The sequence below is a fragment of the Equus przewalskii genome, chromosome 14, assembly GCF_037783145.1.
Source record: "Equus przewalskii isolate Varuska chromosome 14, EquPr2, whole genome shotgun sequence".
Classification (NCBI taxonomy): domain Eukaryota; kingdom Metazoa; phylum Chordata; class Mammalia; order Perissodactyla; family Equidae; genus Equus; species Equus przewalskii.
This window is the reverse complement of record NC_091844.1, coordinates 73,794,700-73,938,078: the sequence shown is the minus strand read 5'-3', so window position 1 is coordinate 73,938,078 and position 143,379 is coordinate 73,794,700. Positions and strand designations below refer to the sequence as shown.

Genomic DNA, 143,379 nt, shown 5'->3' with positions numbered 1-143,379 from the left:
ATATTGTCCTCCCAAGTTTGCACCATCCTCAAAACCCTCCCTGATTCCTATAAGTAGAGCCTTGGTTCTCCAGCTGCCAGCCTGGTAATCCACTGCTTTAGAAAACGGGAACAGGGAATCCCTGTGTTCAGGGAAGTGCAGTGTGAAAGTGACGACTTTCAACACTCCAGAGGGGAGAGAAGAGGTCTAGGGACAGGTGTGGGCGAGAGTGGGAGCTGGTGAAAGGCCCATTTGCTTCTTGTCCAGATTGAACAATAGCTGACATCAACACAGCCACACAGCGACCAGGAATACACAGGACCCGTCACACAGTCACGCTTTTTGTAGAATGAGATGCGCCTGGGAGAGTGCTCCTCTAGGATTGGCTGACTCAGGGCCTGGTGATTGTAGAACCAGCAACAGCCACCCAACACCAAAACACCATGGCTACAATCGGCCAGCCCTGGCAGTAACTGTTGGCATCTTAGGGAAGGAGTTTTAAAGATTTAATATAGTTATAATTATAAATGATTGCATGATCAGGTCCCATGGGGAATAGGAAAATCAAAACCCCTGGGAACGATTGATGATCCTCTGGACAATTCCTGCTCATCTTTCAAGACTTAAATTATGTGCTCCTCTCTCTACGAGGTCTTCCTGTCTCTGACAGGATGAATTTCACAGTCCCTCCTCTGTGCTGCCTTTGTATGCCCTTCTGCCATATAAGTTCTTTACATGTGTTATAATCATCTATTAACCTCTGTCTCATCCATTGGCCTGCATTCTCTGAGGGCAGTACATCTATTTCTGATGCCTACCATTTTCCTGGTATACACAAAGTCCTCAGGAAATTTTGAATAAATGAATGAAGGAGTGATAAGTGAATAAAGATTTCAAGTGACGAGTTCTCAGAGCCAGACTGGGGAAATCATTCATTAACAATGGACAGACATCGTTGGGTGTCTGTGAAGCCTCAGATGGTTAAGGAACATTAGCTCCTTAAAGAGCACACCAGCCAAGAGAGACATGGGGTTGTGTAACCAGGGCCTCAGAGAAGGGGCATGTGTTATTTCACCAAACGTTGTGTATGAAATATCAGGATGACATAAAATACTGGGTGAAAGAACCTCTTCCCAATGTACGGCCCAGCCTCACCTGAACATTAAGCTGGACAAGCAAACCTGTGCTTGTTTTGTTATGAATAATTTTAATTCCACCCCCCCCGCCCCGACCCGGCCCCCGCCAAGAGACTGACCAACTTAAGAAGAATGTCTCTGATAAAAGCATCCTTATAACCTAATGAATTCACTAAAAAACATTTAGAAAATGATTGCAGGTCTTTGTCAATGACTATGGCCAGTGTTGGTTCACTTTTCCTGGGTCAGACCATTACCCGGTCTGAAATAGAGCCCAGGACTATCAATGTAACACCCCCTCCATCGTACCAAAGGGCCAGAGTGTTGGCCCATGGATGGAACAAACATTAGCCTTTTAATTGTTATCAAACAGGTTGTTTTTCAAAAGCTCCTTTTCCACAACCCTATGATGACAGGGAAATTGGACACCAAAGAAGGAGACCCCAGAAATGGGGAGAAGACATTCAAGTTCTGTTTGTGCTGGGCCAAAATGAGGAAGGGTTGATGGAGAAAAAGGCAAGGTCCCCACTGGAGTGAGACCGTATCCTCCTGGCTCTGAGACTTGAGGTTTGTCCTGGAGCAGGGGAAGGAAATAGACCCTAGCTCCCTCAAGCTTGGTGGGCTGCTTAACACCCCAAGTTGGAAGATCTAGGCCTGGGACATCTTCCCCGTGTTCGCATTATTTCATTAGGCTGTTGACAAATAAACACATGGAAACAATCCACAGCCACACGCTGATTACATTTTCCTTCAAAGGCATGGCAGGCCGTGTGTCTTCTGTGAAAAATTATCTTAATCCCTTATTGACATCTAACCCACCCTTGGATTTTCTGAAATTTCTTAGTCGTGCTTTTCAGAGTGTTTGATTGCTGGTCTTTCTATGTGACTTTGCACACAGTATTCACCGCTCTCTCTTCCATCCTGGAGTAACTCGAGGCAGGATGACAGCTGAGCTGACTTCCAGCATCGTCATCCTTGCGATAGAAGCTGTCCCCTCTGTGGTGGCCCATTGAGTGGCCCCACCATCCAAGAGCCATTTCTGCAGAGGTAGTGTTAATTCTCTTTTCTCAATCAGATTGTAAACACTTAGGGTATCAGTATTTCTGTATCTCCCATCCTCCCTAATACTCTACTGGCTATACAAAGGCTCTCAGTCTACACCTTCTCATTTGTTGATTGAGGGGCTAGAAGCCTCAATGGTATATAATGAACTAATTTCTCTTGAACGCATCTAGAATGGCACTAGTTGTGTACCACTCTTGGAAGAATGGGAGAATGGTCACTACAGTAATTTCTCATGTTCTGTGGTTCAGATCATATCGGAAAACTCCTCAGGTCGAGCAGTTCATTCCAATGGTGTGAACAGCAGCCTAGAAGAATGTTAACTTGGCAACTCGCACGGCAACTTTCCACTGGGTCGATGTGAGCGGGGCAGGAGGTGTCTCTTGGCGGTTTATCATTCCATATGTGTTTATGCAGGCTTTCCTTTGAGAGAGTGTACCTCCTCCACCTGACAGTCTGTTTATGCACAGCCTGCTGATACACCAGGCGTCAGTTAGCACGTCCAATGTGGAAAGTATTATAACAGCTATGCAACCACCTTTGATTAGAAGCAGCTTTTGCTTCAGATATGATCGGGTCACCAGAAAATTGGGCATGTGCAGGGGCTGGCTTAAAGGCTTTATCCTTTTCTCTGCTCTTGTTTATCATTTTTTAACCTTGGAAGGTGAATTCTAAAGTTCCATGTTCCCTATCGAGTGTCCCATGGCGTTTGAGAACGCAGATACACAGACACGTGAAAGCCATTTATAGCAGCAAGCATGATTTTGAGGGTAGAACTTTTTGAAAGTTTCATTCTCACGCTTTGGCTCATGACCAGAGAGGTGGCAATCCCTTCAGAAGAAACAACAAACCAAATCTAACCATGTACTCAGACAGCCAATGTCTGATGGCCTTGGCGTTTGGTGTTCTGAGTTCCTTAACAACCCGTGATGGTTGAGTGTGGAGCCATGCCTTCCCGCCACTTCCCTGTAATCTTATCTCAAGTACATGGTTTTGTGGTGAATGGTAGCCGGGTTCCCACGTAGGGTCATGTAGTTTGTGAAAGTGCTTGGCTGAGGGTGCTTGTCGGGCTGGAATGCAGGCCCCTTTCTGCTTGCCAGGCCCGGCTCTCTGTCAGCCCAGGCGATGGGACAACTTTTTGTAATTTGTCATCTCAGAGAGGCACTCTTTTGCCCAGAAGTGCTGCACAGGATGTCCACCCCGCCCCTCACCATGCCTGGTGTCTCCAGTGTACTCAGCTTCCTGCTGACTCTAGGCTCCTCTACTGCCACCCAAGGACAGAAGGCCAGAGCTGGAGGAATTTCTGCCCCAGTGCCATTTCCTACAAGTCCCTGATCGCCCCTGTTTATTCTGAGCTTCTTCAGTGATATTCCTGCTCACAGATACTCAGCACACAGGAAGGGTTTTCTTGCACATCCATACCCTATAAGAATGGGATATATAGCATGACAACCTTTTGTGACACTAACTTACATGGGTTTTTTTCTGCCTGTAGTTAAATGTTTTACCCTTCCCTCTGCACTCAGCCAATTTAAATAACCAGGCTGTTCTGTGCTCAGTTCCTCAGGAAAGGGATGGGAAAAGTAGGAAGCAGAGAGAACAAAGAGTTATCTTTTTAAAAAAATTTTACTGATGTCACATTAGTTTATAACATTGTGTGAATTTCAAGTGTACATCATTGCATTCTAGCTTCTGTGTAGACTGCACTGTGTTCACCACCAAAAGTCTAGTTTCCGTCTGTCACCATACATATGTGCCCCTTTACCCCTTTCACTCTCCCCTCACCGTCTTCCTCTCTGGTAACCACCAATCTGTTCTCCTTAACTATGTGCTTGTTTGTTTATCTTCCACATATGAGTGAAATCATATGGTATTTGTCTTTCTCTGTCTGACTTATTTCCCTTATCATAATACCCTCAAAGTCCATCCGTGTTGTCGCAAATGGCATGATTTCATCTTTTTTATGGCTGAGTAGTATGCCATTGTCTATATATGCCACATCTGCTTTGTTCATTCATCCGTTGATGGGCACTTCCAAGTTGGGTTGTTTCCAAGTCTTGGTTATTGTGAATAATGCTGCAATGAATGTCGGGGTGTGTGTATCTTTTTGAATTAGTGTAAATGGGACTATATCAAACTAAAAAGCTCCTGTACAGCAAAGGAAACCATCAATAAAGTGAAAAGACAACTCATCAACTGGGATAAAATCTTTGCAAATCATATCTCTGACAAGGGGTTAATTTCCAAAATATATGAAGAACTCATACAACTCAGCAGCAAAAAATTGAACAATCTGATCAAAAAATGGGCAAAGGACCTGAACAGACATTTTTCCAGAGAAAACATACAGATGGCCAACAAGCACATGAAAAGAAGTTCCACATCACTAATTACTAGGGAAATGTGAATCACAGCTACAATGAGATATCACTTCATATCCATCAGAATGGCTATTATTAAAAAGGCAAGAAATGGGCCCAGCCCTATGGCCGAATGGTTAAGGTTCTGTGCACTCTGTTTCGATGGCCCAGGGTTCACAGATTTGGATCCTGGGCATGGATCTATTCTACTCACCAGCTACGCTGTGGAGGTGTCCCACATACAAAAAAACATAGAGGAAGATTGGCACAGGTATTAGCTCAGGGCTAATCTTCCACAAGCAAAAAAAAGAGAGGGAGTTGCAACAGATGTTCACTCAAGGTGAATCTTCCTCAGCAAAAAAAAAAAAAAAAAAAAAAGACAAGAAATAACAAGTGCTGGAGATGATGTGGAGAAAAGGGACCCCTCATATACTCCTGGTGGGAATCCAAACTGGTACAGCTGCTGTGGAAAACAGTATGGAGATTTCTCAAAACATTATAAATAGAAATACCATATGAACCAGCTATTCCGTTTTTGGATATTTGTCCGAAGAACATGAAAATAAAGAGTTGTCTTGACATGCATTTCCAGAAGCTGATACTCTCAGGGGAGCAGCAAGGACCCCATGTGTAGACAAGACAGGAGGGACATCCTGAGTGAGGGCAGAGATTCCCACTCCTGCTTTCTTTAGAAAGGGTCCCTGGGTGAAAGACAGCTCTGTGGTCTACCTGTTGGCAATTCTGTCTGGGAAGATTCCCCTGCACCAGCATGGCGTAAAATGACTCCTGTGTCCTCAAGGGTGGCACAGGAAAGTTAAAATAGTCAGATCTAAAGGGTCTTATGCCTGAATGAGGATGTCCTGCTGAGAACTTGTGTGGCCTGAAAACTGACCACCAGATGGGACAATGGGCACTTCAGCAATGCGGTCATGCTTGATGCAACCACCCACCTGATGCCTCAGTGCTATGTAAGCTCCCAGCATATAGATACTGTCCTGGGGAAAACAGAGGTGCTTGAGATCAAGCTTCTGTCCCCGCAGTGCAGTGGGACTCAAAATATACATGAAGTGATAGAAAAAGAGGTGAACTGCACACCTGAGCAGTGAACAGGGATCCACACCTGCTGTAGGACCTGTATCAACCGGATCCTTTTCGCAACTTTCCCTTCTGCCTCGCTCCACCCTCACATCTCTGCCCTCCTCTCTGTGATTCTGTTACCCACCCACATTCCATGAAGGAAATAGAGGAATGCGGGGGTCTGCTGGGGTGAGGGCCGAGCCCAAGCGTTACTAAATGTAAATCTGGTTTGAGGAAAGAATCTAGGAGTTCAGCTCAGCTTAGGTCCTCTCACACGCCTTCCCCCTGGGGCCAGAGCGAGATGGGGCTCACGTTTTAACATCCAGCAAGGAGTTCTTGGCCCCCACTATCTCAGGGAGACTCTCCCTGGAGATTCTAGCCCTGTCTCTGGAGCCTGGATGGGAAGGCTTCCTTGCCACCTGGAATCCAGATCTGCCTCTCTGACTTCTCAGTCAGGCTCTCTCACAGCACAGCAAGGCTTCTTGACCAGCGGAACTGGTATGCCCAAACTGCGACAGGATGTGAGGATGTGAGCCCTGGGTTGGCAGCAGGCCACCGGGACCCTGGTCCTAACTCTGGTACCAGCTTGCAGTGTGACCAGAGCACTTTCCCAGACTTCTCTGAGTCCCTGAGTCTCCCCTGGGAAACAAAGAGGTTGGGCTGGGATGATCCGTGAGGCTGCTTTCAGCTCTTCAAAGTTTGCAGCTGTGACAATCTCTGACATTTCCCCTTTCCCTGATTTGGGGCAGCAGTTTAGTTTTTTTAAAAACCTAATGGAACTCCTGTCCCTTTTATATGTCTGACCTTTTAGAGGGTTCCTTCCTCATCCTCTGATACTAATGACGACAGCAACATTTCCTATGTAAACAGGGCTTCCCAGTGTAAAACTATATTGTCACGTTAATTAGCCCATGTTCCTTATTCGGGACCTGCCATGACGGATCCCTCTTGCACTTCTCTCTCCTCTCATCTGTCTCTTTGGTGACTAACTTTCTGTTTCTTTTGTTCTCCCTTGAGGGCTTCTGAGTTTTCCAGGGCCAGCTCCTGACCCCACTACACATGGCCACCATATCCTCCTAGTTGTCACCTTAGAGCTTTCCCATGTGACCTCCATGCACATTTGCAGTGACCAAAGAAAACGACTTTGACCACACTTTAAACAGTGCTTCATGCCTCTGTTTACATGAAGAATCTTTACTGCTCTTCTGATGAGAAATGCCATATACAATCAAATCCTGCATAATGACGTTTTGGTCAATGACAGACCGCATATACGATGGAGGTCACATTAGTACCACATGCCTAAATCTGTAGCAGGCTATCCCACCCAGGTTTATGTAAGCACACTCTATGATGTTCACACAATGACGACATCCACTAACAATGCATTTCTCAGAATGTATTCCCGTAATTAAGTGACCCATGACTGTATAGTTATGCCAAATTTAGGTGTTTTAGAAGGCTTCTCACAGGCAGGTAGCAAGCCTACCTTCCAGAAATAAGCACTGTTGGGGTTTGGCACACATGCCGCCAGTCTCCTCCTTAGAAATGTGGGGTGTTCCTCCTCAACTCCTTTTCTTTAAGGCTGCTTCCACATAAGATGGAGGTATTAAAACATTTTTCCTTTTATGCAGTGTAACTCAAGGCTGGACAGGAGACGGACACTATCCCACGATAAGGGAAAGGAGACAAGCCAGCAGGAGAGGAACCTCGTCAGACTGCTTTCTGGCCCTTTTAGCTTCCTCTACCCCCCTCCCCCCATCTTCAGTGCTTGAAGCTTCTCTCTCACCCCATCAAGGTGCAGGACAAGTCGTGCAAACAGGGAGGTGTGCATCTGGTCCTGGCCATTTCCTTCTGTCATAGATTTAATCAGGAAATCTCTACTAAGATGAGCCTTTGGCTCTCACAGCATTTTATTCCTCCGTCTCCACTCCCCAGATCTGCCTGTGCCCCAGGTCAGCGGAGAGAAGGCGCTACTTCAGATCTTAGTGAGCCAGATTGTCTCCCGGCCAGAAGTGGTTGTCTGCTCTCCTGTTGGAGCTGGCCTGGGAACAGGGAGAGAATGGGAGTGGGATTAGGTAGAGGAGAACGCCCATGGCTTCTCAGCCATTCTCCTACCCACTGTGCTCTTAGAGCTTCCGGTGTCAGACAGCTGCTCCTAACAGTTCAGGTGTGCACGCACGGTGCATCTCACAAAGCACATGCTTTCCTATTTGCTCGTCTGAACCTCACAACACCCTGTGAGCTGGGTTGGGCAGAGTGAAGTTTGAGGGCAGTGGCTCAGCTGAGGCATGTAAGTGGTGGAGATAGGGCCCCTCACACATAACCCCTGACTTCCAGACCCCTGTGGCCTGAGAGGGATTGGCCAAGACATGGCTAGCAGGCCTGCAGCTGCTGCAGATGTGGAGCAGTGGGAGACTGCGTGATACCTGGCTCTTCTCTATCCTGGAGACTTTCCCAAGGTTTGATGTCTCTGCGAGGCTGTGCCTCTCAGGGGAGTGTCCTGGGGCCCTGGGGCCAGATTGCATCCCTTGGCAGGGTCAAGGGCATCTTCTCTGGGTAACCTTGAACTTTGTGTCAGGTCAGCAGAGTTAGGATGTGTCTGCATCCTCTGGAGGCATATTCACTCATGTATGTATGTACTCAATCTGGGGCCTGGAATATGGCAGTAATGCCAGTGACAAATGTGTGCCCACTGGCTGAATGTGAATGCGAGAGTGTCTCCCAATCCAGAACAGCTCTTTTATGGGATTCCACATACTCTACTGCTCTCCAAGATTGTGCTCGATGTATCTCTTCTTCCATCTCCATGACCTTGGCCTAAACCCCTCTTTTTGTAAGGCTGGCTGTCCTGAACCCCAGACTCTGAGGGCCACCAGCAGACTCCCACAGAATCAACTTTCTCTGCTGTTTTTAGACTAGCGACATGTGTGTGTGTGTGTGTGTGTGTATGTGTGTGTGTTTTGGTTTTGTTATAATCTCTCTCTGCCTTCTTCCCTTCTCAACTGCACCAAGAACCATGATTTATGTCATTTCATTTCCATGACAGCTCCTATCATAAAATGGGCACAGAGTGTGCTATAAATACAAGTCGAGTAAAGGAATGGTGGAGTCTGCTTTGGGGTGAAGATAGGGAAGTATGTCGCTGGAAGCCATCTTAATGTCCTCAAGATACGATGTCCTAATGAAGCAATCACTTCATCTGAAAGCTGGCTGATGGCTGATGGCTCCCATCTAACAGGAGAAAGAAACCTGTCTCCGAAGCATGGACTACATGGAAACACTTCCCTCTAGCCTGGTGGGGCCAGTCTAGGTCACGCGACCACCTCTGGACCAGTAATCGTTGCGTGGGTATGGCCATGAGCTGACTGTCTTACAGCAATCAGGAGCCCTCTCCTAAGCTGGTGTTGGGGTGAATACATGAACTGAACAGCGTTCTTTTAGAGTGGAAGAAGGGGGAAAGAGACGCTCGTCAGGCAACCACCCATCATAGATACTTTTGCTGTGTCTGTATCAGAGGGATCAGTTCAGCACATTCTGGTCTCCACTCCTCAAGCGCGTGCAGTTTTCACCTGACTTTTCAGAGTATTCCTCACCCATGAAGCTGCATTGTTCTGTTGCTCTGAATGCAGAAGCAGTCGGGCTCTACGAAATCCATTCCTGCGTTTGCCCACTGACAGGCTAAAGGGCTCAGTCCACATGCTTAGCAACGTCCCCTCTGATGTCAAGGACAAAATTTAGGCAGAGAGCCAACTAATGCAGGACACCACACAGAGTAGAGACATGTGTCTCATTCAGTGCTGACACTTTCCCTAGGGGTGGTGGGAGGGACTGGGGGGATAGGCCATAGTTTTATTCTGTCAATTAGAAAGAGGTGCTGGGGCAGGGATTGCCATGGGCTGAAGGGCTGGAGCCACAGACCTGTTGGAAGCCCATTGGCAATGAGGCTGGCATCCTCTGGGAAGCACAGAGTATGCTGAAGAACATGTGAGGAGTGAGGGGGTGGGGCCGCTTACTCACTACCTGTATGAGCTTGGGGAAGTTTTCTTCTCCTTCTTTCTTTCTTTTTTCTTTTTATGTTGTTTCAGAATTTTTTAAAATTGTGGTAAAATATACAACAAAATTTGCCATTTTAATTATTTTAAGTGTACAATTCAGTGGGCATTAATTACAATTACAATGTTGTACAAACATCACTACTATCTATTTTCAGAACTTCTTATCACCACAAACAGAAACTCTGTACCCATTCACAGACTCTCCATTCCCTGCTTTCCCCAGGCAAAATCTGTCTCTAAGAATTTGCCTATTCTAGATGTTTCATATAAGTAGAATTATATTACAGTTGTCTTTGGTGTCTGGCTGATTTCACTTAGCATAATATTTTCAAGGTCCATCCATGTCACAGCATGTAACAGAACTGCATTCCTCTGTATGGCTGGATAATATTCCACTGTATGGATACACCACATTTAGTTTATCCACCCCTCTGCTCGTGGACACTTGAGTTGTTTCCACATTTCGGCTATTGTGAATAATGCTGCAATGAACACTGTGGTACAAGCATCCTTGATCAAGCTTCTTAACCTCTCTGTCTCTCAGTTTCATTGTCTATAAAATGGGCATCAGAGAGTAGCTTCCTCATAGGCTTACAGTGAGGATTAAAGAAGATAATGCGTGTTCAGCACTGAGTATGGTGATGGCATAGGCAGAGCTCAACAAATGGACATGTAAGTCCACGAGGAGATTGGATTTGTTTTCCAATAATTCTAGTATTTCAGGAGTTCATGTACTGTGTAAAATGAGAACAATCTCTATTTCTGCCTCCTATCTAATTATTTTAGATCATACAAATTAATATTCATAATTTTTCCTCCTTCCCTCGCTTTTACATGTGTCCTCTGCTTCTTTCTTCATCTCTTTCTTTCCTTGTTCCTTCTCTGAATTGAAGCAGGGTGTCCAATTATTGGATTTACTTCTCAGACTATTAGCTTTCCAGGGAAGAGTAGGAGAGAGGAGCATCACGAGGAAGAGAGCAGCCTGGTGGGCGAGGGATTGTGACATGCAATTGGTTGTGGGCACATTTTATCGCCTCATCTGCCTGGGCTGTGCAGTAGAATTGGCCATAGTTACTTGCTTTGATGATAATGATGATGAAGAGTATACCTACCAGTGAAGGTTCCAAACCTTATTCTTCTCGTTACACCTTTAACAATTCCTTCCCTCATTCCCTTAATGTGACCTCCTTTTTGAACGAAATAAGGCATGAGCTATTCCAGCTCCCTGCTCTTGACTCCTTACAAACACATCTCCATGCACACCGGCTTTCCCAGTGGCTGTGTGCCTGCCCTCAGCATCTCATCCCCTCCTTTTGCTTCTAAGATCTAGTGCAATTCATTTTTTCCTCATTCTTTATTCTTTCCCTCTCTGTTGGTTGTTTTTTCTCAGTCAATAAACATGCCCAAGTTTCTCCTTTCTTAAACAACCGAACAAACAAAAGTCAACAGAAATAAACAACAACCCTAAAGCTTCCTTTCACATTCACACTGCTTCAGTTAGTGTCTTGTCTCTTTTCTCCTTTCTTATTCGGGTATTTCCGAGGATTGCTAATATCCTCCACTTCTTTACTTTCCAAGATTTTCTTAATCTATAGCAGTCTGGTTTTTACCAATTTACTAAAACCACTCTTCCTAAAGTCACCTTTAACTGTCCAGTTTCCAGAACCAACCAACAACCTTTAGTCCTTATCTTATTGGACTTTTCTGCTGCATTTGACAACATTCCTTGCTCCCTCCTTCCTGAGGCTCTATTTCATTCATGGCACTCAGTCTGGCCTCTCTTGCCCTGGGACCTCTGCATTTTCCTTCTTCCATCTTCCTCACGAGCCCAACTTCCTCAATTCTTTTGTTTCCTAGAGTTCTGTCTCAGGCTGCCTTCTCTTCTGCCGATAAAAACTCATTCTGGAATATCTCATCCACTCCCATAGTTTTGGCTACCCCCTAAGCTGATGGGTTTTTTTTTGACTCCAGCCTGTATTTCTCTGAGCTTTATACTTCAGTTGCCTCATGGACATTCCTACGTAGATGGGCATCTCGGTGTCAGCAAATCTTCATTATCTTGTTCCCTAAGTCAGCCACTTTTATCAGTTGATAGAGATACTATTTCTCTCTCGTTGGAATTAGAACCCTGAAGTCATTCTCGATTCCTCCTAAAATGGCTCTGAGACTCAATTTCCAATGTGTGTGTGTGTGGGGGGAGGGGCCGGCGAGGGGAGTGGCACACAGCACCAAGTAATTCTCCAGACACCAGCTGGGTATCCTTCAATTCAACTCAATTCTGACACTGTCTGCCTGGAGACAGCTTCAGATTCTGCAGGTTGAGGGCTCAGTCCTATAAGACTGGCCCCCTGCTTCAGATGCCAGTGACAAGTCCAGGTTGTTACCTGTGCTTCTGACTGAATGGCTATAAATCAGAGGTTCCCATGATACCCTCCTTGGATTCAATTAATTTGCTAGAGTGGCTCACAGACCTCAGAGAAACATTTTACTTAATAGATTCTGGCTTATTATAAAAGGATATAACTCATGTCGACGAAAATAATCCATAACCAATCTATAAATGAAAATTTGGGTGAGTTTATTCTGAGCTTAAATCTTAGGATTATAACCCAGGAGAGTCTTTCCACAAAGGAACAGAGCACTCCAAAGAAGTGGGGGTACACAGGGTGGCTATATACCCTCAAAGAGGGTGTTTCACATATGATTGAAATGTCCCTCCCACAATAGTCACAAGATTGCCCTGTCGGCACAGCACTTAATGGACACAGCAGGTAGTGGGTCTGCTATCTCTGAGGGCGCAGCAGGAGGCAAGTCTATTGTCTTGAGCTGGGTGGTCACAGGTGAGTGCAGCAATCAGTTCCTAGCCTAAGGAAAGATGCTTAATCCTTGAGGAGATGCCAATGTTGGGAGGGGGAGGGAAGTTGCACCTTTATCTCAAGGGCCTTTTGCTCTTGCCATAGGGAATCTCTAAAGCAGATATACAATGCATGCTCAACCGCCTCGGTCAGGCCCTTTTGGAAAGACAAGGTCAGGCCGAATTAGGTTTACACAAAATGGCTTCCTCATATACTCCAATATCCTATTACTTGCCATTTTTATTTGTCACTCAGGAACAGCCAGATGGAAGAGATGCACGGGGCAAGGTGTGGGGAAGGGGCGCAGAGCTTCCAGGCCCTCTCCAGGCCCACTCTCTCCCCAAATCTCTGTGTTCACAAACCCGGAAGCTCTCCAAACCCCTTCCTTTTAGATTTTGTTGGAGGCTTCATTACATAGGCATGACTGATTAAATCATTGGCCATTGGTGATGATTCAACCTCTAGTCCCTTTCCTCTCCCTGGAAATCAGGGGGTAGGACTGAAAGTACCAATCCTCTATTCACGGTTGGTTGGGGGCAACCAGCCCGCACATTTAGGTGCTTTCCAAAGCCACCTTCATTAACATAAGAATCACCAGACACCCATCTCACATTTTTGGCTCTTTTTTCAGGTACTGAGGACAACAGACCAAATATTGTAACAAAAGATGTTCTCATTGCTCTTATCACTCAGCAAATTTCAAAGATTTTGGGAGCTGCGAGCCAGGAACTGTGGATGAAGACCAAATACACATGAGAAATATATTTTGGTTATCTGAATTACCCTCTTTTTCCTCCCTGGTAAATCCAATCAGTCACCAATTCTCGTCGGCTTTACTCCTCAATGTTTCTTCAGGCCAGGGCAGGTCTCCTCTCTCACCTGGGTGACTGTGGTTGCCTCTTTATTGGCCTCCCTGTGTCCAGATTCTCTACAAAAATGCATTCCCTCTATAGCAGCCAAAAGGAGTTTTTAAAAAATAGAGATCTTTATTTTTATTCTTAGTTTTTGCTTTTTAAAACTGTAGTAAAATACTCATAACACAAAATTTACTATCTTAATAATTCTTAAATGTACAGTTCAGTGGCATGAATTACATTCACATTGTTGTGCAACCATCACTAATATCCATCTTCAGAAATCTTTTCATCTTGCAGAAGTGAAACTTTGTATCTGTTGTTAAATCCATTAAACAAGGAGGCCATTAGGCTGACGTGGCTCTAATGCCTTGGTAGCCTATGTCAGCAAACCAAAACCTAAGCCTGTGTTGCCTCAAGGTTAAGAAATCAAAACCTAAGGACAACCAGTCACAGCCAGCCAACTAGGCTTTCCCAAATAAGGCAACTGCTTAAGCCACAGCCAACCAAATGACATCCTGTGCTGCTTCCGCCTCTTCTCTATAAGCATCTTTCCTCGGCTCCTGTCAGTGGAGGGCTCCGACCCACTTCCATTTGATACTGCCCAGTTGGAATCAATTTTTGCTCAAATAAACTCAAGATTTTTCATATGCCTCAGTTCATCTTTTAATACCACTAAACAATAACTTCCCAATCCTCTGTCCCCACAGACTCTGGCAACCACCATTCTACTTTCTGTCTCGACGATTTTGACTACTCTAGGTGCCTCATATAAGCGGAATACACACTATTTGTCTTCTTGTGTCTGGCTTATTTCACTGAGCATGATGTCCTTAAGGATCATGCGTGTTGTAGCATATGTCAGATATTCTTTTCTTTTTAGGGATGAATAATATTCTATTGTATGTGTAGACCACATTTTGTTTATTCATTTATCCCTCAGTGGACACCTGGGTTACTTCTACCTTTAGGCTATTGTGAATAACGGGACTATGAACGTGGTTGTACGAACATCTGTTGGAGCCTTGTTTTCAGTTCTTTTGGGTATATATCTAGAGGTGGAATTGGTGGCGCATATGATAATTCTATGTTTTAATTTTATGAGGAACTGCCATAGTGTTTTCCATTGTGGTTGCATCATTTTACAATCCCACCAATGTACACAGGGATTTCAATATCTCCACATCCTCACGAACACCTGTTATTTTCTGGGTTTTTTTTTTAATAGTAACCACCCTACTGGGTGTGAGGTAGCATCTTAGTGTGGTTTTTGATTAACATTCCCATAATGGTTTAGTGATATTGAGCATCTTTTCATGAGCTTATTGGCTATTTGTATATTTTCTTTGGAGAAATGTCTACTGAAGATCTTTGCCCTTTTAAAAATCAGGGGTTTTGTTGTTGTTGACAAAATGATTTATTTTAAAGACCACAGATCTGACCACATCACTCTTCCACTTGAACTTTTCATTGTTCTCCACTGTCTACACAACCTGGCTGAAGTAACCTCCTTCTCTCCTCCTCCTTTGGCTCGTCTGAGCCCATATTTTCTGTCCGCACAATCTCATCCTTCGTGACCCAGGCCCATCTCAAATATCACTTCCACTGGGGAGTCACCTTCATTCACTCAAGTTGAGTTACAGAAAAGGCGAGTGGAGAGAGGAGGCTGCTTATCTCTGGCTGGGGAGCATCCTTGATAGAAAAGCAGGCTTCGATTTGGGGACATTAGATCTGTGGGTGCAGCAGGCTGAACTTGGTTTCCTGCTGGATCTCAGATGGGTGGTATGACGACTCAGAGAGGGCTGGCAGGTCCCACTGTCCTGGCAGTTCCCATGCTCCTTTTGTTGTCTCCACCCCACCCCCACGAGTGGTACAGGCTGGTGAAGTATCTGCAGTGGCTGATCTCAGCCCATCTTTGCCTAAGTTTCTGAAAAGTCCTGATGTCTAGAAGCTCCGTGATTATAACCTGACTTACTATGTTTTATTAGGTATCCAGGTCTTCACATCACTGCCTGTGCCTGTGAACTCTGGAAAGTAGCGCTAACATTTTTCCTGGGGAAAATGTCTGAGTGACAGAGAAAACACATTTTTTAGCCACTCGGTGGCCCCTCAGCCAACTGCCTCCTTGCCCCGCTCTGCTCACACACAGAGCAGCCTGCCTTACTACCCATTCGGCTTAGCTCAGCCATTAAACTCTGTTTGAAGTTTTATTTCCCTCTATTCTTGCTATCTCAATGGGCAATCGCTCCCAGGACATTTTGTAACAGATAGCGTTTTCTGTTCTGCTGAGAACACAGGCCCCTGGCGGACGGCCTTGTTGTGTTTGGGAGCCCAGCCTACCTCTTCCCCAATCTGAACCTCATTCTTTCTTGCTCCTTCTTGTTGTTGTCTTAATAATATCATTTATTTCTGAGGGCCTCAAGTCTACAGAACTGAGGTACACACGTGCCCCAGTTCATGTCACACTAACACTGAGGGCTGTCTTTTGTTTCATTTTTTCCCCATTTCTATCCCGTTCTCTCTCTAAGGAACCTGCTTGTGTTGTGAGGCCTGAAACCCCGTGCGCTGCCTCCACCTCTCGGAGCCTCACAGGACTCCAGAGGTCTAGCTGTGAGTCCCTGCCCGGCGGAAAAGGCTCCCCCCATGGCTACTTCCCTGGTCAGCTGACCAACTACGCCCTGCGTGGTCCTCAGCCTAATGGGTGTCACCTCCCGCCAGCCTGTGGAATTATTCAGACAAACCAATCAGTCCTCTCATGGGAAGCAGGGGCACCCCACCCTCCTGTTACTCTAAAGCATGCCTCTCAAGCCCCTTCTGGTTCTCTCTGCTCCAGAGTGCAGCCTCATGTGGCCCTGGGTGGTGTGTGGTGTCCGTCTCTCCAGGGCTGTGAGTCTCAGTGACTAATGAACTGCTGTCAGTCTCATCTGTCCAGTGTTGGGAGATCCTCCTTCACCAACGGGCTGAATAGTAGGTGATGGGCACAACACCCCGGTGTGTTTAATGCAAGTACTTCCAAACCATCTTCCCAATTTAATGGAGACATATATATAGCCATTTAAAATACATGGTGTACTTTTACTCTGCACAAGGTTTTGTGCTGTGGATCTCACTGTTTCTTCCTGTAGCGCTTGCTCTCCATGCCCGGCCATATCCCTTTGTCTCTCACTCTTCATTGCCAGCTCCTGTGACTTTTTGAGGGCTTTCTCTATTGTAAGAGCGTGGCAGGCTGGGAGTGCAGGCTGTCGTCGGCCCTGGGAGCAACTCTCAAGGAACCGTGGTGAGAACATGCAGCTTTCTTACAACTCTGACGCACGCCCCAGGCAGTACCCCTGAGGTCCCCAGCAGCGCACAGCCCCGACTGCCCATGGAGGTACCCTCCTCATTAACCAGCTCTTCCCCCCACTTCCTCCAATGTCTCCCTTCTCCACTGCCTGCCAGTGCTTCCTGTGATTACTACCCAAGCAAACTAGTTGCCCTCCAAAACTTGTCTTAGGTTCTGCTTTTGTTTGCCACTCGACACTGTTTGAGAACTCCACATATTGCTCTATGTAAACACATTTCCATCGCATGGAATCCCAACATGGGCATCCACTACACGTCATCCCTCCATCTCCCTGTGGCCATCCTGCTCCCCCTCCTCGTGGCCGGGTGAGACGGGTCAGAGAGGCAGACACCCAGGAGTGGGATTGCTGAGGCTTAGGGAGTAGATACACTTATTTTCACTAAGACTTCTCTCTAAATTGTCTGCACAGTTTGTTCTCTCACCAGCAATGTGTGAGAATTCACTGTCCCTGTGTTGCAGGCTGGGTTCTCCAGAGATGGCACCGTGAGGGAGTTTGGTGAGCAAGATGTTTGTTAGAAGGAGGAGGAAGTAAGATTGGGTAGAGGAAGAAGTCAAACTGCGACACAGGCCTGACCAAACCTTGGAAAGTCTCTGTGGACCCTGCAAGAAGCTCTGGAGTAGGTGTTGCCCCTCGGCATCCTGCACTCGACCCAACCGGCCAGGCCTTTATATCCTACTCTTCCCACTGCAGCTGAGGCCGACCCTGAACGGGGCTCTCTGCTGACAGCAAGTACTTCCTTGAGTGGGAATCCGGGCACACATCTCCCTGCCAATGAGACTCGGGAAGTGATGTCTCACTGCTGTTTTCATCTGCATTTCCTCCATTTCTGGTAAGCTTGAACATGTCTTTATGTGCGCATTAGTAAGCTGGTATTCAGCCAGTAGGAACCAGCTGTTAAATTAGCCGTTGCCTGAGCCCCCAAATATTCCCATCCCAGGCCAGACAACCCAGCCCCTCACTGGGACCCCCTGGACCTCCTCATAATCCAATATCCAGAGGGGTGTCCGGCACCACAGGGGACTTCCACAACCGTGCCCTGTAATTCAGACAGTCTGTTCCGTGGGGCAGCGCCTCCACCATATCTGTTAACTACTCCAAAATTGCCCTGAGAATGAGCTATTGTGGTTCCCTTTCTGTGAAATGTCAATTTAAAACTTTCTGCCATCTTTCTATGGGCTTTCTAAACTTCATCCAGGAGGATGTTGTTTCAGGTTTCAGGGATTTGGTGGTGGTGAGTGTGGGTTAGGGAAGGGGGGGAGGGCCCCTCCCTAGACCAGCAGCCAGCAAGAATCAGCGGGTCTTCAGGCCAGGGGCCAAGCAGAGTCAGGGCCTAGGAGAAGGTTAGGCAGAGAAGACTGGCGGTCCTTGGGCCACAGAGGCGCAGGGGCCTGCACCGGTGCTTACTGGGAGTTGGATAATCAGTGATGTTCTTCAGAAAGTCCTCCCGGGTGCGTACTATGTGCTGTCCCCAGGTGTCGTGGGGAGGGGGTGCCCCGCCACTGCCTTCACTCCAGTTCCACACACCTGCCTCTATTACCCTGTGTCTTACCAGCTGCTGCCTGCTCCAGGCTCTTCTGTACACTGGATCCTGAGTAGCTTTGATTTCTAAAATGCAAATCTGGACTTACCTCTTGAATTTTCAAAACCCTCCAAAATCTCCTCATTGTTCATTAATATTGTGGTCATCCAGGGAGCATAATTGGTTGGGGTCCTTTAGCTTTATATGATGGGTAAAAATACAAACGTTCCTCACCAAAATGGGAAGTTTATATATAGCTTAGTTGTTCAGAATGGTGAGCTTTTAGGTGTAAACATTTGAAAAATATGAAAAGGAATTCTGGTTTTATGTCACTAAGATGATTTTTGAATTATACTGAACTGGTTGCATTCATTATTTCACACTAACATCCACAGCTCTGGACCTGAATTTTGTTTTTTTGAAAAAGAATAAAAGTGAGAGTTTGAAATAAATGAAAAAAAAAAGCTCCGCATTGCCTGTAGCATACAACCCTTAGCCTAGTACACAAGATCCTTCTTAAACTGGCTCCAGACTCTCATCTCTGTCCTACCACCCTCTTCCCCACCCCCACCCGCCTACCCGTTTTCTCTCCTCCATCCTATGCCTCTGTGCCTCTGTTTTTGCCTTGAATGCCTTCCCATTCTTCCTTAGGGGACAATTCCTCTGTGAGGTGTCCTTAACTCCTAGTGTCACAACGAGTGGCTCCCCCCTACTGGGCTTTCCCAACAGGTAGGGCCTGAGGTCAAAGTTAAGTAACCAGATGAAGAAAAGAGAGAACAGTGAAGGATACCCCAGGCAGAGGGCATGGCAGGGGCAAAAGCCTGGGGTGGGAGGGAGCGTGGAGGATTTCTACTCCACCAGGCATAAGTTCAGGAGGGCTGGAGAGAAGAGTGTGTATTGTGTTTGTGTAGGGGACCTGGGAGTGGCCAGGAATGAGATCAAAGAGGGAGCTTGTGGCACAGTGTGACTTTCCTCTGGCCACGGGGAGCCCCTGGGTGGATTAACAGGCAGAAGCCCGAACAGCTAGTGATTGGGTTTCATCAGCCTCATCGTGCAGTTCTGTTCAGCAGCTGACCCAGCTGGGGACTTTTTCCTGACTTCTGTGTCTTGGAGAGCTCCCACGGGCCACTGGGCAGAGGGACTGGCCTGCCTAGGCTCCTGGAAACTGACTGTGTTGCTAATGGTATTTCTTCACGGGTCCTAAGACTTCTGGTTCTGGGAGAGGTGAACACAGGTAAAGCCTGGATTCACTCCTAGGGCTTCAGTTCATATTAAATTTGCCTCTTCTCTGAGTGGAATGGTCCCCGGGGTGCGTGGAAACCCCACAGCCAGGGGGTCTCAACAGTGAAGCTGAGGTCCACCTGCCTTTTCTGCTTCTACCAAGCACACCTTTTGCTTAAATGGCTTTCAGAACTCATGGGGCCGGCCTGGAGGTGTAGCAGGTAAGTTTGCACCTTCTGCTTTGGTGGCCCAGGGTTCGCAGGTTTGGATCCTGGGTGCGGATGTACACACCGATTGTCAAGCCATGCTGTGGCAGGCGTCCCACATATAAAGTAGAGGAAGATGGGCACAGATGTTAGCTCAGGACCAATCTTCCTCAGCAAAAAAAGAGGAGGATTGGCAGCAGATGTTAGCTCAGGGCTAATCTTCCTCAAAAAAAAAAAAAAAAAATTCAAGTCCTAACCAAGAGGATTTAGGTGCCACCAGGATGGAGGAAGAGGGGACAGTGTCTAGCCTGAGCCAAAGAGCCCCATAGGGGAAGAACTTGTGCTGAGAGGCCCCCACAGAAGCCTGTGTTTTCATTACTAAGCAACTTTAGGAGGAGCGTGTTTGGGAAAAGAGAGACGGTGGGGTAATAAGTCTATAATAATGGCTGCCATGTGGAGGGAAGGCAATGTTACCCAGCTAAGAACTAGAAAACATGGTTTATATTTTCAACAGTTGGAGAAAGAAATGAAAACTGAATATTTGCTGCACCTGTGAAAACATATTTGATCATGATGGCAAGTCCAGCGTTCTTAGTGTGGGATTCATATTTCATAACTCGTGTTCAAACAAGAAAAATGATTATAATGTTAAGTATTTCCTGAGTTTATTTTGATGGATGACAGAATAAGTACTGTATCTTTCACTCATTAAAATACAGATTGGTGTAATTTAATAAATGAACTTAATACACAGATGTTCCAGGCTGTTTTGCAGGGTGTATATTAATCAACTTCTTTATATATGATCCTCTTTCATATTTTTTAAAGAAACTCGCAGGAGCCAAGAATTTATTAGATTTGCATGCTCTCAGACGAGTATCCGATGTCAGGTACATGCAGGAGTGTATTAAGGTGAAATGGAGCCAGATCTGCAGAATGGCCAGGCTCCCGCAAGGGTCGTCCCCAGCCTCCTGACTGGCTCTCTGGGTTGTCTCAGAGCCCTGGTCCCGCATCAGGTCCTGGGTCCAAGCTGAGCTTACTTTCTGCTGCCACTCAGAGGTTCCTCTGGAGACCCAGGTGGGAGGTGGTGGCCTAGGGCACTTTGGTGGCCCAGACTGGATAGTGGCTCTGTCTGGGGAAGAGGCTTGCAGCTCAAGGGGTGCCTCGAGGGAATCTCAGGTTCCCTGGCCTCCTCCAACGGCCTTTCAACCCAGTGTCACTCTCCCTTCCCCTGCTATCTCTTGGCAGCACAGTTAGGGGCTGAGCTTTGTTCTGTCTGTGCTTATTTCACACGAGAGGAACTTGTCTCACTAACAAGACTGAACTCCTGAAGATAGGAGCTGTGCTTTCTCCAGCTCCCACAGTCTGCGCTCAGTGAATCCGGCTGGTCTGTACTGAATCCATGTGTCAGAGTCAGGACTCGTGGCACTCTGGAAGGGGACACAGGAACCCAGGCTCAGCCATTCTAGAGGGTGCAGGTTGGGAGCTGGAGACAGTGCGAGGACACAGTACCAGCTCACCTCCCTGGGGAAGGACAGAGAAAGCACGAGAGCAGAGACTTCCCTTCAACCACTCTCTTCTGTTCTTTGCAAATCCTGTTGGAAAGTGACACAGGGGTCAGAGACATTGCCTCTGGCGGACAGTGGTGATGGAGAGGGCTGGGGGAGGTGTTTTAGGCCAGGTTGCTCAGTTTTGCAGCCTGCTCTGTCCACACAGAGCACTTGGTTGTCTCTCAAAACACCTTGCACACTCTTGGTGCTTCTGGAACTATAGTTATGCTGCCTGGTGCACCGCATTAGATAGAGACCCCACAGGGCCATTTCAGCACCTCTCTCCTCATTAGAGTTTAGCCCAGCCCCAACCTTGGGCCCTCCTCGAATCGCCCAGGTAGACAGTCAGTGCAGGTTGCCTTGTAAGGTAGCCTGAAAGATTGAGATAAGCCTGCCACCCAGAACACAGGCAGTGGCATCCCCCAGCTCCCCCCAAGAATGCGTGCTCCCTGGCGGCTGCAGCCTGAGCCGGCCCACTCCCCTTGCAGCCCCTCTGCACCCTCGGTGGCTCATCAATCACATGGGCAGGTCCTGCGGGTGCGTAGTGGCCATGCTGTCACATGCCTGTTTGCAATAAGCTCTGGCCATAATCATTAATCATTCATTGAGGCTGTGGTTAGCGGCCCTCAGTCAAGTGGATGGTTTCAGGTTTTCAGGCTAAGTGCCTCTCCAGCAAGCATCCTCCTCAGCCCTTTCATGTCCAGCCATTTGATGTTCTGTGCATGCCGAGCTGGCCACCAAGGCCAGGCTTTGTTGTGGAGGGTTGCTCCAAACGCTTCCCTCAGGGCCAGTGGAGGAGAGTTCTGGGCCCCAGCTCCATGTCTGCACAGGAAAGAGAGCTTATAAGACGAAGCTATCCTGAGTGCTTCCTGAGCACCTACTTCTTGGCCAGACCACGGGCATCCGAGAGAAGGAGAAAGTACTCACTCTGCCCTCAGTCCCCCGTTTAGGATAGAGCTCATGCAAGCTAGTTGGCCAGCAAGGCTGACTTTATGTGGGTTAAGAGGACTAGAACAGCCCTTCAGTCTATGGGTTTCTCACGAGGGTAGTTGCCTGGAGGCTGGGCATTCGGGGGAGAGGAGAAGAGCCAAGTTAATCCCAGGGGCCGAGGCCACGGGTGAGCATAGCTCTGTGTGTGCTGTGCTGCTGTGTGGCCATGCTGTGTGGGCTGAGCGAGGCTTTGAATGCAGACTGAAGCCATTGAATAATGGTCTGGAAACAGTGGCAATGATGAAAATCTTTTTCGCTGGAAAAAACATGAACAAAACTAACTTTACATTTAAGCCGAAGATGACAGTGTTTTCTGTTTCTGCAGGTTACTAATAAGGTCACAGTCAGAGGCTCTTGAGTTACTTGAAAAGATGCATAAACCATAGGTGTGGGATGGAACTCGGAAGGGCTGGAGAGAGCTCAGTTTTGTTCAACAAACATCTCTCAATCCCCTCCTCGGTGCTAGGACCTCTGCCTGCTGGAGCAGAAATGTCCTGGAAATGCAGAGGTAGGAGGGTTAGAGCAGGCTACACCCAGGGCCATGCCCCGCTCCACAGGGGCCCTGGATGGCTCCCAGGGTAGGGATTTCAGGGTCCAGAGCCACAGGGGCAGGGGCTGAGGGAAGCGGGCTGCTGGCCATGTTGAAATGGGAAGTTGACATAGAGATGTTACTGAGGGTGATATCCCAGCCTCCATTTCAGTATCTTTCCCAGAAAACGTTTCTTGCCAAAAAACTTATCCACTGTGTGCTCATTCTTTGAGCCCCTGCTTTGAACAAACGAAAGAACTCTGGTTAATCAGAGTCAACAGAGGTTGCATGCAGTTGAGAGGATCAGGAATGGTGCATAGAGCAGGTGGGATGTGACGGGATCTGAAAGGACAGAAGACCTCCCCAGGCAGAAGTAGGGTAGGAAGAGCTTGCCAGGTGGATGGAGTAGGGGACACAAAGGCACAGAGGATGGTCTGAATAGCTGGCGACCGACGTCCTTGTGCCAGGGTGGTGGGAGATGGGGCTAGGAAGGCATGATGGCCCGAGGCCAGGCGAGGTCTCCAGCACTGGGGAGCCACACTCTGCTCCCAGATCACCACCCTGCCTGCTTCATCCCTGTGTTTTCACCCATGCCTCTGATTCCCGCAATGCAGATTGTTCTCCGCTACATGAGCAGCCATTCTCCTGACATTTCTCTCTGCTTTTCTCACACTGTGTCCTCCACTTGGGAAACTTTGCCTCTCTTTGCTTCCTGGAGAATTTCTCCTCATCCTTCAAGATCCAGCGCAAATGCCAGCTCCTCCTTGCAGCCTTCTCTGACTGCTGTGGTCTGTACAAATTACCCGTTGTGCTGGAACCCCACACTGGAAAGCCTGTGATGCTGTTGGCCACTCACTGGGTGCTTGTTTTAAGGTGGAGGTGGTGACGATCTGAGACCTGCTTCTGCCACCCACTGCCTGGGGAACCACCTCGATTTCCTCATCCATAAGAGGGAAAAACTGTTGCAAAGAGTTTTGAGTAGCAATAAATAGAATAAATCAAATGACGTGTGTAATGCCTACTGCAGAGCCTGGCATGGAGGAGATGCTCAGAGAAGGTTAGGCCCCTTCCTGCTCCCTGATCGCATTCTGTCTATGTCACAGTCAGCCATTTACAGGTAAGTCCCTGCAACTAGGCTGGGAGATCCGTGGAATAGAATCCATTTTCTGCCGAGTCTGGTGCAGTAAGGGCACACTGCTTCAGCAGAATTCCTTCACTGCAGAGACGGAGCAAAGTCGTTCAGGCAATTTGTAGGTGTGGGAATCAAGTTTGTTTGTTTGTTTTTCTTATGAATGTTCTGATTAAGCCAAAAACGTCCTGAAGTCATGCAATTCTCCTATCCCCAGAGAAGGATTTGAATAAAGTATCCTCTTGCTGAAAGGAAAATTAGAGATAATTAGTCCAGTGGTTTCCAAAATTTGTAAAGGACTGGAGCCGTTTTTTCAAATGAAATTTTATATGGAACCTTAAGCTACACAAGCAGACAAAGCACTATTTTAGGAATATATCGATATTTATTATTGATTGATGATAAATTAATTAAATCACATTCATGAATGCATTAATTGTATAATTTCAAGCTTATAACAAATAAATAAGTTAAAATAAATCACCTTGACAAATGCAGTTATTTTATCATCTCAAACTTATAGTAAATAAAAAAGCACAATGAGACTATTATGATCAGCACAAAAATTAGAAATTAGGCATTATGGTGATCCTTGTCTTATTTCAGTTTCAGAATGAAATTCACTTCTGTATTTTATCTTGTTTTCACAGTCTGGAGAGAACCCTAATCCCTGCAGTGATGGGTAGGCTCCAGGGAGCTCTGCTTTGTAACCATTTGCTTGTTTCTCATGCAGTCTCAATGGCCTTCAATTACCCGGATAGTGGCAGGAGGCGCTGCTCTGAGACTGCCACAAAAATGACTAAACCTGGCCACACAAGTTGTCACTCTGCATGGTGTTAAAAATGGATATCCCGCCTATGTGGTTTTTAAAATCACACTTTTATCAATGGCTAAAAATAGTTCTTAGATATAAAATTTTGAAATAAAACACTCCTGAAACCTACACAGTAACTTCTTGGGTCTCTAGGGTCCTGGAGGACATGATATGAACCCACTAATCCAGTCCACAGATGAGTCAACTGAGGCCTGGCATGTGACAAGGACACATCAAGGCCACAGAGAGAAAAAGTGGTGGGCTGGGGTGAGAATTGAGGCCCAGTGCATCCCACCTCAGGGCTCTTTTGACTGTGTTCTCTATCTATCTTTCCAAATTTGTATTGGTAAGAAAGTGTTTCTGTTGTTATTTGTTTTTAATAAGTTCGATACCCCAACTCTTGAGTTTGATTTATAGTCGAGGCCTTCTTAGATTCCAGTGATGAGCCTGAAACAGGCTGCTTACTGGAATTAATAGTACAACCCGGAAAGCTCCCTCCCACCTCACCGAGAGAATTCTGCCCTGGTGATAGATAATTGAAATGGATTTGGCCAGCCGGGCCCATACAGTAATGACAATTTTTATGTTTGTTCATCTGTCAGAAGAGTAAAAAGCAAAGCTGGTAATTTGTGTTAACTAAGCGCCTTCATTATAAGAACTCAAGGGAAAGGGTGGGGAATAAAACATTTTTTCGTACAGCTGTCCCGGATCCTGAGGATGATTTGTGTAGTTAAAGAGAAATTCTAATAATGTTGAGCGTATGGAAAAGTTTACGGCAGAGAGGATGGGTCATTTTCCAAGTGTTCGGATTGAATATCAAGACCTGTGCAGCTTCCTTTCTCAACTCCTGCTTTTCCTGGCTGGGCCCAGCTCACAGGTGCCCCCACGTGCTGCAGTAGTGAATTCCAAGAATTCCCAGCTCACAAACGGCAGTTCCCTGGTGAGCCATGACCGGGGCGTGAGTGTCACGGAGGGACCCCGAATTTCCCACGCTTCACCCAAGAAGGCAAGAAAAAGCTTTGCTCTGGAGGGTGCTGGGTGCTCATGCATGGCTGCTATCTTTTCTTCCACCTGTCACTCCTGACCTCGAGCTCTGCCCGGCAGGTGCTCAGCACCCAATTGCTGGCAGCATTTTAAGGGTGACTCTTCTTCTCTTAGGGCAGCCCTTTCTGGGACTGCTCTTACTCTTAGGGAGAACAGGCTATCGGTCCCCATCAGACTCTGTGCCCAGGCATTCTTCCTCCAACTGCTCATCCAGGTAGCCTTGAGACCCCTTCTCAGGAGACAGAGCCTCTCCTGCCCTGGCGGGAATTGAGGTTAGGGATGCTGATACCCCAGAAAAGGGAGCTAAGGGTCTGATTGTCATGTTGGGGTAAATGGCCAGCATCACCTCTTCCTTGAGAGCAGACATTTCTACAGGGATAGAAAGTGTGAAGGCCCTGAGAGGCTGGCATTCTAGGACAGGAACACTGAAAAGAGAGGAGCGAACGTAACAAAGGAAGTTTGAGGTCTTCAGATGGCCTGACCCGTTTTGCCCCAGGAAAGAGCAAGTGGAGAAAGAGTCTAATCCTGTGGGGCCTTTAAGGTGAGGCTGTTTCCTGCTCCTTGGGACAAGGACAGTCCCAGGTCTGACCATCCCTGACTATAAAGGTGACGGATAATTCTTCAACTTGCAACAGAGATCCTCTCTTTGTAAAAAGGTTCAGAGCTGAGCTTTCTTGAAGAGCAAATTTCAAATAGGATTTGAGTCATTCACAGAAAGTGATTTACCCTCACACCTCCAAGAACACATCTATTATGCAAAGCAAAATTCTGACTGGGCCTCAAGAGAAATCACACAAAAAACAAAGATTTTTTCTTCTTTTTAGAGAATGAGGCAATCCTGCCGTTTGAATAATCTTTGCTAATTCTGAACGATGCTGCATTTGTCTTATAAATGCAGGGACCTGTGGAGGAAGAGAGCAAGGGGAATGTGAACTTACTGGTCTTCAACACAGGGCACCTCATGTGGCCTTGAGTTTCAGCTGGCCCAGTATGGCTAAAGATACAGCGTGGATTGACGTGTTGTAACCAAGCTTAAAGAAAAATGTTATTCTTTGAGACCAGCATGTGCATCATCATGCCTGCTGCTGATCACGGCTGTGGACGATGGTCTCTTCCTGCCCCACACAATTTCCTTGGCTAACTAGGAATATCTTCCCTGTATGGCCACATCTCTCAGGCATTTGGCGACGAGGGCAAAGCTGAAAGTCTCTCCCTTTATTGGAGTCAAATCTTATTTCTAAGAAGGTTTTACATGAAAAGTTAAAGACAAGCTTGACAAAATAAACAGGGTTCAAAATGTTTGCCAATGAGTCTCTGTTAAAAAGGATGGCCCTTTCTCTTGGAGCCTTGGTTGACCTTTGTGTAGGAAGGAGTGGAAATGTCCCCACAAAATCCCCAAAACCTCATGGGAAGCTGTTGACCAGCTTTCAGTGAACTGGGTTTTTGCTGTGCTCTGGAGGCTGAGTAACAGGTGCACTTCAACAAACCTCAGGCAGATGAGTGTAATCTTCAAAAGGTAGATTTCTTAGTTTTGATTTTTCAGTGGTGGCATTATGAGCCCATGCTACACTGTTTCTGGGAAGCATACTGGGGCCTGGTCAGTTGGCAGTTTTTAAGAGATTATAAAGAGCAGTCAACTGAGGTCAGGAGCCCTGTGTGTCTAGATAAGTCACCCATCCTATCCTCCACATTTTTCTCATTTGTAAAAATATCTACATCTCTGAGCTGTTGTGAAAACTGGATGGATGCTGAATGTGAAACACTTTGTAAACAAATTGGAGGGTGTGACTGTTCAGCTGAGGAACTCAGGAGGGCTGTCACACAGAGAGGGCAAGTTGGAGAGGGCTGAGGCAGTGAAGGGCTATTGCTGAGGGATAAAAGGCAAGTGGAGGGGCTGGCCCCGTGGCCGAGTGGTTAAGTTCACGCGCTCCGCTGCAGGCGGCCCAGTGTTTCGTTGGTTCGAATCCTGGGCGTGGACATGGCACTGCTCATCAGACCACGCTGAGGCAGCGTCCCACATGCCACAACTAGAAGGATCCACAACGAAGAATATACAACTACATACGGGGGGCTTTAGGGAGAAAAAGGAAAAAATAAAATCTTTAAAAAAAAAAAAAAGGCAAGTGGAGGGACAATTGCATTAACTCCAGAGAGCAAAGACAGTTTCTGTGACTCCACAGACGTATGCTGTCTTCACTTGGAGGTCCACTCTTCATTTCTATTCCAGCCTTAGAGGCTTCTGGTCCAATAGGAACAAAGGTAGCTATGGAGATGTACCCAGTATATTAATCTCCTTAGAGTTCCCTGAGCTTGTGACCAGAGGCAACACCTCCTTCCCCAAACAGGTAAGGCCACACTGAGCCAGAGTTCACCTTAAGCCTCCTCATCCCTGAAGTCCTTGAGCCCAGTTCATTCTATGGCATGGGGGGCAGAGGATGCTGGAACGTCCACAGTGAGAACAGCAGGAGTGGGCTCCACCAAACAAAGCACAAATGGCAGTAGTTAAAAAAGATAGGAAATTTTTGAAGGTGGCTTGTTTTTTCGTTGGCAATTGACCTGAAATGAAATCATGAAAGCTGCTGAGTTCTGTGCAGTCTGGGCACAGAAACTTGGAGAGCACTAGTCTTTAGTGTCAAACTGGCTTGCCATGACTTGGGATCATAACCACCAATCTCCTGTGGATCATCTGAGCAGAGGCTGTGTAGCCCCTGAAACCCAAGTCTGGGCCAACTTGAGGGCCATTCATATTTTTTGGGTCCCCAAAATCATTGAACTGGGTATCTGGCTCATGGAGGTGTTCAGCATCAACCTTTTCCTCTCCCCACCCTCATCCCCAGAGGAATCCAGGACTGGTCCAGTTAGCTCCCCAACAGAGGTCAGAGCTGGTGCTCTCCAAGGTGCTGATGGCCTAGGCCAACTCCCCCAGAGGGCACATCACACTGCAAATGTTCCTTGAAGCTCACCCAGGTCACATGGGGGACCTTTCTTTGCCTCCATTCTTGTGACAAGGGGGACCCTATGATAGGTTTGAGTGGAAGAAGATACTTCTTAGGCTCTCCATATTGGTTTGAGAAGATTGATCAAAGGCTCTAAGTAGAACTGAGAATATAAGAATGGTGCATCTCCAAGATACCTGGAGGAGCATGGCTCAAAATGCCTTGGCAGTGCCATCCTTGAGTCCAGTATGTCCACACCAGTATATTCTCATCACCTAGAGAAGTAGGAAAATACTACTATTAGCAAGAGTCTGAACATGAGGGGGCAACTTGGGGCATCCTCTTGACAGATTGTGGATATGACCAGTGAAACCAGTTGGGGACTGTTGGAGTAGTTAGGCTAGAGATGGTACTGAGTTAGGGCAGTGACTTTATCACTGGGAAAATCCTAAGAGGCAACACCAGTAAGACAGTGATTATTGGATGTGGAGGGTGGGGAGGGGGAGAGGAATTATCCTTGACTCTGAAATTAATGGCCTGGGAGACTAGGTAGATGTTAATGCCATTCATGAGGAGGAATAGCAGGTTTTGGGCATCATGATAAGTTCGGTTTACACATTTTGAGTGTTGGGTACCAGTGGTACTTCCAAATGTGTTGTCCAAGAGGGGTTGGGTACACAATTCTGGAGCTCAGCAGAGAGGTCATGGCCTGTGATGGAGATTTGGGAATCGTTCAAGAAGAGGACAGGTTGAAGAGATGAGAGAAGATTAGATCAACCAGGAAAAATGTGTAGAGTGAGAGAAGAGGAGGGCAGAGAACAAACCTTGGTGGAATGTCTACATTTCTCAGTGTGCTGAGGCAGAGGGGCTGATAAATGAGTCTTCCGCAGGGCTCCCATCATCTGCCCACAGACCACTCCGCTGCCAACCTGACATCATTTCAATCACTTCTTTTTCACTTTCCTCTGAAATAGATAGATAGATAGATAGATAGATGATAGATGATAGATAGATAGATAGATAGATAGATAGGGATAGATATAGATAAATGTAGATAAAGATTTAGATATATAGAGATAGATTTATTTTAAGGAATTGGCTTGAGTGATTATGGAGGTTGGCAAGTACAAAATCTGCAGGGTTGGCCAACAGGATGGAGACCCAAGGAAGAGCTGATATTGCAGTCTCGAATTCGAAAGCTGGCTGGAAGCAGAATTCCTTTCTCGGGGGACATCCATCTTTTTTTCTCTTATGGTCTTCTACTGATTGATTGAATGAGACCCATCTACGTATGGAGAGTAATCTGCTTTACTCAAAGTCTACTGATTTAAATGTTAATGTCATCTAAAAAATACCTCACGGCAACATCTAGACTAGTGTTTGGCCAGATATCTGGGTACTGTGGTCTAGTAAAGTTGATACATAAAATTAAACATCATAAGGTGGGGCACTCGGAGCCTCACACCCAGCTTCAGATGAGAATAAATGAATAATAAAGAAAGAATACCCCATCCCTTCCCAGGTGCTTTAATGGCCCAGACACCCCCTTCTCCTCCCCCTGCTCCCCTCACACGTGCACTTAGGCTGTGGAGGAGCAGGGGGTGTTGGTGCCCTTCTCAGGGATTTGTCCACATTCCTATCCAATCACATTTGCTCATTCCAACCTGATCTTCCAGAGTCTCCAACCAAACTCTCACTTCAGGCCCCCTCTCCTCCGACACCCATTTTGGACACTCTTTCTTCTCTACCTAGAGATTCTCCCTCACATTCTCGTATTTGATATATTGTACCTTCTAGCAGGTTAACGGAAGCCTCAACTCCCACTGTGTCTCATTCGGTCTCACAGGTATAGGAAAGTTATAAGACAAAAAAAATTCTCATTTCCATTTCAAAGTTGGAAAATGTGAGATGGAGAGGAATTAAATTACTTGCCCAAAAAATCTTTCAGAGAAAGTCTAGTGCTGCCAACAATGGGCTTTTCTGCATAGCCACACCATTCCCCATCTGTGTTGGAATCCTCGGTGCATTTTTCAAGCTTAGTGTCCAAGACATCTCCAGCCTAATAAGAATAAGGTGCCCTGGGCTGGTTCCCAGCCAGGGCGGGAGTGAGCAGATATACATTCCTTTGCAGCCGGTTTCAGATTCTGGAATGCTTTCCTGGAAACCACACAATCTCAGGAGAGATTCATCACCTCCCGATGCTGACTTAGGACTAGGTCAGGACAGGGGCCCTGGACCCCTGAACGAGACAGTGTCTGCCCGACTAACAGCTTCCTGTGTGCTGACTGCAGGATTTACTCAGAGCTAGCCTGGGCAGATCTGGCTGAGATTCAGGGGGAACTCCCCACCTCATCTCTCTCCCCATCCTCCTCTCTCCTCATACCCATAGTACTCCGCTACAAGTGTGAGGGTGGGGATTTAGTTCTTGCACATCAGGACAGAAGGCCCAGGGCCAGAGGCACAAGCAGCAAAGGCTTCTCTGGGCATGCACCTGGAGACGTTCCTCTGTCCAGGAGCTGGGGATAGGGGTTGGCTGTCCCATTGTATAATGATGCTGAGGCGTCTTTGGAAGGCAGCTGTGGGGTCAGTCATGTGAGCACTAGACAAGGAGGCAGGGGCCTTGAGACCCTGTCCTGATTCTGCTTGTCCCTTCTCGGTGATCTCAGGCAAGTCACAAAGTCAGAGAATGGTGATCCCAGATGTGCCATTGGAACATCTTCCCATTTCTCTCACTTTGGAGATGGGGAAACTCTAAGAAGTCACAGCACTGGTTTGTGGTCCTAGAACCAGGACTAGAAATAAAGTGTCCTGACAATACACTTTCCATTATTGCCTTAATTTCCCTGGACCTCAGATTTTTTCACTTGCCAAATGGGGGCCATTGTAAAGATCAAATGCAGTCATGGATAGAAAAGGGTTCTAAAAAGGAGAAAGTGCTGGGTTCTCAGGGGGCTATTGGATCCTAGGAGTGACACCTACCTCCTCATCCTGATCTGGGTCCAAATTGCCTTCCCACATCTGATACAGCCCAGCAAGGATGTAGGTATGAATTCCAAAGTGAGGGAGGCCAGGGATGATGTCCATCAGGTGCCAATGAGTGTGTTCATAACTGGTGTTAAAACACTGAAACGCTTGCCACCCCAAGGGCTCTCTCAGGGCCCTTCTGCCACCTTGGTTCTTCCCCCAGAAACTAAAGGATAAACATCTGACACAGCAGGAGGTCCTTAAAGACCCTACTCCAGCCCTAGGTCAGCCAGCATCCTTTCTGATTGGTTAGTGTTCATACCATATCATGTATTTGGTTATCTACTGGTATGCAACAAACCACTCTGAAACTTAGTGGCTTAAAACAACAACTTATTATTACCTCTCAAATTTCTGTGGGTTAACTAGGCTCAGCTGGATAGTCCCCCATTGGGTTCTCTCATGTGACTGCAGTCAGATGGTGGTTGGGTCTGAAGTTATCTGAAGGCTCAGCTGGGCTGGACATCTAACATGGCTCATTTTTGTGGCTAGCATGCTGGCCATAAGCTGGAAGCTCAGAGGGAGTGTTGACCTGACTGGAGCACCTGCATTTGGCCTCTGCAAGTGGCTTGGGCTTCTCAAACAGGGTGGCCGATTTTCCAGAGGGAGCATCCTAAGAGCCAGCACGCCAAAGGCAGGAAGCAAAACTGGCCTGGTGTCAACTCCACCACATTCTACTTGTCAAAGCCATCAAGGGCCCTCCTAGATTCAAGAGAGTAGGAGAGCCGCCACGACCGCATTGCAGAAAAGCATGTGAGTGGGATACGTTGTTAGGTTCATCTTTGGAAAACACAATCTGTCTCAGTCACTGTGGGAAAACCTCACCAGGCTGGCACTGCCTGTCTGATGTCCCCTGCCCCTCCATTAACAGCCCTTTCTCCTCCCCTGGCAGGCTCCCATCAGCTAGAATGGGAGAATCCCCTCCCCTCCCTGGAGCTCTATCTCCTCTGCTCTCACATCTCCATCAGAAAAAAGAGCTGACAGCACTTCTTCACGCTCTCACACTAAAGGCCCCTACAGATGCTTTTTACCGGATTTGCATCAACTACAACATGGTGCTCCATTTCCTGGCCAGACCAGAGGGTGATAGTGACCTCAGGAGCGTGAAAGAGGCCTGCATGAAATCTCAGCTCCTGAGTGTGTGGCGAGGAGGGCGTGTGGCGTGGCAGGAAGTACTGCTGTGAGAGGTCTTGGGGCAAACTTCGGCCACTGCCGGAGACATGAGTTCTGAGCTGATGACTGAATACAGTGTCATGAAGGAGCTATCTGAAAGGGCTTTGCCTTCCCTAACCCAGTCAAAGCCCCATATCCTTGACGTGAATCCTCACCCCTGCATGCAGGCATGAGTCTACCTGAGCGGAATTCCGGATGGTGTCTGGACACAGAGTTCCTCTTGTTGCTCAGAAAGGCTGTATCCTCACTTTTTCTGTGGGCCAGGAGAGGGCTTGGAGTCACCGTCAACCACCATTGCTATCTAGAGCATTCCATTCGCCTTGTTTCCCGTCCCAGTGTGAAGTGTGGGTATTTCTACAATCTGTGTCTCTGCCACATACTTCTCAGCACTTCTCCCTGTCAAACCTTTGCCAAGCTGTCTTAGGTAAAAAATTTGTATGGCCTTCCATTCCACGGAAGAAAAAGCAAGTGGCTCTTGGTCTCTCTTCCATCCAACCAACCCCCGATGTGCTTTTTTTTTTTTTTTTTTAAAGATTTTATTTTTCCTTTTTCTCCCCAAAGCCCCCCAGTACATAGTTGTATATTCTTCGTTGTGGGTCCTTCTAGTTGTGGCATGTGGGACGCTGCCTCAGTGTGGTTTGATGAGCAGTGCCATGTCCGCGCCCAGGATTCGAACCAACGAAACACTGGGCCGCCTGCAGCGGAGCGCGTGAACTTAACCACTCGGCCACGGGGCCAGCCCCCCGATGTGCTTTTTAACTGAGAGAAAATCCGCTATTCATAAAGAAAAACAAAGGATGATAAATTATAGGACCTTGTAAAATATATTAACATGAATCCACACTTTCTTCTGGATAATTGAATTTAGAGTGACATCGGCCAGACTCTGCAGCTTATGCAGGAATCCCAGCCTCCCTCGCTTGTTTTTCATTCTTTTAGTGTGATCCCACAAAGACCTCCCTACGTCTGAGGGCCTCCGCTGTCTCCAGGCCAGAGCGTGTTATAATCTTGTTTACAATTTCATTACTCTCTGAATTAGAAGCTTCATTAAAATGATATGTCTCTCTCAGCATTGTAAATGACAAGAGACCTTCTAATCAAATGTGGCCTCATTAGAAGACAGGAAAGAATTAAACGTTAGGATGCAGGATGGCAAGGTTTTGATATTTATGAAGGTCAAATGAAGGGTGAGTAATATAACAGAGTATTCCACTGAAAGTCAGATCAGTGTTCCTAGGAACTACTGCCATGGCTTCTCTTGGTGCTGTAAATAATAAGTTTTCTGTAGACTTTTCTTATACTGCAAGGTTGTAGACTGTCCATGGTTTGTATGAAGCCACCATCGTATTTTAATTATAACTGGAAGGCTGGTTGGGAAAAAACTGGAAAATGTCCAGAAATAACTTGTTTCTGCCAACTGTCTTAATCTTCCACTTTAACCAATTATTCATTGGTTAATTGGCATTTTGCCAAAGAAGAGGACTCTGGAGACAGGCAGCTTCGCTCATCTGAGAATCCCTGTGATTTGGCTCTGCTGAGCTTCCTGTCTTGGCAGACCTTGTCTTTATCTCTTCAAGCAATAGAAGTCTGGTTTTAAAAGCTATGTTCATTGCTGTTCACTGACTTGGGGTCACTCAGTGGAATGAGGAAGGGACTTTGGGTCTGTGGGAGTTGGCATTCTGATTGGCATGACCACAAGATGTGGAGGCTGTTGGAGCAGGAGAGAGTTGGTGGGGGCTGAAGGATGCTGAGACTCACTGGAGTGGTCCATCCCAGGTCCAAGAAGTTTCTCCCCCTAGGTCTCCAGCATCCTGGGTCTTCAGAGGCAGGGCCACCATGTAGGATTGTGTAGGCTTTGCACAAGGGTACCCAGTCAAGGGGATGAGCAGTGGACAAGTTTTAGCCTGTGTTCCACTTGCCAAACCCTGCCACTGGGCTGCATCCATCTGCAGCCAGGGTTGGCAAATAATACCTATCAAATCAGGTCCACTGCCCATTTTTATAAATAAAAATATTTTGGAACACAGCCACACCCATTTGTTGACGTCTTGTCCATGGCTTCTTCAGTGTGACCCTGGCAGAGCTGAATAGTTGTGACAGAGACCTTCTGGCCCGCAAACCCTAAAATATTACTACCTGGCCCTTGATAGAAAAAGTTTGCAGAGCACTCATCTGGAGTTAAGGGCACCTTTTTCTAATTTGCAAAGGCTCTGTCTGCCTGCCAAACCAGAGCTGGAGCTGAAAGATAGGGGCTGTCTTTTTCTAATTTGCACAAAGTTGCCTTGAGGGCTTGAGGGCTTGAGGGCTGGCAAGGCCCTGAGGAGGAGATCGCAGCCATGCCTCTGAGGGAGGGAGCCTCGGGGGAGCCAGGGCTCTGGAGGCCTCACCCCAGACCGCCCCAGGCTGTCAGTGGACTCCGAGCTGGCTCCAGGCAGCAGAAGAGCCACAGGCTTGAGCACAGAGAGGCCGTTTGGGGAGTGAGGGCTGGTTGTAATGGCTCCCAGAGGTAAAACAAATGCTTTCCTTGTTTCTTTTCCAAATAACCGTAGAAGAGAAGGTTTGCTTTTGGGTCTTTGTTGCTGGCCACTCCATAAAGAAATGCAAACTGTCTCATGAGTTATCATCAACCACTTGTTTACACAGCAGGGCTGATTGACACGGTTTATTTTTCTGTGGTTTTTCTACTAATCTGAAACGAAACACGAACTAGAGAACTCATGGAGTTCCCTTCACCTTTTGCAGCCCAGAACCTGCAAGGGAGGTGACTGTTTTCACTTGCATGACTGTTATATGGCCCCTATAGTTCTGGCTGCATCCACATGAAAGATCTGGTTAGCTATATCTAAAATCCTGCAGGATCCCTCGTCCTCCCAAGGGAATGGATGGACAAAGCAGGGTCTACGATTAGTAGAACATAAGGCTGGAAGAGAACTCAGAGTTGTCTTGTTTTTTGACGACTCTGGAATCCCTTAATTGAGCTCATGAGAATCAGCCCCAGGGAGGGGCAGCAAATTTCTCAAGGCCTCACAGGACCCAGTGGTACCTTCTCTGGTCAAACTCCAGTGGACAGGGTTTGGAGTCCAGGCAGGAGACTCTCATGGCAGGAAGGGGTGCCTATCGTGGTCCACCTTCAGGGAGTGGAGCCCAGTGTGTGAATAACCACTTCAACGATTTCAGCGTGCCCAATGCGCCATTAACACGCCCAAGACAGCTCTTTCCATTCACGGTCTCATTTACTCCTCCTCACTATCCTATGAGGCTGACACTATTTCCCCACATTCCATTGGTTGTCATATCGAATTTAGAGAGAATCTCAAAAAAATCAAGTTAGATGGGAAGGAATGATAAATCCAATGGCCTTCACATGTTAAAGGGACAATACAGCGGGTGCTTTTTACGTTTTTTTTTTTTTGATAAAAACAAACAAATAAAAAACACCTCTAGTCTTGTTAAGTGAGCAACAAACTATTTTCTAGAAGTTGACTACACAAAATCAAAACAGGAATGGTCTGGATACAGAAAAAGTCACGAGGACAGACCTGGGGGCTCTGAAGTGGGTGGAGCTTGAGTCCTGGATGAGAAGGCTGTCCGGAGATGATAATGCCACAGGAGGCTGCATTGCATGGAACACAGAGCCTAGAGCTGCTAGTTGCCCCTTCCTGGAGGAGAGAGACAGCAAGATTGGCGGGATCCTGAAACCCCAAAGCATTACCAGGCCGTGTCTAGGGGCTGTAGCCACTCTTGCCAGACCCCAAGGAGACCTGTTCCTTACTTCCCTTCCTTCTGGTCTCGTGCCACCAGCCTGTTGCCCGGCCCCTCTTGGAGGTTGGGGGAGACCCAGAATTTGGCCTGAGTGTGTTATGCAGGATACATGCAGTCTCAAGATCTGTTTGGAGCCTGCTTCCCTCAGGACTTCATGCCGTGTTGCTCCCCTGCCCCCCGTACATGCTCACACATCCCCATACATACACATATATGAGGAATGCCATGAGAACTTTGTTAGCCCTCTCTGCCTCCGCCGAGGGCACTTGCATGCAGCGAGCAGCATGAGGCATTGCATCTGAGATGAGGCAAAGCTTGAGGACTGAGAGAGAGTGGGAACAATGGGACCTTTCCCCGAAGCCATCTCTTATGCTATGAGGCCCAGCTTTGGGAAGGGCTCTCATATATTTGGGGATGTCTGGCTGGGCTCCTGCCCTGCTCAGCAGCAGGGGAAGGATTTGCTGGTCTGTAAAGGTCTGTCCCTGCTCAGCAGTCTATGATTCAGGACCAGGGAGAAGGGAACTACCAAAGTCCCTTACCTTCAGGTTGTCTACGAACTCAACTATCAGAGGAAATCAAATCCCGTCCCAAGCAGCTCCTCTTAGGTCTATACCTGCAGTCAGAAGCAACTCTGGGAGGAAGATTCATCTTTGCAAGGCCAGTGGTTGATTGGTCCCCTGAGCAATCCTTGCCTGCATGCTTCTCCCTCTGCATGGGAGTTGGGTGAATCATCTGATTTTGGTGAAGGTTACAATAGTCGGGGCTCCAATGCGCCAGAGCTGCAGTTTCTGGAGCCCAAGAGACAGGATTGTAATTCTATTCTTTTTGTAAGGAAAGAGCTCAGTCCTTGGGTTGTATCAACTGGAAGAAGGAGCCTGCTAGGATTCATTTCCCTTGAAGTCAGAGCCAAGTGCTCTGAGGGTGCTGCCCTGTGCTGGGAGGGCCAGGTGTGAGCAGTGGGGCATGATAGGAGAGATGAAAACAGACTCCAACCTCTCGGAGGGGGCGGAGATGTTTCTTGGGCGCTGCAGCTCTGCACCATAGAGATTAGCCTAGCCGTGGAAAGGAAAGACTTTCACATGGACCCAAATCTTTTCCTGAGTCAGATGGTTTTGCACAATGTCCATTCCTCCCTCCGCAAAGATGCTGCTGACTGACAAGCAGAGTTCCCCACATTCTCATTCCACAAGCACTGCCTCTTCAACCTCCCTCCCTCCTCAGACCTCTTCTTCTTCAGGAAGTCTTCCTTGTCTCTTCTAAGTCATAGCCCTCACCTTCTGATTGTCCAGAGTGTCCTTGGTCTTTGCCAGGAGTGCCCAACTGGGTGATGGCCAGCATGGGAAAGAGCCCAGCTTTGCTTCTAGACTTTTCCTACAGAAGTTCTCCTCTCTTCCTAGGGAACTGTAATCTGTAAGCTTGGCCAGTTTTGGGGAAAAAGGGACTTAGAACCTGAAGCTTAACTGGGTAGGTGGGGCTGATGGAAGTGAGTCATGTATGATCAGGACATCTTATCAGGAGTGCCATACTGACTTTGTCCACTGAGTATGCAAAGTGGGGTGTGATCCAAGCCCCAGATGCTTGATGGATGAGTCTCTGCTCTTCTCAACTTCCTAGGGCCTTCTGTCTTGCTGTGAGTGTAATGGAAAGTTTTATGTCCCAGGCTACATCTTTGTTAAAATCATTAGTATTTTAAAGACATTATTTATGCCAACAACTGCTCATCTTTTCCCTTAAATGACCTGAGGCCATGACCTCAGTTGCTTTTACCCCTGCTTCCTTTTGGCCTCTGAGATTTTTAGGGACTGGCAAGAGTTTTCTGAACCTAGAGGGCCTTTGAGCATCAAAGAAGCAAGGTGAGGGGCTCAAAGGGATTTTGTGGGGAGGGGACTGGGCATTCGTCCCTCCAAAGACGGCATGAATGATTTTTAATGTTTGGTACTTGGGTTGCATTTTCTTGTGCTATTGGACATCACCAAATATTTTTGAGGTCAAAGGCAAGACAAATGTCAGTCTATTGCCATTTGCTGTAAAATTTTCCCCTTTTTTCTTTGGTTTCAATAGCTGCTGCCTCTGATAATGCCAGGTAATTGAAAGGCATCTGACTGATAAAAAATATTTCTCCCTGGAGCCCAGAAGCGCTGGTTCAGAGATGGTCTTTGCCGAGAGTACGTAACTGCATAATGGCTGGCACATGTGACAAGAGCTTAGCGGTCTCACTGACAGAAGAACTCATTCGTTCAAGGATGATGGAAAGACTTAGTTTGGCCAACACTCATTTGGATTCTCACTCCGAGCATGGGGAGGGCACCAGGAAACTGCCTGGGGAAAGGATGATTGTTGGGGGGCTAGTCATGGTCCTCAAATCTCTCAAAGGGAAGAAGGAGAGAAACTATGTGGCCCCAGAGGGCAGGGATGGGACTTGCAGAGAGGCAATCTGAGGCCAACGGAAGGCAGAACTTTCTAACACTCAAAGGGGAGTGTTGCTTCCAGTGCCAGGGAGAGATAGCAGAGGCCTGGGGAACACGCATCAGTGGGGTTGTTAAGAATGATCCTAGAATGCATGAGAACTAAGAAACCAAATGTACAATAAAAATATACAATCTGGTGGTCTTCAATAAAACCACACACACACAAACTTATAAAGACCTGGCCTTAAAAAAAATAACGATACTGCTCATCTTTAGTGCAAAAATAATGAAGCAGGAGGATGGAGGAAAGAATGATACAAATTTAGAAATTTATAAAATATTTGATTATCATGTATCTAGTAAAAGAAGTGATGACTGTTCGTCCAGGATTAGAATAGTACTCGCAGTCTTGGTCAATACTTGATCCTCTTCTTCAGCTCAAGGGAGAATAGCTCCTGCTCCAATAAGTCAAGCCAGTCCTAGTGCACTGAAGGGAAGGGTCCACGGGACAGCTCCCTCTGGGTGACGAAGATGGCTGGCTCAGGTTCCCTCCCTTCCTACCATCCACACACAGCCCATTCCCAGTGCATGAGGGCAGCCACATCTTCATTGCATGGCAAACGTCAAAGGCCTGCCTGATGTCCTCCATCACCCTCAATCCGACTCCCTCATGCATCTCCTCGTCTCCGAAATAATGCTGGTTGCTGGGTTGCAGTCTCATCCTTTTGCTGCTCACAAAGGGGTACACTCAAGCAACCCAACAATAAAAGCATCCCGAAGGGAGACCAGCTGTACTTATAAATAAACATCCCAAGCACATTAATCTGCTGAAGCTTTTTATGAGGGGAAGCATAAAATTTCAAATGAAGGGCCAATGGGAAGTATGTCCGAAATGTTGGAGCTAGGAACGCGCTACAGTAGGGAACTGCCCAGCTAGATCCATAAAACAAAATGTAACTAACAACTGATTCGGTTTTAAGACCTCGGCCCTCTCCCTCCCACACCTGAGTTGTATATTTTATCTTAAGGGCTGTTTCATGTTCCAGAATGAGCTCTGCTTGCAAGCAAGCTGTCACAATTTTATGGCCTCAACTTTAAAGAGCAGGACATTTCTTTCCTGGAGAAAAAGGCTAATAGGAGGTAAAACGCAGGGATTACGGGCTCTCCCACAAATCCAGGCGAGCAGATGCGCCTCTCTTCTGTAATCAAAATGAATGTTTTCTTTGGACCCAGCTAGGAAGGCCGTTTAAAGCATCCCGGGAACAGGAGACATGTGCCAGGCCGGGTAGCAGATTGGAAGCAGACGGTGAGGAAAGCAGGTGCCTAGCTCTTTGGAGTAGCTGCTCCTTCCCCACTTCAGGACAGGTAATTTTGAAAAATGACAAGCCGATTTTCTTTTTTAAAGTGAAAAATGGGAGATGGCATATGGTTAACATTGCTCCCTGCCCTGCCCTTCACCTCTGTTAATGATCTGCTTTCTTCCCTTTGCTGGGGCGATGCAGAGTTCTGTTTGCATTCTTTTCCTCCTTAACTTTGTACCAGACCATTCTGATCTGCAGGGGAGGACCCTCCACTGCCAAATAAGAGCCTTTGGAGCCGGGAAAAGAGCTTGGATTGGGAGATTTCAACGGGTTCAAATCTCTGCTCTGTCGCTCACCAGCTTTGTTGGACCTCAGGAAAGTCCCTTGTCTTCCATTTTCTAATTGGGAAGAAAAGAAAACACCACCTCGTCACATGCTCATTGTGGGCATTACAGGGCTCCAGTGATAGCCTATGTTCGGGCAGAGTCATATGACCGAGGTTCATCGTTAACTGTTGACCATGAACAAACACTTTTCCCCCACTGAGCCTCAGTTTTCTCATCTATAAAATGGGGATCATTACCCCTCACCGGGTTCTTAGGAGAATTAAAGGAAATAGGCACAGAAAGTGCTCAGCAGAGCACCTGCCACACAGGGGGCTCTCAAGGCATCTTTACCGTCATTGCTGTTGTTTCAGTAGGAATCCGGCTGTTTGACAGACTAACTCCCCTAAATGCCATGCAGCTGGAGTCCAACAAAGGCAAAACCAGGCCCGCCATACCTGCTCCTTTGCTCAGGATGGAGCCTGTGTTCAATTCTAGTTCCAGCCAGTCCCTGACCCTTCCACTCACTCTCAGGCCAGCCCACGTGCCTTGGGCTCATCATAGGAGCTTGGTTTGTCAAGCTGGTGATGCTCGATACTGTCTAGGGATGTGGCTTGGACCTCCCCTGCCGTGGACTGTTTCAGCCCCCTGCATGCCTTAGACAGGTTCTCCTGGCCTGGCTCTAACCCCTGCATCCCGAACACCAGCTCTGGGCTGCTCTGCCAGCCTCAGGCGGGTCAACTTCAATCTCTCATGAGAAGAATAAACGATTTAAAGCTGAAGAGGGGGGAATTAGGTCATCCTAGACCTTTTCCCTCCACTCCTCTTTGGGGCCAAACTACTTTTGTCACCTGCTGTTCTTACTTCACTTTGACAGCAGGACAGAACAACATAAACACAAACAGAACAGAGACGCGAGCCTACGGTAATAGGGAGAATGCAGCTCCACAGAGAACACCGATAATGTCACGTTTGCGCCACATCCCAGCGCAGCGTCTTGGGGGAGTGCCCTCCTCCAGGCTGGAATCAACTCATCTCGCCCTCTTTGCTCACACTGCCTGCCTCATGCTACCTCCTGTGGCTCTTCCGTTTTTCTTGATTTTTTTGGTGCCATCTCCCAAGCAAGACTGAATTCGTGCAGGGTGGGTACCATGGTCTAATCCTCCTTGTTTCCCCTACCTCCCATCACAGGAGAGAACCTTAACAAAGACTGAAAGAGCCCAGGCCACATGGAGAGGCTGAGCTGGAGGTGTTCAGTTGAGATCCCAGTTTCTTTGACAGCTAGATATGTGAGGGAGGAAGCCTCAGGACTTCTCCTGCCCCAGCCACTGCCTGACCACAGCCACATGAGGGACCTGGATGAGAACCACCTGGCTGAGCCCAGTCAGATCATAGAGCCTTGAGAAATAATAGTAATAAGTGATCATTGTTTAATACCGTCAGGTTGAGGTCGCTTGTTGAGCCGTAGTAATACCTGGATCACTGATCACTTAAACATCTCTTTTGGTTGTTTTTCTGGTCATGGGAGCCACAAGCCATGCTCCTTGGAGGGGCTTAAAGTGCCACCACCAGCTGGCGGTGGGTAGTGGCTTCAGGCTGCAGCAGCATCCTGCCTGACCTGCATGCCATGCCTTGAGACTGCTGGGAACCTTGGCTACGGGATTCCTCTGGCTGGACCCCTCACCTGGGGAGGTGTTGGCTGCCTGGCCCTTGGGGAGTGACCCACCCTTCCTTCTCCGGCAGAGCTGGGAAGATATCCAGGGCCAGCTGTGTGCTTTGGAAAGCTCCTTCTCTGGTGCCTCAGCTCTTTCCCCTGTGCAGGAGTATAAGATTAACCTCCAGTTTTACACCCTGGAACTCCAAGTACCATACAAGGTTCAGTGTTTTTCAGGTGCAAGTTCTCTATTTGGCTTGTAGCGAATGAGTACAATAACAAGCTTGAATATACGGGTCTTCAGGGGGTGAATCTCGGAACCACAAGAGTAAAGGGGTTTCCAGTTACCCTCTGGCTTGTGCTCAAAGCCCTCACTCTCCCTGAGGAATGGGTGTGAAGGCTCAGGCCACGCAATGGTCTGGGAATGGAGACTTGGACGAAAGGATAGGTTCCCCAGAATTACGATACACGCCATTAGCTAGCAAGCAGGTGGTCAGACAGAGGAAGGGAGAGGAGGCTGCAATGAGCGTGTGTGATAAGCATGTACACTCTTCCAAGATGCTTCTCAGCAGCTGCGCTCATCTATCAGCCCTGCCACAGACTGAATGTTTGTGTCTCCCCCGAATTCATATGCCAAAGCCCTAATGTGATGGTATTTGTGGATGGGGGACAATTAGGTTTAGATGTGGTCATGTAGGTGGAGCCCTCATGATGGATTAGTGCCCTTATAAGAAGAGGAGGAGACCTGGGGCTGGCCCCGTGGCCGAGTGGTTAAGTTTGCGCGCTCCGCTGCAGGCGGCCCAGTGTTTCGTTAGTTCGAATCCTGGGCGCGGACATGGCACTGCTCATCAGACCACGCTGAGGCAGCGTCCCACATGCCACAACTAGAAGAACCCACAACGAAGAATACACAACTATGTACCGGGGGGCTTTGGGAATAAAAAGGAAAAAATAAAATCTTTAAAAAAAAAAAAAAAAAAAAAAAAAAGAAGAGGAGGAGACCAGAGCCCTTTCTCTCTGCTGTGCGAGGACACAGCAAGAAGGTGACTGTCTGTAAACCGAAAGAGGGCACTCCCCAGACCCCGAATCTGCTGGCACCTTGATTTTGAGCTTCCCAGCCTCCAGAACAGTGAGAAATACATGTTTGTTCTTTAAACCACTGAGTCTGTGGTAATTTGTTACAGCAGCCTGAGGTGACTAAGTTAGTCCTAAGACCCCATTTTTAACTCTGTCTTTGGGCTTAGGTCTACTTAAGATGGTTTCCTCCAGCCTGATCCGTTTATGGGCGAAGACCTGCGTGGCCTGTGGACTTGCCCAAGGTCACACAGCTGGTAGGTGACAGAACTCCCTCCACAGTGTGTGCGCTTTGCCACAGCAATGCCTTGGCTCTTGAATCAGGAAGACATTGGCTTTCCCTTGTCACTGTGTCCATCTACACCGAGGACACTAGGGACAGAGATAACCACCCATCTAATCCGCCAAGCAAACCCAGTTGAGAAAAGAGAGAATTTTATTTCAATAGGGATTGGAAATCCCTGGACGTGTGCTCAAGATTCCAGGCCACTTTGGAGGGACATAGCCAGAGACATAAATAATCATGTCCCTGCCTAGCAGAGCCCAGTTCCCTTGTGGCTTGTGAGTTCACGAGAAGCCCAATTTTAGTGGCTTCTAAACAGAGTACCTAAGTTCAAGTTCAGGTCACTGTGTGACCTGAGGCAAGCTACTTAGCCTTTCTGTGCCTCAGTTTTCTCATCTGGAAAATGAATAATAGTAGTACCCTACTCATGAGATTGTTGTCAGGAGTTTACTTCATTTTCCCTCTTTTTCTTTCTCTCTCTCTCTCTTAGAGAAGTTCCTGGTTATTGCAGTGCTATTGTTTGTCATTATCTTTATCCCCACTTTAGTTTTCATTGCATCCAGTCTTGGGGAGCCTATAGTCTACAGGTGTGTTTCATTTTGTCAGCATGGTGTGTAATAAAAATTTGAATTTGAATGTGCTTGATGTGGCACTCACTCTCCAGTTTGTCACAGTCTCCACGCCTGACATTTTTAGATGTTTATGTTACCAGGCAGTCCCTATAGGCTGCTGAGTCTGTAACTTCTGGTCTATGAGAGAGCTTAATTGGACAGGTGAGGACATAGCACTCGTGGGTGTAAGAATCTCTGGAAGGAGGGGTGATGCCTGCAGTTGGCGAAGATATTTTGGGAGTTCACACGACAGCAGTAAAGCCACATTTCATCCTCTTCTGCTGCACCCATGCTCATGACGGAAACGATGGAAGCCAGAAGCATCTGAAGCAATGGCTGCCGGTGAAGAGACACTCACGTGTGCATGCGCCAATATTTCACTCCTGGTCTGAAGGCTGGAAAAGACCAATGTCCCAGCTCAAACAGTCAGGCGGGAGGAACTCCCTCTCACTCGAGAACAGGTCAGCCTTTCTGTTCTATTCAGGCCTTCAGCTGAGGGGATGAAGCCGGCCTGCGTTTTGGGGGGCAATTTGCTGTATTCAGTTTACCGATCCAAATGTTAACATCATACAGAAACATCCCCACACACATACCCAGAATAACGTTTGGCCAAACGTCAGGCACCTGTGGCCTAGAGAGGCTGACACAAAGTCAACCACCACATACACCTTCACAGATGCTCCCCTAGTTTGGAGCTGTACCAGCCTTGGCATTATGGACAGTGCCTGCCGAGCAGCTTCTTAGCAGCCACGCTGATTCCTCGGGAGGGCTGGACACCCGTGTCCCTGACAGGGGCCACGCATTGTGATGCTTGCTGTTTGGGGGCAGTGATCAGCTCCGGGAGGGGAGCTCTGTGGCTGGGGCTGCCTACTGATAAATGGCCCACAGTGAGCAATAGCTCTTTGCTGTGGTTTCCTTACAGGATGATTTTCTCCAGATTCTATTGTGACGGAAGGGCTATTTCAACACTTGCTGCTGTAGCTGGGAGGTGAACAGTCAAGAGGCTGTGTGTTTCACACCTCTTTGTCTTCACTCCCGGCTCTGAAACAGGTGCTCTGAGCAACGGGACATGCATTTCTTTGTCCTCAGACATGTCTGCCTTTCCCGCGAGAACTCAGCAGGCCCAGCCTTTTAGTTGGCCAGATTTGTCCTCATCTCTGATCCCTCTTTTGCACTTACCTCTTCTGTGTGTTTATTTTGGCCTCTGGCTGCTCAAAACCCCCATCTTGCTGGCCCACAAGGCCTGTCCCCTGCCCCCAAGTGCCTTAGCGCCAAGTAGACTCTTCCCAAGTCAAACTGCACAGCGGTTCCTTCTGGGCAACGGGTCCCAGCTGGGCCAGGTGAAAGGCATGGATAAAGAAAATTCACCTTAAATAGGGAAGGATAGATAGCCTACCTTGCTCATCCTATGGCCCCTTATAATATTTAGAGACAGAAGCCTGATAAATGGACTGATTTCTAATTAGGGAGATTTTTGGTGGCAGAACCAAGCAAAAGGAAGAAGTGTGGGCAGAGTAGATGAGGGGAATGGGCAGGGCCTATAACCATAGCTGGTCTTGAATATGGGAATCACTGTAACTCTTTCTAGAATCTTCTGGATCCTAAAGATCACACGCTGTGGTCAAGCTTGGCTAATCATCCATCTGCCATGATGGCTCCTTTGGCCAGGCCTGGGCTGGCTTCAGGGGAGAAAACTGGCTGGCCCTTGGCAGCCTCACTGTGGCTTGGCAGTGGTGCTACCAGGAGGACACACTAGCCCCAGGCCCACACCCCTGTTTCCTGAGGGAGCGGGGAGCCTTCTCTATCCCTCTCACCCAGCTGCCACAAGCCAGGTTCAGCGAGAAGAGAGACGCACTTCATTCCATCTGGGGGCCAGGCAGTCAGAAACAAGCTACGGAGGCCGAGGAGGGGTGTGCACAGTGTTGGGCTCGCTTGGAACGAGTATAATCCTATCCCAGGATTCTCAGTCCTACACAACCAAGCACCATCAAACTTACCCTATTTACTTATCTTTGATAACATGTGTACGAGATGTAAAATCCAAAGGGCACAAAAGGATGAGCAGCCAAAAGTGGGTCTCCTTTTCACCCAGTGCCTAGTCTCCCAGTTTCCTTCTCCAAAGGCAACCAATTTCTTATTTGAACTTCTAGAAGGATTCTATGCATATCCAAGCACATATATTCTTTTTTTTTTAAGGAAATGGTAGCATTCTGTACAAGAAGTTCTCTATCTTTATTTCACATTACTTATCTCGGAGACCATTCCATATGAGGACATACAGAACTACCCAAATATATTTGCAGCTCTAAAATATTACATGGCATTGATGCACTTGAATTATTTTATTAGTCCTCTATTGATGTACATTTGGGTTGATTCCAATCTTTTGCATTTACAGAAACAATGCTGCTGTGAATAACATGTATCTCAAATCTGTGGGATACATACCTAGAAGTGGGTTTGCTGGGTCAAAGGTGAACGCCTTTGGAATTTTGATCCCATTGCCTAAATGTCCACCATGAAAGTGGTGCCGTCTCCCCAGCGATGTGCGAGGCTGCTGATTCCCCACATCTGCACCCACATAGTGTGGCAACGAGTTTTTTGACTTTTGTCAGTTTGATGAGTACAGAATGATGTTTCATGGTAGTTTTAATTTAGATTCTTACGTCGTAAGTGAGGTTTTGCGTCTTTCAAATATGTTTGTTTATGTTTCTGAATTTCCTTTTCCACGCACTGTCTGTTCACATCTTCTCTCATTTTTCTATTGTATTATTGCTCTTTTTCTACTGATTTATTGGAACTCACTGGAGAAGAGGGGCATTTCCCTTCTCCATGCTTCATATTTCCAACTGAAAGGGCATCAGTAGATGTAACTCTTGTCCTCTTTCTGACCCCCTCCCCCTCACTCACTCCAGCTGTGAAGAAGAGAAGTGAATTATGGGATGGGGGAGTTTGGGAGGAGGAAGTGGCTATGCCTTGCCTCTCTCTCCCTGCTCTTTGGGATCTGCCTGCCTGAAGAACATGTGTGCTCCCAGCCGCCCTTGGTATGCAGTAAGCTTGGTGACAGAGGCCTGCCCAGGCCAGGTGGGGCCTGTATGTTTCCAGAGCTGCCTGTGATGCAGGGCAGATCAGCTTCATTCTGGGGTCCAGCATCAGGAGGCCTGTTGTTCGCACACTTACGTCGCATTCTTCAAAGGCTCCGTCAGTAATAAAGCTGGTTTTGGGGCCCTCGCTTGCCTATTCCTGTGTCTATTATAAGTTTGTTTGGAATTTTGGTAGGAAAAGGGATGCTATTTATTAGATCTCTCAAACTTCAAATCAGCTTTATAAGTGTTAAGAAAATTAACTTTCGCCTATGATATGAATTCCAAACACATTTTCTGGGCTTTCATTTGTTGTTTGATGTTTTTCTTCTTTGTGTGGAAATCTAGTCAATTTGATGGATATCGTGTTTTGTGGATGTTGAAGTTTTGTGTCATGCTATAAACGCCTCTCCCACTGCTGGACTATAGAATGTGTTTTCCTGTGTTTTCTTCAGGGACACACCTGCTTTCTTTTTCATGTTTAACCCCTGTGAGGGCCTCCCCGGTATGGCATGCTGCTGGGAGCCTGCGCTGACCGTGAGGGCATGGGACTTTGGGAGGTGGCTAAAGAAGGAGGGACAAGGGAGCATAGGTCCCACGTCTGTGCGAGGCTGGCGCTCCTTGTTGTGTGCAGTTAGGGGTCCCACGTCGGTCTCTAGAGTCGCCCGAGCACGTCAGCGGCCACAGCGCGGGGAGAAAGAGCTTGAGCAGCCTCCCCCTGGGGCCCAGAAAGGGAAGGGCTTTCTTGGCCCCCTCTGTGAGTCTGGTGGCAGCAAGATTGGAGCCTAGATCTCCCACCCGCAAACCAAGAGCTTGTTTTCTGGACTGGGGGGTCCAAGCCCAGCTTGTTCTGGTTGAACCAGAATGCTCAGGTGACACCAGGCCCAGCTCTGAGGTTGATGGGCCTGGTGTCTCCTTGCTCTGCGCCCCTGCTGTGTGCCCCAGAGTTCTGATGTCTGGCCTGACGGAGCTCAGACTCCTGCTCTGGACGCCGGGGCTGCCGGGCTGACCAGCAAAGCCAGGCAGGGCTGGAGGAAAGGCCTCCGAGGGAACAGTGGGCATGTGCCTCTTCTCTCCTGACTCAAATCAACAACAGGCTGCAAACGTGGGACCACTTAGAGACCAAAGTCTTCCCGCATCGGGGACTGGTTACCCTCCGAGTTCCTTCCACATGTTATAAAGGAACATGCCTCCGGGGAGCAGAGCGGACCATGTGCTGCTCTCCTCTCAGCCCCGCGGGACTCAACAGCCTGAGGAACAGGTGGATGAGTGGCTCAGTTTCGTCCCACCTGTCTACCAGCAGTCCCTTCCTCTTTCCAGCAACGCATCCCTGAATAATACAACAATCCCTTTGTGTTTTTCATAAGCATAATTAAACACTGAGAAGTTCTTTGGTCCTTCTCTGATTCTTTTTATATGAATTAGGGTGGGTGTGGATGAATGTGCAGATGCCTTATTATAGGTGATTGTGTGCTGTGTGTACATTTAAATTTTATGTATGAAATCTTGTACTGTCTCTTGTCCCAGTGATGTGATCAATCCTATATGATCTTTGGTTGCTCTTTCTTCCTAGCTATATTCCCTTCCCGCTCAGAGAGCCTTGAACAGCCTCCATCAGGGCTACCACATACAGTTGCACGGGCTGTGTACTGCACAACTCTGAGGAATACCATTGATTATAAAATCAACAGTCTATAGGCCAAAAGTCACCCCTGGACTTGTGGACTATGACAGCTCTGCCTCTACCCATCGTGCAGTCACAATTATAGGTAATTCTAATTTTTTCGTATAATTAATGACTAATATGCTATAGCCTAAAGCCACATGAAAATATTTCTTGGAAAATCTGCTGTTCTGAATTATCTAGGCTTATCACTAATGTACGTGATTAAGAGTTACTCCCACTCTTTTAGTTGAGCTGAATCAAAGGGAGAAGAGAAACGCGTTAAACTGATCCACACTAAGGTGTGAGTGACTAACGTGCCCCTAAGCCCTGGAGGACCTGGGGAAGGCTGTTCCATTTCAGAGAGGGACCTTAGTGACTAGAAAGAAGATTTCAGGTGTAAAACCATAACGGGTGGCCAGAGGAGGGGAAGAATTTTTGTCAGGGTGGGAGAAGACTCGAGGGCAGGGCTCTTTCAGGCCCTCACTCTCCTCTGCTGCCCCAGGACCACTCAGCTCAGTGGCCCACAGGCTTGAGGGGAGTCTCTCTGCAACGGAAAGTTTCAGTGTCTCAGCTGTTGTGGAATCCGCTGGTGTGTGAGCCTCTCTCTCACCTCCTGCCACAGAAGCCTGAGAAGTGTTCTTCGTGACCCTGATGCTGGGGTGTGGGTGTACGACTGAAAGTCAGCCGGTCAAACGTCCCCGCTTGGCACTGGAGCAAAGGATGCCAAGAGGCAGGAGCCACTGGAGTGCTTCCCGGCAGGATGGGGAAGCGCCTCGGGGCTGGGGCCAGTGCCCAGCGGCAGCAAAGACTGAGGCAAGCGTCTGGCAGGGTGGTGGCCTGGTCTGGCACACTCTGCCTCGTGGCCCTGGGTTCCAGCCTGCTTCCTGATCCTGATTCTCTACATTTCCTATGGATTCCGTATGCTGCCTTACATCTTTCCTAAAAATCCCCTTCTTCCACCAGAGTCAGCTTCTGTTTTTGTAGCCACGAACCTGAGAGAAATCCCCTCTGCTCCCAAAGGCCTGAGGTCGGACTGAAGTCAGAGTGAGTCTCTGGAGAGAAGTGATGAGCTGATAAACCACCTTTCTGGACAAAAAAAGAACCATGGTTTGTGGCGTTTGCATTTGCTGATTTCCCTGGTATAAATACTTCCACCATGGTCAATTTCAAAATACCACACTTCCAGTACCGGACTGGCAAGATTCCTGAATATTCAGCAGTTGGCTGTGAGGAGCCAGGACGAGACGGCTTCAGCGCAGCGCTGCTCAGTCTTAGAACCCAACGGCCGAGCCTCTGGGCGAGAAGGCTGTCATCAGAATGTGGCTTCTGTAGGCAAGGTTCTGGGTTTGCCAGACTCTGACTGCATGGAGCGTAAGGAGGGCGGGGGTGAGCAGTGGTCAGTCCCCAAACTGGGGCAGAGAGCTGAGGCAGGGCCCGGGGCACTGGCACCCCCTCAGCCAGGAAGAGCCCCTTTCCTCTGTGGATAGGGTCAGAAACCTGTCTTTGCTCTGATCCTAAACTTCGACTGACTATTAAAGAGGATTCTGTGACTTTGGGCCAGCTGCTTCTTCGCTCTGGGCCTCAGTTTCTCCATACAAAAAACGAGGCGGCGCTTGCCGTGCCAACATCAGAAAGTTCTTGTAAGAACCAGGAGTTGTGAGCTGAGGCCAGAGTGGGTCGGCTCTGTGGGGACAGCTGAAGACTTCTGGGGCTGTGGCCGATGGACAGAGTCCCTGGGGAGGCTTCTGGCTTTGCATGCTTCGCAGCATCTGCGTGATGCATGCCTGGTGTGTGCGTCTGTGTGTGTGCTGTGTACGATGTGGTGGAACCGGGCCCTGGGGACATCCAGTGCAGTGTGACTCCAGGCACATGTCTTGGATTACTGGTACTCAGTGGGTGAGCAGATGACAGAATCCTGTTTCAGAGGACACGAAGAGGATTTGAATGTTTAACAAAACATGCCCCAAGACATTTGCAAAATGTCACTAGCATCGGCTGGCCTGTTCCCTCCAGTGGGTGTTGACAGGGTTTGGTAAATAGTCTGATTAAGCCATGTCCTCTTGCAACCTCGAAATTGACAATTTGAGTTTAGGTTTGTTCCTGGGACTTAATGTGTTGGCCAGTTGCAGAGAGAAAGAGTGGACGCTGCCTGATTCCCTGGCCTCACATCAGAAAAGCCCTGAAAGCAGCTCCAGGAGTCGCTGGTCTCCACACGCCGGCCAAAGTTGCCCCACTTGGAGGTTCTGACGCGCCCAGTGCTCTCTGCCCTCGCGGTCCCGGCCAACCTCATTGCACAGCCTGGAATTAGGTTACATGAGAACCTCTGACCGCCTTGGTCAATGCCAGTGTCTCTACTCAAGGGACTGAAGTCCACTCCAGCATCCATTCCCTTCTTCACCTCTCAAGGCAATCTCGAAACATTAAACCCTAAGACACCTAGGGAGATACTGAGGTTACATTTACAAACCATGTTAACCCAAGACTCCAATTCATGTCAACTGTTTTCCAAAAAAAAACACTGTAGTTTAGCTCACATCTGCTGGCACCACCAGATGTTTCTGGCACTCTTGGCTCAGTCATCCCCTGGCAGCTATCACGTCCTAAAGTCAAATGGGAGTGTGGAGGTGCCCAGAGGGTTAAATGGCCAGCTGTCACCACTTGGCCCCAAACAGCTGTGTGAAGCTCATGAGTCAGACTCCTCAGTTCCCGGAGACGCCCTTGAGCCCCGGGCGCCGTCTCCCTAGAGCGTCGGGCAAAGGGCTGGGCACCGGCTGGACGCCAGTTCTCCTTGTCAACAGACCCACTCACTTCCTGCTTCACCACCTGCTCCCCCCCTGACCTTCTTGCTGAGGACTGTGGGCATCTGCCTTCTGAGGGGAGCTAAGAGGGGGCCCCTGACCTGTCCCCGTAGTCTGGAAGAAACACGCCAAAGTCCATTTTAGATGTAAAGGTGAGAAAGGAAGTGTGTGCTCCAAACATGCCTTTTGGGGAACAAGAAATTTCCCAGATCATTATCTTTTCTTCATAAAAAGCACACTGCAGCAATAGTCTAGCTATTCATTTGGCCTTGAATTAATGTGACATCATCCAAAATGACTATTAGTCTGAAGTTCCCACTTTCAAGGCCTAAAAAAAAAATCCCCTTTCCCCCAAAATAAACATTACACGTGCTCAGCCATAGGAGTACAGGATCATAGACTTTGGGAACTGAAAGGAACCTTAGAGTTTATTTTAGGGAAGAAGAAACTACTGCCCGGGGCAAGGACACTGCTTGCCTGGATCTGAGATGAGAGGTCAGGGAGGGGAGTCCCCAGGGCACGTTCCACCTTTCAGGAGCCACCCTGGGCCATAGCTGGGCTCCATCTTGCCATCTTCCATTTGAATGTCCCTAGGTGTCTGGTCACAGACTGAGAGGTGATGTGAGCCTGACGGATTGTTGTCTCTAGATTTCTGTGCCGCTGGGGACCCTCCAAGTCATTGGCTCCGTCTTGGCAGGGAAAAGCTCATGATAGTAAGCCGGGTACTTAATTTTTTTCCCCCAAAGGACCACAGAGAAGATGGGAAGGAAGGCTCTGTAAATTTCTGCCATCTGAGCCTTTGTGGACAAGCCCCAGCAAATCCCAACGTGGGACATGGCAGGGAAAGCGGACTTATGGGGGCAGGCTGCACCTCTGATCCGTGAAGCTGCTTCCGAAGGGCCAAGTACGCCCAAGGAGGAAAGCAGATGTGGCTGTCTTCCAGCTCCAGGCCAGACTCACCCCCAGAGCGCCAGCCAGTTCCCACAGCTCCTGTGTGTTCCCAAAGCTCTTGTGTGTTGGGGGAGGAGGGTGCAGGGCAAGAGGGCTTCTCTTGTCCCTGGAGGGCACCTGACATTTTGACGGGGCCCTTTTGACATAGGGACATGTTGTAGTGGCGTGAAATACCCCGTGAAATGCTCAGCTTTTTCTTTTCATTTTAACTACTAAATAATGTGGGTGAAAGTACTCCCCTGCCCCCAGGCTCCAGGACAAGTGAGGGGGCTTGGGGGCTGGGCAATAGACAGGGGTGGGAGTCACATATGTTACTTGGCAAAACCAGAGTTTTTGCATATGGAAGGGGCTGCATCAGAAAGTGCCCAATGACAACTACTGCCTCAAATATCCTGCTTCAGGGCTCAGGTTCCAGCAGCCCAGGCCGGGCACGGCCGAGAGGCTGCAGCCGCACTGCCGTCCTTGGCCTTTCGCCAGTCAGGTGTCCAGCATCTGGAACTCTCGACTCCCCACCCTCCCCGCAGACCTCTGCACCCCTCTCCGTGGGGCTCCAGTTAGGCCCGATCCCCTCTCCCACAGGGCTCCATCTTGCAACCAGCTTCTCAGCGGGGATGCAAGCGAAGCCTGGACTTTGGCGGGCAGTGAGGAGGAACACTGAGCGGGCAGCCCCGTCTGTGTCCCTGAGGCCACCAGGGGTCATTGGGAGTCGTCGGCCCCATCCCTGCCCAGGTCTGATACTGGGATGTCATTTCACCCAAATTAGCACTGGCAGTCTTCCCTGAGCCTTCAGCTGAGACCGAAACTTGTGAATGACTGCCTCCAGGTGTGTTTCTACACCGCCTGGGAACCCTGTAGGCGGAAAACAGAGGGCTTTGTTCCAGAGGGATTCCATCTGAACACCCTGGAAGGACTTTGCTGGGCCGGGGCAGCAAGGCCTCAGCTCAGCCTTGAGGTACCAGGAGTGTCCTAGTCACCCTGGTTAGTGTGTGTCTTAGGTCTCCGGCCCCAGACAGCCCGTGCTGTCAGGCTCTTTCCTCCATATGGCACAGAAACCTGCCCGAGACACAGGTGAGGAGGGTGGAGGTGTGTACTGGGCAAGTCTCTCTAGCTTGGAGGACAAGCAGTCTGGCCAACCAGAGCATCTGTACACAGTAGTGGCCTAATTCATACTTGTTGAATGGAAGAAGGGTTGGTGAAGCAGCAGGGGGAACTCCCTAGATTCCAGAGAGCTCTGCCCAGTCAAAGGCTACCCTCCCTGGAGGCCTGGGCTTCTAGAATGTACCCTTGCCCAGCTGCTGGTGTTTCACCATCTCTGACAATCCACCAACCTCAGGATTTTTCAACTCCAATGCAATAGCCTTGACAGTTGAACATATTGCTCCTCTGTTCAAAAATCTTTGTGGGCCCCTATTACCTCCAGCACTGTCTCCTCAAGAATGTCTCTCGGAACATTTCTCCCATGAGATATTATTAAAAACTGGCTTCAGCGATCATGCTTCCATCTTGAGGATTCACAACACAGGTCAGCTTACCTAACGGCCCTGAGAAGCCCTGCAGGGAAGAAATTGGTTTCTCCAGCTTCACCGTGGAACACTAGGATCCTGTCTTTTGTCTGCTTAATACCTGTTAGCACACAGCAGAGTATGGGATGTATTCGTCAACACTTAATTTACAACATAAAAGCTGAAGGGATTAGTCTCGCACTCAGGAGATTATGAAGTCTGGCCTCAGCCTATGGTCCTCCCTGTCTCGCCACCACGTTGCTCTGCCCCCCTCTCACCCCATGCATCCCTTTCCTTGGGCATGCTGTCTGTTACGGGCTGCATCATGTCCCCCACCTCCCCGAATTCATATGGGGAAGCCTAGTCCCCAGTACCTCAGAATGTGACTGTATTTGGAGGCAGGGCCTTTAAAGAGGTGATTAAGTTAAAATGAGGCCGTTAGGGTGGGCTCTAAACCCAATGAGACTGGTGTCCTTATAAGAAGAGGGGACTGGGGGCTGGCTCGGTGGCCAAGTGGTTAAGTTCGTGCGCTTTGCTGCGGCGGCCCAGGGTTTGGATCCTAGGCACGGACATGGCACAGCTCGTCAGGCCACGTTGAGGCGTCGTCCCACATCCCACAACTAGAAGGATGTGCAACTAAGATATACAGCTGTGTATGGGGGGGTTTGGGGAGATAAAGCAGAAAAAAAAAAAAAGAAGAGGGTATTGGGACACAGAGAGAGACACGAGACATTGATGCACACAGAAGGAAGACCATGTGAGGACACAGCGAGAAGGCGGCCATCCACAAGCTAAGGAGAGAGGCCTCAGGAGAAACCAACCCTACCTGCACCTTGATCTCAGACTTCCAGCCTCCAGAGCTGTGAGGAAATGAATCTGTCCTTTAAGCCCCCGAGCCTGCGGTGCTGTGTTATGGCAGCGTGTGCCACCGTTCACGGTGTTACCTGCTGCTCCCCACTGCCCCTCACCCCTCAGGGCTCCCATCTCCCCCCCACTGCTTTCTGCTGAGCTCTCTTCTTCCCGGGATGCCCTTCTCCTATCTCCTTCAGGGCTCTGCCCCCGTATTTCTCTTTAGCAAAAACCAAACCAACAAAACCAAAATAAAGCAAAATTCTGCCTGTGTTTTGAGGTCTCACTCGAGTGCATCCTTGTCCCGTGAGCTCACCCCGGTCCGCTCACCTGCAATGAGTCCCTCACACTTCTGTGCTCCCAAAGCTGGTAGAAGCTTCAGGCGGCTTTTCTCTCCCGCTGCCCTCTGCTCTGGTGGGTGGAGCACATTTATTCCTCCCTTCATACTGTTGGGTCTCTGGGGGAAGAAACTTGTCCTGGTCCCAGTACCTAGCACGGTGCCCCACGCGTAACAGGTGCTCAAGGATCACTTTCTGGATGGAATTAAAACTGGGTCTCCACAGCCACCAGGCCAAGAGGAGAAGTGAGTACCTGCTGCCTGACTGCCGTTTCCCAGCTCTTGGGATGCTGGGACCAGAACTCCAGTCTCTGCTCGGGTTCAAGGAGGGCTGTGGGGAGCTGGGAGACTTAGAGATGAGCCTTGAAGGATATGTAAGAGCTGAGGTCATGCCTCTAGGAGAGCAATAGAGCAGAGAGCTACTTTATCCTGGTTTCCAAATAATTACACGCACGTTTGGCTTGAACGCACAGGAAACCTGTGCCTCACACACAGAGGGGACTCAGTAACCATGAAGACGAAGAAGGCCACAGGCCAGCACACCCGGGCCGTCGGGCTCTGCTCCCTGAGGAAGTTCCTGCCAGTGACCCCACTGGAGCCAGAAGGCACAGGCAATTGTGCAGTGGGCCAAAGCCAGGACCTTCCTCAGGAGGCCCGGGATGGGTCGGCACGTGTGTAGGCCACCAGGGCCCCAGTCACGGGCCTTCACGTGGGTTTGTCAAGCGTGGCAGCACGGGGCGTCCATCCACATGCCCCATGGCCTTGGGGAGAAGGGTCCCCGTGGAAGGGAAGCTTTGACACCCTCCACTCTGATCTGAACACAGGTTTTTAATTTCCCTGTAATTTGCCCTTTCTCCCTCTCCCGGGCTGGCTTCCCTGTCATTTCATTTCCTGCTGTATTCTCATCTTACAGCAGAGGTGAAGAGAGTTGACCTCTCCTTGCCCCAAAGCTGAGTAAAATACAGAACAGATTTTTTTTGTGAATAAAAATAGGCTTGAATATCACCAGCCAGTTACTTCGGGCTCTACTCAGCCCATCTGGCCTAGTTCTCTCCCACCCACCAGCCCTCAGGGCAGAGCCACAGAGAAAAAGGGCACTGGGTCTCTGGGCAGGAGCCCGAGGGGAAGGCGCAGGAAGGAGGCGAGAGGGGCAGGACAGAGCCACAGTGAGGTCAGTCCGGTGGTGGTTGGACAACTTTATCCTCTCATGTGACTGCAGCAAGGATAGAAGGCTTCTTATGGGGTGCCCTTGCCAGGGACCAAGGAGGAAAGATTGAAATGTCAACACCTAGTGGGAAAGAAATTTCTGTCTGGAACATTTGGGAAAATTCCAAGAGGGAGGCAACTGGAGCCTTTGCTAGTCGAGGAGCGGGACTGTGGGCTTAGAGCCAGACAGACCGCACATCCGTCTGGTCCTTGCTCTTTTGGGGTTGGCTGCACCACCTTAGATGAGGAACCTAATCTCTGCAAACCTCAGTTTCCTCATCTGTGAAACGGAGAAGATAATGAGGTAGATTCTGTAGTCAGCTGTGAGAATGAAATAAAACAACCTGTAGAAAGCTTTGGCACATAAAAGGTGAACTCTGATCTACCTGTGTCCCTCTTGTCACTCAGGTCTCAGCTTGCACATCAGTGGGGCCGTCTCTGCCCCACCCCTCTGTCTAACGCAGCAGCCCACGCCCAGCTCTGCTTGGGGTTGGGTGAGCGCCCTGTTCTCTGCCTAGCTTGAATGTTTCTTTGTTTCCTTGTCTATGAGTTTGCTGTCTGGCTCCTCCTGAAAGGAAAGCCCGTGAGAGCAGGAGGCACCCAACCATTCTGGCACCCAGCCATTCTGAGCGCTCAATTATGTTATTAAATAAATAGATGCAAAAATGACAGTGATATTTTTCTTGTGTCAGGGTAACTTTTTAACAAATTCATTTACGTTTTCACCCCTCGCTGTGTTTTCCCTCTTTTCTGTCCTCCTTTTCCAGCAGTTAGCAGGCTGTGGCTTCCTTGCCTCCAGGGAGATTGCGGCTAGCCTAAAAGCAGAAGTTGTCTGCACGACACTCTCCTTCCTGGATTTTGTTCCCCAAAAGTCTAAAACCATGGAAAAGATTATGCTAGTGCCTGGGAGGGTTTGAGGAGAGAGAAAAGGAGGAAAGGAGAGAGGGAGGGAGGAAGGAAGAGACAGAGAGAGATAGAGAGAGAGAGGGAGGGAGAGAGGGAGATAGAAGGAGAGAGGGAAGGAGGGGGAGAGAGAGAGAGAGACATTCTGGAGGAAACATAAAGAAAGAGGGACTCCTTATCATCCTCCCCTTCCCCCCAAGTCCAGAAAGAGGTTTCTAGAGACCAGATGGGGCAGGAGGAAGTTCTAGGTTTCTGGGAATAGCAGTGGATGTTAATACACCCCCTGAGATAACGTCCTAAGAAGGTGGTCAGCACTCAGAGGGGGTGGCTGTGAGATGCCCTTGGGAAGCAGGGACCTGGGCACCAGTGACCCCCAGTGACGGGAGTGGCACCAGAGCAGCAGTGTGGACCAGTGTGATGGGTGTCTGGGCGTAGCTGGCCAGGGCTGTGACTGATGACAACAGGGGCCTTCCCAGTCCCCTGAGGCTACTTACCACCCCGCCCCCCCCGCCCCAGACAGAGACAGCATAGCCCCTGGGATGACTGATGGTAAATGTAGCTCAGAGTCAGAGCTCACTTGTTCACCCTCCTCTGCATTATTTATTCACCGAATCCTTTGAAAGGCCTCACGGCTTGCCCTGTGCCCATGTTTGGAGAAAGGGAAGGGTAGGTGTGAGGAATGCCACTCCTGGTCCTACATATGGCAGGAGCATGCCATCCCTATACCCACCATCACTCCTGGGCCCCAGCTGGCTCCGCCCAGGGCTTCACAAGTTGTGAAGTCAGAGGTGGCTATGTGTCAGGTATACAAGAAAGGTCATAATTCTTTATCTTCCTACAGCACAACTGGATCTAGTAGAAGGACCCCTTGTATGAAGCTGATAGATAGTAGCTGTCATCTTTCATGGCTCCCTCTCCCTCACTTGTATTATATAAGAACCGCAGGACTTTGCAATTCTGAAGCATGGAAAGGCCCAGAACCTCAGATGTGAGCAGTTGCTGCCACAGTGGCTTCTTGCCCAGGGCCGGGCCGTTCATCAGAAGGCGGCCAGCTCCTCTGTCGGCTGCATGCCTGTTCTGCCACGGGCCCTGGTGCTCCTTGTCCACGTCTCCACGGGCCCCCGACAGGAGGTCCCGCTGTTCCTGGGCTCTGTGTGGGGTAGGGCAGGGATCCCATTCATCCTCCTGCCTCAGGATTTAACTTCCTACAGGTGGGTCGCTTCCTTCTGTCCCTCACAGAACCAGCTTCCAACTCCTTCCCCACTAGGACAAAAGTAGATAATTCTCCTAGTGGACTTGGCTTTCAAGAGGTCACTTGTCTCATCTGACGCTGTACCCTCTCGCTCTGAAACACGGAAGAGACGTCAGCAGAGTACTGGCTCCACAGAGAATGAGTGAAATCTGTATCAGCTTCCCATCGCTGCTGTAAGAGTCACCACACCTAGGTGGCTAAAGCAACACAAATTTATTATTTTATGGCCCCGTAGAAGTATGACATTGGGCTGGAGTTAAGGTGTCGGCAGGGCTGTGTCCTGTTCCGGAGGCTGCAGGGGTAAATTCACGCCCTTGCCTTTACCACCTTTTAGAGGCCGCCTGCGCCCCTTGCCTCATGGCCCCTTCCTCCATTTTCAAAGCCAGCAGGGCAGCTTCTCTCTGACCTGCTCACAGGAAATGACTTTCTGTTTGAGTAGCAGACGGGTGGGCCAACCACTGCTGTCCTGTGTGGTTAGTGAAGAGAGGATCCAAGGAGGGAGCCGGACGGCGGGGAGCCTCCTCGGAGGGGTGGTACCTACCCAGGCCGATGCAGGGCCCAGCTCCTCCACTGCACTGCGGGAAACTTGAAGTCAGGGACTGGGTCTAGCCCGGGCTCTTCCCTCCCTCCATGTTAAGTTCACTGCTTTACGTCCAGGAGACACTCAATAAATATCACTTGGAATGAACCGATTCAACTCTTTCAGAGTCATTTTCCTCTTTGGGGCCATAGCTGCAGAACTGTGACATGACGGGAAATTAACGACTGTTGCCGCAGTGGGGGACTGAGCCACCATCCTCAGGGCAGAACCCTGGCCCTAGGGTTTGGAGGATTTTCTTTATTTTTCTGCGTTTTCCCCCATCAGAGATGACCACCAGAATCGAGCTGGAAGCTCTACGTCCCGTCGTCCGGTCGCGGGGCCTCACCAGGAATCCCCCCAGACACCAGCGAACGGGATTTGAGAGCAGCCCTCGGGTTCAAGCGGGACTTTAAGATCACTTGGGGGTTGGTCAGTGATAAATGTCTCCTCCTTTGAATTTCTTCATAAAATAACGTGCTGGGAGCAAAAGGACGAAATTAAGCAAGTGAAATACTTGGCAGAGTGTCAGGGAGGCCTTTCTGGGCAGATCTATTAGCTGTGCCCCCGGGGGAGGGGGCTGCTGCCTGAGTCTGGGGGCTGCACGGCTTGGCTGCAGGAGCGAGCATCCTCTGTGCTCTGTCTCTGGGCCCCAGCTCTGAGACTCTGGATTCTGGTCAAAAAATTCCCCTTGCAGCTTCTGCCTGGTAAGGCCCCTGAGCTGTGAGCATCTTCCGCCCTCTGGCCTCAGATCGTTCTCCTTCCATCCTACCTTCTTCTTCACACAAAGCTTCATAATCGGGACCCTACGTAGGTTCTAGGATCCTTAGGCTGGAGGGGAAGGATGATCACAAGGATGTCTTAAGCCAGAAACCACCTCCTGGCAGGGCAGGCTAAGGACAGGGCTGAACTCTCTATGGTGATTTCGTGTTTGCTGAGGGAATGAATGAAGGAATGACACACACAACTGGAAGCTCATGGTGAATTAAGGTTGCCTTCGTACTTCTGCTGGGCCATGATCTCTCTCGTAGGTTGGAGCAACTCAGTGTCCTTAGTCTCTCCTAAGCTCTTGCAGAAGACCTGGGATGTACAGGGATGGCAACGCATTACACTCAACCATCTTCTGCTCCTTAGAGGGTTGTTCTCCGGGCCACCCTTCAAACCAGGCTTGGCAAAAAATTAGTGGGCTGTGAAATCAACGTAGGGGATGGAGACCCACCCAGCATTTGAAAAAAGAAAAAAGACATAGAATAAAGTACAATTGAAAATATCAGAGTGTATCTCAGGAGTAAGGGTAATACTTTGTGAAAATGTGTTTTGAATCTGCATCTGATATATAGGATACTAAATGAGGGTGGCAACGTGCTTCTTAGAGTGAATCAGGGTAAGAAAGGTTAGAGCATCTCAGGAATCACTGGGGGATCCCATGCCCCTGGGGGCAGATGCTGCAGCTCTGACCAGGCAACTTCATCAGCTGTAAATAAAGATGCATGAACCATCCAAAAGGTCCCTTTCCGGAGACCTTGGGGGCCAGTGGAGGAGCGGTGGCTAGGAGTTGGGAGGCCGGGGTTCTGAGCCTGGATCTGTCTTCTACTCCTTGTGAGCCAGGTGCGTTGCTAACTCCTGACCTCAGTTTTCTCCTCTCTCAAATGGGGAGGTTCCGTTGTGGCTGTGTGCGCTGCTTCCCTCTGGTGGTGAGCTCTGACGCTGCAGCCCTGTCTTCCAGCTTGGGGTTGTTGGTTGGCGTCTGTGGTTGTCCCGATTCTCCGTTTTTTTTGCCAGAAGGAGCAAGGTGTGCCTCACTCCCAGGTGGAGTGTATAGCACCCCACGTGTGTAGTGTGAGGTCTCTGCAAAGGCTCAGAAACTCTGCCTGGAGAAATACTCTGGTGTGGTACAGCACAGACCTTTCATTCAAAGTTCTGTTTGTCAATGAATATTGAGTAACCCTTTCAAAGTGTGTGAAATTCGGCCTCCGGAGGCTTCAGGCTATGGGATTAAGGTAGCAGCCTTCGCCAGCTTCCACAGCTGCTGACTTTCGACAGTGTGGAGTTCACTGCGGGGGTACTACCTGCTACGGCCAGGTTAAAGGTTAGTGCTTCTGGGGAGGCAGCCTCAGGCCCCTGCGTCCCAAGATGGTGACATCTCTTCTTGACCTTTGCCCACAGTAGCCTCCTTCCCTGCAGCCATCTTTACCAAAGATCAGCAACGCTGAACAGGGCCAAGGACTGAGGCTTCCTCCCAGAAGAGGGCACAGCTAATAGGGACCTACCTTATAGCCAAAGGTGGGATGAGGTCCACCAGCTTTGGGGTACTTAGCTGTATGCCAGGCCCTCTGGATGTGTCTGCTGGACCTCAACAGGGTCTTTGAAGCTGCTGAGAATGAGATTCCATGTTTAGAATGTGGAGCTTATTTCTCTCACCATTTTCCTCAACCTCTTCTTTTTTTTTTTTTCTTTTGCTGAGGAAAATTAGCCCTGAGCTAGCGTCTGTGCCAATCTTCCTCTACTTTATATGTGAGTTGTCGCCACAGTGTGGCTGACAAGTGGTGTAGGTCCGAGCCCAGGATCTGAACCTGTGAAACCTGGGCTACCAAAGTGAAAGGTGCTGAACTAAACCACTACACCATGGGCAGACCCCTCAACCTCTTCCCTTTTTTTTTTTTAAAAGATTTTTAATTTTTTCCTTTTTCTCCCCAAAGCCCCCCGGTACATAGTTGTGTATTCTTCGTTGTGGGTTCTTCTAATTGTGGCATGTGGGACGCTGCCTCAGCGTGGTCTGATGAGCAGTGCCATGTCCGCGCCCAGGATTCGAACTAACGAAACACTGGACCGCCTGCAGCAGAGCGCGCGAACTTAACCACTGGGCCACGGGGCCAGCCCCAACCTCTTCCCTTTTTGATGGTGTCAACACCTGTTTGCATCTCCAGTTAATGCTATAATTAAATTCCCTTTAGTTTTTGATTCACCCCTCTTGCAAGAGAAGTGATTTTCCAAAAAATTTCTTACTTAAGCAGCATCTTGCATTGTTCTGAGATTTATTTCTAGTAAATTAAAAGAGGACTGAATGTTCCTGGCATTGTTTCTGGATTGAAAAAAGTTGTTGGCAGAGGTAATGCATCGTCCAATGCCCCAAAGCAAATATCTTAGGTCATTGCATTCAATAGGTGCTTAATAATTGTTAAAAGCTTGAATGGACAAATGAGTGGGTGGAATCTCAGCAATGGCACTTCAGGTGAAGCTTCTGAGCTATGAATGGACGTGTGAACCTCGCTGTTACAGGACAGGACAGGGTGGCCTGGAGCCAAGTCAGGGTACTTAATGGATGAAGTTGAAAGACCCAAGTAAATATTTGGCAAAAAGGAGTCAAAGTACTTTTCAAAACAATTATTTAGGTTATTAAAGCCCTGTCTTACGGGGATCTGAGGGCCTGAAGTAGGAGTGTTTTATTTTTAAACAATTCCCTTCCCATCTGACGTCGGGAATCCCCGTGATGGCTTGGTTTTGAGGACATTACCAGTCAACTGCAGCCAAGAAGCGATTAGCAAGCGTCTGCTCCATAGACATGGGTCTGACTCCTGGGCTGGGTTCAAATCAGAGTTCGTAGTTTAATAATAATACAGGATTAGTTTTCCTTTAAAACGTCCTGTGCTAGAACCGTTTTGAAAAAAACACAGAAATATCCATGGAAGTTTGGGGGCACGAGCGAAGACTTTGAGAACACGTGATATGCACATTTGAGTTCTTGTATGCATCCTCCAGCAGTGAATCATGGAGAAAATGTCCCTCCCTTATTCTCTTGATGGCAAGTGGTGGTTGTTTCTAGAGGAACAAACAAAGCAAGGGCTTTAATTACTCTTGTCACGAATCAATGTCACGGAACAAGAGAGAGAAGTGGGACAGCCTTGCGTATCATTGATTGCTGTGTCATTTAAAGGAATATGACTAAAGCTTTGGAAGAAACACTAGAATTCTGCAGAATAATTTAAAGCTGCATTTCCCAAAGCTGTGGACAGGCGCTGATGGTAGCATGGGAGAGGATTTTAGCCAAGACGTGGATAAATATTTTTATTTTAATGACATATCTTTATTTTAGCACGTATTAAAAAGATACACAACTAACACACCCTACTTGTGATTTTATGAAAAAGGGAAGAAAAGAAGAGAAGGCACATTAATTTAAAGCAAACTAATAATAGTACCTAGTGGAAACTGTGAGGCTGGTACCCAACAATGAAGTTTGGGGAACAAATCCAAAGGGAGCGTTCAGTTTTTGCAGTACTATTAGGAGCAGTACTCAGATTCCCAAGTATCATTTGGAACAAATATCCAGGACCTATCATCTACCTGGGGGAAGGCTCAGGGACTGCAGCTGTATTTGGAGGAAGCCTTAAGGGCACGACCCTCCCTGATTGTGGGGAGCATTTTGACTCCATCTTGTCTCTGTGAGTCCACCAGTGAAGACCCCCAGCAGTCAGTGATGTCTGCTCAGGAGGGTGCACCTTCTCTCAGACCAAGTCTGGACCTCAGAGGGAAAGCGACAGCTCCAAAGCTGGCCTCTCTGCCCCCCGTCAGGGGTGTCATTGCCTGGCCTTGGAGAACCTTCCACTAGGGCTATCACATCTCACAGCGGATCAGGGCAGAGGCAAAGCTAACAGGTACGTCTTCCACTCACTCAGGCTCTTCTATCACCTGGGGATGCAGGCTGGCGTGTGAGCCCCCACAGCATCTCTCTCAGGATAAAGACAAGGGTAGTGGGCTCTGCCTTTACTCACTTTGCTGAGTCTTTGCGGATAGACAGGTGTCAGGAGAGGGCGTTTAAGAGGACAGTTTCACTGTCGAGGTGACTTTTCTGTGGAACTTCAGTCTTGACTAGAGAATCCACTCCTGAGCCTGGACTTGCTCGGGACTCTGGCTCTCTCAGAGAAGGAACTCAAAAAGAGCCCAGAGCTGATGCTGGGGATGCCATTTGGTGGTCTGGGAGTTGCTGATTGCTTTCTCTGTCACAAAGCCTTTGATTTCCACCGGCTCATGTGTACACATGTGGGTATTCTTGGTGGCCTGACCATTGAGCATAATTAAAAGAAATGATTGGCTTTCTCTTGATGCAAACATCTGGTTTTACTTGAAACAAGATGACTTAGCTGTTTCAGAAACATTCTTGTAACCCTGGATTCACATTTTCTTCTTAAAATATATATTTTCTCTGTTAGGGCAGCATGTTAATGTAAACACTGCGTGTAACTGACAACCGACAGTTTCAGAAGTATGTGGGGCTCCGAGCACCGGAGGAACCACAAGAATGATTGCGTTTTTGATTTGATCACTGGAAATCTGTTTCAACAGTCACTCTGATTTAAACAATTACTCTGATTTATACTCCAAACGCTGTAATTTGCAGAAAATGTAACCATGTGAGGACATTTTTGTAGAGTATGTCTTGGCAAGTTTGTTTTGTTGTGATGTCATTCTCTTCAGCTTCAAGGAAGCACTGAGGGAGTGGAAGGAAAACAGGGTCCTTCTTTCTAATGTGTGTTCCTGACTGCCAGGGGAAATGTCTCCGAGTCTTACCACTACCAGCCCCCAGGACCGACTCTGCAGGGCTGAGAATGACATCCAGGAGAGAAGCGAGACCCAGTTTCCTGAAGGTCAAAGAATTAAGGACCAGGAGTCGGGTGGCTGGTTGTGTTGTCACTGCCTCTGTCTACAGTTAAGGCGGGCTGGTGGAAGTCTGCTCTCGCACCATGTTCATTCTTCAAAGAACAGGTTGGCGGAGCTGGAAGACTGATAGAGAACAGGAGGTTTAATCCTTTCGTTGCTGGTAAAGGAAGATCCAGAGAAATAAAGAACATCATCCAGGCTCTAGAGCAAGTGTCAGAGCCAGGGGAAGAACCAGGTCCCTGGGTTTCTGATGCATTACAAGATCAAAACGTAGGCATGGAATTGCAAGTCGGTCCTGTTTTAAGTACAGAGAATGTATCTCAGTAAAACGAGAACATGAAGTCATACATCAAAAAAGAGTAGGCAGTCCGTGTTTTGCAGGGTGCAGGCTAAGAGAACTGGTGTTCAAAGTATTAGCCCTGTTTATACTACACCCCCTGCCCCCAGCCTCCCCATCTTATTACCCCAGTCAGGTCAGTGTTGCTGGAGAAAGGGCAATTCCCTGTGACCTGGCTCTGCCTGCTGGATCGGCCACAGCTCAACTGCCACAGGCATTGAAGGGTGCTTCTTACATGAATCATGCCTATGGGGAGGGCACCAAGGCCCACGGTAGTGGTGGGGTGCCCAGTCTCTCTAACCACATCTTCCTAGACCATCTGCTATGGGTTGAATGTTTTTGTCCCTTCCATATTCATGTGTTGAAGTCCTAATCCCCAATGTGGTGGTATTTGGAGTTGGGGCCTTTGGGAGGTAATTAGGTTCAGATGAGGTGATGAGGGTGGAGCCTCCTCAATGGGATTAGTGCCCGTATAAGAAGAGGAAGAGACCAGATCCCCTCTCCCCACCTGTCATGAGGATAGAAGAACAAGATGGCTGCCTGCAAACCAGGAAGAGGGCTCTCCCGGAACCTGGCTGTGCCGGTGCCCTGATCTCAGACCGCCTGCCTCCAGAACTGCGAGAAATATGTTTCTCCTGTTTAAGGCACCCAGTGCTTGGTATCTTGTTATGTCAGCCTGAGCTGACTAAGACGCCACCTGTCTCCAAACAGCCCGGGAGACCCACAAGTAGTTTCTCTTTCAAGTCCATCTCCCTGATAGTTAATTGCTTCAGTTAGTTTATCAGTAACTCCTGAAATTCAATTATGTGGCTCTTATCCCGGAGGAGCTGTAGGTTATGAGAAGTTCCAGCTCCACCTCGAATCTGCTGTGTGGTCGAGAAGGGGTCTGGTCCCCTCGCTGTGCCTCGGTGCCCTCGTCCATTAAATGAGGGACCAGACCACCAAGTGCTGATATCTCTTCCAGCTTCTGTGACTATCATTTGGTTTATATGTTTTTCCTGTTTGTAAAATGGTACAGGCTAATGGTGGACAGTTTCTCCCACTGGGACCTCACACTGTTGGAGATATGAGGTTCACCATGTGTGTGACCTCTCCCACAGAGCCTGGAGTGGGGACACCAAGCCAAAGGCATGCTCACAGCCTGGCATGCCTCTTGGGACTGTCCTGGGTGACACCATCAAGGTGACTGTCGTGTGCTTCTGAATTATGTTGATCTCTGTGGCTCCTGCACTATGAAGGGTAGCCTGTGGAATACACAGCTCCTAACACAGGAGTCGGCACACAGCCAACACTCAAAAAGCGTTTGCTAAACAGCGCTGGATCAGCTATTTGACCAATATGTCCTAACAATAAATTTGTCCATGCTAACCACACTGACAAAAAAATTTGTTCTTTCTTTATTTTCCTAAAACCGATCTGATATTCCACATGAGCTCCCACCCACTAGATAGTGGGAGAAAAAATAAAACTAAATTTTGGTCCAATTGAATAATTTCAGACTGATTCCAGCTCTCTTCTCTTCCCCTCTCTCTGACCCCAGATGGCACTGGGTGTATGAGGAGGGAATAGTATATTCTCAGATCTCTGAGGCACTGATGGCCCTCTGATTTCCAAGGCAGTGTCCCTTAGTCTGGTCACTCCTTGTCTTGCTGGCTTTGGTGGCTGAGGGCAGCGGCTGCTAAAACTTGTGATGTAACTTTCTATCTTGGTTGCTCTCCCTGGCTGACTTGGGCACTGCTGCGTCCTCCAACTAGCTATGACCTGAGAGGTTCATCCCTGGTCTCTGCTGCAGGGTCACTGTACCACCTACCATGGTGGCCCATGCATGGGGCCCTCTGGCTCCTAACTCAGCAGCCATACAAATCCTCCTTGGAGGGCCCAGGGGAAAGAATGTCTGGGTCCCAGATATGCCACAAGGAAAATGAAAGTGGCTCAGAAAAGGTGGTTCAAGCTTGGTCTTCCTTAGCTCTAATATGCTTCACAAGTAAGTTTTTGGTGTGCTTGCTGCCATGTTGGTGCAAGAGTAGACTTTGAAGTGAAATTAACCCAGAGTCCCAGTTGGTAAACAGAACAAAAGGCTCTTCCATCTGGCTTTTCCCTCCAATTGTCCAACATATTGGAGTCTCCTACCTCACCCCCTGCCTCTTCTGCACATTTCCCCTTCTCCTTCCAATCCCTCAGGACTGGAAGGGGTGGACTTCTAGCTTTCCCTTCATCGACAGAGTCTCCTCCTCAGCAAGTCGCATGGACTATCTACACTACAGAGAAAATTCTATAATCTGAATTTCTTCAGTTGATGTGTGGCTCACTCTCAAATTTATACTCATCTCCTGCCTAGATCTCTACTCAGAACTCCAGATTTGCATATCCAATTGCCTTCTCAATCTTTACACTTAAATGTCTGAAAAGAATCTCAAACTTAACATAGTCAACACCAGACCCATTTGGCTTCCCTGCTCTCCGTATACGTCCGCTATTCTGAGCATTTTCAATTTTGGTGAACAGCACTGCCATCAGCTCAGTGGCCCAGACCAAAAATTTAAGAGTCACCCTTGACTCTTCTGTCTCTCACACCCCACATTCAACCCATCAGCAAATCCCATTGGCTCTACCTTCAAAATAGATCTTGGACCCAAAACACTTCTTACCATCTCCACTGTTACCATCAGCATCTAAGCTACCATCTCTCTCACATGGACCACAGCTATAGCCTCCTAATTGGGATTCCTACTCCTATTTGTGTCTCCGTAGAACAAGGGTTCTTGTTTGGGGGTGACTTCACCCCCCAGGGAACATTTGACAATGTTTGAAAACAGTTTTGGTTGTCACTGCTGGGAGGAGTGTGTTACTGGCATCTAGTGGATAGAAGCCAGGGATGCTGCTAAAAATTCTACAAGACACAGGACAGCCCCACAACAAAGAATTACCTGGCCCAAGAAGCAATAGTGCTGAGGCTGAGAAACCCTTCCATAGAGTTTCTTCTCCCAACACAGTAGCCAGAGTGATCTTTCTAAACTATAAATTAGATGGTGTCATTTCCATACTTAAGACAGCATTGTTTTCTAGTGCAATAAGAAGAAAATTAAAATTATTTCCTCCAGTCTTCAAGGCCCTGTAGAACCTACCCTCTGTAACCTTTCCTATTTCCTATTTCTCCATTCTCCTCGTTTACAATACTCCAGCGACAATGATCCTTTGTCTTTCTCTTCGATTTTCTAAACTTGTTCCTGTCTCAGGGCCTTTGCTGTTGCTTCTGCTTGGAACAGCGTTCTCTAGATCTTTGCTTGGTTGCTGTCTCATCACTCAGGTTTCAGGTTAAATGCCATGCCCCCCTTGAGTCATTCCTGACCTCCCTGAGTAAAACGACCTCCTGCCCACTCCAGCAACACACACACACATGCACAGACATGCGCACTCACACATCACATTACTTAATTTTATGTTGTTTATAAATAGCGCTTATCAATACTTAATATTATCTTACTTTCGTGTGTTTATTTGTGGTCTGTGTCTTTCCTCTAAGTTTCTTGAGGATAAGACCACTCTTCTGGAATAGTACAGAGAAGGGACTCAAAAAATATTGCCAACTGCCTGCCTGACTGATTGTCAATATGTTGAACAGAAGCTAAAGTGATTTAGAATATCCTTTCTCTCTTGTCACTGCCTAGCTTTCAGGACTTTTGTCTCACTGTAAATACTGAAATCGTATTTCAATAATATGAGCGGAATATTAACTCTTTCTCTATGCATTCCTGATATAAAAATATCAGCCACTCCTACCCCACCCCACCCAACCAATATATACCTTAGCTGGTTAAGGAACAGGTCATGTGCAGAGAAATGCAAAAGAGAAAAGAAGTAATCCTTGTTTTTCAAACTATTACTCTGTTACAAATAAAAACAAAGTGTTCAATTTATTTTTAAAAATCCCCCAAGCCTTCCAGGAGTCCAAGCGCCTCCTCCCTTCTCTCCTCCCAGGGGAACAGGATATGCCCTGGCTGATTGGGCTGTTTGCACTGTCCCCAGTAACTGAACATTAGTCTGCGTGCGTGTGTGCATCAGGTGTGTATCTGTGCCTATGACACCCTAGAGGTTAAAGATCAAAAATGGGGAAGGATATTTAGTGTATCAGCCCAGGAAAGGTCGGTGGGAAGAGCACATTCATTTCACGTGAACTAATAACATTTGTATAGGTGGCAGCTATTTGCAGCTTTTTATCATTTGTTTGCAAATGACCTGGGTTTAAATCCATTTATTCTTCTGTTTTGGAGAAGTTAATTCTTCTGAGCCTCTGTTTCCTGATCTGTAAATTGTGGCTGACAATTCATTTATGATGGTCCGAAACATCCCAGAGCTCGATCTCCGCCATGATAGGATGCCTCTCTCGGCCTTGCCTTGCTGGCTGTGAAGCATCTACCAGCCTTGCCTGATGGTTTGGGTCTTTATTACCCAGATGGAGGTGTGTGGGGGAGGTGAAGACATGGGAGGCTTATTGGACTTCCGTTGCAAATGGCAGGGTGCTACTGGTGAAGAAGGACAGAGACTGAAACTGGAGGGAGGGCAAGATGGAGCCTGTGCGGGCTCAGCTGTGAGCAGTTTTCTTGTCCGTAGGGATGAGGGAAGAGAGAAGATTTGGGGGCATCTGTCAAGCATATGAGACACAGTAAGAGAGGGGAATAGGGAAAGGCAATGTTTAAGAAGCTCTTCTGTGTGTTAGGATGGTGATGTCACCTCGGTATTTCCTCTAGGGGCTACGGTGCTGACTGAATTTGTTCTTTTATCACTTTGGGGGCTGGACGGAGGTTCCTTTGAATGTGACATCATGCTGAGACAGTCTTCTCAAGAGTGGAACCAGAAAATCAGACCTTATTTAAGTTAGAACCAATTTGCACCCTTGTTGTGAGGACGACATGTGGCTTAAGTGTGCTTTTGTGTGTAAAATCTTCAGCACAAGAGTCTGGTAAATATTAAGGACTAAACAAAATGTAGCTACAATTGGCATGCTAGTCACTGTCTTATCTCTCAGAAGACTGACTTGCCTCTCAGGAGTTCATAGTCTCTTTTATTTGGCACTAACCATTTGCCTCTGTTTGATCTGGTCTGGATTTTCCCTCAACCGCTCTTACCTCAGGTCTTGTTGGCTCAGAGCTGCTCAAGAATCTAAGCCTAACTTCTCAAGGTCACTTTGAGATCCAGAGAAATGGGGCTCAACTTAAGTACACCAAACTTTTTTCCTTAGGAATGGCTGGGCCTGGGTCCTTTGGAAATACCTTTGTGCAAGTAAGGGAGGGACAATTGTAATGGGAAGCGGACAGGTCAGCTGGGTTCCCAGTCAAGTGGCCACTGTGTAGCCTCAGGAGGGGTTCCAAGAATGCCAGCCTAAGCCCCTTCCCTCTGTCCACCACCTCACTCCTTCCCAGTATTGAACTCCGATAAGCCCCGAGCTTGCTCTGTGGCTCTGAGAGGGTGATTTCGTTCTTTCCAATCCAACAAGCTCAGGATCAACAAGGCATGATCCAGGATTGGCCAACTTTTAAAAAGAAAACATGGTATCCCCAGACCCCACACAGTGCCTAACCTAGCGGAAGTGTGCTTTACCGTGCTGTGGCTGGAAGGCGGAGCGGCTTTCTCCAGCACTCGGCTACCTTTCTGCCCACCACGGTGCTCACTCTCTCTATTCCCTCTTTTGCTTAATCCTTCAGCACCTACTGCTTCATTCTCACCTTGTTGCTTCTGTGCTGGTCTCAACTGTCCATCCATCCCGAGGGCAGGAGGTCCATCTCTTTTTGTGGGAAGCAGTTGTACAGAGAGGTGAGGAGCTCAGTCACAGGTGCCAGATGCTTGGAGTTGAATTCCAGCTCCATTACTTAGCAACTAGGACCCTGAGCCAGTTACTTAATCTTTTCATGCCTGAACTTCCTTATCTATGAAATGGTGATGTTGAAAACATCTGTCCTGTAGTGCTGCTATGAGCTTAAGTGAATTAATATTTAATTCAGCCTGGCATGTAGTGATCACTATGTAAGTTTTGTGGGGGTGATGATGGTGATGATGATGATGGTGATGATGATGATGATGGGATGATGATGACGATGAGGGTGATGATGGTATGGTGATGATGACAATGATGGTGATGGTGATGATGATGATGGTGATGATGGTGATGATGATGATGGTGATGATGATGAGAATGATGGTGATGATGATGATGATGATGGTGATGATGATGAGAATGATGGTGATGATGATGATGATGATGGTGATGGTGGTGATGGTGATGATGATGATGGTGATGATGATCACGGTGATGATGGTATGGTGGTGATGGTGTTGATGGTGATGATGATGATGCTGCTGCTGCTGATGGGATGATGATGATGAGAATGATGGTGATGGTGATGATGATGATGGTGAAGTTTCTTTTCCCTGTGCTCAGCAACACCCAGCACTGATCTGGGCATAGAGTTGGTTGGTCTTAAAAGAGCTATTTTTTGTCACTGTCTGAATCTGAGATATCTTGAGAGGTGGCGGCAGTCTGTAAGCTGTGTCCTTCTTGTGAGTTGTCGTGGGTCACTGCTGGTAAGTAATGGCAGGCAGAGTTTATGCTAATGCTGCAGGGAGCAGGACCTGATGGGGTTGACTGAGGGTGCTGTGAGGCCACTGAGAGGCCCACTGAATACTGCTGAAGTGACTCACGTAGTAACAATTACTAATGACACAAGGGACTCTTTTCTTTTGGCCATGAACTCTCATTCCTTCCTGGGAGTAGGCTGCCTGTGTTACTGTTAGAATAACCAAACTGTCTTTCAATCCAATTATTTGGAAGTTGTTGCCCAGGGCAGGCAATAGGCTGGGCAAGGAAGGTCACTTCCCACCACCAGCCTCTGTGTCCTGAGAACGAGGATACCAGGTTTGCTCTGGGGGGAAGATTTTAATTTTTTTAAAGAAAAGTTCCATTTCCTGTGTCAGGAAGAGGCCAGAGCCTGCTGGGGGTGGGCTGGGAGGGAAGAAGTGAGCAGGGGCCCACAGAGGGAGGCTGGCCCACCCGGAGCTATTTGTTTCTGGACTAAAGCAAACTTCATCTAAATTCTGATTTTCTCTCTCAGCAGCCTGTTCCTAACTGTTGTGGTTCTTTGATTGAGGAATTTCCAGGATGGGCAGTGACTTCATAGGATGGAAAGGAGCGTTTGGAACAGTCGAAAGAGGAGGCCCTAGATTAAGACCTGGGCCAAGACCGAGCGCCGCAGTCTGAGGATGAGCCTCCCCCAGGGAGACTGTCTTCGGGCTCTCACCCCGACAGCAGCTGACTGTAGGATGATCTGGCTCCGTGAGCGATATGGGAACACGGACCTTCCTAGCAAGTGCGTTTCTCACTAATTTTGACCTGACTTAATTAGAAGACTTAAGTGTATGATGTTGACCCTGGCTCTCCAGGGACCCATGACCCCTGAAGTGGTCAGGTGAATCCAGGCACTTTGCTCATAATTGCATCAAGGACTAACTACTATGGAAAGAAGATCCGAGGTGTGTTTTGGGGAATAGTTGGGTATAATCTCAACCTTAGGCAAAGTGGGTCAAAATGGAAATCCTGGTGAGAGGCATGAGAGAATAAAAAAGCCTCAGATCCACAGGAAAGGCAGGGTGAGATATGTGGGACTAGAGGGAGGAGAGATAGATGCTACCTTTCCTGAAGCAGAATCTCCAACCTGGCCAGCTAGAGTGCAGCTTTGATGCTGTTAGACAGTGAACAGGTAGAAGATGTCACATATCAAGTGCAGCGAACTCTCATAATCTGCTTCTAAAATCCTGGACTCCCTCCCTTGGCCGTTGTGAAGGCTCTGTCTTAAGGAGGTGTTAGGACTGAATGTTTGTACTCCCCTCCAAATTCATATATTGAAATTCTAATCCTCAATGTGATGGATAGGAGGTGGGGCTTTTGGGGAGGTAATTAGGTCATGAGGGTGGAGCGCTGGTGAATAAGATTAGTGCCCTTAGAAGAAGAGAGATGAGAGCTTGCTTCCTTGTCTCTGCTCTGCGCCATGTGAGGACACAGTGAGAAGACGGCCATCTACAATCCAGGAAGCAGGATCTCACCTGACACTGGATCTGCTGGTGACTTGATCTTGGACTTCCCAGCCTCCAGAAGTGTGACAAATAAATATTTGTTGTTTAAGCCACTCAGTCGATGGTATTTTGTTATAGCAGGCTGAGCTGACTAAGACAGGGTCACTGTCAGCGAAGTTCAAGAATATAGTGTTCCCAGACGTGACAGGACCCTACAAGCTGCTCTCAAGGGAGTTGTGGAGCTGTTGGGGTATGACTGGATATCAGCAGTTTTGTGATCAGCAATGACCCTCCTCTTTCTCATGGTGGCAGCAAGATATATACATACAGGGGAGTGGTCACAAATACCCAGGGGGACAGGTAAAGTTGTATCAGAGGTCCCCCAACTTTTCAAGTATAAGGGCACTATAGAAAAAATGTGACTCAAACAACAACTATTTATTTAACTCGTGATTCCCTGAGTCAGCAATTTGGGCTGGATCATCTGGGTAGATCCAGGTTCGGCTGATATTCTTGGGCCCTTTCACACATCTGTGATGAGCTTCTGGGTTGGCTAGAGGCTGGCTGGTCTAGAATGCTCACTGGGATGGCTTGTCTCAGTTCCATGTGGTCTCTCATCCTCCATCAGGCAAGACCAGACTTTGTCATGTAGTGGTAGTGGCAGGGTCCCAGGAGTGCCTGTGGAAGTGTGCAAAACTCTTGAGGTCCAAGCTTAGAACTTGCATAACGTCATGTTGGCTGAGCTCTATTATCCAAACCAAATCACCGGGTCAAGTCATGGATTCCACCTCTTGATGGGAGAAGCTGCAAAGAATTGTGGCAGTTTTTGTAGTTGACCACAGGTGTCCCCTATGCTTTTGCTGGATTTCAGGATTTGCTTCCAGCTCTTTGAAATCCATCAGATCATTTGTGAAAGGGATATCTGAGAAGAACCCCAGTGTTTGGGAAATTGAAAGGATTGCTTTTTAATATCAAAAAGTTTCAAAAACCCCACAAAAGAGTTGATAGACTTCCACAATCTAGTGTTTGAAAAAATTACTGAATAACTAAAAGTTGCTATACATTTGAGAAAGTGTTGAAATAAATTTGTATCTTTTAAGCATGGCAGCATCAATATGCATTAAAAGAGTAGTTAAAGTTTATATGAAATAAGACATATTAAGGCTGCAGGCATTGTTAATGTGCAAGCAGTCTCATGGATCCCTTGTAAGAGCTCTGAGGCATGGGAAAGACCCAGGCCCACGAGCGCTATTCTGCAGGAAATGAAGAGCGGACCTAATGTCGTTCCATTCTGCCGTCCTCTGACTCCTTGGACTATGCACTTATATCCAGTTACCCTGTACTGAGAGACAACACTAGAAACTTCCCTAGACCTTTTATAGCCGCTCATCCAACCCCCAAACCATCTTTCCCTCAAGCCAGTGTATAAGGTCTGAAGTTCACCATGGAAAAGTCACATCCCAAGGTCATGATTCTCAGGGCTAAATGCAATCCCTCTAGGAGTGGGCATGCAGTGTGAGGCTACCATCGGCGGCTTTCTCTGCAGTTCCCTGGCAACGACGGGGCAGATGGGACAGCCCAGCTCAGCTACTAAACAATGATGGATATTGGAAGTCTTCTTCCCTCTTCTGAACTTCTGTTTTCTTCTTGAAGAAAGTGGAATTTGAAAGGCCCTTTTAGGAAGGTCAAGATTGAAATGAATCACAAGGAGGAGGTGGGCTTTCCAGGCCAGGCACAAATAACTAGTTCTCATCTTTTTCGCCCTCATCTTTCTGTTTGTTCTTGTTACCCTGCCTCCTCCCTCTGTGCCAGGATCTGACCTCTCAGTGGTGACACAGCCACCTTGCCAGGTGGAAAAACCTTGGCTTTGAGAGGCAGTGTCTTCCGTGGCTGGTGCATCTGCTTCACATTTGGGGTTTCAGCAGAGGGTTTAATGTATTGGGAACCTGTAACTCTAGTACAGGGCATCCCAGTGAGGATCAGGACCAGTCACTCCGAGGTCAGAGCCTCCTCACATATGCAGCGAGAAGCAGAGGCAAGAGAGCCAAGGAAGAAGGAGAGCGAGAGCAGGAGGGAGCCGGAGTCTCAGTTTCTGGGACTTTCTCTGCCCAGCTGGGATTCTTCGAGCCAGCTACGATTCTTCCTTTTGAAGCCGTGAAAACCTCATTACCTTCAAAGCACCTCCCTTTTGGCTTATGCCAGTTTGAGTGGTGTTCTTTCTCAGGCAAGCTTGAGAGCATTGATTAAGACACACGAATTTCACAGATGAAGACATATTTATCTGACATTTGTCTGTGCCGGGCTCTGGCAGCTTCAATGTTTAAGTCATGGATTCTGTTCTCCCAACACAAAGTCCAGTATAGGAAATTAACACATAAACAGATACTTACAATGTAGAGTGAAAAGTGCAACACAAAAATACGTATAGAAGTCAGCCATAGATTAACAACAAGAAGGGGGTAAAGCGGGCAGAAAAGGAGGTGCCATCAAAGCTGGGTTTTGCAGGGTCACCAGCAGACCAGCAGATGCAGCAAGACCACAGACGAGGATGCACAACAGGATGTGTGCAGGGCTTCGAGGTAGCGGGGTTTGGGGTTGCTCTGGAGCAGAGGGAGGGGAAATGAAGGAGCTGGGACACAGAGCTATATGGCACATACTGTAGCCCCCCTAACCCGTGGAAGATTTGCTCCAAGACCCGGTGGATGGCTGTAAACCTGGATCGTATAGAACCCTATATATACGATGTCTCTTCCTATACGTACATACCTATGATAAAGTTCAATTTATAAATTAGGCACAGTAAGAGATTAACAACAATAACTAGTAATAAACTAGAACAATTAGAACAATATACTGTAATAAAAATTACGTGACTGTGGTCTCTGTTTCAAAATATCTTCTTGTGCTGTACCCATCCTTCTGCATCTTGTGATGATGTGAGATGATGCAACTCCTATGTGATGAGAAGTGAGATGAATGACGTAGTCGTTGTGACGTAGTGTTGTTTTCAGCCCAAGTTTGGCTGTGAGCGACTGAAACCTCAGACTGAAACTGCAGATAAGAAGGGACTACTGTACTGTGCAGGGCTGCTCAGAGAACCTTCCAGGCTTGCTCCATGGCTCTTGGCTGTTGACTTGCGGAGATCTGGACAGATGTAAATTTATTTTCTGTGCTTTCAGCAAAAGTATAATGTTGCACAGTATTGTCTTCTTATCTGACAAAAGACAACAGAATCTTTCAAAACATTCCCACCAAATGTTCTGAACATTGAACTGGAAGATTTCAGAACTCAGGCAAGGAAGAAACAGGTCTCCTTTGAAATGGTTTCCACCCCTACCTCCTCTCCCCAACTCCTACAGCTATCCTTTGCTTTATAAGCAGAGATGAATGTTTGGAAACAAGAACGGGAAATGGTGAAAATGTTTCTATTGTCATCATCCCCTGGGTGACTTCTCTGGCTTGCTGTCGGATGTTCGGTGCTACAGCCAGGATGTGCACTGGGGTCCACAAAGTGCCTCTCCCCTGACAGCCAGCCACACTTCCGAGCAAGCTCAGATATGAAGATGCACACAGGGAATGCGGGGAGACGAATCCCGGCCAGCTCTCCTCCACTTCTAATGCCACCTCTGTTAGCCACGCTCACACTAACAGTGGTTGTAACATAGAACATGGAGCAACCTGGAATTCTCATTTTTCTCTTTCAACCGGTATATAAAAGAAGCTTTACGTTTCCTCCAGAAATGCATTTCAGGGTTCACGTTTCCTCCCGAGGGGCTGCTTTGGACAAGGACTCCTCTTTTCAAGCCTGATTTCAACCAAGGGAATTAAATGACTGGGAATTAAGAGCCTGAGAATCAGGGAAAGCCAGCAATAACTGGCAAACTCAAAACCTGGTCTAAATGATTTGTCTGCTACTGCCCTTGTGCATTTAAGTCAGGAGGTCTGCCCAGGGTAGTTACTGAAAGCTTACTTTCCACCAGCATCCACATATCTGTTGTCCCTGCCTCCATCACCCTCTCCACTGTCAATAGGGTTATCACCACCATGAGTGCCATGAACCCTCACTCCGGGCACTGTCCCATCATGGGAGGGCTACTTAATGTGAAAGGCACATTGTCTGCAGGTCTGCCATCTCTCCACTGCCCTTGTCCTCTTGCAAAAATAGAAGCAGCGGAGGTTGGCCTAGCGTCTCCCTGTGGAATCAGGCAGAATGAGCTTCCAGAACATGTCCCTCTGAGAGAGGGCTACAGATCAGGAAGCTGCATGGCCCATCTTGTAAACAGAAGAGACTGACCAGCACTTTTGAATGCAACAGCTCCTGGCTGGTTGGGAGTGTCGTGGGTGCAGAAACCATGTTTCCTGGATCAAAAATGTAGTGATGCATGTTCATTGATGGGGTTAATGGGGCAGTAGTTTCGAATTTCAACTTTCTTGGAAAGTCTAGGATGTTAGGGTGTTGAGGAGAGGGCCAAGAAGTGAGTTCTGTTCCCCAGAAGACCCTAGTGGCTGAAGGCCTACGGGTGACTTCTCAGCGTCTGGATCTGGGTAGGTTACCGGTGACAGGTGCTCCAGATAATATTCAGAGGAGGCCCCTGGGATGACGCCCAACATCCTGTTGGAACTAAAGCTATTCACCTTATAAAGCCTTGCCGAGGGAGGTGGTGAGCTTGTGTCCTTCTGAAGCAGGACAATTTGTTGTCCTTCTCAACAGGAGCAATTTTGTTCCCCAGGGGACATTTGGCAATATCTGGAGATATTTTTGCTGGTCACACTGTGAGGGAAGTACTACTGGCATAAAGTGAGTAGAGGCCAGGGATGCTGCTAAACATCCTAAAATGCACAGGAAAACAAAGAATTATCCAGGCCAAAATGTCCAGAGGACCAAGGTTGAGAAACCCCATTTTGAGGGGAGGGTCCAGGAAAACTGCAGTGACCAAGGCCTGGGCTCCATGAAAAGTAAGACCAGAGGAGGGAGACTGGGGCAGACCCGGAGGGCAGAACCATGAGTCAGGCACCCGGGATAACTTAATCTGACACCTGGCTTTGAACATTGGATGTAACTTGCACAGAAATAAGCCAGCTAAACAAAGAGGTTACAAACAGTCTTATTTTGTTTTTACAAGTGCCTCTCTCTGCATCTATAGCTCCAAGGGAAGGCAACTGGAAGGGACCTGGACCTGACCACTCTGAGCACTCAGGGGGATAAGTGTAATCAGCTTCCACCGAAGTCTTCATCAGACAAGGCACTGGGCTCTGACAGCTGCTGGAGGAGTTGGCTTCAAGGAGAATGGCTTGGAGAGATGGCTTTTGGCTCCGCCCTGCAAGAAGTCGGTATTTGCAGTAAGAGGTGAGTGGGGTGAGATTTGGAGATTTGGGTCTGATTTGCATGCATTAATGAGGTACTGGCCCCACAGCCTGTGGTCCTAGATTGCAGAGCCTGGCTGAGCATGTTCTTCATGACAGATAGTCCTGTCTGGGCCAGGACAGTGCAGCCCTTGCCCTCGATCCCAGCCATATGGACCCATTGAGGGACCACATGCTTGTGTTCCAAAGGGCAAGTGATCATTCCTGGGCTTGTCCTTATATCTGGACAAGGATGATGGTCACCTTCTCATATGATGTCAGCAGACACAAAGGGCCCTGCCCCCACCCCTGTCCTCCTCCCTCCTGCCTGACAACTCCTCTCCTACTCTAGGGAGAGTAAATGTTAGTAAGACTCCAGTTACTTCTCCTTCCTCTGTTTCTGGCCATGCCACTCGGGTGAGATGGAGCACAGTGGCTCCTGAGTGATGTTATGTGGGCTCAGACTATGAGCTCCTCGAGTGCCGAGCAGAGATTCGATATTATTTATCTCAGTACCCCCAACCTTGGTGAGTCCAGGAGCGGTGCTCTCTATAGACTGGATGGATGGACGGACAAACAATGAAAAAATGAACACGTAGCAATTTTGCAGGACATTTGTTGGCTGCTGGCAGGATGTATGATATTTGGGCTCCTTCCTCCATATCGCCCATCAGAAGGGTCTCTCTGGGGAGAGGAAAAGTTGAAATGAAAACAGAAGGAGAATCAGAGAGGGAGCCAAAGGGCCATGCTAGGCCATGGTCAACATTTCATGATTGTTGGGGCAGTGAATAAACTTGCAGAAATGAAAGCCTTCTGGAGAATTAGGATGCTGCTGACAGATGCCTCTGTGGATGCCCAGACCTGCCCCTGGTCGCAGGAGACTTGGATGAGCAGGGCATGGGACTTGCCTTTGGCAGGTGCCATTTTGGTTGAGGAGTCAGATCATAGACAGGTAAAATGGTAAATATAGTAAGCTTTTGGCTCAACTCAGGATTATTTGACTATAACAAACAAAAACTGCTCATGAACTTAAGCAAAATGAGAGGAATGAACAGTAAGAATAGAGACTTTCTGGAAGGACCCCCAGGCTTCACGGAGTCTGGTGGATTGCCAGGTGGCACTTGTCAGACTCTCTGTGCCTCGCTCTTTGGGATGGCATCGTTACTCCTCCTTGCTTCTCTCAGCTCCAGGCTCCCTCTCTGGAGCTCCCATTCCAAGGTGCTTCATTTCTGTTCCCTCAGAATTTCAGCTTGCCTGACTGAGGTTGACCTGAAACCTACTATGGCCCAAATCTACATCACCTTTTGGTGCCGGCACACAAAAGTTTTTACTGCGGTTTCTGTATCTCTCAGTTCAAATTCCAGAGAGAAAGAAAAAGGAGAGAGAGAAATTGCATTGGTTCAGCCTGGATCAGTTTCCCACCCCCCGATCCCAGTCACCCAGGCTTACCTGTGGGGCTGTGTCAAAACTCACAGGAAAGGGATGTGAGCAGTGGGGATATTTCAGCAAAGACAGTTGCAAGAGATGCTGCCAATGTATGTGGAATGAATGAGAGGAATTACCAGGAGTTGTGACTGACTGATGACATGTGGGAGGACTTCACGGTGACAAACCCATGAAATAGGGAGTATGAAGAGAGTAGGATGTGAGCTAGGTTTGGTGGTTAGTGTTTGCGGGATGATGAGAAAGTTGATTTGGAGTCACTGAGCTTGACACACTCTTTCCATAGGCAGGGCAGTCAAGCTCATGGAGGCCCAGAAGTGGCGCGCATGCTCCCCTCTAGGGGGCACTGATATATAAGAGCAGGTTCTCCAGCACAGATACCTAGGACAGACAGGCTCCCTGGGATGCAGAGATGAAGAACCCTTCAGAGAAAAGGTGAGACAATGGTTGCTCACTGGGAACAGGGAGAGAATCAGGCCCCATGGTTTCCTCCAGCCTTGCTCCAGGAAACTTGTCTCAAGATCCTTAAGAGAAGAAGCTGTTGAAACAAAAAGCCAGTCTGCTTTGGGAGCCCCCTAAAGAGCTCCACTCACTGAGGTCATCTGAAGTTTGGCTGGAAGCTGAGCTCATAGTTGGGAAAGCCCTAGACTCAAGGCCAATTCGGAGGCACAAGGGTAACTACACAGAAGAAGTCTAACAAGCACATTGGAGGCAAGAGCAGGGCAAGTTGTACAACTGCAGAGGAGAGCCTGTGAGCCCCTGGGCCCCAGCAGAGGAGGGGAGAGTGTTAGCAGCTTAAAATCCCAGTGACTTTCCAGGATGGAAACCTAGGGTCAAAGGTCACCAGGATTGTTCTCTAGGGCCTGGGCGGTTCCCAAGACCAAGGAAACTCAGAGGGAAGAGCAGATCTAGGACCTTTGAGATATGGTCCAAGAGGAACTTTGTCCTGTACCAAAACGGTCCAGTTTAACACAGAAAATATGTTCAGGGCTAGGCTGATACCCTGACAGAAAAGCCTCTCCTTCTCCCTCTTATACTCTAGAATGGCACATTGAGAAGCTGCTTGTCCCACGGAAAAGCTACCCAATTCAGGTGACAATAATGAGGAGGGCACAACAGCTGGCATCTGTTCTCCCAGTCTGGAAGTTCTTGGGCAGCCAGCTCAGAAGTGCCCGCACAGACACCAGGCCCACCTCTCCTGGCTCGGGCCACTCACCAGGGCCTGCAGATGGAGAGGAAGCTGGAGAGAAACTGTGACTGGAAACGCCTGCCAATGGTAATGGATACATCTGGAGGGTGAAAGTGGGTCATTAACTGAGATCCAAGACATGTTTCTCCATGTTATTATCTTATATTTGTATTGAAAGTCATCATCCTGGGCAGTGATAGAGAGGAATATACAATATAGAATTTCTGCTTTGCCTGAAAAACTAGCTTTTTACTGTAAAAGTGACACATTGTCAATTGTCTATGTTTTGGCCTTCACACTGCCTTTCCTTTCCTGCTGTCAGGCAGTAACCAGGGACTTACCTCCTCTCAGGTTGCCCCATGCTCTTCAGAAACACTCCTATCTCTACACCAGAGCCATGATGATTCTGTTGAGGCTGAGACCGGCTACTCAAGCCCCCTGCTTTTCCCGCCAACCAGAGGTGCACCCTGTGGAACAGGGCCCCAAAACTTCCTGGGAGAAAGACCAAACGCAGTTCTGATTTGTTGAGCATCTTAGAATCACTGTGGACCAAATAAACACTTGTTGTCATGCTAACAAGCTTCTGCCAGGACCTTCTGGGAATGAGGTGGCCAGGAGAGGGGCGGACGGAGAGGTCACAGGCATAGCCTCTACCAGTCAAGACCATGGCTTTTGGAGTTAGATTTGGATTCAGATCCCTGCTGTATCACTTACTAGCTGTGTGTCTTTGGACGTTTGCTTAACCTCATTGAGCCTCAGTTTCCTTATTTGTAAAATGGAGATAATAATACCAACTTCAGAGGTTTGCAGTAAGGATTAAATGAGAAAACTCAGGCAAAATGCTTCTCCCAGTGACTGCTCCCTAGGATGCACTTGAAAAGTATTAGCTTTATTGGTGTCAATGTTACTGTGCTGTTTTTGCGCTCTGCCTGATTTTTAAAGTCTAGTGTAGGCAATGCATTGAGGCAGGGAAAGCTCACTACGTGCTTTAAATAGCATCTGGGAAGAATCTGTCACGTTTTGGAGATGCCAGCCAAAGAACATCTTATTTCCAGCCAAGCGCCTTGTTTGTCCAGCTACAGAGTGTGGCCTATTTATCTGAGACAAAGTCACCCCAGACCCATTTTTCATATTCACTTCTCAAGAAGTGCAGCCAGGGGAGGAAATTAAGTTGTGGCTTGGTTGCAGCCCAAGATGCAGACATTTTCCTTTTTGATAGGCGCATCTGCCCTTCCAGTGGCCCCGTGAAACAGGCAGGAACTGAGAATCACTTACGGTCATTGGAGGAACTGATACCCTTTGAAAGAGGGTTGAGAATAATGCAAATGTCACGTGATACCTGCTATGCACAGAATAGAAGGAACAAACCAATTAACTGATGGAATGTGGAGCATCTAAGGGGAACTGCAGGGGCTCTGAAAGGCCAAGAAAAGCAGCAAAGTGGGTCCCCATGTGGACAGGAGCCTGCTGCTGGTGCTAAGCTTGGCCAGAATGAAAGCCGGTCTAGTGGCTTCCACTGGCTCTGGGTCATCTTCCCAAATTCTCAAGATACTTCTTTTCTTTATAGGATGGGCACATCCCTCTTTGAACGGTAAGTTCCTACATCACAGTCCAAATGTCAAGCCCAATTCCTCCCTTTCTGGAATCTTGAGTTCCCACTCACTTGTGGCTTTGCTTTCAGGCTGCCTACTGTGGCAAATATACCTGGATTTGCCTTTTCCACTGAATTGCCAGCTCAGGCTGAGGACACACAGTCTTTCCCAGATTTGATCTCTGAGGCAGGAGTAGATTTCAGAGGGTGCCTAGTGCACCAAGTGAAGGATCTTTGGGATCATCGATTAGTAATGTCTGCTCTGGACAAAGGCACACGTAGCACAGGCTAATAAGGAACTAATGCACAGTAAGTGATTTAGAAACATTTTTAAAGCAAATAGTCAAAAGAAGAATGAGCAGAAAACAGGTGAAGTATCTTCCTGAAGCTCACATAGGCAGCATGTCTTAGAGTATGGAGTAGAAAGCTGTCTTTTGATTGGCAGCTCTGAATTCTTCCTCCTTGTATCGTTGGCTCTTGACCTTGGATCAAAGCATGGTGATGGTGGGAAATCATGAACAAAAGTGGGAGAGAGAAAGTCTGGTAAAGGCCAAAGGTTTTTCTCTAGCTCCTGTTTGATCTGGTCAGAAACAGATGCATCTGGAGCCTGGGGAAGAGACCTCAGCTGAAAAGAGACAGACTAGACAAGGGGCTCACCTGGCTTTTCTGCCGCTCAAACAGAACCTAATGCAAGTTTCAACAGGGGATCGCTAGTCACATGTATTCTCCTTCTAGAAATCATTTGTTAATCAATGAGTGCACTTTTTTTTTTCTTAGTATGTTAAATCACATCTGGAAATGATCTATCCCCATAAATTGATGCGCAGGAAGATGATTAAAAAATTCTGATTGTGCCCAAATGAGTATGGAAATGTTTAATAAGGAGCTGGCGTCTTGGGATGCCTGTGAGGCACATTCTTGAATCTTCACGGCCTGGACTTCACTTGGGGCAAAGGGACCTAAGGGAGCATTAGGGAGGCACTGGTTTAGTTTGTTTCCCAGTGTCCTGTGGGCAAGCACTCCCCTGCTCCCCTGCTCCCCTGCTCGCCCTTCGCCTGTCTTTCTGGAGCCCAAGTCCCCATTGTTTGATTCTCAAACACATCAGCAACCTCGTTTCCCAGGGCGGAGGGAAGGTATGGAGGACAATGGGGTTGGCACAGTGTTGGCATCTCACAGACACACCATGAGGATTCTGGAATATGGGGACTACCAACCGTTTTCACTCTTGGAGAAGTTATGGTGATCTAAAGTCTTTTTGAGCCTAAAATCCATATGACTCGCACAAGCTCATAGAATAAGCTGCCTCTGCCCATCAGAAGCCTGCGCTGAGTGAGCTGGACCATGTCCCCTTGCTCAGGAGTGAAGATGCAGAGTGGAAAAGAGAGGCCTGTGTGCAGCTCAGCTTGCTGCTCTGGGCACTTTGCTGCATGCTGCACCGCAGGAAGTCTGCCAGGCACCCCAGAGTTGGGGGAAAGGGCCCCTGACCGGGATCCCTTACCTCGCTTTCCCTGTGTCTTCTGTATGAGTCTAGGGGATCTGACTGCTTGGGTGGTTCCAAGGGCCGAGGAGAAGGGCTCCGGCCTTGCCCCTCAGCCAGCACAGCAGCCTCATCAGTAGCCCCTGACTGGGCTCCATTTGCTTCAGTATCTCCTTCCAGGGAGGCATCTCCAGGCTCCCCAGAGTGTTTCTGCCCTTTGGCTTCCCTCTGAGGAAACTAAGGAAGATGAAGACTAGCAGGAGGAGACTTTCCCAAGATTTCAGGGGATGTTGGGAGCAGAACAAGGACTGGAAAGAGGACTCCTCCCCATATCCTCCTTCTGCTATTTCCTGAAATCCTTCTATTTGCCAGATGGTTGATGGGTATTTTATTTAAGCCCCCCAGACATGTGATGAATTTGGTGGTGCCATAGCTTTCATCCCCCCAAAATTTATTCCCCAGGCATTGGAAGACATATCAAATAAAAAGCTAGAAGCAGGCAGAAACTGATTTATAGAGAGAGGTGAGGCCACAGAAATAACCAGTGTCAACAGCCTTTGGAAGAGAAAGGGAGCAAAGGCTCACTCCTTTTAGGAGATGGTGGGACACGGGGCCCTCAGCCCAGGTTTACACTTTGTCCTGCCGATTCCCTATGAGTCCGAGTTCTCATCTGCCCATGGTGCCTGTCTTCTTGGTTAGAGCTTTCTTGGTGTGGCATGAACACAGCATGGTGAGAGGCTTAAGAGACAGACAGAAAACCAAACCAAACCAAACCAAACCAACAAAAACAAGTTGGCTCTTGTCACTCATTAGAGAATGCTAGCCAAATGACCACCTTGTTCTGCGCATGGAGACCAGAGAGCACAAAGTTCAGGCCTCCATATAGGTGTCATTTCAATGGGCACGCTTTATGTTTTGCAAACTCTTGATGTTATTGAGTGGGCTGAAGTTTTCTAGGTAGGTCTGGTAGGGATGGAAGATAATCAAGTAAATGGTAAATATTACCAAGGTGAGTCAAAGCAACATCTTCTTGTCTTTTCCATCCTTGTTCTGTGAGCGGAGAGAGCAATAGTGCAGTTCTGCTCAGCGGGCCGTGCAGCAAGGCTTCTTCCCACTGGCTGTAGCTGAGGCTCTCTGGTGTCCAGCTGGTGGTCAGGGACAGGGACTGCAGTTCAGGACATGGAGGCGCCCCTGAACTGCAAGGTGGGGTGGTGAGGCCAGCGGAGAAGATCCCCACTCTAGAGAGGACGTGGGGGACTAAAAGTAGCTACCGGTCTGCTCCACTCTAGTCCCACATCCAGTGGGGAATGCACAGTCAGCTTAATACTCATGGCTTGAGCAATGCTCTGCAAATCCCTATCCTGGGCTGAGCATTTTGGGTATATTTTGAGCTTTAACTCGATTTGAAAGTTGGCTTGGAGCCAATCTCAGGCCTTAACCCTGAACCTTGAGGTTGTGTATAAAATCTGTCTCCTGGGCTTAGGCACAGCTGACATGCAGGTGCTGCCTCCTCTGCCCAGAGCGCTCGCACATGCAAAGGGAGGATGGAGGTTGATGAGGATCAAGGCTGCCCCTGCCCCAAGGAGAGAAGTCCAAGGTGATCTGCCCTACATACTGATCTATACCATCCTCCGGGAAGCATGGGATGTCCTGACCTGATCCAATCTGATTCTTATCTAAAGTTATAGGACCACCCAATAACCAGACCCCACCTGCACTGATACCATTTTAATGACTTTTTTTTTACATACTCTTTCCTTTGTCTCGTAAAGAAATAACTCACATACCTATGCCTTATAAATTTAGCCCCGCCCTCAACCCATTGCAGCTCTTCACGGCCTGTGGGTCCTGTCCCCATGCCTGCAGCTCTTACTGCCCATGAGTCCTGTCCCCATGTCGCAGTTCTTTATTGCCCATGGGTCCTGTCCCCATGCTACTCCATGTTATTCTCTGAATAAAAGAGCACTACTGCCAGAACTTGAGAGTCCAAGAAATCTTTCTTTTGACTCCTTGACTCAACGAGCCCACATCAGAGGTGAGCAGTGGGGATGATTCAAGCCAACTCCTTGGAGGCAGGAGCTATCCAGGCAACAGGTTCCTTGCCTTAAGCCCTCCAGCTGATGTCGACCTGGATGGAGCAAGGTGGACAAGTAGAGAGGTGATGGGTGGCGGGGAGAAAGGACACATGGGGGTCCAGAAAAGGGTCAGAAACAGGAACCTTGCCTTCATTGAGCTGATTTTGCGGGAGGCAAACACAATCCATATGTTTATGGGGTCATTACTCTGTGCCTGATCCTGGCTGGGGGTGAAAATGTTGAGGGACGTGTTCCTTGCGTGCAGGGAGGGGCGAGGGGCTCCTTCAGGCTATAGACTGGCAGGTGGCCCAAGTGGAGAGTGGCTTGGACCAGTGGCGGCAGCTCTGGTGAACGACTCTGGAGCACAGAAATTTGGCTGGAAGAATCTCCAAACAGCTCTGTTGGTCTTGGCAGTCAAGCACTGCACGTTCCATTCATCAGTGTCACCTCTGAAATTCCCAGGGGCCCTTCTACATGGAAGAAACAAGGCATGTGTGCAGCTGAAAGTGCATTTCCCCAGCAGTCAGGGCTCCAGGCCGGCCCTTGGGTGGAGTTCTTCGGGTGGGTGGGTTTTATTTCATGCGCATTTTACCGAGGTGAGACACTCCCTGGAGAAACGCAGGCCTGGGGCCGGTGCTGGGAGGGAGCGCTTTCCCCAGCAGAGACCTTGCAGCCCCCATGCTCAGACTCTGCAGGCCTTCCCTTGGAGACTCAGCTGCTCTCCTGGCTGTGAGACATTAGATGTTTCTGGAAGTTACCCTGATAAAAGTCCAAGCTGGGAGGGATGTGAGAGGTTCTGAGACCCAAATACCTCATGGAACAGAGGGGAGATTGTGGCCCCGATAGGAGAAGTCACAGGGCCAACATCCAACTTGTTGATAAGTGGACAGCTTTGTAGGCTGAGCGACACCAAGTAGAATCAAGAGATGGGGGTTTGTTCTGTTCTCTCCTAGAAGAGCAGCTGGCACATCGCATGTGCTCATTAAACATTTGTTGAAGGAAAGAGTAGAGCCCATCTCGACTCCCGGGCTGTCTCAGTACCATGTGCCACAGGCTGGAGCAGGAGGCAGGGGGCTGAGGGAGTCCCCGATTCACGCTCAGGCCAGGGGGTGTGGGCTGACCTGCATGGGAGTTCATTTGAAAGCAAAGTGCTGTGACAGTGTGGGGATTTGTAGAACTGTCTGGGAAGGGCATCCCGTGGAGGGTTACAGGCCAATTGAGCATGTCGCTGCCCCTGCACTGCAGCTGGTGCCAAACTGGGGCTCACCCGGAGCTGGCGGAATCAAAGCTTCCTCATCTGCTTTCTGACCAGAGGCCGAACGTGTGGACTTACCGGGAGCTTGAAGGCACCTGCCTGCCTGTGATTGGGCTATTTCTCTTCTAGTTGCTCTGATGTCCATCAAGCAGAGCACTGATGTCTGCTGGGCACGCCAGGCCAGGTCGACAAAGGACTTGCTCTTGGTCCCTTTCTCAAGGACCAGCCACCTGACCATTGCTGCTGAGCTCCTCTCTGCTTCCAGGTATCAGGTGACACAGCCCCGGGTTTCAAGAGAGCACATGAGGGTACCATGGCGCAGGAAAGAGAATTTCAGAAGCAGAGGCTGGCAGTGAGCCTGGGATGAGGCATCTCTGGCAGCGACAGAGAGGCACCAAGAGGGAAGATGAGTAGGGGTAGGTATGTGTGGGCTGCATCCACTCGTTTGTGTGCACATGCACCCATACATTCGTGCAGATGTGTGTATCTGTCTGTGTGTGTGCATGCACGTGCCTGGTGTCTGTATATAGGGATTAAAAGATTGACTGAGGCATATTAAATATTTTAAGAGTTTATTTGAGCAAAAATTGATTTGAATCAGGCAGTGCCAAACCCGGAGTGATTAGGAGCTAGAGGCAAGACTTTTTAAGAGAACACGAGAAGCAAAGCGAAGACATTATTTGATTGGCTGTAGCTTAGGCAGTTGCCTTATTTGGGAAAGCCTAGTTGGCTGGTCGTGATTGGTTGTCCTTAAATTTCGATTTCTTAACCTTGAGGCAACACAGGCTTAGGTTTTGGTTTGCTGACATAGGCTACTAAGGCATTAGAGCCGCCTCAGCCTAATGGCCTCCTTGTTCAATTGACTTAACATAGGCATTTCTGCCTTCCTGTGTCCCATGTGCACAAATGCACAGGTCCAGGTGTCAGCGTAACATGTGTGCCTACAGGCCTGTGTAAGTGCTCAGGTTACTGTCACCAAGGGATGACACTCAGGATATTTAACGCCCAGCCTGGTGCAGGCACTGACAATCAGATGGATGCTGTCAGTAACACAGCAGCCGCTGGAGTCACGGGGAGGCCCAGTGGGGCCCACGGGAGGGGCTTGGATAACTGGGCAGAGGGGACATGTGGGGAGCTTGGGGTAGCAGCTCTGTACCAACCAGTGCAGAGGTATTTTAATATTTTAATAGCTGGTATGGCCTTCCTCATGCTAATGGGAAGAACATTGGTTCGGCTGTCCCCCAAAATAAACTTGGGTGAGTAATTAGGAAAATATGTTCTGGCTCAAGTGAGTTAGATTTTCAGTAAAGGGAGTGACAGGATGGGATTCACGTGTTAGAAAGGGTACTCTGTAGGCTCTAGACAAGTTACTTAATTCCCTGTAAAACTGGGATGACCACCCACCTTTATGTAAGGTTGGTATAAGGATGAAATGAGATATCCACACAGTGTGCCTGGCACAGGGAAGTTGTTAATATTATTGGCGTCATCATTTGTATTATAAAAATGGCACAGTATGGGGCCGGCCCCATGGCCTAGTGGTTAAGTTCGGCACAGTCCAATTCAGTGGCCCAGGTTCGGTTCCTGTGTGCAGACCTACACCACTTGTTGGTGGCCATGCTGTGGCAGTGACCCATATACTAAACAGAGGAAGATTGGCACAGGTGTTAGCTCAGGGTGAATCTTCCTCAAGCAAAAAGAAGAAGATTGGCAACAAATGTTAGCTCAGGGCAAATCTTCCTCAGCAAAAAAAAGAAAAAGAAGGCACAGTATGTTTCCAGGTATGGTTTTAGAGATCACATAGATCTGGATTTTAAGCCCAATTTGCTGTTTATAAATTTTAAAAGTGAAGGCACTCAACCTCTCTGAGCCTCAGTTTCCCCACCTGTAAAATAAAGATCACCATATGTTACTATGGGTTTGTTGTGACACTATTAACCCTGCCTCGCACATGGGAAGTAATCTATAGATCAGTCCTATTATTATTATTCCCAATGATGATGATGACAGTGGTAACAGGAGGGACCCCTCTGCAATCTATCAGAACCTGAAGGCCTTTAGAAATCACTTGATTCAACTGTTTCACTGTGACCATGGGACTTCCGTGGTCTGGAGAAGTGTAACAGAGGACTGACCTCAGACCTCCCTGGGGCTGTGGCCTGAGGGGCCCAATGAGGCTTGAGGAGGACAGTGGACCTCCAGTTGGGATGGCCTTCCTCATTTTGCTGAGTCCTGGGCTCCACAGCTGACCTTGGGACTTTGTGAGACGTTGGTGCCGTACACACGTTTCATTACTTTCGATAAACTTGTAAGTTTTTGCTCATCACTGGTAACTTGCCCCCATTCTTCATCTGTGCATTGTGGCAGGCACCCTCCCTGGAACCTGGGCTACTGGTGACTTTGGGGATGGGGAGGAAGGTGGGGGAGGGCATCACCGAGCTCCTTCCCAGCTGGATGCAGCAGTGGCCTGGTTGGCTCACCCAGGTCAGCAGGCTACACTGGTGCCGTCACCTGAGAAGCCTCCTCTCCACATTATGAGGCCTGCATAGATGCTGCCTTTGAGTTAGTAGCAGAGGCAGAAACTCAGTCAAGACAAGGCCTTCCACTACCCTAGGTACCAAACATCACAGAAACTTATTGCTACTCTTAGGGATGGTGAGGGAGGTAGAGGCTGATGGCCCATGAGGTGCTCAATTGGTTCTCAGGGAATAGCAGGTTTCCAAAGTCAGACCATCAGGTAATAAAAATAGCTAGTACTCATATAGCATTCACATTGTGGCAGACACTGCTCTATGCAACTGACATGTACTAATGTCTATAATTTTCACAAGAACTCTCTGAGGTGTAGGTACTATAATAATTCCCATTTTACATATGAGGAAGTGGAGATACAGGACAGCCCAGTGGCCTCACAAGGTCATATCCCTGGCGCACGAGGGAACTGGAATTAGCTCCCTGGCATCTGTTCTCTCTGTGTCCTCTGTTGGAAGATGAGACCAAAGACAAAGCCCCTCTTTCCCCTTGAGGATATCTGGGCAGAATGCTGGGAGATTGTAAGCATGGACATTTCTTCTGGCAAAGAGGGAAGGTCGGGAGCTCCTTGGAGGGGCTGGGTCCCTTGGAAAGGCAGCTTGCTCTGCATTCCATGGTGGCCATGTGCGGTTGCTTGGAGAGCTTCTGGGGAGCATCATTAATCATGGCGTAGCCCCTTGCCTGACCCACCTCGCCCTGCCTCTCCTCTCTCACTCGCCGAATTCTCACCAAGAAAGGGAGGGCCTCCCCTTGGAGGGTGGGCTCCTGGCATCTCCAAAGGTGGGTAGTCGGGACCAACTCTGTCCCAAAGTTGATCCTACAGGGTTTTGCTCTGCCCTTGCCAGGGGCCTGGGCCTGCTCGAGGCTACAGAGGGAGTGAGATGTGTGAAACCCAGGTCTGGGCAAGGGTGAACACAGGCCACACGGCCAGGAGAAAAGAGGCTGATGGCTCTGAGGAGGGCGGGGGCCCTGCAGGTTAGGGGACTGGGTCAGAGAGGGCTTCCCAGAGGAGAGGGAGCCTGGGAGCTTTGCAGCAAAGAGGTAGGCAGACAAGATGTAGCATGTCACTGGGAAAGAGGAGGGGAGGGGCTGGGGGCCGCTGGCAAAGCCCTGGGGGTCACATTTGCCAAGCTCTGTCCCTCCTGTGTCAGGAGGGCTGAGCCCCGCTCCTGGGCCTGGGCCACAGAGCCCCTGCGGACAGGCTCATTTATTCATCCCTGTGTGCAGGCTCCACTCGAGCCCATCCCATGGGGCAGAGCCCCAAAGCACACAGTAGGCACTCGAAGGAACAACAGAACTAAGGACACATAACCAGGTGGTTCCCCATCCTGACCTTAGTGCCCAGCAGAGCCCACCTGGAGCAGAAGGGCTGGCCAAGCCTTGAGGACTTAGGCGTAGCCTTCACCTCCTCTTAGAGATGTGCCTCCCTAGCCTGCACCATCCCTGGATTCATGTTTGGGGGAAGCTGAACAGCTCTGGTGGTGCTGCCTCCTCCCCCAGGATCCCACCAGCAGCCCAGGGACCTGGTCCTCAGCACCATTCCCTCCCACACCCTCCTACCAGGCAGGACAGGGTGGGGGTGGCAGATGCAGGGAAGTGTCAGTGGAGGCCTCCGTCCTAACCAGCCTCCATTCTTCAGCTTGGGGTTGGGGGGCATCCCTTGTGCTGCCTTGTTTTAAACAGACCTCAAAGCAAACACAGTGGTCTTTCCTGGGAGCCAGGCCATCGAAGCAGGAAGGCCTCGCCATCTTCTCCAAGGAAAGAACACAGAAAATTCAGGACCACCCTCTTTCCATCCTCTCCAGAGTCCACCAGTCTCTAGTCGGGGATCATCAGGATTTGTATATCCTGAGGAGTTTTCAAGTTTGATTTCCTATCTGCGGGCAGCTGGGAAACCAGTGGAGCTCCTGCCCCAGTGGGCGGGTGATGGGCTCCCCCGTCCCTGCCCCGATGGCTAGATTCTCAGCCATCTGCTGGGCTTGAAACTTAACCTCTCCTGGGATGGTTTTACATTCTCACCTCCAGCTTTATATTTTGTTAAGAACCGCTCACATTTTACTTCAGCACTTAATTCAACAGCCGTAGAAAATAGGCGCTTTTTACGTTTTTCATCTTTTTGACCTAAGATCATGTTGGTGCCAATTTCCTTTAAAGTAATTCATTACCTGTAGGCCACTGGCGTGAAATCCCAGCGGTAGCCCCCACCGACGCTCTCTCTGTAATTCCGAGGCCTCCCCTCGCCCGCCCGCCCCTCAGGGGAGCCTTGGCCTCTGTGTTTATACACTAATGTTTTTTCTCACACATTCATTGTGCAGCTTTCCTTAATTTGGTGTCCCGCCGGGCGCCCGCGGGAGGCCACTCAAACATTATGTCAGTGATCTCAAAATTGAACCCCAGGGCTTTCTTCTGCCAGCGGCCCGAACAGATGTGTGGCACACTTTATTAACTCAAGCACCCACGAGTTGAAAATTTCATTAGTTTGAGGGGAGGCCTAAGTCCCATCCAGAGACCTGGTCTGGACAGATTCTTTGTGTCAATCTGACCCCTAGCAAAACGGATTATTGTTCTAAGTGAGACAAGTGACCTCATGTTCTGCCTGTTACGCACACATGGTCTGTAACCTTTTAAAATACGAGTGTGGGAAAACAGCGCATTCTGCCACATCCCTGACTGCAAATTCCTGACAGGTGGCAGCCGGGCTCTTAGCAACGCCACCAGGAGCCTGGAATTACCCAGGGGCCACGGTGGTTCCCTTAGGCCAGGTATAGACCGGTCAGGAGAGGGCCTGCGGGGGAGGGGGCCCAGGGAGGCAGAGCCTTGGCCTCCAGTGCCACCCGGCGACAGGCCCGGGCACGGCCTCAGCCTGGTGGTAAGCAGGGAAGGCACAGGGGCAGCCCACCTCCCACGGCCCCTCCTTATGGACCTGGCTGTCCGGCAGCACCGGGGGAGCTTTGCCAGGGAGCCCCAGAGAATAGCAGGAAAGTGCCAGTTTGTTTGTTACGTAAAGAGTTTACCGAAGCTCCGCGCTGCGCTGTGCTGGGCCTTGGGTGCAGCCATGCCCTGCTGAGAACACCCCGTACAAACCCACCTGCTTGCCTGACCCCTCCCCTCCCTCTCATCCTAAGTGACCTCAGCTTCTGCCTGTGGGGCACACGTGGTCTGGAACCTTTCAAACATGAGTGTGGGAGAGCAGCACCTCTGCCACACCCCTGCCCACAGATTCCCGTCCATTCACAGCCGCGTTCTGCGGGGAGGAGGAAAGACGTGTTTGGTTGAGTTCAAGGCCGTGAGATACAGCCTGTGCAGGAGACAGAGGTGCCCCAGCATGGCCTGGGTTGATGCAATGCTTGTGGAGGAGAAGGTGCATAAATGACCAGGTCAGCAGGGGGTACGATTTCCGTGTGGGGTGTGGCTGGAGGAGGGAGGCAGTTCTAGTTGAGGGACTTGGGGAGGCCCCCAGGCTTGAACAGGCCAGAGGAATGGGCTAAGGAAGGATCCTGGGAAGGAAGGCGACAGGCGTGGGCCTTGACTGGAGTTTGGGGGTGCTAACAGGTGGCTATGATGGTCTGCAGGGTGTTTCTCTGGACTGCATTTGTGGCTCAGACACAGGGCGGTTCCTCGGTGGAGAGAGAGTCCCACTGGAGAGTGCTCAGGCAATCTTTCTGGTGGCACGAGGTCTCCGGCGGGGGCTGGGGTCGATGTCCACCCTTTGACAATCTCAGCTCTCATGGCTGCATAAGAAGGCCTGGAGATCTAGGGATGTGGCCCCCGGGCCTGGGCTCGGCTCCCCCAGAGTCTCTGTGACCTGGCCTCCCAGAGAGCTGAGGAGAGGGCTGCCCGGCCCCTACCTTCTGACAGACACAAAGCAGAGCTGGTTGTAAAAACTTAATTAAATGAAATATTTTAACAAGAAATTCCAAGAACAGAATGCCCTGCTCGTAAGCAAGCCCTCACAGAAATAAAAGCTGATGGGAAGCGTGTGTTCTGTCCGACAAGAGAAAGTTTCTGCAAGAATCAAGAGAGTGCAGAGAGCTGGCCAGTGCCGACAGGACAGGCGGGTGAGCGCAGCTGGTTCCGGAGTCAGAGCGGGCAGGGAGGGAGGCTCAGGGCGCTGGGAAAGCGGGGACTCCTGACCCTCCTCCATCCACCCCACATGCCTTTCCTGAGCAGTTACTGTGTGCAGGCAGTATGCAAGGCTGAGTGTGCAGTGCTGTCAGCGGTCACCAGTGCCTGTGGGGCGATATTTTGGAGATTATAGAGCCTGGAGGCTCAGGGAGATTATGTGACTTCACAGCCTTAGGTCATAGGTGCCACCGAGGCAGAGCTGGGACTAGAACCCAGTCCGCTGATGCGCAAGTCCAGGCTCATTTCAACCCGACCTGCCCTTTCCATTACAAAGAACTTGCTGACTGGCCCGAAGCAGGGCCACTTCCAGGGCTGGGGTATGTGGTCACACCTTCTCTTGAAGGAGCACAACCAAATCCTGTCCTCACAGGGAGCTGGGGGTGGGGGGCGGGACAGAGAACCTTGTTCTTCCTCTGAGGAGGGGGCCTGCAGACCAGTGATCCAGGCCGGCCCTGCAGAGGTGCCACCGTGCACCCAGCCTGGATCAGGAAGAGAGGGGACATCAGACCTGATGGAGAACAGTGGGCTCCAGTGTAGGCAGAGAGAGGCTGCCCGAGCTCAGGAGAGGGCTGGCAGATCTTGGAAGGCTTCCTGGAAGAGATGGGACTTGAGAGAACCTTGAATATTTCCATGGAGAGTTGGGGGAGGGTGTTCCAGGCACAGAGAAGGGAGTGAGCAAAGCCTGGAGGTGAGTGGCACAGCCTGGGGTGTAGCTGAGGGGGCAGGAGGAGCCAAGAGGGGAGGCAAGGGTGGAACCCGGGTCAGGTGACTGGCTCCCCAAGGAAACCACTCACGTATGTGTCAGCGATGATGAGGGGACAGGAAACAGCCTGCTCCAGTGCCAGTCTGGGGCCTCGGGGAGGAAGATGCACCCATGTACAAACCAAGTACCTTGGTTGATTTCTCTGGCCTAGAAGTGTTTCTGTGACAGTAGAACCAATTCCTCCTGCTGCCCGATGCATTTACTGCACACCACTCCAGTGGCCTCCATAGGACGTGGCTTGGTGCCAACCCGATTGAAGAAAACTCTATAAAACCCTGAAATCTACAAAGAAGATTCATTTTAGGTAGAATGGGTCACAGATAAGAGGAAACTGCTTGGCAAGAAGATTCCCCATTGGATTCTCTTATATGGTTAATTTTAAATATTCTTAGATTTATCAAACCGAAAACCCAAATTTTCTTGAACCTAGTGAAATGTAAAGGTGAGGCAGGGCTGCGATTGGCTCAGAAATCACCTTACGACTAGTGACTCATTTTTTGCAGCCGAAAATGGCCTGCAAATTTGACCCTCTGTTGTTCCCCCACCTGTTTCCTTCCTTTAGGCACAGAGAATGTTCTATGAGGAACTCGAATTCCCAGGAGCCAAGTCTTACAAACTCAACTAAAGATGTTCCAAACTGCCCCTGTGCCAGCTCCTCATCTCAGCCTCTTGGTGGAAGGCAAGTGCATGTGGGCCTCTCCACCCATCTACTGTGTCCTGGGGAAACAACGTGAAGAATTTCTGATAAAAGATTCTTTTAAAAACATGTCGAATGAATCACCGTCCTGTTTTATTCGTGAAAGTGGAAAAAATTATTTTAAAGCTGGCTGCAGTTGGAGCCCGTTGGCCTAAAAGGAAGGCAAAATGTTTCCTCGTAAGAAGACTGCTTGTTTTCTTTTGAAGGAAAACAGGTCAATGGGCCTGCCGGTTGTAGAACATGAGGCCCCACCCCTCCTCAGACAGAACCACAGAAGAGTCAAATTGTTCTGTCTCCCACAGTGACGGGAGTCTTCCTCTGTTGGGTGCGGGAGACAGGGTTTGGGGACCTGGGGAAAGCTGAAGCGGGGATGAAGAGAGAGAGAGACCTAGAAAGATGGAGCAGATGGCTCAGGGACAGCCAGGTGTTAGGGACCTTTAGGGGGGCATGTTGGATGGAGCTCAATGGGTTTGTTCAGATGTTAAAGGGGAAGAAGACCTGAAGGCTGGGTAATGTGGGCCCATCCAGGCAGCCAACACTTTGGTTGCCCAGTGAGATTTTGGCTTGTATTCTGTGTATATATTGGATTTACCTAAAATAGTGCAGGCTGTGGTCACATTTAATCCACAGACTGTCAGTCCTGGAAGGACCATAAGGATAGAGACTCCAAGAGGGCCGGTGACCTGCCCAGGTTCATGGAGGCAGCCAGGGCAGCAGTAGAGATGCAGTTGGAGCCAGGTGTTCTGACTGCTGCAGGGGCTCTTCCGAGGAGAGGCCCTATCAGAAACGGCTGACCGCCCCCCTGGCCAGATGCAGAACTCCTGGGAGGCCAGATTTCCCATGGAGTTCCCAGGATTCTGCAGCCTGGAGAAGCCAAGCAGCCTGGAGAAGGAGAGAAGAGTTAGGGGTAGGCGTGTCCTAGGATTATTTTCGGCCTCTGGTATTCCTGGGGAGTTGTGGCCTTCCATTCTAGCCCCGTGGCTTTGCCCCACACATAGAGCTGAGGGGAGACCCTGCACCCCCAGTTTGCAACCATACCTGTCATAGAACAAGAGTCAGCTCTGCATGGTCTTTGAGACCTGTGAAAGGGGAGGCAGGGTGCCAGGGAGGGTGAGAAAGAGGTGGAAGGTAAAAACACAGACTCTGGCATGGGAGCAAGGACCTAGAGAGAAGGGAGGAAGGTGGGCCAAAAGTGTCAGGCCCCAGTCAGTGAAACGGGCCTTCCATTGTCCATCACCTGTGGTGTTAAGACCCCTGATCAGAGGTCAAGATAATCAGGCAGAGGAAGCGATCTAAGACAACAGTGAAAGGAGGTACAGCGGGAAAAGCCATTAAAAATGGACCAAATGAACTAGCCTGATTCTATAAAACTAAAATACACACCCGGTCATCTTGGGGCAGAGGAAGGAGAGGTGGCTGGGTGGGGGCTGGGAGGGCAGCAGGCAGACATGGCAAGGGATGGTGGGTCAGGAGAGAGGAGGTGAGTTTTGGGGGGGGGGGGAGCAGGGGCAGTTCCAGGGCAGGGAGCAGGTGAGAGGAAAGAACAGAGGCCCTTTGCCTCCCCACCACCCTGCGCAGACCCTGGCAACTCAGTCACCTTGGGGGACACGGATAGTCTCTCTCAGGAGGACCAAAGTCAGCTCATGGATCTTCATCCTCTTCCTCCTCCCTTCCAAACCCTTCCATGAGAGAAAATGCCTACAAGTACCACTTCAGTGCAGTGCTTAGCCAGTTGGTCAACAGCCAGCACATACCAACGCTGAGTGAATTGTCTCAGAGGAGTTCATAGATGGATGATTGTTTCAGAAACTTGGGGAACCCCCGAGGGGGCTGGGCTCGTTAGCTACCAGCCACTAGGTGGAACGTGGAAGAAAACTGACAAGGCCTTAGTGGAAGCCCATTTCAATGGTCTGGCTGATTTCAGAGTTTGGTCTGGGGAAGCAACATAGGGCAGCAAGGAAGAGGAGATCCGTGAAGCACATGGCCTCAGTGCGCTTCACAGGTGATCAGAGAAGGCGGAAAGGACTGAAAGACGTTTTTCGCTTGGCCTTGAAGGATTTTCCTAGTGAGAATATTAAAGAACCAGTCATGGAGATCGGAAAGTTTAGATAGCACAGGAGGACCCAGACTAATTCAGTTCATCTGGAGTGCATTACTGTTGAGTTCCCATTTTGCAGACGAAGAAACTGAGGATCAGGAAGGTGAAGTGACTCTCCCAGGCCCCTGCAGCTAGTATCCCTCCCTCCCTCCCTGCCCCCACTGTCCGCTGAGACCTCAGGGTTCCTGTGAGGCCCCCGCGTTTGGGCCCCTTCCAGACTGAGGGCCTTCCCCAGCCCCCACAACAGTGGGCAATGCCTTGTTCATTTCTGTGCCCTGAACGCTTAGGAGAAGGTGCTTAATAAATAGTTGCTGAAGATATGGAGTAATTTTCTCTTGAAAAGGAGTTCGTTCATCAAAAAAATCGTGGGTTGATGCCATGAAGAGGGAAAGGGAACCACAAAATAGATTAAGTGCTTCATATGTGCCAGGCTCTTACAGGTTTTTCTTTTCGCTTTGTTTCAATTAATCAAATATCATAATTAAATTAATTAATAACATAATAAACACCTAAAACTCATCACCCAGCATGAGAACGAGAGCATGGCACAACTCACCTCTACCTGTGTGTCCTCACCCATTGTGATGCTTAATTTCACGTGTCAGCTTGACTGGGCTAAGGGATGCCCAGAGAGCTGGTTAAACATTATTTCTGGATGTGTCTATGAGGGTGTTTCCAGAAGAGATTAGCATTTGAATGGTAGACTGAGCAAAACTGATGGCCTTCGCCAGTACAAGTGGGCATCATTCAATCTGCTGAGCCTGAATGGAACCAAAAGACGGAGGAAGGGCGAATATACTCTCTCCTTGAGCTGGGACGTCCACCTTATCCTGCCCTCAGATATTGGCGTTCCTGGTTCTTGGGCCCTTGGACTTTGATCAGGACTTACACCACTGGCCCCAAGATGCTCAGGCCTTTGAACTGGACAGCACCAGCTTTCCTGATTCTCCAGCTTGCAGGAGAATCAAATGGAGGAATCTCGGCCTCCATTTACTAGTCAATTCCTATAATAAATTTCCTCTTGTACGTATCTCTGTATATCCTGTTGGTTCTGTTTCTCTGGAGAACTCTGACTAATAACTCTGACCCATCCTTTCCTCTGCCTCTTGCCACCAGATGTAACCTATCCTGAATCTTGAGTTTATCATTCTCTTTCTTTAAAACTATAATGCTAGAAAACAAATTGTGTGCTTTAATTGATTTAAACTTTATTAAAAGGGTATTACGCTGCATTTAATTCATCTTAAAGATGAAACCAAGGATTAGAAAAGTCAAGTCACTTTCCTGAGGTTACATAGCTCATGAATGGTGAAGGTCGAGTTTGGCCTTGGAGCTTTGGCGTTCTTTTGAGAAGAGGGAACTACTGGCTGCCAGACTTTCTCACCTCAGCTACAGGCAGAGCTCTGCCGTCTTCCTACTGTTCTTTCCACAGTCTTCCAACGCATGCTGTAAGTCCAGAAGTGTTCTAATGACCCCAGCTCTGATCCAGCTAGCCCAGCCCCAGTACGAGGGCCTTAGGTCTTCTGGAGTTATCCTGGGCCCCATCGTTCTATAGGGACCTATGTGCCAGCCTGGGTGGGTCCCACTTGATAGAAGAGAAGAGAGGAAGCGGAGAATCCAACTGGGAGCTGGGGAGAGTTGGCAGAGCTGGGCTGTTGACTGAGCAGCCCTTTCCTCAGGCCACTCTCTAGCTGAGAGTCTAAACTCTGGATGCCTCCGCTCAATGTGGCTTGGTGCTCATGCTGCACAGCTACAGTGATAGCCATAGCCTTAAAAACTGGGATGGGGACACAGTCTACAGCTCACGGAGCAGGCCACCCCCAAGATCTGAGTCAAACCCTCTCGCTCAAAACCGAGCTTCGGTGGTGCCAGTTGAGGGATAAAATTGACAGAGGGGTCAGAGCTTAGTGCCTAGTGCCCGGGGTATCACTGACTTGAAGCACTGCTCAGACTTGAAGGAGGCGTGAGCCGGTTTGTCCCGGAGGAGAAGGGCAGGGCTCTCTCCTCACAGAAACATGTGTACCTACTCCACCAGGTTTTATGAGGCCCTGGAATGTTGTTTGTTGGTGACCACCCAACCATCCCACCAGCAAATGGAGTGCTCTGAAGGGAGTTGTAGCTGACCTCTTAATGTGAAACAGCGAGACAAGGAGATGAGCTAAGAGGTAGGGTCTGTTTCTGCACATTTATCTCTGGTTATTAGACACTTTTAGAGGGAACATCTGTTTGTCCACTCTGGCTCCCATATTGCAGGCCCCATTTGAGGACCAGCTTGGCCCCTTTTTTGACTGAATGGGGACTAAGTCATAAATTAGAGCTAGAAGAGGGACCTAGAATAAGAAGTCAGAGGGGGCTTTGCTCATCTCAGCAAAAAAGGGCAATTGGGCTCCTCAACTGATCAGCCTTCACATGAAAAGCAAAGAAAATGTAGGTAGCTCCAAAAGCACCTGATGGTGCCCACACCCAGTGGCCCCATTTATTACAGGTTTATTCTGGGGACAGTGCTGCTAGTCTAGGCGGGACTTGGGAGTCAAACCATAGCACACAGCTTGTTCATGCTTTCTGAGTTCCAGAGACCTGGGCTGGGCTCCATTATTTCATTTCTTTTTTGGTTTTAAACTTTGGGTATTTGTTTTACAAGAGAAATAGCTGTGTTTATAGCAGGACTTTCCACACCATCTCATAGTATGTTCTCAGGAAATATACATGTGGGCTCACTCTCAGGACAATAGGCCAATTAATTGTACAAGAGGAAAAACTCTTTGTTTTCTTCTTAAGTTCCTAAAGTTACTTATAAGAACATAAAATCAGTACAATAATTGGTTAAAATTCTCCTTTGTCCCTATTCCTTTGGATATTATTTCTCTAGCCCACATGTACAATTTAACAGCCTGCTAGATATTTCCGCTTGGACACACCACTGCAACTTGAAACCCACCATGTGATCGCATAGTCCCTTTCCAGCTGTGATAGCCTATGAGTCCATACCTTACACTAATAATGCCCCCCAACACTTTCCTCCTATTTCTATTGATGCCCCATAGCTCTTCAAGCTATGCAGGTTCAAAATTTCATACCTCTGAAGTCTGCTTTACTCATTCTTCTCCCTTGCTCTTCATATCTCTCCCTCTAATTCTTGGTCCAGTGACTTATCAAGGAAGCTCCATTTCTAGTAGCTTTTGCATCCATCCCTTCTGTTCTAAATAATCAGCCCTCTGGTTCTGTAGATTGTGCCTTCATTATGCTTCTTGTATCCAATCCCTCTTCACCTTTCCCAGAATCTATGTCTTGGATGAGGTGCTCAGCATCTTTTACTTGGACCCTGGCACAGCCTCATCTCCAGATTCACCCCATTACAATTCGTTCTGCATGAGTTGCCAGATCAGTTTTCCTAAATCACAGCTCATAACACCCCCCTGCTCAAAAACTTTCCTTGGATGCCTTTCTCCATCTTTCGCTCTAAAGCCATTTTCAATACTGCCAAACCTGCCTTTCTAATCCTGTCTCCCCTTGATTTTTCCTGTGCTCTGACCACTAGATGATTCCGTATTTTCCAAACACATCCACCTATCTTTCTTTGCTCAGGCTTCTCTTCTTTTGGAATGCTCTTTCTCCCTTATTGCTTGTCAAAGTCTATGTATCTTCAAGATCCATTTCAACCTTCTTTGTGATGAATTCTTGATTCTCATCCTTTCCTGTTACAAACCCTCATAGTACTTTGTTTATATCCATCATGAGACAACACTATCCACTTCTGATAGATAGATGGACAGACAGACATCCAGGAACTGCATCTTGCTGACCTTTGTCTCATCTATAGAGCCTTTTTGCTTAGCACACAGAAGCATTTAATGAGTGTTCATGGAACTGGATAGGTATCCTTGCCTTCATTCTCTCTCCTTGCCATAAATACATGTAAATAATTATCTAATAATGGCACTTTGTTTCTATACAACATTAAATGTCACAAAACTCTTTCACATCTATTATTTTGACTGATTTTCATGAACAGCCCTTTAAGGAAGGAAGGGTAAATATTATCTGCATTTTATAGACAAGAAGACTGAAGCTCACAGAGGGGAAATAAGTTGCTCAAAGCTGCAAGCAAGTAAGAAATGTAGCCATTAATTGAACCCAGACAAGTATCCTGATATGCAGGAGTAGATCAAAGAAGAGAGCAAGCAAGGTCCTAGTCCTCCCAAGGATCTTTTCTTCTTCTAAACTTTATTGAGCATGATGAAGATATTTTGAGCCAGCCGGGAGCACCTCACATGAGGGATACCAGTCAGGGAGCTGGGCAGGTGGCACTGTGTGATTACATAATTATTTTGAATTTATGTCTATTTTTTCCTCCTTTCAATCTCAGATACAGATATCATCACACGAGCACATGGAACCTTGGACTCCTCCTTCCCCTCCAAATTAACCCGTAATTTCAGGCCTCCTTCCAACTTGAACACTCAGTAGATTCTTGCTGCTTATAGCTCATCAGGGAAACTCTTGTAGAGCTAAGCCTAGAACCATTCATGTGGTGCCCTGTGACCTGGCCTAATATTCTCGCTTCTTTCACCCTTGGAACTGACCCCTCATTTACCCATTCATTCATTTATTCACTCACCTATCCCTCCCTCCATCCATCCATCCATCTACCTATTGATTTACTATCCAACAGAATTTCCTTGTGTACCAGATCCACACACTACATGTATTCCACCTTCCTAGGATTCTTCCTGCCTCCTTGGTTCCGGACAGAAGAATATTGCTAAGGTACCAATGGGCTACAGTGTTTCCTTTTCGAGGTAATGCTTGTGCATTTTAACAGTGGGTTTCACCAAGAGAATGTGAAGGCTTTATGAAAGAATGGTGGAGGTTGAACGTGTTTTTGGATAAAATGGGTCTTTTCCAAACAGACCTCACACAGAACTTGGGAGGGAGGTAATTTCCAATTCCCCAAAGGTCACACCCTTCCTTTGTTCATCAATGCCATTGAAAGGAAAGCTATACCTAACTTTCCCAATGATATTAGTGACAATTGTGATACACAGGTTCTTTGCAGCCTTCCCTTCTAGAGCTCAGCTTGGATGCTCTGACTAGATGTTCCCAATGTTTAAAATCAGAGTTTGAGGTGAGTGGATGTGGCAGAGGAAATCCTTGGGTTTTGATTACACTTGAGATTGTCAGGTATTAAATTGGGAAAAATAAGGGAATTCAGTCCCATAAATGTTAGGAATCCATGTCCCCAGCCTCCTCTCTGACCCTTACTCCCTTGCCTTGAATGGATACTGGCTGAGCTACAGGGAGACTTCTGGAGTCCATACTGCCATGAAGCCCTTGGGGCTAGGACTTGCTAGCCATCCCTTCTCCACTCCTGGCAGGCTGGGTGAAATAAAGCACCTTTTGGTTTATCTCAGAGCCCAACAGAGAGACTTACCCAGAAAATGTAGACTGGTTAGCGAGGAAGATTGTATGGTACATGAAGACAACTGAGATGCTCAGGATCAAATTATGTGAAAGGCTTTGCCAATGGTTTTTCCTTCCCACTTGGCAAATACAACCCCTGAGATTAGTTACCTTTTTTTTTAGGTGGCAAAATATTTCCCTCCTCAATTTCTCCCTTTCCCCTTTTACTTTATCACTCAAAATACAGTGTGTGTTCTTCTAGAGGTTTTGAAATGTCAGACATTGGAACCACCCCCAATTTGTTATCTTTCAATACAAATGAACCACATTGAATGGTATGATATACAATAAAGAATTCATTTATTTGTTCTCCCTCCCCCTAAGTTTGGCAAAATAACTCAGACCCTGATTTTCCCTAACTTGCAAAAAAATGTTTCCCAGCGTTCAGAGACCTTCAGAGATCTGATACTAGCTTCAGTGCAGGTCCAATTCATATGTGCTCCTGCTTGTAGTCAGCTGCCTGCCACAGGGCTGGCTTAGTGTATGGTTATATCAATATATGTAGTTTGAATTTTTTCCCTACTATGTGAAAGCTTAACTGGAGCATAAGAATAAGTGAGATGCTTTAAAAAAATTAGGTGATAGTAAATTCTCCTGGAGCATTCTTTATGTAGGATTTCATGTCATTGACTGTGGCCAATTGTAGCTCTTTCAGTAACTCAGCGATATATTTCACAAACACGTGGTATATTTGAATGGACAGGTCAATCAATCTTTGGGACTCAGCAATGAATTTTTCATAGTAATCAGAGAGTTGATCTGGAAAATCCTGTAGTTTATATATGAACTGCTGGTGGTAATCAGAAATGATTTCCTTCATTGCAGCAGCCCAGCTTTTAATTATTTCCTGAGCAATGGTAGAAAGCTCTGCAATCTTCTCTTTCCCTTTTCCATCTGCATCAGCAAGGATGCTAAGATATTCCTGGATGTCTTTCTGCACAAATTGCTCAACTTGACTTGAAAGTTGGGAAGCAAAGTCAGCAGCACTAACAGTATATTTGAAATGGAAGTCTTTAAGGATATCTACTAGGTTCTTGATCAGGTTGATTACCTTTTCTTCAAGCTCATAATATTTCACTGTCCAGTCGACGATACTTGGATCAAAATGTTCCTCGTGAACAGCCTTTACATACTGAAGGAGTTGCTGTAACTCTTGAGAAGCTTCCTGAAGGTTGTTTTGAACAAGTTCATTAAACTTACCAAAGTTAAGGTATAGGTTTTCTTTCAGGTATCCAAAAACATATGTAATATACTCGTTGAAGATTGTCTTGATCTCATGTTGGATATCATTAATAAGATAAGTAAATTTCTTCTCCTTTAAGTATTCAATTTCTCCTTCTATCTCTTGACAAACACTTTGTAAAGATCTCTGAAGATCACTTAGCATCTCTGTAATCTTGATAGACTGCAGATAATTAAATGCCTTTGGGACCCATTGTGATACAGATTTCAACAGTTTCCCATACTCCAAGATTACATCTATTAGTTTATGGCTTCTTGAATCAAAAGGAAATTTAATCTTTAGGTCCTTAATTAATTCAGATTTCTCCATCAGGTCTTGGAAATAGGAAAACAGCATTTCTAACCCATTATGAATTTTTGAATGTACCTGGGACAGTACGCTCCCTACCTCCCTCATGAACATAGTACAGAGTTCATCTGTAGTGTATGTCCCGGCTCTTCCTGGGAGCTGGAATCTAGTGAAATTCAGGTAATCAATGAATGAGTCACTCAGATGCTTGAACATCACACAGTATTCCTGAGTAACTCTTATTAATCTATCAAAGGTCTTATTCCGGAGTCTCTGGAAATCGGCTTGGCCTTCCTGAGCCAACAGTTCCTGGTATAGATTCTGGGCCTTGTCCTTCCACTGCTCATAGGTTCTAGTGGTGCCCATGGCCATCCTCTGGAGGTCCATGTCCACTTCATCAATCTGCCTCATGGCCCCTTGATAGGCCTGATCAGCACTGTTCTGCAGACTTCTTCTCAGTTTTAGAGAAGCATCTCTCAGATTGAGTCCTGTGTGCTCCTGGTGGTACTTGTTGACATGGTCATAAAGGGCCCCCACAGCCTTGGGTGCATTGTCTTTCAAAGAGGTTAGCAATTTGGACACTGCCTCTTCTTCCCAGTTAACTTTGATCTCATAAAATTTCTGATACTTCAACTCAGTTTTGAATATGTTGAGCTTTTTATCTGGAGAGGACTAAAACCAGCACAAAAAGCATCAAAAGAACATGTTTTCAATTATCCTGATTATATAATATGCCACATTAAAATTGCATTAAAAGTTAAAAGTAAAGATCAGAGGATCTTTTGTATTCTGAAGGGGATTTATCTTTCAATGTCAGTTCATGTGTTTGTCTTATGACTAAACGAGTCCACTGTTGTTAATTCCTCTTCATCATATGTCCCAGAAAGGATAAATAATATGCATGGCATTTACGCAGTAACACTTAACATTAGTCTTCCTAGGACTGATGATTGAAAGAGGAGGAGGAGAAGGAGGAGAAAGGAGAGAAAGAGACAAGAAAAGACTAATTCAGGGAAAGGAGAGGTAGCAAAAAAGGAAAAAATCTAGAGCAATCTAGCAGAGACCTAGAATACCAAAATCAGGAACCATCATTCTCCAAACCTATGACAAAGCTTAGTAATAGAATCTGATTACTTCTCCTCTACTAAATCTAATGGCATCTTTAATTTGGCCCCTAGCAGAGCTTGTAAAGTACAAGAGGAATTTGCCATATCACGTCTAACAATTCCATTGTGAAGAAGAATTTTGAAGCCTCAAATACTCCAGAAGCCACTATCTGAACAAGGTACTCAGCATATGGCAGAGTTTGCCCACAATTTAGATGATGAGGCATAACCCTCCTCTTTCCAGATTTGCCCCAAAGTAGTAAAATAATAGTAGTAACATGACATCATATGTGCATCTAATAATTAAAATCTATACAAGATTTGTTACAATACTTTCTTGAGAAGAGTTCCTCAAAGAAAAAGTTCAACTTGCTGATGGCTTTTGTTTCACCTAGTTTGGGGAAGTCCTGAGAGAATACTGAATGAAATTTATCTGCCCCAATTCTCTACTTGCTCTTGGGGTGTGTAGCTCCTTAGATGGGATTCACCTGAGGGCGGTAGAAGAAGTTCCACTTGAAGATGCCATTATCCTTTCCCAAGTGCATCGCCACAGTGCCTATGGCTGGGGAGGCTGCCGAGGAGGAGAGGCTATTCTCACTTGATTGGTAGCGCAGACGGACATCAGTGAGTGTTGGGCTGGTGATGTTAAGCTGAATCTCATCTTTCCAGTCCCTGAAAGCAGAAAGCAGGTGAGCCATCATGAAAGGGGTACAGAGATGGCAAAAATCACACCGATTTGAAAAGGGATGACGAAGTTTCAATGAAAGTTCCATACCAAAGTCCTTGATGTTTGCTGTCTTTATATTCTGCACTGAAGTCCCGGTGTGCAAATGTTCCATTGGTCTCATAGACTAACCTGCCATCTTCAATTTTGTGTGTCCTCACAACTGTATAGGAGAGATTTTATATTTCATTAGATTAATAACTGTAGGACATAGACAGTTTCATTGTGAAAACCAGGATTTCTATCTTAACTAAATGCCTCACTTATATCTTTGAAACATGCAGTCTACATTTTTCAAAATAAATAGTTAGAAGGAGACATTATTAGCCCTAAAATCATTACAGAAAAGTCTATTTTCTTTGAACGTATTCCTCTTAAATGTCAGTAGGTTTTTCTACAAGACAGTTTTTACATGTGGGGTATCTACATATCTCCTTCCCTCTTCTTTTAAATTTTGCTATAGAGAGTAATTGTGCCTTCAGTCATATCTAAACACATAATGTTTATTCACAACTCTCACTGAAAACATAAAGCATCTAGGAGAAGAGTCAGGGCCTTTCCTTACCATCTAGGTCATATTCCAGAAACTGTATGGTTGAGCTGCACGTGGAACTCAGGAATGTTTCAATGCGATCTTTTTTGTTTTCCAAACCAGTGCTCCAAGTGGCATTATACAGGGGTGAGGCCACCCTGAAACGTGCCGTCAGTGCTCCAAAGGAAGGAATGGAAATTTCAGCAGGTACAGAGAATGTAATGGAAGGAATCTCAATAGTCTGCTCACGCACAGTGATGGTTGGCAGCTCGAAGTCTGCAATCTTGCTGGCCACCTCATTTAGATCCAAAACAGTATTGCCAATTGAAATATTTTTTGGAAGAGTGTACTGGGACACAGTTAACTGAGATTTAGGCACAGTTATCTCAAAAAAGGGATCTGAGGAGTCTTTTGGTCCAGAATATTTTGTTAACACATCAACTTCGGGGAATTTCACTTTGGGTAGTGTTGGTATGCTGAGTACAAACGGCGAAGTACTTAGCTTCTTGTAGATTATTATTTCACTTAAGTCTAGTGTGTAGGATGGAACCTCGTGACCAGTAAATGGGACTTGGAACGCAGGTGTGACAAGAACTGAATTCAGATTATTTAGTTTCAGTCCAGGAATAATAAATTTATCAGCCAATTCTTGCACAGGGATAGAGAAAGAATACTTATTGGGGTTTTTGGTGTACACAAGGGCAGTTGAGGCACGAAGATACTGTTTCTTATCAATGCTGGTGGTTACATCCAACTTAAGGAGGTCCCATAAGCTCTTGTCATAAACTGGTAGGACAATATCTTTGAAGAACCGTAGGTATCCTTCTAGGGAACCTGCAACGTCAAGGCGTGCCTCTTTTTGGCCATTGGAAAGCTGTACATTGTTCTGGAGAGACCCAGAATGAACCTGGACCTCACTTTTCCAGCTGACCTTCTGGTGCTCAGTGTTAGCATTCAAGGAAACTTCCTGTAAAAGATAATTGATTTCAAGGAGGGAACTGGGCTGACTCGCGTTGACCTGAATAAGGGCTGACATTTTCCATGGGGAGAGGTCCAGTGTGGTTTTGCTTGTATGCTCTCCAGATGTTAAAAAGAGGCCCTCTAGCTGTAAGTGATTTTTTATATTGTGTTCCCAGATGGCATATATGCGTTGGCTAGCTGTTTCTCCAGAAAAATTTCCTTTTACTTCAAGGTTCCAGATATCATCAACTTTGGAAGCCCCTTGCAGCTTCACTGAAGACCGAGTACCCTCGGAATTCAAGTAAGTGTTGGCCTCACTGGCAATAGTTCCTGAATATTCCCGTGAAAGGACCAAACCCTTGATATTTCCTTTGGTAGATGACTCAATGGAAAAGTAAGAGGTGAGGCTTTCTAATTTAAGCTTGTGGTCAACTGCCCCTATAGCAGTGGAGTACAGTGTGGGGGAATTTAAATCATACTTTAATTCAATGGATGAAGAGACAGTAGGTTTCGACTTGGTATTTCCACTAAGTTCTTGCTTGAAATTCATTCTCAAAATTGGAATTTGGACTTTTGCAATTGTTGTCACTGATGCTTCCATGGTTTTCTTGATTAAGCTAATGGCACTCTCATGTTTGCCTTCCACAAATTTGTTACTCAGAGACAAAGCTGTGGCCAACTTCAAACCTCTTTTCTTTGTCAAACTTGAGGTGCCCTCAAATTTGTACTGCAGTGCATCAATGACAGAAGAAGAAGAAGTAAGGAAATGAGCAACAATATCTGATTGGTTATAAAGTCCAAAATTGGTATTTAGTGTGATAACACTTGATTTAAAGGCAAAATCATAGGTGATATTGCCCATGGCTGGAATTAAAATATTGTGTGGGATACTCAATACCTTGAAAACTGGAAGAGAAAGCTCGAGAAGATTCCTAGGGACATGAAGGGCTGGCAGTTCTAGCAATGGCAGGACTAACTTATATGAGGGTACATAGAAGCCAGAACCCGGGATGGTGAAGTTGGGGGTGCTGATCTCTTTTGGGATCACATAGCTGAATGTCGACATCTCCACTGTAAATGGAGATGCTTCAATGTTGATGACTGGAATAGTGTATCCGGGAATTTGAAAGGTCCTGGGCTGCTTGTTGAGGGAATTTTCAACTTTGTCCTTATCAAACTTAATATTTGCTTCATTATAGGATCTGGTAAAAAAATCTAATGACTCATCTCGGGCTTTCTCAAAATGCCTGTTGAAGGAATTGATGAACACATAAAACACATCCAAAGGATTTTGGATGGAATATTTGTCTTTGTTTTTCTTATACTGAGCCTTTACACCTAAATCAAATGATTGCTTTGTTGTTTTCAAGAAATTTTTCAAGCCTGTTTTTTCCCATAAGGAGAAATCTTTCACCTGAGGAGTTGTGAGTGTTGTGTAAGGTACAGTCATCTCAGGAATTGTTAAAGGACTGTTTAAGAAATCTAGGTTGGCTTCTCCATTTATTCCTATGTGTGCCTCGATGCTGTTCTCATTGTTTCCAGCAGAGAAATTTTGATGGTACTTATACTGATTGAACCTGGCACTGGTTTGCCAACTTGCTTGCTGGGCATGTGGACTCAGGAACAGTGCATAATTATTAAGGAAGTCTATCTTCCCCACCAATATTAATGGAAAACTAACTTTCAAATTCCCTTCATTGTTTGTGGTTGCAGTAATCTCAAATGGCTGTGCTGAAAAGAAAAGCGAATTTTTCAAAGTTCCAATAACTTTTCCATTTAAATGAGCATCATGGTGGCCACTTAGCTCTGCCTTCCCTTCTCCAAGCAGGGCTGTGCCTTTAGCAGATAGAACACTGCGGCCCACATGCTGGGATTCGACTTGTGACTGGATTTCAAATTTAGAAAAGTTGAAGAAGCCAGAGTTATAAACCAAGTTTTGGGTTACTCTTAGGTGTTTGCTATTGATTTTATTAGATAATCCAAAGGAAGTGTTTGGTCCTTCCACAGTGAAGCTGATTTGTGATTCATGTGTTCCCTCATCTGAAGATTTGGGGCAGGCCCATTTCCATGACCCTGTTCCAGAAGAAGTCCATGCTATGTGTCCAGCTTCCAACAGCGTCTTGATTTCATTGTGCAGATCAGCCTGACTGGAGAAGTCCAGTTCGGGGATGTTCAGTTTGTGGAAGTACTTTGTGTTGCTGTCCAGGGTAAGCTGATTGTTTACTGTGACGAGCACACCACTACTAAGCTCCACTGTATTTTTTTCTGTGTGTAAATTTGCCACTGTGTTTGATTTTCCTTCAATAGCATTTCTAGAAAATAGCACTTCACTCTCATGCTCTGTTTTCAGGTACTTGCTGGAAAATCTCATGGATTCCTTGAGAACCAGTGGATTAATCTTAGGGGCTAAAAGTTGTGCGTTTGCTTGAAAATCAAAATTGAGAACTTCTAACTTGGACTCTCCTTTGGCAGTGATGGAAGCTGCAATCTCTGCCTTGTTCACTAAAGTGGTTACATTCTGAACATCAGCATTCGCATCTAACGTGAAAAGAGGAGACTGGATTTTCAAAATGCTATATAGCTTGCCAAAAGTAGGTACTTCGATTGTGTGTGAGATGTGGGGAAGCTGGAATTCTGGTATGTGAAGGTCAGAAACTTGAACATCTTTGAGGTCAAGGTTTGGGATTATGAATTCTGGAACTGTGATTTCTGGTAAATGGAAGTCTGGCAGAGTGAGTCCAGCAAGAATGGTGTCCACCCCCAGCAGATCCCTCAGGTACACTTCCGGAACTGGCCACTGTAGCTCACTGTTCAACATTTGGTCAATGGTTCTGATGATCTTTGCTTTTATTTCTCTCAAGTCAATTGTAAAGGAAGGAACATGGAAGGTGTGGAGGACAGTGAATTCCGGCGTGGAAAACCTGGATGGGATTTTTATATCCTTCAACTTTTTGAAGTTTATCTGAACTGATGGAATCCTCAAATCTGTCAGGGGGACTATGAAGTCAGGAGTCTGGAATGTAGCTTCTTGAAGAGCATGGAGACTGACTTCAAAGGCAGGCATGGTCCCGAAGGTAGTATGGATGTCGGGAACAGTGAACCCTTGTTCTACCAATGCTTTCAGGTTTTCAGCCCAGGCTTGCATAGAATACTGTTCTGCAAAGTCAGTAAGGTTCTTAGCAGCAAGACTCCACCAATCAGAAATGTAAGTGACAAGTGTGCTGTAAACCTGGCCTACCAGGGACAGGTATCGCTGAATTTCCTGCTGAATGTCCATTTGATACATTCGGTCTCGTACGTCTTCTAGGATGTCTTGGAATTTGGCTTTGATGTAACCTGAAGAGGCTGAACTTAAGGCCTCCTGCAAATAATCCAGGAATATAGTTATTTTGGTGTTGTTTATGTTTTCCAGATGGTCTGAGGTCATAGCTTGGATGTGCTCTACAAATAGTTTCTTCAGTGCTTTAGCTTTCTGTGGAAGTTCCAGAGCCTGGATTTCACCATTGATTCTCTGAGTCACCTCATGGATTTTGTTATTGGTTTCATTGACAAACTTGTGGTAATCAAATGACCTTAATTTCTTTACCAACATGTCAAGGAATCTGTTCACTTCTTCAATGAATTTTTTAAAAGACAACGCATTAAGCTGCTTGACAGCATCATCAACAAACTCAGCCAATCTCTCAAAGTGATCTTTTATCTCAACTTGTTGTAGGACATTGCTTAGCTTCTGAACAGTTTCCTTCAACTTATATTGGTGGGCCAACTGTACTGAATTATCCATTAAAACCTGGATGTGTTGGTCTATTTCATACATCTTAATTAACTTATAGATCGTGGCTCCAAAAGCATCAATCTTTTCAGTTAGTTCAAAATCTTCAGTAAGAGTTATAATACAGCACTTGACATTCTCGATAATTTCCATTATTCTTTGAAAAGGAATTGTAGTTCTCACCTGATCTAAAAGCACTCTGATGTCAATAGCTTCAACTTGTTGTTTTAAGTTTTCAGCAAGGAGCTGGATGTCTATATTCTGAATTTGTGTCTTCAGCTGTTCCAATTTTTCTTGTATCTGGATTCTGATTTGATACTTAGTATCTACATTTTGAATCCAAGAGGCAGTACTACTTCCAATTTTGTTAAAATCAATCTTTTCAATAAACAAATATAGATTATGGATTGTTTTTGCTAAATTAACACGGATATGATAATGTTCATCAAGAATCTTCAATTTTTCAATGATTTGATCAATAATCCCAGCAATAGCTGTTTTAAAATCATGTAAATCATAATTATCTTTAATATACTGATCAAATTGTATCACATATGTTTGTAGTTGAGATAGTTTTTCATTAAGGTTGATTTTGGCCTTGTCCAATGCAATTTGTATATCATTTTCTGTAATTTTGTAATATTTTGTGAAGGCAGTTAGTTTCTCCTTGGCACTTGAAACTTGTCTCTCCCAACTGAATGCATTCAGATAATCATTAACTTGCTGTGGGAGTCTGTCCAAAGCTGCTCTGTATTTCCTCAGGAATTGATCAATATTGATGCGTTTCAATTCTTTCTGTATAGTTTCCAGTACAGTTACAATTACTATTCGATTCTTGTCAAAATATTCTAGCAGGATTTTAGAGAATGGAAGATTAATTGTGTGAACATCTTGGTTCTTATCATATTTTATAGAAGCAACAATAGTGAATTCTTGAGGTTGGTCAACATCATCCCTCATCTCTAAAGCATCAATTAAATTGATGGGCTCGCTGAGTGAAAATGGTACTGTAATAGGTGAGTCCAGCATGGTGAGGTCAGCCAGGGCTCGGCCACTAAGCTCCACACCGACTTTGTCTTTAGTGTTGTAAGCATTGAAGTCCTGGCTGTATTCATTTTTATTCAACTTGGTCTTGAGTTTCCAGGTGCCTGTCTGCTCAGCCGGAGTGAGCAGGGCACTGACTTTGTGATCAAGAGCAGTACTGATGCTCCTCTCGGACACAAGATTGTGATTCATGGATCCTTTGTAATCATGAGAGAAAGTAAAGGCCAGAGGTTCTGCTTTCAACAGGAATTTGCTATACAACTGCCCAGCGTGTTCTCCCCAGAGAACCAGTTTCCCATTGCCATTCGTATGTGAATCGATGGTCACTGTAAACGGGGCCATTATAGAGTGGAAAACGTTGCTGAAATGCAGTGAGTCTGAATTGTAGTTTGTCCTGATGTCAATGGCTGAAGCTAGCCCAGCGATGTCTGTGCTGAGCCGATGGCTAAACTCTGTATCCTGCACCTTAGCCACAGTGTCTGCTTTATAACTTGCTGACAAGTCAGCGTAAGAAATGGTGTAGATGTGTTTCATTTCATTATTTTGGTAGGCTCCTTTTATGTTCCCACCCACATTCAGCTTCAGGGGTTCTAGCCGTAATTTCCCATTGTTGGTCAGATCCAGAGCACTGAATTTCAAGTTATTGTTTAAAGTCGTTACAAGAGAATAGGGCTGTAGCTGTAAATTAAAATTTTGCTTATAAAATTTGTCAGAGTCATAGATGTTGTCGAGTTTTGAAGAGAAGTCCAGTGATAACCCTGCAATGTTCAGATGGTTTGTGTAGTCAAGTTTCATTTCAGCATATGAACCCATCATGTCATTTGAAAGCTTAAGTCCCTCCTGGTTGATTTTGAAGTTGAAAATATTTTTGCTGTCGACTCCCAGAATCATGGCCTGATAAGCACTTCCCAATGATATCTCTGAAAGGGCAGCTTTTCCGTCTAGACTGAATTTTGCACTGTGTTGCCTAAAGCGACCATTCGTTGTTAATTTCATAGATGCCCCAGAGAGGCCAAGTGCTGCATTCAGCTCATTCTCCAGCACCAGGGGACTATACTTCAAGTTGGTCGTTGCACTGGTAGACATTCCATCTTGGGCAATCCTTAGTGTTGCCTTGTGAGCACCACTATTAATTTTGTCAGTGCCCAAGACGTCAGCATTTAATTCAAGACCATGGGAGTTTAGTGATCCAGAAAGCAGGGCAAAGAACCTCAGTGACTTGTAATCAGCCTGATACTCCGAACGTAGCAGTGCATTTTGCTTAGAGAAGGTCAGATCCATCTTGTTAGAAGTGGCAAAGTTCTCATATTTCCCATTGGTGTCAGATTTCAGAGTCAGCTCGTAGTTCTCATATCTCAAGGAAGCAGTATTTTTAACGATGCCTTGCAGATCTGAGGTGGAGGTGAGGGAGAATGTTCCATCTTCATATCTTCCTGTTATCTGGTTGGTGCCCTGGACGTAGGAGGAGTTAAACCTCAGGTTGGACTCTCCGTTTAGCTGCCCAGTGTTAGGATCCCTCTGATAAGACAGGCCATACGCGCCTTTAGCATAGAACGAAGAGACTCTGAATTGCCCATCAATCTTGACTTCCTTGACATAGAAATGCTGTTTCTTTTTTGAGTCCAAATGTACTGAAGCAGATATCTGTGGTCCCCAGGCACTAGATGCATCGAATGTTAGCAAACCTTTTGAGGCTGGATTGTTTCTCATTTTTTCTACATAACTAAATTTGATATTTGAATCCAGAAATTTGTGGTGTAAAGACCCATCACACGATAATGTGAGCGTGTTCCTGCGGTCATACGTTGTTTCTCCAGATCCTAACATAAAAATCAAAACACACTGGTTAAATTAAGTAATAAACTTCCAGAAAAATTTCTATGTTGAAAGTCTTTCAATAATAAAGTCCCATTGATCTGGGTCAGTTGTGTAACAGGCTCCTCCATCTATAAGGTGAACATAAACTCTGATAGCAAAAGGCATTCCTCCAGAAAGCCTTCCCTGACTACCACAGACCTTGTTGGGCTTCCTTACCAAGTGCTTTCACTGTACCTTATACTTATATACTCTACCCTATCATAGCATCTCTCACACCGAATTGTAATTTCCAGTTTGTCTGTTTTCCATTACTGCCTAGCAGAATACTTGATACATATATATGTTTAGTAAGTATTTCTATTGGTTGGAAGAAAGAATGAATGAATGAATAGGCTTCCTAGTAGCAAGGAAAATATCTGTAAGAAAGCCCAAGTGTTTTCCTTCCTAGAGGAGGCTATCCCATCGGAGCCTGCAATGAGTCAGCCCTGCACACCCTCTACCCAAGCATGGCTCACCTTGCACTCTGTAGGAGAACAGGTCGACCACAGAGTCAGCCTTCATGTGGTACTGAGCCTGAAGGCTCAAGTGGTCTGTGCTGGTGTTGCCGCCAGTGTAGGAGGCGGACCAGTTGTACAAGTTGCTGTAGATATTCGTGGAGAGGTCCAGAACACCCAAGAGAGGCACCTGAAGTTGATAAGCCTTGGGAATGGTAAATGGAGGGACCTGGGACTCTTGAGCTGGCAGGTATAATCCCCCAGACTTGAAGACGAGGTCTATTTTCCGAATCATATCTAATATCTTTAGGTCTTTGGAGGATTTGCCACCAAAAGGCAAAGGAATCTCAATTTTCACACTGTTCTTGTTGAAGGTGTACTTGACCCGGCCATCGCTGAAATGAACAACAAAGACAATACACCCACAGTCAGTATCAAGAACTCAAGGTTCTCTGTCATCTGACTCTCCAAGAAATGGTGCATCCACCCCATTCCCAAACCCATACTGTACTTTTCTGCATACTAGTCCTTATGCCTAGAGTCCCTTTGCTTGAACCGCTACCTATCAAACACTCAAGTCCATTCAAAACTCTTCCAAGAGCTGCTTCCTTATCACTACCATCCCATCTAAGTCATAGCTAATTTCTCTAGTTCTTATAGTGACATGGTCCATTAACACCTATCTCCAAGAGCATGTTGTGATTCTGCTGATATAATTAGTACTTATTTGTTCATTTGTCAGTGTCTACACGGTCACTTCCTGGGAGGAAGGATTACACTTAATCTGGTTTTTATCTTTTTGCTGCACTTAGTCTAGTATCTTGCACATAGGACACATTTGGTACTTACTTGCTAAACTGAATTGAGGCAACTTGATATGTGGAAAGAACACAGGTGTGGGAGTCAGTAATCTTGGGTCATAGTTTTAGCTTCCACTGACTGTGATACTATGTCAGTGGATTTGACTCTGAGTCTCAGTGATATTATCTGCGTAGTGAGGATAATAATGGCCTTTCTGCTGACTTCACGAAGCTGTCCTTGGATATCAAATGAGAAAAAATACCTAAAAGCACTTTGCAATCTTCTCAATACTATGCACTTATGATGGACTATTACGATAACTTATAAGTACAAAGTAGGATGGCAGAGTTTAAATGTTGTAAGCAAACAAACTGCATTGCATCACTCCAACGGGACTGGATGCTGCCTGTCCAGGATCCTGACAGTCAGTGGGAGGATGCTTGATAAGGCCCTATCCAATTCTAAGGTCCCATGGTCCTGTCTTTGCAGCACAGCACAGAGAAGCGTAAGTAGTGAAGGAAGGGGATCCTGGGTCCTCTGAAGCTGACACTTTTTTCTCTGATCTTCAGTAGGCTTTGTCCTCATGAGTGCTTCGGTGGACTCCAGCCCCTTCACATGTATTCACTCTATCAAACTTTGTTCCTCAGCCATACACTACGGAAAGGCCCATGTGACACAGGCCCCTTATTTTCTTAACCCTGAAGATAATACAGAGAACAGTCAATCGGGAAAGACTATAATCTTTTCAGCTCATGCTCTGATTTTTTTACTTTCATGAAATAAAGCAAAGCATTACATGTATTTCTGGAAGTATAGCAGAGGACCCAGCAGATTGGAGTCTGACTTCCCGATGAGGAGGACACTGCATTGCTAAAGTGAAATATTCTCTCAGAATGCCGCCTTTATTTAACGCCCGATGGCTGTTCTGACCCTTTAGGGCTCAAGAGCAAGCTTGGAGTCAGCAATTCTGCTAGCCACTCCCGAACTCTTCAGAGTCAAACAATTATATCCTGATCCCAAACAAAGGGAGAGTTCACTTACGATGGAGGAACGTTGAAAGGCTTTCAAATTCAGGTTGTAGTGAATGAAACATCAGAGGGTGAAAGTACCTGAATCCCCCGATGACTGTCTTAGGTATTTTCTGACTGGGTTGGTGTCTGCATTCTGACCTCATAATTTATAACGTTAAAATGCCACAGTGTTTATGTTACAGTTAATAATCTGTTTAAAACGTTTAAATTATTTCTCTTAAAAATGTAAATTAAAAAAAAGTCTAAATCATGTGAAATAAAATCTTCCATTCACTTTTGCATAGTTCAAGACATTTTTCTGGTTTCTTTCTTTACCTTTTCAAGAAGAGGTTTTCCGGGATGTGGAAGTCTGGCAATCTCATTTTCTGGAGGTACGATTCTTTTAGGCCACTGAGGCGATCTTGCAAATTCTGGGCATAAGGTAGACTGCTGGATGCCTCCTGAAGCCATGTGTTTGTTGCCTACAAAACAATAGACATTTTCAGAGCAATGGATGTGGATGGGCTTCAAAGTACAAGTAACATTAGGTGATAATCTATATTTGACAGATCAATCATTAAGCAGGTTGATGCACTGTACGTTAAAAAATAAATCACAGAAAATTATGAATTTTGGTTGTCAGTTATCAATCTCTTCCTGTATTTTATAAAAGAAATACATAACATAGTCAAACTCCTAGTCAGTGTCCCAAAGCTTCCTGTGATTCTTCAGGCACAGCAAACTCTTCGGCTTAGTAGAATTCCTTTGGTATTTATCACGCACGACCTGGTGTAACTGAGTAACTATGCATGCATGAATGTTCCTTTTCTCCCCAGGAATCCCCTGGGGGTAGGAAGCATGCCTTATCCATCTTTGGATACCCTCCTTCACCTAACTCAGGGTTGAGTATGTAATTAGCACTTATAACCATGTATTTATTGACTGACTGATTTGTACTTACAACTATTAATTTGGAACCCATGTGCCGGAAAGTCACGTCTGTTTGAGGAACTCTGTGATCTAAGAGACTACTGGCATACATATGCAAGCTCTTAGGGTAATCAGAGAGATCCACGGGGAAATTGGAAGCCGCTTTTTTGGTATCCACGTTGGTGCCTGTGTTCCATTCAAATTCAATCTTCTCTTCATCTGAAAATGTGCATGGGAAATAGTTGTCAATGGTACAGGTCAGCGGAAACCAAAGGCTCTCCACACTGCACTGGAGTTCACAGTGCTCTGAGAAGCGCTCATGTGGGCAAGAGGGACGTACCATAGCGCCATGCCACCTTCTGGGAAATTGTTGAGCCGTAAGCTGTCGCAGACGAGTCCATTTGGAGGAGGAGTCCTGTAGGAGACCACTGGGTGAGGATCTCACTTCTGGCTTCTGCTTGCAAGCGGGGTATGGAAATAACACCTTTGATTTTGCCTTCTTCCCTCCTGTCACAGCTATTGAAGAGAAAATCAGTTGATAGCAATGACTTTGTCCATTCCAAGGAGATATGCAGGATTAAACAGTTAGAAGTTCCATTTGTGGTGATAAAAACAAGATGTGTGAATGGCTCAGAGAAATGACCGACCATAGGATACACTCATTAACTTTTAAAGTCAACCCTAGCACAAATTCAGGACTTCCCAGGGAAGTAATAGGGAAAGAGAAGGTTTTTGAAAACTATTTGAATCCTGCTTTACCATTTACTAGCTCTATTGCCTTGGCCAAATTATTTAACCCTTCTGAGCTACCATTTCCTTACCTATAAAACAAGGAAACTTATGACTACCTCGCAGTTTATTATGAGGATGGAGGTCATTTAAGCACCCAGTGCAGTGCCTGATGAATAGTAAGTGCCCGGTGAATGGCAGAAAGATCCAACTGGACGTATGCAGAGGGTCAAACCGTTGAGGGCTCTATCTGCCCCTCAGATTGTAGAGCAGGGACAGCCCTGGTTTGGTCAGCTTTAAAGCTGCAGAGGAAGAAGGGAAAGAGCCATAAGGGACTGCAGCTCAGGTCAGATCATCCCGAGCCTTCCTTACCTTACATGGCCGGTGAGGGTGACCTCAGTGATTTTCTTGTTCTGAAAGTCCAGGGTGAGCTTGTAAGACTTTCTTTCCTGAGCGGATTCATCACTAACTCTGAGGATTGTCCCAAGGTCAACGTCAAAATTGGGAATTTGGATTTCGCTGGACAAAGTCATACTCTGCCGGTTATATCTGAACATCAAAGTAGCCTCGTTCTGCTTTACACCTGCAGGAGTGGATGAGAGAATCAAGACATGTCTTCAGAAGCTATGCTTAGGAAGGAAGGAGAGGAAAAGGCAGAGAAACCCAAGTACTTAATGTGCTTAAATGAGGACACAGTTCAGGACTTTAACTTAAATGTTTAACTCAATGGTGCTTATACATTTGTTCAATCTGCAAATATTGATTGATTGCTTATCACATGCTAGGGACTGCTGTTGGCACTGGGGAGGCCCTTCCTCTATGGAACTTACGTTTTAGTAGGGGGAGTACAGACAATAAACAGGTAAATTGCTTATGTCAGATGGTAATAAATGTTATGAAGAAAATTAAAACTGGATAAGATGACAAAGGACAGACAGGAATAAAGAGGTGCTATTTCTTGTGTGGTGCTCAGAAAGGTTGTCTCTGATAAGAGGAGAGGTGGGCAGAGACCTGAATGAAGAAAGGGGCTGAGCCATGCTGAGTTCTGGGGGGAGAGCATTCTAGGCACAGGGAACTAAAAATGCAGAGGCCCTGATGTGGGAAACACAGTGCATTGTGGGAAGAGGACAGGATGGCGGTCCTTCTGTGTCAGGCAGACACGACATCTCTAGATGACTCTCCACCTATGATGTACTTCCTGGCTCCTCGCCACCCCCACCCTGGCGTCCTCTCTCCCTGACTCCTCTTTTCTCTGTCACAAGATTCCCAGGTTTCTTTCAATTCACAGGCTTACCCATTTTATATCTTTCGTAAAATTGTTACACGACGCTCTTTTTCAGCATCCATTCTCCCCTCTTTCCTGGGGGTTTTGTTTTTCTAGTTTAATTTTGTGACATACTATCCCTATATAAAAAATCGACCAAAGGGAACATCTAAGTCTGCCCCAGCCCCTAAAACCTGCTCCTCCAGCAGCCTTTTCCATCTCATTAAATGGTAATTCCATTCTTCAGTTGCTCAGGTCAAAAATCTTAGAGTCGTCCTGATTCCCTTTTTTCTCTTACACTCAGCACCCACTGTATCAGCAAAACTTGTCAGCCTAATCATCAAAATATTCCAGAATCTGACCACTTCTTAGATCTCCTCTGCCATCATTCTAATCCAAAGCACTGCCATCTCTGGCCTGGATTATTGCAATAGCCCATATACCAGTTTCTCTGCTCTTGTCCCCCTATAGTCTTTCCTCAACATAAACATAAAGAGTAAAAACTCTCCAGTGGTTTCTTATTTCACTCATAGTAAAAGGCAATGTCCTTACCATGGCCTATAAGAGCAACCTTCCCCCACCTCCCCTTATCTCTCTGACCTCATCTTCTACCTTTTTCCTCCCTGGTCTCTCCACTTTAGTCATACTGGCTTCCTTCCTTTCCCTCAAATATGGCAGCCATGTGCTTGCCTCAGGACCTTTGCACCTGCTGGCCCCTCAGCCTATAACACTCTTTCCATATGGCCTATCTTCTTACCTCCTTCAGGTCTCTTTTTGATGTTCCCTTTACTAGTGAGACTTTCCCTTATCATTCAAACGGTACTACCTTCCTCTATCCTACCTCTTCCCCACTACTCCCAACATTTTCTAGACCCCTCTATGCTCCATTTTTTTCCCCAGCACCAATCTGACATTCTGAATATTTGCTTGTTTGGTTGTTTACTGTAAACTCCATGAGGGCAGAGACTTTATCTCCACTGTATATGGTCTAGCTTCAGCTCTTAGAACAGGCCTGACACTTAACAAGCATTCAGTAAATATTTGCTAAATCCATTAAATTAAATCCATTCTCGTTGTGAGTCCTGGACCTGAGACTGAGGGCAGGGATGGAGGAGCCCTTTTCTGGATACTTGCCTTCTGCCTGAGTTACGAACTTCAGCGTGTCCACCAAGGCTCCACCCTCCTTCTGGAGTTTGTAGGTTGCGCTGGCAGAATACTGCTCTACTTCTCCCGTCGGCCTCAGTTCCAGTTCAAATCTAAAGATGTTACAATGCATACAGTGTGTAATGTTAGAGATCTCAACAACGATGATAACGTCCCCAAAACAGCTCAGCCTCAATGGCAACAAAAATATGGTCCTCATCTTAACATTGTCTCTTGTCCTTAACTAACGATGATCTTTATGGCCACTTTTGGTCCCTCCAAGAGCCCAAGGCAAGGGGAGTCCCAAGATTCCCAGGACTTTGGAAGAGAAGAGGAGTTGGCTGATTGTGTCAGCAGAGCTGAGAACAAGCAGAGGAAGTGAGGGAGTTGAAGACAAGGAGCCGTTAAACATGGCAGAGGCTCTGAGTACATCAGTGGTTCCAGAAAAGGTCATGCCAATGTATCTGGAGGCTCGGAAACATGAACACTGAACTAGGTGCAAATCGGAATCTGTGCTGTGATTGCCTCATCCAATGCATAATGCAGAAAGGGGGGGCACCACCTACAAAGAGAAGCTTTGAAAGGAGTGATTCTTAATGGCCATGGGTACAGTTCCCTTGAGGGAGCATGACAGAATCACCTTGGGCATTTATATTTTGAACTAAGACCTCCCATAGGGGTCATGACTCCTCAACTTCCAACCCTTTCCCTCCCCTCCCCATCTGTGGAGAAACCCAGTCCCAGACTCAAAGTTTAGGCAGGGAAGTGGGCACCCCTCAGGTGTGTGGGGCAGAGGACCACCGTTTTAAATGATCAGAGGACGGTGCAAACCCCTGAGACTGGTGACACAGGCCTATAACACACACCACCTTTTTCTTTGCCCCACTAGGCGGCCATAATGTAGAAAGTGAGCAGATGCTAGGGAAGCGGGACTGGACACTGAGAATCTCTCACCTGGCGTCCCCAGTCAGTGGATAGTAGGAGACAGAGTCTGTGGAATTGGCGTTGGAGTAAGCGCCCGTAGTGCAGTAGTTCAGACCAGTAAAGAAAGGCTTGCACACTGACCAGGACTGTCTGTTCCCAGTTAGAGGTGGAATCACTTCCACTTTGGTGGTGGAGACCAAATGCAATGTGTTACTGGTGAAGAAAGAAAAACCCTGAGTTATCTTCAAGTCACGAAACAAAATGAACATCACTGATTCTCTCAGTGCAAATGCGCCCTTATCCTGCTCTCTATCTCCCCTCGGTCCATATCTACCTTAAATTATTTAATCTACTCAGAAATAAATAATAATGAGAACATCAATAAGACTAACAGTCATAGCGACTCATGTTTCAGACATTGCACTAAATTCTTTACCTTTGTTATCTGTAATCCCCACAACATTAGGCAGTAGGAATCTCCTTTTACAGAGGAAGCAGAGGCCCAGAGATGTTAAGTAACTGATCACTGGGACCTGGACCCAGGTGTGCTCCTTCCTTCCTGTGATTCAGGGTAAGAGATGCCCTATTTCTCTTTCATCTGAAATCTCTTACTCTCTACTAGCTTCTTTCCATCAGCATTAAACACACTCAAGTCTCTTCTCCCATTGTATGGCACACACACACATACATCCCTTTCTCCCTCTTCTAGCTTTCTCTTGTCTCCCTCACAATCAAGAAGTTTGGCTGCCTTTGAAAGAAAGGCATGTTTCAACACGTTTTCACAGAATTGTGATCTGACCACCACCTCCATCATGCTTCTGGAATTACTTTCATCAGCATCTCCAATCACCTCCTTGCTCCTAAATCCAATGGGCATTTTTAGGCTTTATCTTCCTTCCTTGATTGCTCAGACACACTTAGTACAGTGCTCACTTATGGCCAGATTAAGATTTTAGAGTCTCTAATCCCTGAAAAGATTATGGTATCATCCTCCTAAGTATGTATTAACAAATTAGTAAGTGCTAGAAAGTTCAACAATGTCCTGATTTATTCCAAGGATGCATTCTTGACATATTATGTTCTTTTCCTCACTTTGGGGGTGCCCTGAGATGAAGCTTTGCTGGTAGGTTGGAGCCCTAGATGCCTGCGTTAGCCTGCGTGTGGGGTGATCCACCCTTGTGGCTGCTCCTGGGCTTCCATGACCCTGTATGGCCTTGATTCTCCTCCGCTTCTCTGGCTGCTCCTTCTCACGCTTCGATGCTTATTCCTCTTCCCCTCTAAGTGTTTATATTCTCCACGTTTCTGTCCTCGCCCCTCAGGTCTTAACTCTTCACCAATCACTGTTTGACTTCAATAACCTCTATATACCGATGGTTCCCAAAGCTGTATTTGTAGTTCAAACCTCTTTACTGAAGACAGACCCATTGGTCCAAGTGCCAGCTCAATATTTCCAGTTGGTTGTCTCACAGGGATGCAAATGCAGGATATCCCAAACTGAATTTGTTATCTTCCTCCAAACCAGGCACTCTCCCTCTCCAGTCCCTACTTCAGTGAAGGCCATCCCCACTCCATTCCTCTTTCTTTTTCCTCACCCCTCATATCCAGTCAATCACCCAGTACTCATGGTTCTACCTCTTAAGAATGTCTAGAGTCAGCTCACTTCCCTCTATACCATGGCCCTCATCTGGTGCAGAGATTATCATCTCTCACCATCTATGATTATAATAGAATCGTAACTGGTCTCCTTGTCTCCAGTCGTGTCTTCTTTCCACTCATTTTCCACTCTGGAGTCAGAGTACTTCTTCAAAAAGACCAACCTTATTTTCTACATGCTCATTTTTAAATCCCTTTGCCTTCAGAGTCCAAACTCCTTAAGATGGTTCACAGGCTCACCATGGTCTGATCCCTGCCAGCCTCTCCTGTTATCTCTCACTGTGTCGTCCATACACTTTACCACACTGAACTTCTTGCAGTTCCTGAACCATATTCTTTTTCCTTCAGGCCATTACACATGCTTTTCTCCTTGCCTGGAAATACTCAATCCTTCCTCTTTTTCCTGGACAACTCTGCTACAGCTATATCAGCTCCAGTATCACTTTCTTCAGAAAGCTTTCCACACCTACCACAGGTTAGGTGATGTAGAATTTCACGGCACTCTGATGCTTCTCTAACTTAGCCTTCACTTCCCAGCTACTGCTTGCTTCACTTTAGGTTCCTCCTGTAAACTCTAAGCTCTAGAAAGTCAGGGACTGTGTATCTCACTCAACAGCCTTGGTATATGTTAGGCAATTAAATATTATTTTCAAATCAACAAATTAACATGTCCAAAATATGGAAGCTAAGGTAAATCAATATTTGAGGATGTCATTGAGAATGGAGCTCTCAATACGAAGCTGCTCCCATAATCCTTCGATTAGGACTTCCGTGCTTTATCCACTGAGCTAGCTACCACAAATCTGTATGAACTTTGGTATTTTTCATGGGAAACATGTTCATTTCCTCAGGATTATTTCTTTAGGGCTAGTGTTTCTTCATTCTCAGAACAAACAAAAAACTAAGTAAACAACAAAAATTCACAACTCGATAACTAATTAATCAGTAGGTCTTAAGCCTCAATTTAGAAAAATGTGGAAAGCAGTGGAAGTGGTAATTATTTCGTGAGTCCAGGCTAGATTAAAAATAGGTAATCTAGAACACCCAGAACCTTCTCTCCAATCCACTGGGGCGTGAATTAGCTCAATCAGCCGTGTAGCCTGGGCAAATCCCACAGATATAGTCTCAATTCCCTCTTTCAAACGGACTAGTCAGACCCGGCTGAAAGAATTACCTGCCACTGAGCAGCCTGAGTGGTCTCTTAGGCGAAGGAATGATGAATTGCAGCTGCCCAGCTTTCAGGGCAACTCGTGCCTCCAGGCCCGTCTCATGAAAGAAGTTGGTGTTCATTTGGACCCCGCTCCTAGCAAAGTCCGGAATGATGATGCCCATATTTGTCACAAACTCCACGGACACAGAGGGCTTTGCCACAAGTTCCGCCTGCATCTATAAGTCAGAAAACAACCTATTCAGCTTTGCTAAATACCTCAGTGCCCTGCATTCAGATCTACCACCCTTCCCATCCCTGGGCAGACATCTCTGGTCACACCTCAGGGAAATTACCGTGATTTATTTGGAGGAAGAAAAGCCAAGTTCTCAGTTCCCCAGAGCCAGATTACATTGATGCCCAGGACTAGGAAGCACCCAAATTACATTTAAGCATAACAGGATAAAAAGATGATAGGAATCCTCATTTATTGAGAGAATAGCTGAGTTCTCATGTTACTGCCATTGCTAACTGGAGCTGGCAAGGTGGTGCATCCTGGTAGGACCCTAAAGATTTTCATAAAAATTAATGAGGTGATTACAATGATGATGTACTTTGTCTTGAACTGGAAACACATTTTAAAACTGCACAAGAAACCCACCCTGGAGGAAAAGGACAACTTAAGGAATCAAAAGGTGAACAGAGTCTTACATTGGCTACTTCCAGTTTCACCCCAGCCTTGATTCCAGGAGTGATGACTCCAGAGGAGGACACTTGCAGTTGTAATCCAAGTCCAGTGGGGAGTTCAAAGGCATTGTCCATAAAGATGTAGTGAAGAAACAAGTCATTCTTTGAACCTGTCCTTATGATGTCTCCAATCTATAGATCCAACAGGGAAAGCAACTAAAAATGAGCCTCATTGAAGTGGGCTTGTGAAATGCAACCTCTCACACTTTGGACAATAATTATTCTTCTTTATCCAGAAAGGAAGGGACTAGTGTATTTTGATTATCTGATAAGTAAAGATGAATGATTATTGGTTTCAACAAATTGGGATATAAGAAATTGCCCTGGATAGATATCTTGTCATTTTCAACTGGTGATTCAGAAGGTGCTTAAAAATATTGCTGGGCCTGAGAGCTTTATGACCTTCAAGTGTCATTGCATGGCATGCTTAATTCTGGTGTTTTGGCGTCTAAATGCAAATGAGGGTCTACTGAAGTACGATATATTATGGCAAAACCAACTTTTTGAAACCAACCAGCTATTGGGATGATGTACATATTAGTCTGCATTGATTTTTGTTTTTACAAACACTTCTACAAAATAACTTGAGATCTGTTTTCTTAAAGCCAACATTATTATTTATCAAATCCTAGGTAGTATATTTCGATATTTTCTCCCTTTTGCTGTTAGTACTATCAAGTGTATCCTGACTCCTAGTGACCCCGTGTACAGCAGGGCAGAATCCGGCCTGGTCTTTTTTTGCACCATCCTCACATCTTCTGGTGCTTTATCAGACAATGCTCCACCGCTATTCATAGGGTTTTCATGGCCAATATTTTTGGAAGTGGGTGGCCAGGTCCTTCTTCCCAGTTTGTCTAGCCTGGAAGCTTTGCTGAAACCTGTCCACCATGGGTGGCCCTGCTGGTATTTGAAATACCAGTGGCACAGATTTCAGCATCACAGCAATATTTTCTCCCTTATTAATAAATTAATAATAAAAACTATAGTTATTATTAGATAGTGAATTACAGTTTGTCAAATACATTCTTTCATAATTATTTAAATATTAAAAGGAACCTGTAGTATAGTTAGAGGGAGATACACTTAACATTGTTAACAAACTAATGCTATTTAAAGATACATCTAACATTATGAACAGCTTAATTTCTAAATGTTACTAATTCCTTGTGAATTTCACTGAAATTCAAGGTAAACTTGCGTCTCTGAAGGAAGTACAAACACTTTCTCTAGTTTTTGCGGCTAGGATCTTAAGCCAGTCTGGGAGGTCTGAAAAGAGCACCAGCTAATCTCATCACCCTCTGATGGGGCCTGGCCCACTTACCATCTGAGGGATCCCTTGCAGAGTGCGAACGCTATTCAGGAACAGCCTTCCCAGGAGCTGGAGGTCATGGAGTCTGACAAAGCCAAGCTCCTCTCCCAAGATCTGGAGGTAGGCTCTGGCTTCTGGGAATTCTTTGGATTGCAAATCTTTGATCAGCTTCTCAGCATTGAGCATAATTCCATTGACCATGTCCTGAGATTTTAACAACAAAATGTCTAGTGAGATGTCCGCATTGTCAAACACCTTCAGATTCCTGATGTGGGGCCTGTCTGTTGCAGCGGCTATAGGCTAAAGACAGACAGTCAGGGTGGGGATACAGGGCAGGCACTGAAATCAGGCTCCCACCTTTTACTGAAAGATAGGTAGCTCCTCCAAACTGAGACAAAAAACTGAGGTCTTGTTAGGGACAGTAGTGCTTCCACACTGTTCTTAACTTGAATAACGTAGGCATAGTAAGGGAGATCTCTACTCTCCAGGATGCCAGGATCCTAAGGGCCCCCCAAGACTAGAAGATCCTCTGTCCTCACCCTCCACCCCCACTGACCCCTTTCTCCTTTGACTAGGGAGGAATACAATGGGCTTCTTGAGAAAATGTGGCTGTCGTATAAATTGGCCAAACGCTTGAAAAACACCTGCTCCTAGACAAGTTCTTCTTAGAGGTAAGAATTCCATAGACTGATGCTTCGGCATTGAGAAAGAAGAGAGATTGACACACCCAAAACCACTCAAAGACCCTCACCCTCAAGTGGAGGTAAGTAAATTAGAAGACGGAGGTGGGGTCATCTATGAGCATCTAGGAGTAAATTATTGCCCTGCTTCTCAAACTGAAATGTGCACACAAGTCACCTGGGGATCTCATTAAAAGGCAGGTTCTGACTCAGTAGATCCCAGTGGGGCCTGAGAAACCTGCATTTGTAACAAGCTCTGGTGTGATGCCAATGACTGGACCACACTTTGGGTAGCAAAAAATTAAGTAAGAAGCAGCTCCAGATTATAATCTATTTTCTGCTCTTTAAGTGGGGGCTTATGCTAACCTCAAAGTGGATTTTGCTCCCATTAGCTCGTGCACTGATGAGTGACAGCCAAAGAAAGTAGTTAACAATAATGAAAATATGAATTTAAAAAGTATAATAGTATCTACTTATTGAACAGTCAATACCAGAGTGAGGCACTCTGCTTAGCATTTTACATATTTTATTTCATTTAGGCTTTAAATAACCTTGCAACATATGGATTATTATTAGCACTCTGGGGATGCAGAAAGAGATAGACATAATATCAAGCAACTTGCCCATGAAGACAGCGAGGTTAGGATTTAAACCCATGCCCCAGAATTCACAATCTTAATCATTATGCTAGAGTGCCTCTAATGAGTCTGGTTCCTGGGCACATTGAATCTCCAGGAGGCCCATAACTGCAGAGGATACTGGGTCTTGCTCTCACAGGACTGGTTAACAATAGTCATTGTTGTCACTTCAGTTAGATAGTTCCTTGATGACTTCCAGGCTTAGATAAGAATGTTTTTGCACTGAGACTCAAAGCTTTCCTTGAGAGGATACTTAACAAAAACATACCTGCTCATGTTTATCATCTTTGCTGTAGCCAAGGTGGTCCACCAGGACCTTGGAGACATGATCAGGAACTCGCCCATCAACCCAGTACAGAGCCTTGCTGACACTGTCTGGAAAAAATCCTTGCTTCCCAAAAAGAGCTTCCAGTGTTGGCTCAAATCCTCTTCCCTCCAAACCAATCTGAGAAAGAAAATCAGGCAAGAAAATGACATCAGATTTCTTTGTATGTCAGCATCCTGTTCCCCTCTTTATGTCCATTTAATTAAACAAGAATTTGATGAATAGTACAGCATGGGAGCTGAGCTTATCACTCCACAGGAGTTGTCTTATTTAAATCTCACTAGAATCTTGAAAGGCAGAACGTATTATTTGCCTTTTTCAAGAACAGGCAGCTAACATTCAGAGAGGATAAACAATAAAACCAAAGATTCAGAGTTGGGAGTGTATTTGGGGTTTGAACCAGATCTGTCTGACTGCACAGCCCACGTACTTCCTCGGATTTGGGGTCTAAGGGCTTCTCTGAGACATCTGCATTTCCATTCATACTGAGGAGACATGCTTCAGGTGACCCCTAGTGGGGAGGCAGGAAGGTGAGGGAGGAGGGAAAGAAAACGAAGGAACATGATTCCTGTTCCTCCCCTGGCTGGCTCACAGCTACCTTGACTGTTTGCGGTGTAGAAAAGAATGGGGTAGAACACATACAACTCTTCTTCAGTCTCACACCTACCTCAAAAAGGTCAACTGGAGCAAATCCGAAGATAGAAAGGGTCATTTTCAGCATGCTTTCTGTAGGAAGGTAATTGTTTGGATCAAATATAAGATTCCCTTCGATTTTGGCTGAGACTGGGTCAAGCGACGGAAGAGAAATAGCTTTGGAAAGGTGATAGTTTCGGGAAAATTTTCTGAAGTCCATGACAGTTGGAAGTTGAGATGTTTTCAGAGCTTCTTCCACTGACTTTTTCAGACTAGATGAAAAGAAGGAGTATATTTTGAGCCGACACATTGTGTTACTTATGCATTCTCTCCCTCACCCCAAGTAAATATGGGTTTCCAATCACTACCAGACTATTTGGGTTTTGTTTGCCCCAAGAGTTTGGCTCAGGTCTGCCGCACTTTCACACAAGTGTTTGTTCCAGAAGAAAGAACACTCTAAAAGGGCAGGCAGTGGCTAAATCAAAATCGAGGTTTGGAATTTCAGTCCTTTGCAGCAGATGGGGGGAAATTACTCTTACTTACTCCTGGATATGCAATTCCTCTGAGTTTAAGATGTTGGCAATGTGGGAAGCCACAAAGTTCTTCACTTGTTCATTCTGTTCCCGTGGGAGAAGCTGGGTGATTTTGTTAATATCTGACTGGGAAGGGCTCCTCATCAGCATGAGATAGGCAGCCAGTCGCTTGTCCCCTGGAGAGGCGTCATCGAGGAAAGTCTGCAGAAGGACTTCCCGTACCTGTAGCCAAAAGAGAAGTCTGTTTTCACTGTCCTGTGGTCAGAACACAGAACAGGCCTAGTCAATATTGGCACGTCTGCTAGTGATTTACTATGTGCAAGTCGAACTTCTCTCTAATAACTCTTCAAATGCTGGCACTGAATCTTCTTGCCAGTGTTCCCCAGAGCAATCAGCTCAAGGAAGGGTCCTCAGAAGACCCCATCAAACGTGTGTATTGAATTCAATTGCATTAAAATGTACAAGTTATGGCCAAGTTACGACTTGTTGGAGATCTGCCACTAACTGAAAATAAAGTGGTTTTAACATAAATTATTTCAATGTGAGGGTAAAGGTGGAAAAGGAAAGCAAGGGTTTGAGGCTAATAAATAAGGTAGTTTCCAAAGCTCTGACGTCATTGTCATCTAAGATGGGGGCAGGTTGACTATCCTAGTTTGGGAAGATTGGATAAAATCAGGCATATTTTCCCAAGATGACAGTGATGGTTGATCTGGTAGGAGGATAGCATGTAGCGAAAATCTCCTATTCTGCTGGAGCAGCAGCAAAGTCAAGTATTTCTCTCATGTCCACATACTGCTAGGCAGTCAAGTCAATAGGTTTGTTGAAATTGGCAATTAGAAAGCGGTAGAATAAAGTCAATAGAATGATGAGATTCGGAATCTCATTCCAAATTCTTGTCAATCTGAATAAACTTTTCACTTTTAGATCTCCTCTGTGGGCTTTACCTCGTCTTTAAGTTCTATTTTCCGAAGGGCCTGGATGGCAGCCTTCTGAATCAGCAGTGATGGCTCAGTACTCTTGATACATTTCAGGACTGAAGACGTGAGTCTCGGGGTTAGCTGCTCCATGGTTTTGCCAATATTTCCAATGACCTGCATTGAAAAGCAACAAGAGGAAATCAGGGTGCAGAAGGAGAAGTAAGGGGTGTCCAGGAAGGGAGCTTCTGAAATAACAGGTTTTTACACAAAAGACTGAAAGTACCCTCAGAATCAAGTAGGTGTGATCTTCATTGCCAGTGCAGTCATTGCGGATCTGTTCCAACAGGTAATCAGCAATGTCCAGCAGGTCCTGGGTCACTGTAGGGTTTGTCTTATGATAGCTACAGAATAAGAGCAAGCATAGCTAGGTTTATCTTAAAATCCAAATCTATGTGTGCTGATTTCTCATTTCAAGTCATTACTCTCAAAATGACCAGTAGAAAAACAAAACAGTAAGCATCAGAGTTTGAAAGTGGAGGGAGAGGTACAATCTTAATACAGAGATGTGGGGTCTTCCTCAGATCCTACGAGGAGACCAGTGTAAAACTCACTTGTTGACCACGTGACTCAGAGCATAGAAAGTGGCCCGGCTCTGCTGCTCCTTCGTCGTGTTAAAGATCTCCCGCAGCCTCTGGGCCGAGGGCTCTGGGATCAGGGCCATCAGATAGGTGACGACATCTATCAGAAGGGGGTTGGCTTTCTCACTTTTCAGCCACTGGAGGATGTGAGTGTAACAGTGGGGCTGTCCGCACTGAATCAAGGCTTGTAAAGTTATGGGGCTGAAAAGAAAAGGGCAGAGAAAGTTATACAGATCACTTTCAAGGCAGCTAAAATATCCTTTCCCCATAGTGTTCCCTGTGTCAGGAGTGCCCTTATTTCTCTTATTCACTATCCAAATCCAACCATCTTTCAAAATCCAACTCAGAACACCGGAACCAGGAAGCCTTCCTTACAAGCATCATCCACTGGTAAAGCACCATGGAGCAAAGGCTGAAGAGGACCCCCAGACTCATCACCAAAAGAGGACTATCATTGTCCTTTGGCCAGAACACAGAACATGCCAGGCAAACACTGCCATGGTCCCATTCCAGGCCTCAGTCTCTCCTCTGACCTCCACAGTACTTAGAGCACTTACACTGCCTTGTAGTGTAGAGAAATCACAATATTGTTTTGTTTGGCTGTTTTCTCTCTCCAGTAGGCCTATAGGCTTTCAGAGGGCACAAACTTCTTTTTCACTCAAACTTTCCAGAATACCCACAATACAACTAGGAATTAGAACATACCCATCGAAATGTGGGAAATATTTCTCTCCTCTTTAGCACACAAATGCATATCTGCCTTGGATGCAATATGTGTATGGGTGTATGTGTCTGTTGCCCATGGACCTCTAGGCACCTTAGCTTATGTTTCTCTGTCCAGTAAACATTAACTGATTGACTAATTGATAAACTGGATTGATATTTCAGTGGTCCCTGAGATTCTCTGTTTGGCCAAGGTTTGAAACTTTAGCCAGCTGCCACAGGTTATATGAAAGATTGAGCTGCAAGCTTTCGAGAAATACCTGGACACCTGGATCAGCTTTGGCAAGATGGAGGCGATTGCCACATGGTTGAGGCTTCTCAGCTCAGTAACCAGCTTGTTGAAGAGGTTAGCTCTTTGGGCGTTCTGCTCAGAGACATGTAGTTTTTGCAGCTCCTGGAAGGTCTCCACAATGGCCTCGGCCTGCTTTGGAGGTGATGTGGATTTGGTGCTCTCAAAGGCAAGACTCACCTCCTCGACACCTGGAAGAAGGAAAGTGTCAGGGAAATTCTTGCTTACCTTTACATCTCAACCACATTATGGTCTAGTGGAAACTGAAAATTAAGGAGGGATCAGCAAAGGAGAAAAGAGAAGAAAAGTATCTGGTACTTGATGCCTAGTATGCATCCGGGTCTGTGTGGTAGGTGTTTGACTTTAATTTTTTTCACTGACTCATCATACGATCCCTGAGGGTTGGTATTATTCCTCAATTTAAAGAGAAGGGAACTAAGACGCAGAGATGAGTAACTCACCTTGCTCAAGACCATTCTGGATGTAAGAGGCAGAGCTGGAACTGAGTCCAGGCTTGTTGGAATCTGGTATCAGATTACCACTTTGCCTGCGAGAACTGGTGAGGAGGTGCTGCTGCTGATGTGGCTACAGCTGAGGGTGGACTCCTCCATCACTGAGCTGACGCTTACCCTTATCTCTTTCAACCAAATATACTAGCAGCTTGTGGGAAGGCCCTTTTGTAAGCCCTCCAACACCCCACTCTGACCTATGCCAGGGAAAGAGTTTAAGTCAGCATGGAAATGTGGTGCAGTAGAAAGAATCCTGGCCTAGATTAGACTTGGGAACTCATTTTGCACTGCCTCTAATATTCTGCGATCTTGACTACATCACTAAGCCCCTCTAGGTGCCATTTCCCCTCTGTGGAATGGGTGTAAAAGCATACATTGCTACCAGCTGACATCCCACGTTGCTGAGAACAAAGAGATCATGCATAAGATAGATCTAAATAGAAGACAAACACAGGAGTAGGGTTGGGCTAGAGATCTCTAAAGTCCCTTCCAGCTCTAAAGACTGATGATTCCTGAACCTGAAGTCCCTCTCCCACTTGCCCCACCTTGACAAGACCCCAGGCCTTATTACAGGGCGTATGAGGTTGTCACATCTACCAAAGGTAGACTTAGCAGGCTGGTTTCCTACTTACGGAAACCTAGGTTGCTGTGGGAACTTCTCCCTTTCCTGTATCTCGTTGCCACTTGACGTTCTGAAATGAAAATGCTTTCTCACTAAAGCAGCCCATAGCCAGAACACCAGAGCCCACTTAACTCATCATGCAGCAGACGTATCAGAGGTTCCAGCAAGGAGCTAAGCAGTGATGCACAGTACATCCTGGGCAGATGGCCCAGTCCTGGCAACCACGTGCATATAAAGTCTTACCTTCTTCAAAGAAGCGGCTGTTGATCTTAGATGTATCTTCAAATTTCAAAGTCTGGGTAACCTGTACCATCATCCCATACTTATTCCTGGTAACAAAGGAAGCACATCATGTCATGGATGGCCAGCTCCCCAAAGAATACTCTTCTTTTCATGTTGAGTATTTTCCCCATCTCCACTTCTACCCAAATCCTACCCACCTTTGAAAGCATGGTTAAATCCTGCTGACCTTGACTCCCCTAATGAACAGTATCCATGTCCTCCTGGTCACACTAGCTGTCCTTCCATCAGAAGGACATAGGTACTTTACACCCTCCACCAGTTTGGAATGCCCAGAGGGTAGGGACTAACACTGTGCCTCAAAATTCCTTTGTACCTCCTACGGCACAGTGCCAAGAATAAAGGAGTTACTCAATCAACATTAGTTGATTGATCAGTTTTCAAAATGGATTTGGATACACAAGTCTTCAGTCCAAATCCAAAATCCCCCATAAACCCTTTCTAAGCAGGGCAGCCTGTAACGATCCTCAGCTTTTCCTGATCTATAGCCCTTAAAGTCTGGGTCTCAGACATCTGTTGGTCTCAAATTGTTTTGCACGCCTAAGATTTTCCTGCCAAATTGCCTGTTAGCTTGAAAAGGGGGACAGGGATGGACTCTGCTTTACATCTCTTTATAGTCCCCTCTCAGGCACAGTCTAGTTTGGAACAGGGCACCTGAGAAGCATTAGCTTACACTGACCCCATATATGATGAATCGGGGGCATAGCAGGTGACCTACTTGTAGGAGAAGGGCAGGAACAGGTGTTGCTCTTTGCAGATGGCTTCTGATACATGCTTCCTTTTGGACTCCAGGGTATACTGGCAGGACTGACTGCTACCAATCAGAGTTGACAAGGGGCGGATCTGTGGAGGAGATTGGGGGAAAAATGTTTTGGTCAGTCCCTAGGGCTTGAACCTGAGTCTTCCGCCAGAGGCATTTACCTTCAAGGAAGAAGAGGTGGTGGTCGAATGGGAGTTCTGTACCACTAGATAAACTCAGTTAAAGAAGAGAACTTGGTACTTGACATTTAGATAAGGGATGCAATAACTTGGCACAACCAAATCTGAGTCAAGCTACAGACTCTTTATTCACCCCAACGGACTTCTCACCCTGCCCAAGGTATATATAACCTGGTATCTTCCACACACCCATCCCACCACACATTAACGCTTCGCACACTACTGCTCATTCTGTTTTCCTTGCCTAGAAGCCTGTTCTTATGTCTCTCTTCTGTTTACAGATCCTTTGTATCTTTCGGGTTCAGGCTCCACATCCTCCATGAAACTTTGAGGCTAGACTCATTGACACTCACCCATCATTTTTTCTAATTGGGTCTACTAGCAGCTTTGCCCAATGAGCTACGTGAATAGTGCTTTCTTTTTCCTGGTCAGGCCTAGGATTACTTGTCTGCACTGCTCAGTTTGTCTCTTTATCAGGTACGCCATCTATCGTTCTTTATTGGCATGTGTACGAACCGTGTTTCTGCATTAGATGGTAAGACCCTGAGGGGAAGGCCCATGGTTCATCTGCCACTGTCCCTCCCTCAGTGCTGCCAGAGTGGGGCTGAGCACACAGCAGGTGCTCAGAAAGACGCATAAGCCAATGCCTTGGCCTCTTCTGACTGTGGCCCTCGCGGTCATCAGACTCCCTATTTTTGGCCCCAAGGACAATGACCAAGAGTGTTGCCAGGCATGGCATTGATTGCTCAAGCCTTTGGTGTTTACTGAGACAAGCTGACTTATGTCCTGGAACATGTTCCATTAGGAATTAGGCAAGCTCAGGTAATACAGTGCTATAGTGAGGGGGTCCCAGGCAGGAGGCAGAGGGGCCAGGTGTTGGTCAGGGTCGTACATGGGATGGAAGGACAGGATGTTGGAACACTCTCAGTCATGTCACTCCATGGGAGTGAGGGAGAGGGGAGTAGAAGACAGGTCCTAGGACTTCCTCGGAGGCCAGAGGCTTAGAGCTGGGGACATCCAGCCTTTCACAGGAAGGAGCATTAGGGCTTTGCTGCCCTGTGTTCAGCTCTGGAGCTTTCTCAGGGATGGACAGTCGTTACTCTCAAGTGACGGCAGGTTTGGTACAAATGATAGAATGACAGGAAGAAGGACAAAACCCTAGACTGGGAGTCAGGAACCTGATTCTAGCTCTGCCTCAGTTAATAGCAGGCCACATGGCCTCAGGCAGTCTTTCCCTGTTGGATCCTCAGTTTCCCACTATAGTCCATATAAAGAAGAGGCTGGGCCAGTTCTTCTCGGAGATCCCCACTAGCTCTGACATTCAGAATTTTAATAATAAAGAAGATGCTGATTCCTGTGAACAGCAATGCTGATGAGAAACTTACCATGCCTTTGATCAAGGCCAGCGGGCTAACTCCTGTGCTCATGGGCTTGAAGTGATCACACTTGTCCAGGTTTCTTTCAATGGATATTTCTGTTGCCACATTTCCCTTCCGTGTTTTAACGGTAAAGTTACTAGAGCAGTTTCCATACACAGTATCCTAGGGAGCAGAAGATAAACAGGTGCGCTCAACGTGGGAAAACATCCTTAGGTGATCTGGGCTGGGTTGGGAAGGGAGCCTGGGAGAAAAGGCAGGAGCAACATGGATTTGGGAGTGACTTTCTTCCTAATCAGAGTGTGGGCATGGCTGGTGCCTGGCTGGCCAGAGTCGGAGTGGGAACACTGGGTAAGGGTGGTTCTGGTTCCGAGGCACACCGGCCTGGCCTCCAAGGACCCAGCCACCTGTGACTTTACACTCAGTGCTCTCCGAGCATTTTCTCTATTGCTCATTTACGGCATGTATTGCAACAGGCCGTGTGACGTGTGTCTTATTTCTCCCCCCAGATCCCGAGAACTCCCTGAGGGAAGGCCTCTGCAGGAGGCAGCTCTGCGTTCTCAAGTGCGGTGTCGTGTGGTATAGAACTTAGAACACACGAAGGCTTCACAAATGTTTGTGAGACTCAAGGAAATTGAATTCCCTCTCAGACAGAAACCTGAAATTCTTAAAAGAGGCTGGTAACAGATTCCATTATTTTCTGTGTTTAAAATACACACAGGCTTTACTGTGTTACACCTGAGGGAAGAAAACAAAATCAAAGGAGTCGGGTAGTCAGGACTCCCCAAAAACTGCTTTAAAATTCGACCCAACCTGCTCAGGCTGCTTGGGATGATTCCTCAGTGAGCCCAGGGGACGGGCAGCCTTGGGGACTGGTGCTTCACACCAGCACAGGGGCTCCTGTGTAACAAGGCATGTGGCTAAGCCAATATGCACTTTACGTATAAGGCAGGACCCGGCTGGAATATGTGAAGATGGGTTCAAAGGGCCACTGTTACAGCTCTCTAAATTCTCACCAGGAACAACACTTGTGTAGCCTCTTCCGTCTCCGGGGGAACCAGCAGGGTGGAAATGATGCCCCTCTTGATGTTCAGGATGTGTTTTGGTTCATCCTTCTCTGGGTAAAGCAAAACTTGCTTCCCTTCAGGAACGGCCAGCCTGAGGTCGTACCTGTCCCAGAGAGAGTGTGGTCACAGAAATGTCCTTTCTCCATCGCGATCTTACTGGACTTGGCTCGGTGGCTTTGCAGCCTCCTTTTGACTTACCATTTTCTTTTTCACATCTTTTCTTTATATCTATACATATACATACATTTTCAAAAATGTATACAAATAAGTGTATATTTTTGGCCTTCTTTTGTTTCTTTTCCCTTTTTGTGTGACTCACCCATCCCCTCTCTGTTCTCTAAGCACCTAAGTCTCTGCTGCTATACTTCCCATGGAACAACCTGCTGGGTGTTCCATGTGTGTCTAGACAATCCTATATAGATGTGTGGAGGTGGAAACATCTACAGATAAAAATTTTGTCATTGCTTGTTTTATAAAAATGGTATTATATTATGCACACTTTTTTTTTTTTTTTTTTTGCTGAGGAAGATTTGCCCTGAGCTAACATCTATTGCCAATCTTCCTCTATTTCGCATGTGAGCTGCCGCCACAGCATAGCCAATGATAGACGAGTGGTGTAGGTCTGCGCCCAGGAATCAAACCCAGGCCACCAAAGTGGAGTGTGCCAAACTTAACCACTAGGCCACCAGGGCTGGCCCTATACATACTTTTTTTTAACCTTGCTTTTCTCAATTATACTCTATGAAAATCTTTCTGAGTCATTTGGGATAGCTCCAACAGATTCTTTTCAAAAAGCTATGTAACATTCCATTCTATGGTTATATATAATTTATTCAGACATGCCCCTGGCTGATGGCATTCACTTTCTCTCTTTCTGTATTTTTTTTTTTTTTTTTTTTGCCACATGAACAGCACTGAAACAAACATGCCTATGCATATATCTTCACACATTACCGCTTTTCTTTTCACGGGCTAGAGTCCCAGAGATTGAAACTGCTGTGTCAAAGACTTTAAGTATTTTTAATTATAATAGATATAGACTAATAGCTCTCATTTCCACAGCAATGCATGAGAGTACACTTTCCCTCATAGACTTGTCAGCAACGAGTGCTGTAGCCGGTCTAAACTTTTGTAGTCTTATGGGTATAAGGTGATAAACATCTTATTGTTACATTAATTCCATTTCCTGACTACTAGTGAGTTTGAGCTTCTTTTCATACATTTGTTGGACATTCACTCTTTTATGTGGCCTTAGGCCATGTCTGAAAGCTTGGGTCAACTCCAATCTTAGGGACTTTCTTTTGGGGACTTCCTTTTTGGGCTTTCAAAGGGCCAGACTACACCTGCTCTAGCTGAGTCAGAAGGAGGAAAAGGAGACCAGGCAGGTCCCCCACAGCCCCATCCTCTCAGAAGGTTCCAGACACCACGATGCAGGTTTGAAAAGCCTGAAGGTGGTCAAGAGCAGGAGTCCCTTTTGTTTGGAGCAGAGTAAGGGCCAAAAAGTGACTACTACTCCCTCCTGTCACTACACCCTGCTCCCTCATGTACATCCAAGTCTCGGATGAAATAGGGTGTGTGGGGAGAGAAAGAAGCGTCAAGGCCTACTACTCTGCCAAGAAAAGACTGGCTTCTGAGTCTAACGTTTAACAAATCGAAAGATGGGCAGGGAGGGAGCTTCCCATGCTTCCAAATCAACAAATCCCTGACTGTCTGCATTTGCACACTCTTAGGACACTACAATCCGTGGTTTGGAGATGAGGCAGGGGTGACGTTCAGCAAATTTAACAACTGGTACAACATGGACACTGATCCCCGTTGTCACAGGAGAGGCCAGCTGCAAACAATGGGAATGTCCCGGTCAGCACATGCTGGCAGAATGCTGGCCTTGGGAGGCAACGGCTCAGGCCTTGGCTCTCCCTGGGCTCCTGCACTGCCAGGTGTGGGCCTCCGCCACAAGTTCTGCCGGGAACCTCCCCAAGCACTGCCAGGCACCCCTGTCTTGTATAATTCTTTAAACGGGAATTCACTCGTTTAAATAAGCCATCTCAGTTTTATTGTCTCAAGGAGTTTAGAGCATGAGATCTTTTAGAAACAAATTTAAATAATAATTAGAGAACTTCATTAGGGGAGGGGAAATAATGCTTCCCTCTTTTTGATTGTGTGAAAACTCAGCAATTCTCTGATCCATGGTGAATACAGAATACAAATACTTATACTCATATACATGCCTAACATGAACACACACATTCATATCTCCGTGGACACACACACACCACATCCAGTGATGCCAGGAGCTCAGACATTTAAGTACACAGGCCCACGCCTTACTTGGACATGGCGGCCCCAAATTCCTCAGAGTTCTTGGTCTTCTTCAGCAAGGTCTTGCCCCTAGGGTTGAAGCCATACCCCTCTTTCAGGGTACAGTGGCTGGTCTTCAGGATGAAGCTGCAGGGTTGGGGGACGTCCAGCTCGACCTGAGAAGAGGGTAAATGGCACATGAAGACTCTCCCTCAGGAATGCCAGCTTCCCCCATGGCCCAGGGCTTACTTGCTAATCAGGACACCAAGAGCAATGCTTTTGGGGAACAAGACGTCTCCTCCCCAATACCACCTGTGTCCTTATCATGCCTCATGGGTTCTCCATGAATCAATAGACTTAGTCCTATTTGGGGCCTTTTCCATGTTCTGGGGAGCCAAGTTTCTTCAGTTCGCCCATAAGCATGTGAAGGAGGACCTGTTTTTATTGGTTCTAAATGTATTCACTTTAGTTACAAAGAGGTACAATGAAGCCTCAGAGTGAGAGTTAAGAAAAACAGGAAGCAAGAGGAGGGCTATCATTGGTTTCAACAGCAAATGTTTCCTCAATGTCACCAAAAAACCCCCCAAAATCAAAATCATTTGTATCTATTAGGGCCTATTCACAGCTTCACATATAACTAGAGCTTAATCAGATGCCTAGTTGTTATCCAGCACTGATCAGAGAACTTTCTACCATGATGGAAATGTTCTATATTTCCACTATCCAATATGGGAGCCACTAGCCAAGGATGGCTATTGTGCACCTGAAATGTGGCCAGTGTGACTAAGAAACTGAATTTTTACTTTTATTCAATTTAAATAGCCACATATGACCAGTGGTTTCCTTATCTGACAGCACAGATGATGGGGCCCTAGAGAGAAGAGGGCAACTCAGCTTGACTTCTTTTCCCCACATGAATCCCACTACTGGCCTTTTGATCTATTCCATATGAATACGGACATGAGTATAACTCATCTCAAAAATATGTAAAGTTTTATGTGAGAACAAACCGCATGTTTAAATTGTTCTTTCTTCTGTTTGTTCTTAGCGACAGGTGCTATTTGACTTAGACAGAAAGGGCACCCAGAATGGCTTCCTCACAGGCCCACCTGCCTCGGCTCACCCACTGGGTATCTCTCCTCATGTTAAATCTGCTGGCCTGCATTGCTGATATGCTAGCTCACATATTCCACTGACATCTTCGAAGCTAATGGGAAAACAAATCTGGTTGACAAAATTTTCTGTGGCAGACAACTTCTCAGTAAAGTGGCTGACTTTCAAGCTGACGGCCAGTCCCAGCACTTCGAGGTTACAGCAGTCCTGGCACAAAGCCGGTTTGCTTGGCTGAGGGCTCCAAGTTCCTCCAGTGGCCCCCTATCTCCCCTCATACCTTGCAGGTGATCTTGGTGGTGCTTCTCGAATCGGCAGTCCCGGGGACTCCACTGGAACTCTCAGCCTCATAGATGTACGTGTACTTCCTGAGGTGCTTGAATCGAGTTGTGTCTTCTACAACAAGGAGGAATAAGTCAATCACATCGTAGAAATAACTCTCCCAGGGAAAGTCCATTCTGGCCATGGAGGGTAGTCAAAAATGGTGATCAAAAATGGCAATTAAACTCAAATTATTTTTAATTGGCTCTGCATTATATTTAATTTTCCTTTATAGATTTAACTTCTCCATTATGGTTTTGCTGAGGCTAATCTTTACATTAGCTGGCGTTCCTTAAACACATCATTTGAGATACAAGGAGGGGAGTGTCAAGTAATGGGGTCCAGAAAGTCTATAGGAGAGACTCCCTGGAAAATTAAGAATTGATAACACAAAGCAAATTATCTCTAATTGTCTCTTCAGCTTGAAAATACCATAATTCTGTGGCTCTTTTTTGGCTCTGCCAGATACCTGAGGCAAAGTTAATTAAGCTTAGGGGCATCTGGCTGACTTAAGAAACTCCCAGGAAAGATTCCTGGAGGTTTCCCCTTTGCTTGAGAGGAATTTTCTGAAGGATTTGAGAAAAAGAACATTTGGGTCATGTGCCCAGATGCAGTGATGCCAGATACCCACGAGATGGCAGTGCTACCCCATCAGAGGCAAGCCTTCGGCTCTCAGAACACCAGGTACCACTGCAAGGCCAGCTCCCTTGACCCCTAGGGGTCAGGTAAATACAAAGGGGTGGGAGTCTGGATTTCTGCACAAAGGTTAAAAGTCAGCATTTCTTCACCTTCCTGTGCTTCAAATCAATGATTAGTCACTGATAAACAGGATGGTGATGTTTCTTTAAAGTGTCCACAGGCTGAGTGAGAGTCCCTTCCCCACCCTACCCCCAGACCAAAGTTTTGGGACAGAACAGAAGGACAGGTAGAAGAGAGCTGAGACCCCTTGGGGGTTGGCGGAGGCCCAAGAAAATGGCTTCTTGGGGCTCAGAGCAGTGCACACCCATGATAGCATCATTTTAGTGACACCCATGATAGCATTATTTTAGATAGATTCAGGCTGGGGCGGTGGGGGGGTGGGGGTGGTGAGGTGGGGGTGGGGGGGGTGGGGGAGGGTGCCCTTCCTTGTCCAGTGGAGAAATGCCTTACTTGAACAGCTGGGGCTCACATTTTCCTGCACTTCAGCTTCTGCAAGAAAAACAGAAAGATAACTGTGGGTTTTTCCCGTCTTTGCTGATGAGTCCTTGGGTCCTAGGGTCTGACAGGAAGGACCACAGGAGGGAAGCCAGCTCTGGAGAACCCACTCTCCAGCCCTTCCTTCCTCCGCCCCCTATCCTGAGTCTGGAGGAGCCACCCGACAGATGCTGTCCCCCTGTTCCCCGACCCTGTGGCTGCCCTCCCTCTGTCCTAGCCCCAAGCTGCCCGGCCACCGGCTTCCACCCTCTCTGGTTCGGTTCTTCGTTGCCCCTCACTCACCGGCCCGGGCTCCCACGGCGAGCAGCAGCAGCGCGGGCAGCAGCAGCGCGGGCCTCGGCGGGCCCATGGCCGACGTGCGGGCGGCTCCCTACCTGCGCCTGGGGCTCCGCGGGGACGGGCGCACGGCGGCCGCCCTGCACCCCGAGCTGGGAATGCGCGCCTGGCGCCCGCGCCCTATTTATGCGAGGCTGCCCGACCGGCCCCAGCACCCTGGCTTGAAGAGCGCCGAGCGAATTGCAAAAGGTCCAAAGGGCAGCGTCCCGGGCCTATTTGCTTTTCCACACCAGGCTCGTCTCCGCGCCACGAGGAGGGGCCGGCGAGGGGCCTCAGCTCAGACCGGCCAGGGCCTTTCCTCTGGCCCGGCCTGGCCCCGGGGTCTCAGAGAATGGGGACGCGGGACCCGGGGGCTTCGCGCTTCAGAAGCCTGCCCTGACCCAGCGGTGCCTTGGAGATGACCAGGCACGGGGACAAAACCCATCCCTTGTCCCTGTTCTGACTTGTAGCCACTTGGAGAGCTGGGCCTTAAGAGCATCTTGGCTGATATTTTCCTACCCGTTCTTTTCCACTGGGGTGGGCTCTGCGTTTGCATGGGTGCCCCAATCCTGATCAGTACCTGTGGCTATGAGTTACCTGCCCTGGATTCAGCCCATCGGGAGAGAGGGAGCAGAGAGAAAGGGGAAGAGAGGCCTGGTGAGCGGCTGACTCCTACTGCCCTGAGGGACCACGGTCCCACTCACAGCAGGAGGCCAGGTGCCCAAGTCTTCAAGAAGCCTCAGTGACACGGGGCCTCTGGAGAAGAGCAGCCGCAGGGCCCGACCCCGGTGGGCTGGGCCATGGAGA

General features: G+C 47.2%; 1 protein-coding gene and 2 long non-coding RNA genes across 3 annotated transcripts; 1 reads left to right on the top strand and 2 right to left on the bottom strand.

Annotated features, from left to right (window-relative positions):
- Nucleotides 1-94,236: 94,236 nt before the first annotated feature.
- On the bottom strand, nucleotides 94,237-95,820 carry LOC139075604 (uncharacterized). The gene is made up of 2 exons (XR_011526201.1): nucleotides 95,381-95,820; nucleotides 94,237-95,080 (listed from the first exon to the last, which is right to left on the bottom strand). It is a non-coding gene; the product is annotated as an uncharacterized lncRNA (long non-coding RNA).
- LOC139075603 (uncharacterized) lies at nucleotides 94,305-96,018 on the top strand. The gene is made up of 2 exons (XR_011526200.1): nucleotides 94,305-94,422; nucleotides 95,815-96,018. It is a non-coding gene; the product is annotated as an uncharacterized lncRNA (long non-coding RNA).
- Nucleotides 96,019-103,783: 7,765 nt separating this feature from the next.
- APOB (apolipoprotein B) lies at nucleotides 103,784-142,763 on the bottom strand. Its single transcript, XM_070573197.1, has 29 exons — nucleotides 142,540-142,763; nucleotides 142,213-142,251; nucleotides 141,023-141,138; nucleotides 139,663-139,808; nucleotides 137,284-137,437; nucleotides 136,277-136,432; nucleotides 134,671-134,795; nucleotides 133,896-133,981; nucleotides 132,493-132,712; nucleotides 131,483-131,710; nucleotides 131,155-131,272; nucleotides 130,899-131,045; nucleotides 129,965-130,176; nucleotides 129,456-129,693; nucleotides 128,732-128,908; nucleotides 127,158-127,349; nucleotides 125,801-125,968; nucleotides 125,117-125,328; nucleotides 122,320-122,502; nucleotides 121,357-121,478; nucleotides 119,331-119,541; nucleotides 118,570-118,745; nucleotides 118,261-118,448; nucleotides 117,636-117,781; nucleotides 115,510-115,883; nucleotides 107,434-114,996; nucleotides 106,920-107,031; nucleotides 106,633-106,816; nucleotides 103,784-105,710 (listed from the first exon to the last, which is right to left on the bottom strand). Exons 1-29 carry the CDS (start codon nucleotides 142,604-142,606, stop codon nucleotides 104,082-104,084), a joined length of 13,689 nt encoding a protein of 4,562 aa, XP_070429298.1. The 5' UTR covers nucleotides 142,607-142,763; the 3' UTR covers nucleotides 103,784-104,081.
- Nucleotides 142,764-143,379: the final 616 nt, after the last annotated feature.

Excerpts from the sequence above, each read along its gene's own strand:
- APOB (XM_070573197.1), bottom strand. The coding sequence starts at position 142,606 with ATGGGCCCGCCGAGGCCCGCGCTGCTGCTGCCCGCGCTGCTGCTGCTC. Across the intron at positions 141,139-142,212 it reads TGTGAGCCCCAGCTGTTCAA|AAGACACAACTCGATTCAAG; the intron begins GTAAGGCATTTC and ends TCCTTGTTGTAG. Across the intron at positions 132,713-133,895 it reads CAGCCGCTTCTTTGAAGAAG|GTGTCGAGGAGGTGAGTCTT; the intron begins GTAAGACTTTAT and ends TCCTTCTTCCAG.